This window comes from Neopelma chrysocephalum, unplaced genomic scaffold (genome assembly GCF_003984885.1).
Source record: "Neopelma chrysocephalum unplaced genomic scaffold, ASM398488v2 Primary Assembly neopelma1_131, whole genome shotgun sequence".
NCBI classification, from domain to species: domain Eukaryota; kingdom Metazoa; phylum Chordata; class Aves; order Passeriformes; family Pipridae; genus Neopelma; species Neopelma chrysocephalum.
In genome coordinates, this window is record NW_020897793.1 from 1,732,700 (window position 1) to 1,852,114 (window position 119,415).

General features: G+C 39.1%; 2 protein-coding genes across 7 annotated transcripts in view; both read left to right on the plus strand.

Moving 5' to 3' along the window:
- The window catches only part of PARG (poly(ADP-ribose) glycohydrolase), a 64,422-nt gene extending 25,283 nt beyond the window's left edge, over window positions 1-39,139 (plus strand). For both annotated transcript variants that reach the window (XM_027698621.1, XM_027698620.1), the window contains exons 8-18: window positions 3,019-3,111; window positions 5,133-5,290; window positions 14,065-14,144; window positions 16,566-16,626; window positions 17,266-17,341; window positions 19,701-19,848; window positions 25,300-25,378; window positions 26,134-26,242; window positions 30,757-30,862; window positions 34,852-34,980; window positions 35,622-39,139. In XM_027698621.1, the coding sequence (XP_027554422.1) occupies window positions 3,019-3,111; window positions 5,133-5,290; window positions 14,065-14,144; window positions 16,566-16,626; window positions 17,266-17,341; window positions 19,701-19,848; window positions 25,300-25,378; window positions 26,134-26,242; window positions 30,757-30,862; window positions 34,852-34,980; window positions 35,622-35,791 (1,209 nt within the window). In that variant the 3' untranslated portion in view covers window positions 35,792-39,139. The remainder of the gene's footprint in view (window positions 1-3,018; window positions 3,112-5,132; window positions 5,291-14,064; window positions 14,145-16,565; window positions 16,627-17,265; window positions 17,342-19,700; window positions 19,849-25,299; window positions 25,379-26,133; window positions 26,243-30,756; window positions 30,863-34,851; window positions 34,981-35,621) is intronic.
- A 16,108-nt stretch (window positions 39,140-55,247) lies between these two features.
- Window positions 55,248-108,070, plus strand: OGDHL (oxoglutarate dehydrogenase like). Of its 5 annotated transcripts, none has more exons than XM_027698617.1 (23): window positions 55,248-55,305; window positions 59,914-60,148; window positions 66,246-66,425; window positions 70,017-70,119; window positions 73,557-73,672; window positions 75,404-75,558; window positions 78,197-78,343; window positions 78,911-79,001; window positions 79,513-79,692; window positions 80,072-80,200; window positions 80,586-80,765; window positions 81,026-81,178; window positions 82,425-82,527; window positions 83,149-83,277; window positions 85,052-85,202; window positions 88,431-88,558; window positions 95,566-95,744; window positions 99,368-99,439; window positions 100,743-100,868; window positions 101,482-101,554; window positions 103,674-103,837; window positions 104,407-104,561; window positions 105,346-108,070. In XM_027698617.1, exons 2-23 carry the CDS (start codon window positions 59,942-59,944, stop codon window positions 105,467-105,469), a joined length of 3,045 nt encoding a protein of 1,014 aa, XP_027554418.1. In that variant the 5' UTR covers window positions 55,248-55,305; window positions 59,914-59,941; the 3' UTR covers window positions 105,470-108,070. The 5 variants fall into 5 exon arrangements, with proteins under 5 accessions (XP_027554418.1, XP_027554416.1, XP_027554419.1 ...); XM_027698615.1 differs by lacking the exon at window positions 55,248-55,305 and adding an exon at window positions 55,371-55,457; XM_027698618.1 differs by lacking the exon at window positions 55,248-55,305 and adding an exon at window positions 55,705-55,727.
- Window positions 108,071-119,415: the final 11,345 nt, after the last annotated feature.

Genomic DNA, 119,415 nt, shown 5'->3' on the forward strand with positions numbered 1-119,415 from the left:
GAAAAGACTGTCACAGATGACACCAGGCTCTGTGTTGCACTCAGCATAGCTGAGAATATGCAGTGACAGTGGTTGGTTTACAAAGCTGCACCTGTGATGGTGTGCTGGGTTAGTGGTCACAAGAGGCTGAGGGCTAAGCAGGCAGAGATTTGCAGGTGTTCTTTTCCATAGAAACCTCACAGGAATGTTACCTGTAGAGGAAGAGTGTGGGCAGAAAGGGTAAGCTGTAGTTACATGGATGGTGGCTATTGATGCTTGGTCATTTGATAGAGAACAGTGCTGAGTTAGGTGTTTCTTGGCCAGGTCTGTGAACTCCTAACAGTCATATTTTTGAAGTTGTGGGGTCCTCATGGCACCCAACGCTTTTAAAAAAAATTCACTTCATTTACATGTAAGAATAATGAGAAGTCAGTGAGAACTTGTGGGCATTAACAGCTCTAAATTTTGATGTTTTTCATTAGTGGAAGTCTAGTAAAAGTCATACATAGAAATAATGTCGAGAGGAGGGCATATTCTGTTACAACATCAGGAAGGTAAGAAAAAGGAAAAGTAGAATTTCAGAGTTGAAGAAGTGACCTTTGTAGTTAAGCATTCTGCATCAGAGCTGAGCTGTGCAATTGCTGGCCTGCTCTTGTTTTGGGAAGAAATTGTCTCATACTATTATTATGTTGTTTTCAAAAAAGCATAAAGAAAAGGTTGAAGTCTTGACAGCTGTGACAAAGTCTGGTGCCATAATGTGTCACCAGATAAGTGATACTGTACAGTCTGTGGCAGTCAGCAAAGCATGGCAGCCACTATTTATATGTCAAGTTTAAAAGAGAGGAAGTGTTACCCGAAGGGGAGAGAATATCAGAATTTGACAGCCTGGTAGACATCTAAGGTTAAATGTCATCTTTTGAATAGATATAACTTACATATTCATTCTGTGTATTGAGATCTGAAATTCCAGACTTTAAACGCTCATTTTGTTACTTTATGGCACTTAAAAACATTGTGCCTAAGAACAGAGCAGAGTTTCCTGCTAGAGCAGAGGATGTTAAAGGTTAGGTCATAGTTTTCAATATCTGACTTATACTGTATAAATATGTGGGTGCATGTGCAGCCAGCGACAGGAGAGAGAGATGTATCTTGCTTATTTCCTAATCTTAGAAATAAATTTACTTTCAGTAGTAATTTGTATATTACTTGGATTCCTCCTCTATTATATCAAATGATTTTCATGTTTCCTGGGCTTGCTGTTCTTTTTAAGTTCTTGTTTCATTCTAAAACTTTCAATTAAAATGTTGTTTGCATGTCTCCAGGAGCAACATACATAATACATAGAAAGTAACTGTGTAGGTCTGGGAATTTTCCTCTTCTCAAGAGATTTGCTAGGATCTTTTTTACACTCTGAAGGCTGTATGAGACTTTCCATTGAAATGTGAATTACAGTGCTCTGATCATATGGCTAAAAAGATCACTTTCTGTGATTTCACAATTAGTCTTAAGTGTTGCAGAGATCAAAGTTAATAATACCTTTGTGCTGTTTCATCCATTCTGTCTGCTTCTGGTTTTGTGTGAAATTGGTAGTAAATCAAATTATTTTCCAAGTGTTACTCAGAAAATAATGTTCTGTAGTTTTAAAGCCACTGCTTTAAAATTATTTTCATCTAGAAACTGGTAGAGAGTAGTGGTCTCAAATACACATTCCCTGGATGCAGGGGAAGGGAGGGAGGCAGGAGGCTGAACTGTGACCTTTGTATTCCGCTCTCCAGCTGCAGTGCAAGGTGTGTGTTCTATTCTCTCTGCTTTTTGCCTTAAATGCAGCATGCAAATCTAACAGCCAGTCACATCTGCTGCCTGCATCCCTAGGTCAGGGCAAAAATTTCTACTACAAGGAAGAACGTGCTTTTCTCTTCTTGATCTTCCTTCAGCCCATTCATACGGCAGAATGTGAGAGTTTTGAGGCTTTTGTGCTCCTTCAGGTATTGCAGCTGCACCACTTCATGTTGCTTTTCTTCTTACAACCTCCTGCCCTAGCTTTTCTTAGAAGAGCATTACCCACCATAAAGAACTTTTTGCACCTTTTAAAAACAGGTGTATGATACATGAATAGGGGTGTGAGTGGGTTCTTCTAAACCCTGGGGTTGTGATGTTGAGCTCAGAACTGGCTGCTGCAACTTAGAAGAGGAGCTCTGGACTTTCTCTGAATATTGGCTTGAGACACTTGGCTAAACATGTCAATGGTGGGCTAGACACTATCAGGGAGGGAACTGAGAAAAGGGCATGAAGGGTTTGGTGTGACTTGTCTTGAGTATAAAGGCTTTGAGAAGCCTTGTGAAACATTGGTGCGTCCATCTGTTTTCAGTGTTGTCAATTCTGATCTTCCCTTCTCAGGAAGAGTGTTAGAACAGGTAGAGAGAGGCAGCTTAAAACAGTCACAGTATCAGCTGTCTTACAGGAAGAGACGGAAAAGTTTGCAGCATGTGGGACCAGACATGCTGCACCCACTATGTAATCCAGTGGCTGTAGTTCTTGAGGGAACATGGTGGGGATGGACGGAAGAAAATGCCCAGGATTGCATCCTCTTGCATAGGATTTTCTGTTTCTGCTGCGGAGGCCCAATGGTCTGAGCCAGGAGTGCATTTCAGCTGCCCTTAACAGGGGAATGTCACAGGTACTCGTCTTGAACTATGACCTGAATATGAAATTCAGGTAAAGCGTTCCAGTACTTCTGTGGTTAGGTAGGGATTTTTCAGTTGAGAATTTGGTTCATTGCTTTGGAAAAAGTCAAGGTTTCTTTAAAAGGGCATTTGGTGACATGTTTTCTCAACTGCAGCTTTTGAGAGTTGTTTCTATATTTCCATCAGTGGATTACTGCAAGGTAAGTTCAGTGAGGTACCACCATGAAAATATTACTGATTTGCATAAAGACTTATTTTTTTTCTTGTTTCTTCTGGATGGGTCCTGTTTCCAGAAACTTTCTGTTCAGTCATTTCTGAGGTAAAATGCTTTTTTTTTCTTCTTTGTTTTTAACAGGTTCTTGAAGATGCAGAGGCTCAACATCTGTTCCAATCCATTCTTCCTGATATGGTCAAACTGGCACTCTGTCTCCCTACTATCTGCACCCAGGTAAGTAACAGAGCCAGCAGGTGTTCTGTGGCAGACCATTCTCTGCAAAGTGTAACTGATGGCTAAGGCCAGAATATCAGGACCATGTTATCTTCTTAATAAAAGCTATAATTTTTGTGTTGAATGCAGCTGAGGCCTCGGGAGCAGAACAGACAATACACATCTGAGATTATGTAATAGCATGTAAAAAAAAAAAAGTAAATCTTACTGTCATAGTTTTATCCTGGGCTTCAGTAATACTTTCCTTTGTGTATGCTGGAGTTGCTTCTTGCGTTTCTTAAATGAAATGACCATGCAACATTTCAGATTGTAAAATTACACTTAGAAACTGATTGAACAATTGAATAATCCTAAAACATCTAATTTTTTATTTTAGATTTTTTTTTATCCTAGAAGTGGTATTTTTATAAAGCCTTCATTTGCTTGGGAACACATTGTATTCTGCTTAGAGCATATAATACTTGCACACATACGTACCTTAAATAATTCTTTATGAATGCTGTGGGAATTAGTTCTGGAAGTAATAAAGCTAATAAAAGTGAATAGGACTGGTCAGGTGAGGATGTAGGTAACACATTAGCAGGGTAAACAACTCTAATTTGTAAACTTCTTTGTTTTCATTTTCTAAATTGATTCTGTTGGACAGGAAAGTCTCTCTTTGTTATGCTGTAAGAGTCCTAAAGCAGATGCATAATTTCAAACTATGAATATTTCTTAAGTTTTTTTACTAGTAACTTGATGAAGGAAGTTGTTTGAGAATGCTATGAAATTTCTGAACACAAAGTCAAGCACAAGACTTGCAAGTTCATGTAGTAATGCCTTTTATAAAGATCATGTACTGGTAGGCAATGTAGATTGTGAAGACCTTTGTCAGACTCATTTCTTTGGTTAGACTTAAAGCTAAAGTTGTTCCAGTGTAACACTATCTAAAATATTCTATTTTATAAGGTTTTAGAACTTATTAGAGTGAGCTACTCAGGCTTTTTTATCCTTTTAGCTGTATGACTTCAGACATCATAGTATTTTGTTAATTAAACAGCCAGAAGACAGAATGAGATTCAGTGAACATGAATGTAGTAGTTACAAGAATGAAGGAAAACTTGTTTGTTTTCTGGAGTAAACAGGGCTGTGTATTCAACAGTCTAAATTAGCAGCAGTTTCTGTATTCACAACTGAAAGGATGAAAACGTAGCTGCTCAGCTCTACTGGAGCCTGGCTAATGATGATGGCTGAGAATTTTGGAAGAAGAGGTGAAAACTATTCTCTTTCTCCTGTCAAGTGGGTTTACTGTAATTGTTACTCCTAAGCAGTCAGAATGATATATCCCCCCCACACCACATATTATCACATAATTAAAAAAACCACATAAAATGCCATGAATGCTGTGAGCCAAAATTCCAAATCAGGAGGCTAATGCCTGATAAAAAATATGTATAACAAAGTGAAGCTGAGCTTTTTGTTCATTCGGCTTATAAAAGAAATGGATAATTATGCACTTTCTGCAAATACTGTCAATGCTATTTCTTAAAGTAGGATGGAAAAAAAATTCAAAAAGAGTCACAGAGTTATGACTTCCTTGTTTCTTTGTAAAATTTAAAACAGGGTTATTGTAGCTGAAAGCATGCCTTAAGGGCTCTTAACCATACAGCTATTGAACGTGGATTTTTACTTCAGTTTTTAACATTGCCCATTTGCAACATCCTGTCTATTTTTCCCCCTCTCCATTCCCAATGGTTTTGTTTGATAACTTGTGTTTTCCTGATCTTTCTTTTTATATTGATTAGAAATCTGCAGTTTCTCAGGCGAGCCTTTTCTGAATTGTCTTGAATAAACTGTTCTTGACTTTAATGGTGCTGCTGATTAAAGGCTTTACCAATGGCCTAAATTACTCTTGCTCTAATATAACAAGTGTAATTTTGTGCTCCTGTTTTTTCTTTCAAAAAGGGTAAGCTAATTATTTTTCTCTCTCCTTCCCTCCCTGCCCCCTGCCCCTCCTTCCCCCTCACTTCTTTTGTTGGTAGCCAATACCTCTACTGAAACAGAAGATGAATCACTCCATCACCATGTCACAGGAACAGATCGCCAGCTTTCTGGCCAATGCTTTCTTCTGTACTTTTCCACGTCGCAATGCAAAGATGAAGTCTGAGTATTCTAGTTATCCAGACATTAACTTCAACAGGTATGGCACTCTGGAGTAAATGAAGCCAATAACCCTCCCAGGAAAATATTACTGGTGTCATTTAGGGGAGACACTGGTTTGTTTCATGTTTCTGTCACTAATTTCAGTAGTTTGCTGTATGGATTTTTTTCTGTCCTCTAAGGGACAAGAAAACTGTGCAACTCTGCAAGGAAGGATCCTGTGCACAGGAAGATACGATTAATATTCCCAATTTCCCCCCCCACCACATCAGTGTGCACAGACACACTTGTGCTCTTGCATTAATTAGATTGATAAAATTCCCTACCTCCTCGTAAGCCAATCATCTGCAAATGGTATATTTTAGTTGAGCTTGAAGTGTTCTATGTATTTGAATTAAACGTCAGTGTTTCCCCAGCCATGTTTCTGTTGTCTCTGTGTCATCATCAGGGGTGATCTGCACATTAAGTCAGATCAATAGGACTTTGTTCTTCAGCATCCATACGATCATTTTAAAGCAGTTGTAGAGCTGCATGTTAAAGTTAACCTGTCTTTTTTGCTGCAAGTTAGCATAGAGAGATTTTAAGACCACAACAAGAATTTACCTAAAGATACTCTGATTTCTAAGCAAAGCTTTATTCTTTTTTCCTCAGTGCTAGCTTGCGAACAGATTTGATTAGATATTTTTCTTCACATCTTTGTTATAATTTAAATATCCTTATACCACTTTTAAATGAGGGAAGAGGATGGAGACATTTTCTGCAGCAGAATATTATGGTTCACGTGGAATTGTAGATTAGAGATGAGGGTTTGTTTCTTGGCACTTCCATACAAGTCTGTGTAGATCCACGTTAAGGGTGGAGCTTGGATAGATAATTGATCTAGAGCTTTTCTTATTCCTTTCTGTTAACATATGTGGTGTATGTGCTCTGACAACTGAGATGAGGTACAAAAACAGTGTTCCCTGTGATCCAGAACACTTGGGTGCATGTATCATGAGAGCTGTATTACACTAGAACTTCCTGCAATAAATTGTCAGGCATGCTGATGAACTAATAATGGCTTTGGTGCTTGCTGCCTTCAAGGGCTTTCACAGGTTTATGTAAATTGTGTATTTCAGAAGAGAGACCAGGGGCACTGTCTTGGTGTTTATTCCTAGAGTGCAGTGGGTTATGGAAGAGAAGTGTGGGTAGGCATTAATATACCATTCAGTTCAGCGTGTTTTTCTACCAGTAGTTCACAAGAACAAGTAAATGAAAAATACCATTGATGCATTAAAAAATATTGATGTTCAGAGCAGTGAAAGAGGACAGAAAAGGTCTGGAAGGAGTTCTGTTTGACTGCACACTTCTAGCTGTATTTTATGGTATTTTTAAAGGACTTTAAGCTACCATTTTTTGTTGTAACTTAAACATTCTATAAACCAAGTGGTTAAATTTAAGTTGGATAATTTCTTACCAACTACGGAATAAAACACTGTTAAATAACTAGAGTAAATTCATATTCTCCTCTATGTACATTTTAGAGCAATGTAAAGTCACAGTAGTACAGTGAAATACCTGGGATGTAATGTCACAAACTACTTTTAAATAAAAAAACCTTGGCAAATTATTAGATAAATAGTTTCCTGCCACAGACTTAAAGAATGACCAGTATAAAGTATTAACCATTCAGAATTTTCTGCCCTATTCCAGTCAGTCCTCCATTGTTTTCTGACTCGGCTTCCTGGTGCTCTCACTCACAGTACGTTCCAACAATATTGTTTAGAAGGGGAATACAGCAGACAACCTTCAGGCTTTCCTCTTGCCTTATGGATGAAGTAATGCTCAGCTTCTAGTCACATGGGGTAGAAAGCCATTTTTATTTGTGCAAGAGCAAGAATATTGTTGCCAAACTGGAGAAAGGAAGGGAAGCTGATGTCCTCTGGTTCTTGAGGATTAAAAGTGGCTCTTCCTCAGTGTTTGCCAATTTATGCATTTATTATATAAGTACAGTTTCTTTTTCCAGTCCTTTACTTTACTTAACCATTTGTTGCAGCAAATGCACACCCCTATACCCTCTGTACATTGCATTTGATAATAAACAAATTAGTGAAGTAGAATAAAAGGTATGACAGGCAGTGGGTAAAATAAGAGGGAATGTGTTACTGAGAGGGGGACTGGCAGGATAAAAGCAAAAGGATACTGAAGGGTAGTGGAGAGAGTACTACAAGACTGTATAGTTTTCTGTTACTGTATATAACTTGACTTAGTTAAAATCTAAAATGAGGGGGGAGAAGTATCCAATTTCTTTTTTCCTCCTGCCAACCCTGTATTTTCTCACCCTTCAAAGTAAGTTCTTTAGTAGCAAGGACAGAGTAAAATATCATGTTTTCAACTGTTGTTTCAGGCTTGCAGGGATGACAAGGTTTGGTTCACTGCGTTGTGTATTTTCAGCTTTTAAAAAAAAGTCTTTTGTGAAGCTGGATATAGTCTAAAGGCAGTAGGCAGTGACTGAAATTAAAATGCTTGTGACTTCTTTTTTTCCTGTTTATAACAATGTTTTGATGTAAAGGCTTTGGAGGCTGCTGCTCTGCTCTCTTTGCTTAGCGATGGGCATAACAGATTGTTCACACAGCAACCTTTTGTCCCCATAGTATTATGGTCTGCAGCTTTTTCTAGACTTAGTTCTTTCCTCAGCATAATTCATCTGCTACATGACTGTGAATGAATGACTTTATTCTTTGGGTACCAGAAAATATTCTGCTGTGGTTCCCTAAAAAAGCAACATTACTGAGTGGATGCTAGCATTTGAGGGGTTTTTCTTTAGCAAAGGTGGTGTTCCTTGATTCCACTATCCATGTCCTGTCCACATTAATACAAAAGGCTTCTACCCCTCCCCTCTACTCCTTGAGACTGAAATACTGAAATTCTTGACTTTAAAGTTAGTAACACAACTGTGTAACTTTTCTTGTGTTTTTGGTTTTACCCAGCAGTCTTTTTGGAGACTTCAACATTAGTGCCTTTTTATAAACTATGAAACAGTTATGGTTTTTACATTTAAATGCAGTTATGTTCCCTCTTTCCTCCTAGTCTTCTCCCTGCTCTAGGTTTTTATGTGGTATTAACTACCATATTGTAAGTTCCACCCCTACTCCCCCCAAGGTACGAATCTCTTTGACAAAACAGCAGACACTCAGTGCAAGATATTGAAAATTTACTCACAGAGACATAACTGCAGCTGTTTGGAAGGAGGGCTGTTCTGTGTGTTGGTATTAACATACATCATCTGTGCTTTGCCTCTCCTCTCCTGCCTGTTAGCCTTGCCAAATGAGAGGAGGAAAAAAAGGTGGCCATTCCTCTTTTGCCAATGAAGCACTCAGTTTAATAGTATGTTGTGACACTGACTGTCTATTTTGATTATTCATCTTGCTACAGACTGAAAGTCACCTGTGTATAATTAAATACTCAGTAATTTAATTGAATTCTTCCCTTTTGTACTTGGCAAGGTTGGGCCTATTATGATTCTTAAGTCATTAATAACATAATTCATTTCAAATATAGTTGATTCAAATGGAATTGGTAGTTTAAGAGCTTTAATATTTATGAATTCTCGTAGATAGAATGGCATCCATTCAGTGGCCAAACATTGGATCATACTAAGTAGCATAATATACTGCTTCAAAATATCAAGCTAAATTTAGAGCGTTCAATTTTTCTTTTTAAAAACACTACTTAATGTATTTGATGGCAAGAGATTGGGCAGCTTTATGTAAAAATAACCCATCACAAAAGAAAGAAATAATTGAATTTACAATTTTATATATCTTATTAATGGATTTTTCATGGAAGTTGCATCCTAGTTGAATGTAGAGCCTGAATTGCATTGACTCTCTACATTTATGATGTTAGTTGCAGAGTTTAAAGTAGTTTCTTGTGGTGATAGTTATAATTAACCTTCTTTGGTGAATAGTTTGTGGTTTAATTAGGATTTTCATGAAAAATATATTCTTCTTGAAATATACTAAGGTCAAACCATACTTTCTTGCATTTGTTTTTTATAAGATGCTGAAATGGATACCATCCACTGTTAGACAAGACTGCTCTTGGACATTTTTCTTTCCCACTCTTGACCAAGTTATTAGACCTGTGTTAAGACACTATAGAATTTGGTAATGTAGGAAACTATCTGGTTTGGTTATACGTGAAAGCAAAATACAAGGAAAAATGTCTGCAATCTTGAGTCAGTGTTCTGGAAAGGACATAGGTTTGTCAAGGACCTGCTTTGCTTCTGCTGGGTCTTTGACCTGCTACAGATCTGTTCTTAGCTGTTGTGTCAAGTTAGAATAACTTGTCAATTTTCCTTGTTCAAAAAACTCCTATAGTTAAAGTGGAGATGTTATGTATCTGTAGTAACTCCCATTATAACTGAATGTAGTATGTCTGATGACATAAGCCTAGTGGGTCTTTTGGCACATATATTAGTGGATGACCTGGCCTGAAACCACCAGTATTCCACTAGGACTGAATTTCTCCACGTTTATCAAACAAACCTTTAAAGTAACTTCAAGTGGTTGGAAATTACGGGAAAAACACACTAGTTAAGATATATATCTTTTATGGAATATATAATATATGAAAGGAAATGGGAAACTGTATAGTACATTTATGCAGGAGAATTGAAATCTAATTTACCAGTAATGCAATTGTCTCTCCATAAACAACATCAATTTCACGACACTAATGAATATTCTCTGGGGAATAAATTATTTAGTGACTCTCAGAAATGACTGAGATGCATTGCTCCTCTGAAAGGTGGTTCTAGATTTTCTGAGTTTACAGACACTGATCCTGCAAAACTCATTCTGTTACGCCTGCCTTGGGTATATGTTCTCATTAGCCATGGATGGAATATTTAGAGTATAATTTTATGAAAAAAAATTTAAATCAACATTTATGTTTGGTAAATGTGGAAATCCTCTTTAAATTGACAAATTCAAAAGGACACTGTTTATAACAAGTCTGGCATAATTACTTTGCTGTAGTGATTAAAACAGTACTCAATCTGAAAAGTTTTGTTAGCTTAGTAAATATAACAATTTAGTCCAGAACTTAGTCGTACCACGCTGTTGGACATCTTTGGTTTTAGATCCCCAGGGTAAAACAGAGTGAAACAAAGTGCTTTGATAAACTGTGCTTAGCATTGGAAATCAAAGCTTATAAAGTATTTCATGACAAGTATGATACTGGTTTTGAAAAAGAGGGAGTTTTATGTTTCTCTTCTATTCCTGGAACTCCACTTTTTTTTAATTGTGGCAAGGGGTTGGGAATTGCAGGAGAAAGACGGAAGAGATGTGGTCCCTGGTGCAACTGATGCAATCCTAAATTATGTGGTTATTGGGCCATTCAGAAGTATATTGGTTTTTCCTTCAGGGTGCTGTGTATGAGTATGAAATTTCAGTGGTTCCCATTAAGGTTGCTGACAATTGAGGATGCTCAGCCATTTAATCAAAATAGCCCTCAATCATATGGAGAGCAATACAAGGTGACAGTAACATACATACACATACTATTTCCACTCCTACATGTATCCTATATGTCAGATAACCATAGGCTTGAAATGCAAGGTAGAAAAAGCAAGATACTTAGTTTATTCTCTTTTCCAAGTGTTTTATCATTCTATACCTTAGGCTAAAGCTCTGTTTAGTGATTAGCACGAAGGAAATTGTTCAGTATTTTTGTTTCTGCCTCAACTTTCCATCCTTCCAACTGCTTGATCCCTTTACTGGGTGAAATTTGGCTATCCATAGTACTTCTTTTTAAGTCCTTCTTTCACTTTTATTTGTAGGAGAAAAATGATGTTTTAGTAAAATGTTTTATACTTGCTGGGATGTTATCTTTAGTGAGATCACATTAAAATATAAGAAACAACACAAGTGTATCTTCAACTATGGTAATAAAGAAAAAGGCACTTTTTAGTGCCTGTGGGGGAGTTAAGGAAAAAGCACATAGTTAATTGTAGGGATCACAACACAAAATTGTGTATCCACACTTCTGCAAACAGCTCCTATGAAATGCCATGGATTTATGAATGGGAAGTATTCTTTAGATTATGATCCATACTGCTCTTAATGTTCTTAAATCACGTTCCTGTTGCATCATTGGCAGTACAGCCTTTGAAGTTCCTGCAGATTTTCCACTTGCCTCATCATTGGAAGGAGTTAAGAGCAGGTTCTTTAGAGGTTTTGGCTCCAGCTTTAGAAGGTGGAAATGCTGGTTGAAAATAGAATTGTGAGTTTGCAGTTTAGACTGCAAAAACCAAAATTATTGATTACAATTTTCGAATGCTTTTTTTTCCACTCTTTTTTTTTTAGGAAAACACTAATGCAAAACAAATGCACGTTTTTTGTAATAATTATTGAAATTATATGAACTATTGCCTTGTAACTTTACTATAGGTTTGCTGACGTTGTTTTAAATTTTCCCGATATCAATTCTTATTATTTTTAATATTTTATTTCTCATATATAGGATTTCTCTTCAGAACAATTAAGTCAATTAAGTGTCTGAATATTTGCTAGGAAAGAGTTTTCATTTTGCCACAATGATTTTAACAGTCTACTTTGTGTTTATGACATTGTTCACACATCTACTTATGTTTTAAAATATCTGACTTGATTGCTTGAATACTTAAGTGTATCTCTGTGGAGGTCTTCTGTGTGATTAACATTCCCACCACTGTGGCCTGGAAGCTGGAGAGCCAGAGATGAATTTACAGCTATGTTTGGTGGGCAGCCCTGGAAGCTTTCTTAGCTCCTGTACCTGCTAAATTTAAGTTTGCTGCATGGCAGTGGGAACATCCTGTACAAAGCAAAACAGCTTACACATGCAATTACCAGTAATATTTCAATTACTTCACCTGAAAGTGAGCTTGAAGGGCTTTGCATTTGATTTACAGTGCACTTCATTTGGATGAGTTCTTTAATTGGAATTAATGGGTTTTGGCCCTGGGTGGTTCTGTCAGGAAATTATGTGGTTTGCACTTAGATTTTTGGGTGTTTTTTTTAGTAGGATCTGTGCTGGAGGAAGAATTTTATTTAATATCTACTGATGCCTTGATGTAGCTTTAGTCTTTAAAATATTTGCTTCAAAAATAAAATTTCCCGTAATGTTGCCTAATGGATCATTTCAGAAATAAGGTTCAAGGTTAAAATATCCATAACTTTGTCATGTTATGTCCTGAGTTAAATTAATGGGGTAGGACTGGGCCATTTTCAAATCATATAAAAATCACTTGCATTTGCTGTTGCATTCACAAATATGACTGGTTTTGGCTTGATCTGACTTATTTCAGGCATAGTTTTTCAAGTTCTGCACCACTTCTGCCCAATTTGCTTGTTATACAGAATCATCAATCACCTTTGTGACATGAAGAACTGTCTCCTGAGAGCTTACAACTTAAGCAAGATGTCGATTTGCTGTAAAGAGGCAAAAAAAAAACCTAGTAAAGGCATGATCAGGCAAATAAATAAATTAACCAGTTTAAAGGCTTCATAACAAATAAGACTTCAAGATAAAAGGTCAGAGTTAATTTAGGCATTTAGGTAAGACCTGCAGACACACACATATTAGCTCCTTTTATGAACCCCTATTAGCTGTGCAGGCACAAATTTACATATAGATAGAACTTACATATTGGCCCATTTTGGAATAGACTGTATAAGTCTGGAGTTTGCCTTCTTAAAGTCCTGATTCACTATTCAAAAAATAACAAGTTAATAAAATTAGCTTCTGTGACTTAATATAGATTTGGGATTAAATTGATCTGTTCAGCCTGTATACCTCATAAGAATTTTCAAATACTGAAAAAATCTAGTTCACTTCACTGCTGAAAGCTGAATTCATCTGACAGAATTCTGGTTTTAAAGGCAGGCTGCCATTCCAGTACATGGAAACAAATGAATAATGTTGTGTCATTACTTTACTTAGGCTGTTTATTGAGGGGGGAATCTTACATCCTCAGGGCTTTCAGTGGATCAGACATCTTTTAGTGAACTTCCTATTCAAAGGGTATTATTTCTGAAGTCACTGCTCTTCTCCCTTCCAGGTAAATTCCATTATGTGTTGCCAATCACAATGCCTTGTCACTCTGTTGGAAATGAAATTAAGTAATGCATTTTCAAGTTGCTGGAAGACAGATGATGCAGTAAAAGTATTTCAGCTAACCTTAAAAGAATACATTCACTTAGGGGCTAAAAATAGGATCCTTCTTTTTAATGCTTGGGTTTTTTACAAATGAATGTTATAATGCCATGAAAGCCCAGTTGGAGCCATTTCTTTTGGGGGACGGTTCTTTCCTTTAGAAACGCTGCTGGTGCAGTGCAGCTCTTGAAAGCCACACAGTTGCATTAATTGTTCTGTATAACTCACTGAGCTGAAAGATGGGTGAAGGTATTTGGTTCTTGGAGTACCCAACATACATGTTTTCACCCCTTGGTCACTTAATCCAAGCCTGTTAACCTTTGGATCTGTTGCAAATAAAACTGGTAGCTTTCCTGAATGTTGATATTGAAATGACATTTGTTATATTAGAAGATTGGTACAGGTGAGATAGGCATTCACTTGGCATCTTCATCAGAAACGTAGCAAGTCAACAAACTTGTTACTCCTAAAGGGCTGTCTAGAGAGTTCTTTCTACAGTACAGTACTTAAATGCAAGGCTAATGTAATATGTGCGTAATAATTATAAAAAATCAAATTGCAGTGAGTAAGTAGCATTAATTACTGTGCACTATATCCCTGAAATCTAGTTGATCGCTTTTATTTCTTGTTTTTCAGATTGTTTGAAGGAAGGTCACCAAGAAAGCCTGAGAAGCTTAAGACCCTTTTCTGCTATTTTAGAAGAGTCACAGAAAAAAGTATATCCTTTATTCTTTTTTTGAACTACGAAGCAGATGCATGTCAAATTTAATCCCATTAAATTTAGACATGGCTATGCAGCATTATGATGGAAGTCTCTAACAAAAGCCAGCTTGCAAAGTACACTGATATTCATATGCATATGATTACCATGTACATGATGCATGCAAGCAAATTCTTGCACAGGGCTTGTTCTGTTTTCTTTTTTCTGATAAATATATATACATATATATATATGTGTGTGTGTGTATGTGGAATGTGTAACCAGAGATATATTTTCACCCCCTTGTGGATATATATATATATATAAAAGTGTGTGTATATCATTGTATGTATGTGTAGATATAAATGTATGTATAATGTTTGGAATATATGCAACTACTTGCCTCACAGCATCACAGTGAGAATGTAGGGGGAACTTGGCACCATATACAGTCTTTAAAATCACAGACTTAAAGATTTGGAGTCAGGCTTCCTGTTTCCTGCAGTATGCAATTCTTTGACTAGAATGTTTGTAGTTTGAGGGATTTTCCCCTACTTATGTCGATATTTCAGGTATTTCCCTTCTATCGTCGCAAAGCAAAGCTGTTGTGAAGTTTGCCCAGGTCAAATAAAAAAGTGATAGCAAGACATGAGATCTCCAACTCTGCGAAATTAGTGCATAGTCAGATCTTCTGTTATTACCATGAATTTGAGCATCTGCACACGCTTTCAAAAATAGATTTATTTTTGTGATAACTGTATCATACCTTATATATTGCATTTTTGGGGAGAAAGAGATTTTACTGCAGTAGCATACATCACATCTGCAGCAATATCCTTACTATAGAGTTTTTTAAAGAACCATTTTTTTACATTTTTTTACATGTCAGCATTTCCCTGTTAGGTTCATATTTTCTCAGAATGTTTTCAAAGAAAGACAACTTTAAACTATTAAATATAAGAAGCCCTTGCTTCAGTCCATCTTCAGTTCATCATTTTAATTCACCACAAACTAAATGCAGCTATATCCTGTTTCAGCTGTCAGACTTTCAGCACTGTCAAGAGAACTAAATTTCTGAGGTAAAAAGTAAATTATGATTTATGTGTGGGACTGAGAAGAGATACAGTGTACTAGCTTTTTTTAATACTTGAGTTATAAAGTTTTCATGCAAACCAAATCCTAAATTTAGGCAGCTGTCCCTGACCCACTATGCACATGAAATTTGTTGGGAACATGCTTTATGAACCTACCATATTAGATTCCCTAAGATTATAACTTTAAATAATATTTAATGAGATTCTTGAATGCTCTTTTCTTGAATTAAAAATTTTTTATTTTTTTTGTCTCAGGAATTACTAAGACTGAATAACTTAGCTCTGTAAATTACTGTAATAATTTTGCAATTCTTTTTATTGTAAATAGTAATTGAATTCTGTGTAAAAGAACACAGTGGAGACTGAAGACTTTGCACTCAAAAGTTGAATGCTTAGTTTGTAAAATACTGCAACTGTTACCAAGGGTTCCCTTCTGGAAAAGCACTTGATTACTGAATGCTGTGCACTTTTTTTAAGAGCAAGTAACTCTTTTTTTCCCCTAAACCCCTATAAATTGCAAAGAAAAGCATAGGACAGTTTAAGGCTTTTAGAAGGATGTTAGTTTGTGCTTTACATACTGTTTTGAATGTTTTCTCAAGCCAGTGCAGTAGACTTACTACAGCAAAGAAATGACTCTCAAATGAAGTTTTTTTTAGGATGGCATCACCTAATAAAAGGCTGATATTTCCTTTCTGTTGCAAAACTGAACTTTTTTGAGTAAAATAAGGAAAAAAGATGATACTGCATCCTTCCTGTAAAGAGCAACACCTCCTCTTTTTCTCTTGAGGGCAGGAGTCTTTTCTCAGTTGGAATACAGTAAATTTCACTTGCATCTTGGCAGAGCTGAAAGCTGCTTGGTTTGGAATCCACTAACACTGCATCTTTATTGATATAGTAGGACTTTCTTGGAAATATGAGCTGCTACTTCAGCCATCCATAGTACTCACTCTGTGATTTGCCTGAACAGCAGCTGATTTGGTACTGAACAGCAGCTGCTTTCAAATGTGTACAGTTTCCTTTTTTCTAAGTGGCAGCACATTTTACCTCAACTACTGAGTCTTGATAGTAGTGTTTACTGTTAAAGGGAAAATCACTTAAGAAAAAGAAAAATACTCAAACTACAAAGCTGTAAGAGAAGTAAATACTTTGATCTTCATGTTATTTGTCTATAATTTGAGCATAGGCTGTCAGGGAGAGATTCAAAGCAGCTCTTGAGGAAAGTTAAGCTCTTGGTTTCTGCTAAGAATGACAATTGTAATTTTACAAGCTTACCAGTTAAAATAATCTAAGGACTAAAGCTCCCCTACTTAATACATTTTCCTTTGGGGTTGGTTTGCCTGTAGAACCTACGGGATTGGTGACGTTTACAAGGCAGTGTCTCCAGGAGTTTCCAGACTGGGAGAGGTAAGTCAAACATCCTGTTAATGCAAGAAATGTCTTAAATCCATGATAACTGAATCTCATTCATTTGCAATTGATTCAGGCCTGGAAGAACTACAGAAAATAATATTTGCTGTGGATTGTTGCAGAAAGGAGTACAGAGGGAAGTGGGTGAACTGCCACAAGTAGTTTGTGTCCTGATTTGTCCATAAAGCCAACAAGTCTTAAGTTTTAAAACATAACATGTCTTTGGTGCTGTTGCTTGAGTGGGGAAAAAAGAGAGAGATGACTTGATTTTAGACATGACAGGAAATATAACAAAATGTGGGTGATAATCAGCATGAACACAAGTGTAGCAGTTTTCTTGCTGGTTAGCAAGTTAATGTGGGACAAGAAAAACACAGAACTCCAATTTCAAATTTGGGATTTTATGGTGAAAGAGGTGGAGAAACTGAAAAAATAACTATGTTAAACCTTTACAAATTGTTTCTGAATGGCAAACGTATTTTCTTTAATCCTTCAGGGTTTGTGTTTTTTTTAAACCACCTTATGTTTAAGGTGTGTAAGAAGTTTGGGGTTGACTGAGTTTTCTTTTAAAATGGATGCTTTTGTGTGGAGGTTCTGTAATTGCCTTTTCTGTACAATATTTTTCCTCAATGGTAGATCTCAGAAAAAACTATCTAGACTGCATGTCACCTATGAAGGCACCATCGAAAGCAATGGCCAAGGTATGCTACAGGTAAGTGCATGTAACAGTTAATGTGGCTTTATGTCATGTTTTTGTTGTACTTTTATGGTCTGCCAGCTTAACGAAGTTGTTTGTTTACCCTCAATTGACTTAAATGACAAGATGTTATGCAGTGTAAAAGAAACATCAAAATTAATTCCATGGGCAGTCTTACACTGTCAATGTTCCCCAGCTCTTGGTAGCACATGTACCTGATGCAGAAATGGCTGACAGAAAATCACAAGCCCTGGACAGCTTCAGGTCTTCTGGTTCAAGCCAGGATTGAAGATTGACAAGATAAAAGATTCAGGCTGTGATCTTGATGACTTGTCAAGGGTTTCAGTTTATTTTTAAAAAATTATTCTTGTGCCCCAGACAGTGACCAGGTCAGTGGTTCAGGAGACTTTCTTGCTGCTGCCAGCACCACTGTTTCAGTCTGGGAGGCAGTCAGCAAAAGAAATTCATAAGGAGGATGTCCTCTCCATATCTATAGGAAGGAACACATTTGAGTTTTCAATAGTTTTGTTTCCTTTCTGCTTTTCTTTTAAAAAAATAGACTACCTTCTAGAGTTCTTTTACCAAAAAAAAAACAAAGCAACAAAAAAGCCCAAACAAACAAAAAAACCCAGATGAAACAAAAAAAAACATGCAAAAAATCAAACTGCAAACAAAACCCCCAAACCAAACCAACAAACAAAAAAAATTGGAACTTTCTTAGCAGGAGCAAGTACTGCATAGGAAGAGGGGTAGGAAGAATAGGAGGACTTTTTTTTTTCTCCAATGCTTTTTGGTCAGACTTTAAAATGTCTCATGACTTTATGAAACATGAGCATTCAAATGTGTGTTGAAATTAAGAACTCAGCAACTGCTCAATAATAACCATTTTTATAGTGTTGCACTGTAGAAGTGAGTATTGCCTAGGATGTGATATTTTTCCTCCTGGCTATTTCAAGCCAAATATTTCAGCTCAGATGAAGAGCAGTCACTCCAGGAGGGAGCAGGATGACCCAGGCAGAACAATGCAGGAGTCCCCAGTGACCCCAGCCTCAGCTGGCTGGCACAGGCAGAGCAGGGATAGTGACAAGAACAGTTCCTGCTGACTTGCTGGTGGCCATCAGCCAAAGGTGATGAGTCAGGGCACCAAGGACAATCCGAGACATCCAAGCAGGGACATCCAAGCACCGGCAGGGACAGGGCTGGGCTGGGCCCACATGTGATGTGTCTCAGGGGAGCTCCAGGACAAGGGGGTGTGTTTGTAACACGAGCCCAAGGTGGAGTTACTCAGCACAGTTAAAGTGCCTTTGGGGCCCTGGCACACTGAACATTTGAGTAGCTTTCATGTAACTTTTTTTATCGTAGTCAAGTTCAGTAAATCTCAAACAACTGGAAATGTGTTGGTATTTCCAGGATAGACTAAAGGAGCACCTGCTGCTTTAGTGGCTGGCTCTTGGTGTGCTTTAGGCTTTCCTCTGACTCCTGATCAGTTTGTAATCTACATAGGTGTTCATGTCACTCCAGCAAGTTCTGTTCTCCTCCTGTATATGTGCTCTTATCAGCTATCTAAATAAAAACCAGTAAGAAGCTAATAGCGTTTGAAGGATGAAGTGACTTTTTAAAATAATAAATTTCTATGGACAGTTAATTTGCATAAATAGTAATTACTTTATTGAATAAACAAAATCCTTGTAAAACTGTTGTTTGTATGAAACTGTAATTTGTACTATTGCTATAGTGTACTATTACAAATAGTGCACATTACTATTTGTAATGTGTACTATTGCAGCAAAAAATAGGCCAGAGCTTCTCTGTTTCAAGCAGAAACCTTAACAGTCAAAATTACTTGCCTTGTTCAAGTGCATTTCAAGGAGAATTTGTAAGGGATTCTGTTAGTGCATTTCAAGGAGAATTCATAAGGGGTTTTAGGGTATAGAACTGTTATAGGGACAGTGCTAATCTAAAAATTCTTCAGTATGGACAGCTGGGGCAGAACTTAATGATTTTTCAATATCCCTTGAAAGCAAAAAGACTGCTGTAATTTGCTGTTTTCTTCTTTCACATTTACTGAAATGTGTTTTGTTCTTAAATATGTACTCTTCAAGGAAAACCCACAAAACCTGGTTTCAGAGTATTTGAGATGCAAAACTTGTTTTGCTGTGTAATCTCTCATTTGTCTTAAGTTTTCTGAGAAGTGGAATGGAAAAAAGAGAAAGGCATGATCATGTTAATCAGTCCCTCTGCTTGTATTTTTAAGTGATAGCAGCAGATTTCAACAGAATTATTGAATTTATACAGGACTTTATTTACCTTGGTAAATGAAAGGATTTTACGCTATTTGCTTATCTCATGATCCCCCTGACTGTATTTTTGTTAGGTTGATTTTGCAAACCGTTTTGTTGGAGGTGGTGTGACTGGGGCAGGACTAGTACAAGAAGAAATTCGGTTTTTAATCAATCCAGAACTGATTGTATCGAGGCTCATCACTGAAGTCTTGGATCACAATGAATGTCTTATCATCACAGGTCAGTCTTTGCAGAAAATGTTTCACATCTAATTCTGATTTTATATATAGAAAACATATTTCAGGTTGAAGTTTAGTGTGTTTAAATGCTTTAGGGATAAAAAAAGAGAAGGAAAAAAAAAGTCAATACTCATTTGACAAAGAGCTTCCTACTTTATCCCACCCCTTAAGACCATGTTCCAATAGATGCTTTGTGAAACAGGCAAAAAGAATAAAAAGTGAGAGCAAGCAGACAGAACTTTTTTGTCCTGAGTGTCTCTAGCTAAAGAATGCTGTTGGACAATATAGGAGACAGCCACAATTACCAGCTATTAGCTGGTCCCAACTATCAGTGGGTAGTGCTTCTGTTAAAGGATGGGCAATTTTTGTTCCTGTCTGGAATTTGTAACATTTGGTGTGATCGGTGGGATTGAAAACTCTGAGAAGAGGAACTACCTTCTGGTTACCTAAAAGGGGAGGAAGCAGAAGAGGAAAAAAAAGGGTAGAAAGTCAGGAACTGTCTCTTAAGGATTTTGATCCTGTAAGTTGCACACATGTATTTGTATTGCTTGTGAGTTTGCAATTACAACATCAAAAACGTAACTGCTTTTCCAGTATGTTGTCGAGGGGCTGTGCATGTCCAGTGCTTTGCTGAAAGGGATTTCCTTTTTCTGTCCACCTCTGTCATAGAACTTGGAATGTTTTATTATCCACTGGATCAAAATAGTTTGCATCAAAAGACCAAATGTCACTGTTAAAAACTGGAGCGGCCCAGGTCACGCCTTGTGTGTCTTGGTTCTATACACGAGAACAATGAGCATTTCTCATGACTGAAAAATAAAATGATGCTATAATACTTTATTTACTCTAAAGAATAGCTGTACAGAAAAAATATATGATCAGAGAGATCCTGTGGGTAAATATTGTAATAAATTATGTTTATATTTTTCAGTCTGCTAAAGTAAAAATATCATGTTTAGGTACCTGAACTGTCTCAAAAATCAAGAATTTGTATAGGTTTTAGAATACAGTTCTTGGAAAAGTCCATCTGTAGCACTTCTTTCTCTCACAGGCATACACAGTAGAAAATTAAACTTAAATCTTGCAAGTCTTACTCTGTCCTGAGTTATTGATTGTACTGGGCAGAACATCTTTTGTTTTCAGTGTTATACTTGGTAATCTTCTTAAGACAGTGTTTTATTTTGTTTTTCCACCCAGCCAGAATTAATGCCTTTTCTGTGAAAACTTTTTGATAAATTGGCTTTTGTGATTACCTTTTAAAAAAATGAGTCAGAAAAAAAATTCTTGGCTATCACAAACTTCTGTTATATATTTTGGATATGATACTGTATTAACATATTGAAGCACTGTCCTCTGGATGAGGGGGGTAGAAACAGAGCACAGCTATCAGTCTGAGTAATAACTGATGGGGGAAAACTCTAAATGAATGTTTTGAAAGACCTTCTTCCATTCCTCTGCAAAAAAAAATAGTGATTTGGCATGGACAAATAAAGGTGAGGACGTTTTTCCACTGCAGCAACATTTAGTTTTCTTGAGTACTTTACAGTGTTTTGCGATTAGTATTTGTGATATGGTGTTCTTCACTAATGGAAATATCCATTCCATCATTTTTATTTAATCCCTGGAGCTCTTCCACCTTGGTACTTAGCCAAGTCTCCCCGGTGTCACAATCCTCCTGATAAATTATGTTCTTTGTGATGCATCTTGACTCAGTGGCCTAATGGGTATAACTGTGCAGCTTAAATTTGCAGAGGAGTCCAAGAAATTGGGGGATAAATTAAATTTGTTGTGATTGCACAGTATCTGGTTAGTATCACTGTTGTAATGAATATGGAACTGGTCAAGCAAACAGTCAAGTTCTTCAGCACAGACATCTACCTACAAAAATGTCAACAGCAATGCCAAAGGTTCCCACAGCTGCATTTCTGGCAGAGCTGTGAATGAATGTGAGTGGTTTTCATTCAGATGTTTTTTTTCATTCTATTTTTCCCCTGTTTGAGCTCACGTACTCAGGCAGCATTAAGAGCAATGAAGCTGTGTTCCATGTTTGCTTTGAATCTGCAGATGGCCAGTCTGGACCACATCTTAGCAATGCATTTTTAGAGGCTTCTGACCACATTACCCAGGCAGCAAATGAGATCAGATAATTGGTTCAGCTGAAAATTTACTCAGGGGAAAATTGTTTTTCAGCTGGATGTAGCAGGCTGATCGTGCCAGTGTCAGGAGAGCCAGAAGACTTGTGGTGGTGCAAGATAAAGATTGGAAGAACTGACTGAAAGGGAGAGAAGGACCTTCCCCTCAGTTTTGACACTAAATGTGCCTTTATGTTGGTGACTACAAAACTATACTCTTGCAATTTTCACATCTACTTTTTATGCAGTGCTAGTAGTACTGCCTCTCCAGAGGTAAAATCCCTAGCTCATAAGAAATACTAGAGGAACACAATAGTGGTGTTTTTCCCAATCCCTGGGAACACTATAATGCTACACAAGTCATATGCAAATATAAAGCTAGACTGTGGAGTCTGAGAAAGGTCTATTTATTGTTAGTAATAGTTACAAATCTTTCTAGGTTGATGAGATCCCATAAACATCAACACTTGGCAGTTTCACTTTTTGTCTAATGCTGTAACTTTTACCAGTTTCACAAAGTATAGGTTTTTGAATGGTACTTGTATATAGATTCTTTTGACTTTAGGTAGGCTTTTTTAGATTTTGTTTTTAAAGTTCTGACGGAATTCTGCTATTATGCATTATTTGTGGTTTGCCTTTTTTTACCCCTTTATTTTTTTTAATAGGAAGAAAAAAGATTCGGCAGAAACATTAGCATATCCAGCTTATCCCGTACTGCTTCTGTTCTCCCAGCAACAAAAGTTTATATCCCAGTAGTTCAGAGGCAAAAGTGCTGGCAGTTGAATAATCATTTTTGTCTTACAAATTTCCAGAACTTCACTTATGAAAAGTCATTGATTTTCATTAACTTTGGGTTTCTGGGACATGACTTTAGAGTTTGTGTGATTTCTTTGAGTTTCTCTGCTATTGATTTTTTTATAAATGTGTGTGTTTGCTTGCTTGTTTGTTTTCTGGTGCTTTTGTCATCAGACACTGCAATTCCATAAAAATTAATGAAAACAACGAACATTGAAAAAGCCAGCTTAATACTTTAACTATCATTTAATCTATCCTGGTACAATATCTTGATAACCTAGTGTTTTCTTTCCACATGTTAGACACTAAAGGAAATGCTTCCTTTTTGAAGTTGGAAGTTTTGTTAGATTGTCCTCTAAAGAGAGCTCTCAGAAAAGTCACATACTTCCCTTGTCTGTCTGTTCTTGCTATATGCTCGGACACTTTTTCCAAGCATATCAGTAAAACTGAATTTTATGTATGTCAGGAAGAGTCTTGCTGAAGGTTGATAGTCTGCAATTCAATTAGAAAGCTGATTTCTGAATATTGAAGCTACTTGTGGTTGTCCTTTGTATGAGGGCACGGATGTGTGTGAATATATGGGCATACTCTGTCATCCACAGTTTTGAGATGGTTTTGTATCAGGAAGTGAACTCTTGGTGAGGCATCTTTTACCATCCCACTCATTTTGCATAGCAACTTCTCAAAATAGCCTTGAGTGGGGTTTGTGTGCCCTCAGTATGATTAATCATCTAGACAAATCTAAATAAATAATGAGTGGATAATAGGGCAGATGAGTTAAAGAAGCGCTGATAAGCCTTGGCAGTTAAAATTAATAAGGATAAATGGGGAAAATGTCTTGAAGGATATGCATAATTTTAAACAGTTTTTAACAGCTTGTTTCCTATGCTTGAGACTACTGAAGGCCAACATTCAAATTCCCTTGTCAGTGAGGTTTAAAGTGAATAGTTTTATGGTTTTGATTGTTTAACTTTAATTGTATTTTTATTTAGAGACTGGAAAACTAGATTAAATTTAAACATTTGTATTCTCAGGCTATTGCTGATCTGCACAATAGTTAGAGACTACTCAGATATTTTTTCCTGTCAGCTTGCACTTCATTCTAAAATCTATTTTTTCCTATTTTATTTATAGGCATAGCTGGTGTCACTAATTAAGGGGTTGCTCAACAGTTCTCTTCTTACTCTTACTGTTTATAACTTGTGCCAAATTATACCTGTTAGAACTGATATTCTCCAAACAAGTTATCTTTCAGTCCCTACTTCCAAATTCAGCTGGTGTGAACTCAGAACTGGGGGAAAAGTGATTTTTCTATAGCATTACTTCAGGAGTATTTCTTTGAAGTGTTTGTGCAATTCCTAAGTTTTGAAGCAAGGTCCTGAAGCTTTACAAAATGAGGTGAAAGGCAGCCTTTTAGAAGGGTTATGATCCTTGTTCTCAGTTAAGATGTGCTCCTTCTTGGTCTTGGGATAAACCATTCAAAAGGAGTTGGTATAGCAGAGCACAGTAGCTGAAATTACTGGTGGCCTTAATAAGCTGCTTTCTTACAGCCCTTCATGCTTGACAAGATATGCTGTTGGACCCTTTCAAGAGCAGCCTAGTGTGTTCCAGACCATGTTTTCTTGGGTCCTTGTGGTTTTACAGAAGTGGCTTGTGGTGCTGACCACTGCAGCTGAGAGCAGTGGCCTTTAGTCCATTCAGTGCCATTAATTGCTGTGAAATCTGACAATTCCTGCCAGGAACTATAGTGCAGAAATGATGCTGAACAAATGTAAAACAAAACAGAAGGGAAGAGATGTATTGGGCAACGAGACTACAAAGCTTTAACAGTCCCACGTATGCTTGTGTAAGGTTGCCCTCAAAAGCCTGTAGGGCAACAACTTGGGTAACACTGGCATGTTGGAAATCTGTTTGGTTTCTGACCATCAGGGTTTTCTTCAGCTGTATGGATTTCATTTTGTTAGAGAAATAAAACTTGTTAGAATAATAAAATGCGTAAACATATAGCTCACCAAATACATTTGAATTTCTTTATATTTTTCTTCTCATGTTTCCTAAACTGTCAGCCCAGATATTTGCTAAATTGTGTTGAAGTGGGGCTGCCACATTTTTAATAGCAGAGTGACTGTTACCATTGTGTTTACAGGTAGTAAGTAACCTCAAAAACAAAAAAAGAAAGGCAAGATGCCATCACAGTTCTTGTTAACCAGATGTTAGCTGGTAAAACTTTAAAGATGGCAGGCAGTGTATTGGGAAGCTATTGAACTAGGGAGTGGTGAAGTTGAAAACTGTCTTGTTGCTGTATGCTGGACAGCAGACGTAGATCTGCACTTATCATGTTCTGTGGTGGATGCTACTCCTCACCTGTGGGAAAGGAGCTTTACAAGAAGATCGTGCTCTCTATTTTCCATTGCTTCTGGGAGCTGCATGTTCATTGGGAGAAGCAGTGATTCCTATCAGAGTTTTGCCAAGTGAGAAAAATATGTACATATTTTATAAGTAATATGAAAAATCATTTGTTTCAGGTACTGAGCAGTACAGTGAGTATACAGGCTATGCAGAAACTTATCGGTGGGCAAGAAGCCATGAAGATAAGACCCCAAGGTAAAGTTTAAGTGAAGTTTAAGTGAAATTTAATACCTTGGTGCTCTTAAGTATTTCCTAGCATTTGCCTTGATAGAGTATTTGACTACTTGATGCTGCTCTCTTCAGTAGAGCAATCAAGTTAAGAAAGTTATATTAATAATGAGATGTTAATGCTAACAAGTGGTACCTGACCATATGTCGGTTCTTAGACCAACATCTTTTATAGTTGTATGTATTTAATCCACATTTCTTTAAGATACTGACTGAACTGTGGATTGTAATGTCCCAGGAAGTTTGACAATGATACCTCAGGTGCAACAGTGCAGTTCGTGTGTGGCAAAATAAGATTTAATATAATGAATCTGAGTATAAAGCTCTGAGCTCTTGAATTTATTTCTCCAACAATGTTGTTATAGTGTATATAAAATATTATTCATTTGGTAGAGAAACATACACAATATACTCATTTAAATGTAGGAGGAAGACAGAGAGACACTGACCTTGCAGTGTTCTGACATACTTAATAAACAGTGCTGTGTAATTGGATTTGTTTCACGTTTATGCCCAAATTTATTGTGCAACCTGTCTCACTTCTGATGCTGCTTTCATTCCCAACCCACAGAGAGAGAGCACTCCATTGTCTGTTAGGAGTTCACCTTTTTACCTGCTTCTAAAAGAGAAGCTTTGCAGAGAACTACTCATTTTGAGTTCTGGTTATATGGCCAATATTAAATAACTAATGTCATCTACTTTTCTTCCCCCTCCAATTTTAGGGATGAATGGCAACGCCGCCACACTGAAATTGTTGCTATAGATGCATTTCACTTCAGGCGTTTCCTTGATCAGTTTGGTCCGGAGAAAATTAGAAGAGAGCTCAACAAGGCCAGTAACTTTTTAAATCAGCCTGCAGTCTGATGTTTACAGTACCTTTTCAAATATTTTTGTATTATTGTCTTCAGCTAAGGAAGTTCTTGCTTAGTTGTGTCTCATATAAAAAAAAAGGTGAACTTCAGGGTTTTTCTATCCAATGTTAAACACAAGATGGTCAAAAATAACTCTTGTCCTTTGATACACCTTTCAAAGGTATAAAATACTTTCAAAAATATAAATGAAACTTGCATATATGTTTTGTTGACTCTTCCCTGTCCTGCTTCTAAATGACAGGCTGAGAGTTGGGGTTCTTCAGCATAGAGAAGGCTTCAGAGAGGGGCTTATTTCATCCTTCCAGTACCTAAAGGGGGCTTAAAAAAGGAGAGAGAGGGACCTTTTATACAGAACAAGGTTTTAAACTGAAAGAGGACAGGTTTAGATTAGATATTAGGAAGAAATCCTTAACTGTGAGAGTGGTGAAGCACTAGAACAGGTTGGAAGCTGTGGATGCCCCATCCCTGGGAGTGTTCAAGGCCGGCTAGGATGGGGCCCTGAACAACCTGATGTAGTGAATATTATCCCTTTCCATGGCAGGGTGGTTGGATCTAGATGATCTTCAAGGTTCCTCCCAACTCAAATCATTCTATGATTCAAAATTATGGTATTAAGTTTTTTTCCTGTTCTTTGCTCTGTTGAATCCTACTCAGCTGTGCAGTCAAGGTGGAGAAGGAGGTGCCTCATGTTTTAACATGGTGACGGTTCATAGATGTGGTGCCACTTCCTTTTCTTGGGGTATCAACATATTACCTGCGAGTTTATCTTTTCATATGTTCATGACTTCTTGAGTTCAGATCCAGCTGCTCATAAATCCCTGTTCTTTATTTTCACAATAGCTGTAAGGGTGGTTGCAACTGGACATGTGTATATACAGACAAATATACAGACAAATCAGGCCAGTTTTAATCCTTTAAACAAAACTTCTAGACTGACATTTGAGACCAGCACACTTCCTACTAATAATTATTAATCATTATCAGTGTGTATTCAAATTGTCCGTCCTTGACCTTGCCCTGAGTTATCTGTGTGTATACAGAACTGCACTTCGCAGTGTCTATGGTCCATGATAGTCTCAGACATCAAAGTTGCCAGGCTGAAGAGCTCTTTGACAAGGGAAGCTGTAACTGTGGTGGGCATATTTTTTCCTGTCCTCTGCCCTCGCTATTTTGGGATTTTGTCCTTAAAGAAGATATTTGAGATGGTTCCCAGCCCTTGGTCTCTGCCCTGGACTATGTGCTGCATAATGTTTGGGAACACTGGGTTGCTTTCTGTAGCCATTGCAGGTGCTTTAACATTTGCATGACTGAGATTTTCCTGTTATTTGGTTTTCTTGTTTCACTGCTGCTCTTTAGTTGAAGTTAAAGCAGTCTTTTCCCAGGTTTTGGGGTTGTACTTTTTCAGTGACTATTAATTGCTATCAGCGAGCTGTTTATAGTTAAGAGACCTTAGCTTTCAACCTGTGCCCATGTTTTCAAGACCTCTGCTGTTATCCCACACACAAATTTTATCTCCTAACATGCTGTATCTGGAATCAGTCTCCAGTTCACACAGCAAATTCTTCTAAGCTGGTACGAATGCTACTGGGCAGGAACGAGGGCCTTGCATGGCTGGTGTAAGGCATAGGTGGTGAAAGGCCTGTTACAGCAATAGCAGTGCTATTTTTACTGAGCAGTTGAGTGCAAGAATGGTGATTCAGTTATGCTGTATTAGTGTGCTTATGTTTGGGTTCAGAATGTGCTAATGATGAAGTCTCCTTAGTGTCCTTCTACATTTAGAGATGCAGCATCTGCTTTAGCTTGGGTGCTGAATATAAGGGCTCCGTGCTGCAGGTGTTAAAGCCTCCTGCTTCCTGTAGTATAGCAGAGTGTAGAATAACATAGGATGTATTTTAAACAAATTCAAACATGGGAGTACGCTGCCCTGATTCTCAGCCAGAAAGGGAATACACCCCTTCAAGATGATGTACAGTGCTGAAGGACTAATTTAATTTAGTTGTAAAACCTTAGCATCTTGACTAAAGTAACATTTATCAGCTTGTTTCTTCATGGTTGGTAATGAAATTAGCCCTGAAAAAGACAGTTAAGTACATTTTGTAAATTTCACTGATATCTTACAACAAAATTCAAATTACCTACATCAGCGAATTTATGATCTGCCTACAATTTTTAGTTTTATTGAGTGAGTTTGGATTTTTAAAATAAATTATGGTAGATCACTGCAACTTTTATAAAGTATATTGGTTTGGCTGATGTTGTTTTATGAGGACTAATTGGTATTTAAAGAAAATTTTAAGCCTGAGTTAATTCTCTGCTTATTACAGTAAAAATTTCATCAAGCTTATTGGAGTTTCTTCAGTATTTTAATTATTCAAATATTTTTTCGTGTACTGTGATGGGGTTTTCCATTTCATTTAATATTAACCTTAAGAGTTTTCCGTTGACGGAATAAGCTGCAACTGCATTTCTAGTATGATTTAATAAATCAGGACCCATATACCCCAGTATATGCAGACAGGCTTTGAAATACAAGTGTTAGTAGACAGAGCTCAGGATCCAGAAGTTCTTTTGTTTGTCTGTTATTTTGTTGGACACTATGAAATTATTGAGAACAACCTCAAGTGATTCTTCTTAAAACGTGTATCTTCTTATAACCGTGTATGATTTCTCTAAGATCGTTTGTCTCAAAGAACCAGATGTTCATTCCCAGTTAGTTTTCTCAAAAGTTAGATGTCTGAGGCTGACCCTTGTTTTTGGTTTAACCCATACCCAGAAAACAAGATTAATATGTCTGAAGTCAGCTGTTCAGGGTAAGAAAAAAATAAATCACTGTATCTGATTTCAGCATGAAGGTTTGCAGATCTGTGTGTAAGATATGTCACTGTTCTGTCCTTGCTACCCCTTGAAATGATTGCCTGATAAAGACTCTCGCTAGCAATGATTTCTCCAGTTAAAGTTTCACTTTCCAAATCCTAGGGAACAACTGACTTATAACTGGACTGGCAATCCCACTCATAAATGTCATTAAGACTGTTTTTATAGTCCCCAATTAAAAAAAAGCTGCAGCTTCATATTTGACAAGAAATGCTTCCCTAAGAATTATGGTATGCAGAACGTGTTTCAAACGGTGCTGAATGTGAGAATTATATGTAATAGTTTTATATGAAAACAAACCAATTGTAAGCATCACACAACTTCAAGTATATGTTCCCTCATATTATTTAGAAGTTATTACAACTTAAAACCAGATTCTTTTATGTAGTTCAAAAGTAACAGCTTTTCTGCCTCTGATATGGAAGTAACTCCTTTAAAACTGCACAGAAACCTTTCATATTCCTGCATTCCTAGGTGAAACTTATCTAAAATATTGATGCATTGTCTCTTTAAAAAAAAAGTGATGAGTTTTCTTTATCCTTTGTTTGCTATGAAAAATCATATGGGAGCACTTACTTAGATATTTTTCTTCATTGCTGCTGAAGTCCTCCCAAGTATTTGCTGATGACTTATTGTGTCTGACGAGACAGGTTTTGTTCTCCATGTCCTGGTAACTTGAGAAATACATACCTATTAAGTAAAAGCTGAAAAGAAAATGGCATCCTGTTGCAACATCAATCCATTTCCCTGCTGGGAGGATGGAATTTGAAGAATTATTGTCCCCACAGCCAGTGTACTGGCTTGCTTGGCCCATGAGTTTGGTGCAAACTTGCTTTGGAAATTAGTCACGCTAATGACTCTGACTTGAAAGAGCTGCACGCACCTGATGATGTGTAAGTGCTTCTTATGTAAACTCTGAATCAGGGCACCCTGCTAAATTATAACTGTATTAGAACAGAAGTCTGAATTTGCAGCTTAGATCAGATTGGAGTGAAACTGTGGGTACTTCAGTCTGTATTAGGCAATTGTACCAACTCAGTACATTTTTTTACTGTTGAAAAACTTCCCAAAGAGATTTATCTTTTCTTCTGTACATGGAAGCACCTGCCTTTACTCAAGGTTTATTAGTGAATATCACACTTTCTCCTCCTACCCTCATTTGTTTCATTTGACCTGTACTGGAAGATGTCATTTTGTATTTTATTTTGAGTTCTGAGGAATTTTGGTGTTACTGGACACAGCAGTTCAACTGTTATGTAATCTAAACAGGCCAAAAAGCAACAAACATGCTACCATCTGCTGTTAGTTATTCTCTGCTCTGGATATCCTGATAAGGTTCCTGTAGCTGTGGTGAAATCCCTGGGACTCAGCATTTGTATCTTAATTTTTAACTTGGATCCAAATAAGGCAAAATTCTTCTTGCCTTAAATGTTTTTGTTACTGATCTTAAATTTAAAGGAAGACTAATAGTATATTGAAGTAATTTGAATTTGGCATGGCTAGAAGACAATATACTGATTGTTGTTGCCATCTTACTGTTTGAAAGTATTGCACCAGACTGCCTGTCAAATTCATATTCTACCTCTTGTCTGCATGCAGGCCTACTGTGGCTTCTCTCGACCCAATGTTCCACCTCAACATCTCTCTGCAATAGCCACGGGAAACTGGGGATGTGGTGCCTTTGGAGGGGACTCCCGATTAAAAGGTAAATTGCAGAAATTTCCTTATGTCCAAATGAATCAGATAACTTAGATTTTGATCCTTGACCATATGTTTTTGTTCAAGTACATTTTTTTGTTTTATTCTAATTAATACATTTTAGCCAAGAATTGGAATAGTAGTTAAAATATCCTTAGAACTGGTTCATTAGCTTTGGTCTTTAGGCCATGAGTAATGTGGCCTCAAACAATAAAAAAGCACACTGCTTTTATGTGCTGTTTTCAGTTTAAAGTGTGAGGTAAGTACGTGATGGTAAAATGCCAGGTTTAGAGGGACCTGTAGCACTGAAACCTTCAAAAACATGGATACACAGTTTTAGTTCTCAAAAGAACATGTTCATTGCAGTTGTCAGCCATATAAATCAGTTGGCCTTTCTGGAGCAGCCTTTTTAGATTATGTCTGAAATTCATATCTCTGCAGAGCTGTTTGAAGTACCTGGTAATTTGCAAGGCTTCACAAATTTGCTGGCAGTGCTTAATGTTTAGTTTTGCTCCTTAATATATTGCTGTATGCCAGAGAGGTTTCCAGTCACTCAGACATGCTTCTTTCTTTCCTGACTTGCCTGTTATATCACTCACTTTCTCATGTTCTGTTATATTTAATTAGAGTATTTATAATGCAGCAGATATCACATGCCTACATTCATTTAAGACCTTTTCCATCAAGTCAAGAATTGATGGATCCTGACATGTAAATTGATGTCCTGACTCATATAGTCCTAAGTAGAAATTTACATTTTTCTTGTTTCCAGACATTTGGAGAGTATTTAAAATTTTCTTTTCTGAATGGCTTTAAGTAGCTACATTGAGACAAACAATCATCAGGCTCCCAGCTTCATTAGCTTTCTTTCTTAATGTGTTTTATTCATTGAGCATCTATTTTTTTCTCAATGCTCATTGATTTCCTGACAGTTGGTTTTTGATGTCCATTAGATAAAATGGGCTGCCAAGTGCAGATTGTCAATACCAGGAGCAGTATTCACTGCAGGATGTGAACATATTTCGTTTCTGTTAGGGAGGTTTAATAAACACTTTAATTTGCATAAGGTCTTTGTCTCGGATTTCAACTTTCATATCCCATGTATATTTTTTTTAATGTATGACTTTCTGATAAAACTATGGCTCATCTGATTTAACTCATTATTTTTTCAACACTAGATGTGTCTTTTAGAATACGTGTTGCTCACTGCATCACTGAGTCCAAGTAAATAGCTTTTGTTGTCTACAGTCGATTGATAGTGTATTGGAATGACAAAATAGTTTTCATAGTTTAAAAGCTTACTTTTTGATCTATATTCTCAAATATCCACCCTTGTCCTTTAAGAATTAATATCTGGATCTGTAACAAAGCCTTCAGAACCCCCAAAGTATTTGATGCGATTGGATATAACTGGATAAGTGCCATAATGCACTATGATATTTCGTCATGATCTTTTTGAGTTGCAAATTAAAGGAACACAATTGTGTATAAAATATGGTTTCACTCAAGGTCACAAATGATGCAAAATCTTAAGTCTTCTTAAGGGAGGAAAAAAATAACCTGACTTGATAAAAAAGACCTGGTATGTAAACAAGCCAGATTCCAGCTAAGTTAGGGAAATTTCTACAGAATTTCAGTATAAACTCAAGACTTTCAATACTGAAAAAAATAGGTTTATATAATCAGGAGAAGTTGGAAGATCTTGTCTTGCTTTTGAAACCAGAGGATAATTTAGCAATTAGTAGCTGCTGGAGCTCTGTGCAACTGTCTAAACACTGGAAAAGTGTTGTTTTATTGAAAAAACAAAGGAAGTGATCCGATGAGGCATCTCATAAATACATAAATTTAACTTCTGTCGGTTGTGAGAAAGTGCTCCTTAGCTGCATTGGTGTTCTTACTTATGAAGTTCACTAGGAAGAGTGCTTTAAAAAGGCCCATGTAGGATTAGTGGGAGGAGAGGAAAGCAGGCCTCTGGCCTCATGGAAATGCTGCTGAGGTGCTGCCGTGGTATTTCTGGGGTCCTGGATGTGCCTCATGGGCAGCGAGTGCCGGGTGTTGGCCCCAGCGTGGCATCGCTGTGCCTGCAGTGGGAGTTCAGCTCTATTGCTCTCCCTGTGATGCTTCTGTCTGTATCAGTAGCATGGAAATTTCACATGGTATTGTATATCATTGATGTCCAGAAGACTGAGAAGTCTGATTCCTGACAGAAACTTTGGTCCTAATTTCATAAGATTTACAGCAATTCAAAATAAACAGGAGGATATTTTTAATATCTTCTGTAAAGTGAAACTGCATTGTTTGTTTGGAATGAATAATAGTATTCATTAGGTTCTGTTCCCCTATGCAAGCCAGTTAATTGGACTCTTTAAAAGCTGAACTACTGAAGCTTTACTAAATCCACAGCTGGTTCAGTAGTTTAATTAAAGTATCATTCCCAGATTGAGATTAATTTCACATGTGAATCATGTAATTTATAATTTTAGCAATGGGTTTACAAGAGGGTTTTTTTGATTAAGGAATGCAGTATTTTACTAGGTCTCTGTTTAAAAATGTGAAAGATTCTTTAGCTATGAACAGCTTTCTATTTAGCTTCCACTAGCAGGTGGCAATGCAGTATGTATGCTGTTTTATTTAACATTAATCTTTACAAAGACAATATTAATCACGTTTTAATTAACTCTACTTACTGGGTAGAAAAGGAAAGAATTAATATCAGAACTGTACCAGTAGGCTCTGAAGTAAAACAAGCTGCAATAGATTAAATAGTTGCTGGGGTCCTTTATTTGGACTGTTAAGTTCCCTGGAATGAAGCTGTGACTGATCACTTGCCTCTGTGACACTCCAGCCTCGCAGGACTGGTTGGTGAAAGACCTGTGCTCTTTTAAGTTTGGTGCTACTTGGGTCCTTGTTCTTCTTCTCTTTCTCCTTCTTGGCTCTGTGGTCTGGGGCCCTCCCTTGCCTCAGCTCAGGCTCTTGGCAAACCCTTCACTCAGCCAATTCAACTGCTGTTCTAGCAGAAAACAACTCCTACAACTTTTCTGCCAGTTTGGTAAATGGAATTGGCACAATGAGATGTCCGAGTACCTGAGAGCTGCAAGAAAGTCAGGAGGTGGGTGAGAAGTGGACCAGAGCCACATTCTCCAGTTGCAGTGGGTCATTAGCTTGGCTCAGCTGGACTGTTGATCAATACTCCACATCATTTCTCAAGATGAATCTTCAAAAATCTGTTTCCAAAATAGGAAGGATTTTCTTTCTTCTCCATATAGAAGAACAGAGTCTTGTCTAGATTGTAATGTTAGACATTGACAGAACTTGGGATGCAGCTTGGTCCAGTGAGTGTGACAGAAAGCTGGAGGTTAAATAACATGAATTGCATTCCTGGCATCAGCACTCACTTCCTACAGGTCAGCCTGAGCCATCGTATTCCATGCTGCTTGTCTCTGTTACAGGTGTGGTGGACACCTTAAATTGCACAGTAAGAGGCTGCAGAACCACAGATCTCCTCTGGGAAGCTAAAAGTTGGGTCAGCTCCTGCTTTGCATAGCTTACCTAGGGTTGGCTCCATTCCTTCTGACAGGTGGCAGAGCATGGAAATGGTTTGTACCCCCACTGTCTGTGGCTTGATGCAAGCAGCTCAAACCAGGATGTGAGATGGGGCTCTGTTGCCTTGTGCTGCCACAGGCATTTATTGGATAATTAGTGGCTGTGTCCTGCTTGGGGGCAGGCACAGACCAGAAGAAACTCCTCTGAGTTTCAAGCACATTGTTTATCTGCAAAGTAAGGGTGGTTGTCACTAGCAACTCTAGCAGAATACTTCAGCATCTGAGCTGCAGTGCCCCCTATTCTTAATTTTAACTACCCGTTGTTCAGATTGCTTTGCAGTGTTCATCTGGAGATGGGTGCTGTGATTCTTTGCTGTGAACTTAGGCTGTGTTTTTCCCTTCAGCAAATGGTTTGATCCTGTATTTATGTCTATAATCTCTTTTGTTGTTTCAGCCTTAATACAGATATTGGCAGCTGCTGAGGCTGGACGTGATATTGTTTATTTTACCTTTGGAGATGTGGAGCTGATGCGGGATATTTACAGCATGCATACTTTTCTCTGTGAGAAGGGCCAAACTATTGGTAAGCATAAAAAAATATTTCCTTGCAGCAAAGAGACTTAACCATCTCTATAAATAGAAATTTTCCAATGGGAATTATGCTCATCAAATCCTGAACACAAGTACATAGGTCTTGGTTTATTTGTACCTGTTTCCAGAATGGGGAACTCTTCTGATTCAGGGTCAACAGTGTAATCTGTTAGAAGACTTCTGGAATTCTTTCTAATTCACTTGGGAGTTGTAGTATCTGTAGAATCTGGAAAACACAGGTGTATGTCGTAGGTAGAAGGTTTGCAAAAGCTTTTAATATAACTCAGTAATGCTTTAAAAAGGGAAAAATCTGCTTACAAATTCCTGATACAGATTTGTCTTACAGTGTAATTGGCAATGCATTTGTAAGTAATGTGTATGCAAGCCCAGTGTTGGGGTAGCTGGTGCAGGAAGTTGAGGGAGCCCATCCTATGTTCTGAACAACCTGAAACAGTCACATTCCCATTACATGGCTGTCTGCCTCCTCTACCACTGCTCATTCAGAGAGACATTCCTAACCACTATGTCTGTGTGCATGTGCATTGCTAGCCTTCATTTGCAATCATGCATTGCTCATATGGCATGTTCTTACTTGTTTTTTAATTATTTCTTTTTTGTTTTGTTTTTTTTAAGGGGACATTTATAGGCTGTTGCTGAGATACTACAATGAAGAATGCAGAAACTGTTCCACTTCAGGACCAGATGTCAAGCTGTACTCTTTCATATACAACACTATTGAGTCCTATGCAGATTCTACTGATGATGATGATGAAGAAGAAAAAGGGTTGTGCTTTGAAGATTAAAATAAATGTATCTGATCAGAATAATGTTTGTCTCCTCCCACTGGTATATTGTGTGAAATGCTGGACATAATGAATGAGCTGGCTTAACTCAATCTATATTGACTGCATTGGTAGTTATGTATAACATTCGAACAAAAAAACTACAAACACCTTTGAGAGACTAGATTTATTTGTTTGGTTTCATACATGAAAACCTTGTTCATGTGTGTACAGAAAAATTTCTTTGGTAAGTCCGGATTGTGTTATACCTTGTTAAGTAGAATATTTTGGTACATGTGTATTTCACTCAAGAGATTGCTGAAAGACTTTAGAATATTTCCCTGTACTCCTTTGCCTTTATTTTTCAGAACTCTTACGTAGATTCCTTACACAGACTCAGAGCTGGAGTGCAGGCAGCCATGGAACTCTGGGATGATGTCAGAGAGAAGCACTGTAATGATTGTTCTTGCTGAAAATTGTCATAATCCTTAAGACTGCCACGGTGCCATCAGTGTTCTTACCAAAGTTTTCGTTCGTTTAACTTAAAATGTCCTGGGTTTAATCTATTTTTTTAATAAATGGTTAAAAATTGAAAGATTCTGGAGGAGCTATAATGCATTTCACAACTGCATGGTCTCTTTCAAATCAGGCATAAAGGTGAGCATGAAGAAGTAGAGAAAAAACGAAGTATGGGAGAGTGGGGAAAATGAGAAATGTGACCAAAGCAGAGGGAAACATTTTCATGTGAAACTGTTCAATACCATTTTGGTGGTGCTATCTGTTACCAGATCAAACAAGGTCTTAGTCTATGTGAAGTTTCTCAAGGTTCAGTGCTGCTGGTGATATTTGAATTAAGGTCTGTTAGTTGTGTTTATATTGTCATATCAGTTCTCCTTTATCACAGTGTGCATACATGTGAGTATAAGATCCCCATGGGATAACTTGAGTGAGGAAACAAATCACATATCAGTGGGAGGAAAGTCTGCAGGCTACAGATAAGGACACGAGGTCTTGTTAGGAGTTTGCACCTGTGTCATTTTAGACATGGGAATGGTAACAATGCAGAGTCGGCAACAGATGTGTGGAAACTGCTGTTGCTACCTGTGAATACCAAATTAGTGTTGCTGTAGTACATTGATAGTTTACACAAAACTGCAGATACATCTGTGATGAAACTTCTTCAGGTCTATGTACAGGGCCAATCCAGTGAGACGTCTTTTACTAGTTTAAGCTCGGATTAAGCCCAAATTCCTAAGTTTAGCCTCTTCTTTGTTAGATTTTCAGGTCTGTCATGGTTGCTATTACAAGTTAGCAATACAAGTAAAACTGCAGCAGGAAATGTAGTGACCTAAGCCTCTAATATTGATGAATCCTTTTGGCTTATGTCAGATAAAACTTCTCCAAGCCTCAAAGACACCGTGGTAATTAAATGCTGGAAGCTGTTGGCAGTCTGGCTCACCATAAAGCATTCACTGAGCTGCTCTGGGGGAAGCAACAGGGAAGAGTTTGGGTTGTTTATAAACACCTTCAGAATGCTATGCCTTGGCATTAAGCCTAAGTGGGGGAAGGTGATGGACACAGCAGTTTAAGGGTTTTTTCGTGTTCTTCCCACTACCTGTAGTTTTCTCCACCCGTCCATTATAAGGAAAAGATTTGTGCTAGAATTCAGGCTTCTTTCTGTGTTTGCAGTCTATGTCCTCAGATTTAGCAGAAATCTTTTCCTCCTGATGTTTCAGTGTTGGCTCAGATTCTGGTAATAGGAATAAAAGTGTTTTATTAGCTGACTGGATCTTATTTGGGCATTTAGGTTAAACTAGGACAGTGCTTCTAGATGCATTGCTGATGATAAATGTACCCTATTAATTATGGAAAGTGATGGAAAACTGGTGCTATCTGCCAAACCTTCTTCACCTTACTACTCAGGATTTCCTATAAGAAGAGATTAACAGAATTTGTTCCTAAACAACTGGAAAAAATAGAGCTAAAAGCTTTAGATGGCTAGATATGATCTCCCCTTTATTGTAGCTAAATGCATTTTTGTTAGTGCAATATGAATTTTCTTTGTAAGAAGTGGTTGGTCAGGTGTGAAAAGTGTACCAAAATATGGTGGAATGAAATTCTACTTCAACTCTAGAAACAGAAAAATTTAACTTTGGAAGGATTCTATGATGATCATATTAGAGGAATTCAGTTAAAAGAGTTCTTGCAGTGTCAAGTGCTTCCCTGATAATCCTAGTCTTTTTATGCAGTCTGTAGTTTCAGTGATACTGAGAATTTTCTAATATGGGGAAGAATGCCTTTTGTTTGAGATCATTCATTAGGGTATGTTTACCATACTTGTTTTTTTTCCCTTATGAATTATGCTTGTATGGACAGGAGGAGAGGAAAATAACTCATTTAATGTGGTGTCTGAATAAGAGTGACATATCCTGCATTCTGTGGTGTGTTCCTGATCTTGTAAAGGGCAATGTTGCAAGAATGCTTTGAATATGACTTGAATCACAGGCAGGCTGAAGAATTTATTTTTCTTGGGGTTTTTTGGAGTTGGGGTTTTTTAAGTAGGGGGGGTTTTTTATGGGTTTTTTGTGGTTTTTTTTTGTTTGGTTGGTTGGTTTTTGGGTTTTTTTTGGAGGGTTTTTTTGGTTGTTTTGTTTGGTTTTTCTTTAAGCAAAATAGCCCAAAATTAGCAAGTTAACAATGATGTTACATTCTCATGATGTTCTAATTCAGGAAAAGCTGAACTGCCCAGAATGCTGCATGTCAGCCCAATATGTGCTCTGCATCTTTCTTTTTCCCTCCACCCACCACTCTCTGTTTACAAACTACCCAAAACGTTTTCTTTTAGTGAGGCCTTTGGTGCTCTGCTGGAAGTAGAGTGGAATGGAGATGCTGATGATCTCCTTGTGCAGCCTGGAAAGCTTCAGTTTCACTCTTCCAGAAACCTGTTTATGGAGTATTCCGGGTTTGGGTTTTTTTATTACTTTAGGGATGTTTGCTATATGATTTCCAATAAAAATAAACTTCCTACCAAAACTTTTGTTTTATACTTTTTAGTGGCTAAATGGAATGTTTATGGTGGAACTACAACAGGCAGTCATGTCGATTGCAATGTTGCCTCGTAGCCAAGTTTGGTGTTGGAGCACTTCTGTTGTTTTACGGCTCTTGCACCTAAATGGCTCAGTTTAGAGGTTTTCTTATCTGATGAAGAGTACCCAATACTGTATATATTAATTTATAAACTGTTCAAGTGTTCCTGACAGTCTTCTAAACTTACAGTTTATGCACCATTATATTATATTGATTTTTCTGGATATGTATGCTAATGTTTACATAATTTTGTAGGAATACGATTAAAAAATTCTGACCGAAGCAAGGTTTTGTGATTTTTCCTTTCCAGGACAGAGAAATTCCAGCACATTTGAACACACATGGCACAGCACTACAGTTAGTTTTAGCAGTAAGGTGACACATTAAACATAGCTGAGAAGTTTATTCTTACTGTACAGTAGAGTGGTTGCTTCCATCTGTGCAGCACTTTAAAAAGGAATTAGCTACTGTAAATTGGGAGGGTGTGGTTTCATCCATGTGTATGGCCATCTGCAGACATTTTTATGTTAGTTCCCAGGCTTTAGGTAAGCAAGTAAGTGTTGGGAATACTCTTTGAACTTCATGAAGGAAATGTCACTAAACAAAAGCAAATAAACCCCTATAAAGTATAAATTATAAACATGTTGCATAAGTGTTCATAGCGTTTGTAAGAGTGGGGCTGAAATCCTCCTAAATGAGATTTCAAACTGCTTTTCAAAAACCTTGTTTTAAGCCAGTGAGGAATTCATTTTTTTAGCATTGCAGAAAATTAGGATAAAAATATTGTATGATTGCTCCAGGTTTTATATGCAGCTGTGGTTATTAAGTTTGCAGTGTTAATACTGAAGGATTTAGTCCATCGTCCATGGATCCCATTCTCCATGAGCAGTGTCTGGCCGAGAGCAGGATGAGCTGGGGATGGCAGGGCTCTGACTGCGTGATAGCCGGGTAGGGAGAAGGGTTGATGCCCTTTGTGTTGTACCTTGTAAACCCCAGGTGGGGGGAGGCAGAAGGTGCTCACACTCTGCTGCTGCAGTGCAAAAGCAGCTGCCAGTCTCTCCTGTCCCAAGCTGTCACTGATCTCCCTGTAATCAGCAAACACCTTCAGGAATACACTGTATTAGTCCTTAAAAGCAACTGGAGCCTGGGAAGATATCCCTGGAAAAAAAGCACAATTTGCTTCACCATGTGCTTTTCCCATTTTTTCCCATTATTTTCCCACCTATGTCAGTTTGGATGAAGGAGTCCCAGACAACTGAATTTCACACTTTTGACGTTTACATCCTAAACATTCTGCATCCTCTCAGCCTGAGCAGCGTTATATGGCAGAAGGATGGACAGATGGATGTCAGACCTTGGGATTCCTAAAGCTGTTACAAACTCTGTCAGGGTCACTGAGGTAATTGTGAGTTAGTCAGTGTAGGGTGATGCAATGTTTGCTCTGGGAGGATGACTGGGGTTCTTTTTGTTTTTTAATATCTGCATAAAGTCATCTTTCACTTTTTTTGTAGTACGTTCGTGACACGAGTGAGAACATAAAATCATAGAAACTGCAAGATGCTACAGCTGTCTGAAGTTGTTAGTTTTTTTTAGCTCAGAATTGAGTATTTATGATCTTGTTTTGTGCTAACAGTGTTTCATGCTCATTTATCATTGCTTAAGTGAGTGTGACCTGGAAGCTGCATAGGAGGTATCTGTCACTGATAACTCCATTACAGCAATGCCATCAATTCCTGCTTAGCTGAGCTGTCAGCCGGGGCTTCACTGCGCGCTTCTGGTAAGTGGCACTTGGTCTGCAGTTAAAGGAAGCGCTGGTGTGTTCCAAGTCCTCTTGGCAATGCTGTGTGACACTGGATGGTGGTGGGGGGGGGTGTGCTCTGCTGTGCCTGCACACGCATTGCAGGGGCTTAAAGAAGCTGCCATGAGCGACTGGGAGTGTGGATCATTAATATTGTTGTTAATCAGCTGTAAATCTGCAAAGCAGGGCACAGGGGAAACTGGGCACAAGAGAGGGAGAGAGAGAGAGAGAGATTGCACTGTCTTTACAACCTGGCTGTGCTTGCTCAAGAGTTCAAACACATCAATCCTCTAAATCAGGTGGATTGCACTAAAAATCCTTTGCACAACTGATCTACCAAACAAGAAAAGGACAGGGGTTCATGCTGGTTTTTTCCTGTGTTTTTTCTTTATTTATTAATGGTATTTTGAACAGGTGATAACTAAAAATGTGAAATTTTTTGCCCTTTTTTTCGTTGTTGAGTATCTAAGAGGACCGCTTTGATGTTCAAATTTGCAGAGTAATGGAATACAGTGAGGGGATTTCTTTTTTGGGTGTAAAATGGCAAGAGCTTGCCTGATTGGGTAAAGATTACTGAAAAGCCTCAGCCCCTCCTTCTACCCAAGTGGTAAATATTGGTTTGTGTAAATCTTCTCTTGGAGAATTCATGTAACATGCAGGTAAGAATCTACTTACTCTGTACGGAACTTCCCACAGCTGCTTTGTCTTCCCTGCTTTGTTATTTTCACTTGGAAGGCCCAGTTCAGTAACATCTTTTTGTTTGTTTGTTTTTTAAAGAGATGCTTTCTGCAAATTATTGGAATTCTTATACCTACTGTAGCTTCTTCCTATTAGTTATCGAAGTGAGATTCTGCACAGATAAAAACTGCATTTGCTAAATAAGAAGGGGGCAAAAGACCAATGAGGCAGATTTGTTTTTGAAGTCCATGTTTAGAGTTAACAGAACAAGAAACAAGAATGTAGTGCCACGTGTGACACTACCAGTTTGGATGGAAGACATATGTTACATGTGTTAGCATCTAATCACTGTCCCTATGCAAATAATGAAATTTCCTTCACAGGCTATTTTTGTAGGGAGGTACTAATGTCAAATTGCAAACTGCTTGTTTTAATACATCCCTGTGTCATCACTTTTTTAAAATGTCTGAACTTAGCTAAAGGTTACAGGCATTAAGGGTGTTTTTGCCTGGAAATACAATGTTTGTGAGCTTTTGTGTAAACTGCAGTTTACACTGGGAACAACATCTGGAGTGTGCGAGGAATTAAACTGAATCCTACCTGGGTGCGCTCTGCAATGACTGTTGAGCATCTGACATCTTTTCAGGGTGGAGGAGTGTGCTAGGAGACTTCTTGCTCAAAGACAGTGCTTTCACCCTTCTACACTCACTTGGTAGAGACAGATACAAAATTATTTTGCTTGTTGGAAACAATTATATTTATTCTCAGAAATTGCTGATAGTACCTATTAAAACAGAACAAACCAGGAAAGCAAAGACAGAATCAGGGGTAAACTTCAATGTTCTCACATCTATTACAGGAGTCTGCTATAGTCATGCTCTCTAAACGTGGTGTTTGGATTCTCTCAGAAATTGTCATTAAGACCAACTATAAGGGGGGCATGGATGTATGTTCCCAATTAGCCTTTAGTTTTCAAGTTTGCAGGTCTTTGCAAAGAGGGCAGAAAACTCTTCAGGGAAGCAACTGGTTTTTGTTTCTGTGTTCCATTTGCTGGGTTGCCATCTCCCATGTGTTGGTGTCCAAGGAGAAACCTGTATGAGTTCCCTTGGGTGCCTGTTTGATTAATGTTTTTCATTTGTGAAAGACTGTCTTGACTGGACACTGACATAGTCTTGCTTTGCTTACAGGGGAGGGAAAGAAAGGTGAGGTTTCTCTGTAAATAGCAATGTGAGCCCTGAGCGTGTCTGGGTAAGTCACGTTCGTTTTGGAACTCCATGGGGAAATTACAAACTTAAGCACCTTCCATGGCCAAAATCTTGCAACTTTAGAATTAGGAACAAGAAAAACATGGAAAATTTTCGGCAGGCTGCCTGGTTAGGTCAAGTTGTTTTGTTTTGTGTACCTGGAACACCAGAAAGTAGTTTTTCAGTTAAATATTTCCACAGGGTTGTGCATCTTCCCATGTTAATGGTGTCCTCTTTTGTGATCTTGAATAACCAGGCAAGTGAGTAACTGTATCCCTGTGTAGAGATGGCAGGGTGTCCCCTCTGGCACTGTTGGCCTTGCAGGACTGACCAGGGTGAAAAGCACAGTTTAACCTGCTCCATTCACAAAAGGAACACATTTGTTGAATTATTCTATTGTGCTATTTCAACATCAGGTGTTACCTACAAAGGGACAGTTATGAAAGTTCATGATCCTGAACTATGATATCAGTGTGGATTATAACTAAGCAGAAAGATGTTTTGTTTACTTCCATTTGAAAGGGGATGAAGTTAAATCAATTAATTGTGTCCACTTACGATTTAGATGTGGTTTATGTCAACTGCTTTAGAGATACTTCAGAAGAATCCTCTTCCATGGCCTTGTGACAATAAGGACTTGGCTACTCTGCACATGTACACACCTTTCAGCTGCAAGTTGATGGGAAGTGCTGAATTTGCTCATTTTTTCATTTATCAAAGCATCTTGGCACACCAGATGCAATAAAGATATTGTATATATCAAAATGTTTCATCACGGCATGAAGTTAATTTTGCCAAGATTTGAAGACTTACCTTTTCAGAATTAAAGGTTTAGAAAATTGCTGTGAATAGCTAAATCCTGTTAATGAATAATGACAAAATTTTCCTTAATGTACTAGGAATTGATTGGATCTAAACCAAAATGTCGTGAAAATAAATTAAGGTAATTGTAAGTGTTTCATACCCTTTTATATAAAGGATATGGTCCTAAAAAAATTGTATTTTCAAATCCAGAGCTAACTCTATCTTCAAAATGCCTGCATTGTTAGGTAATCTTATTGCAGTTTTAAGTCATTATTTCGCCTGTTGCCTGAGGAATTTTACAGCAGAGCAGTATTAATAAGATGCCAGGAGTACAAATTTCACAACTTAATCTCTGTCATAAATAGAACTCATATAAACAAAGTGACATTTTCATTCATAATTACATGACCTGCGGCAAATGTGGGTCAGGAATGAAAGGATGTTTGATTTTACATTCTGTGGAAAATCAAAACTTTTGCATTTTGACAAGAAAAGTTAAAAAAAAAATAAAATCGGTGTCTTCTGGACAAGGATTGAACATACTGCAACTTTGAGAAAAGAAGGCTTCTAATTCATCCACATTGTAAATCTCAGCTAAGTGGCATTTAGACTTTACTGTTGGTGATGACAATTTCCTGAGCATTCAGATGAAAAAAAGAGACCTACTGATTGATTGAGTGCACCCCCCTCATTCTGCCAATTCCACAAACACAAAAACTAGGCAGCCAAACCCAGCAGATTGAATTTAAAATGCAACAGATTCGAAGCTTTTTTTTTTTCTTGTCTGAAGCTGGACCATTTGATTGTGAGCAATCACGACGACTAGATGTTCCTAATGACAACTAAATACCTCCTAAAGTCATATGACTTCAGCGTCTCTGGCTCTGAATCTTTTGACTGACTTTTTTTGTTTGGTTTTGTTTTAAAGTTTTTGAAGTCTTAAAATTGTTTCCCGGTTGTTTGCATGTGAGCTGGAAACAGTCAGATGAACCTGCACCTTCTGCATGTCAGTTTTGGAAGGGTTTTATTACCCTGACTGACAGCAAGAACCTCTTTTGGCTGCTAGGAAAGCTTTTGGCCCCAGTAGTTTGAAGGATTTCAAGGCTAATAAGATTTCTGTTTGCTTTAAACAAGCAAACTCCTCTTTTTGCCTCAAATCTTGATTACATGTGACCTTCAGAGAGCCTCCAAATGTTAATAAATTACTTGGAGATTGGTTTTTGCTACAGTCCAGTGTAAAATTGTACCCATGAAAAATGTTTAATCTGTGACCAAAATAAGGCTTTTATATACTTAAATGAGCAGGGGAAGGATTTGCTGTTCTCAAAATTTCTGTGGCAATGACCTGACAGAGCTATGACTTAAGTTAAATCCTACTTCAGATTCTGATCTCTAGTGATACTTGGCCAATGTTTTATCGGATGGCACGCACAGGAATGTATGGATCAAAATGACTGTCTTCAAGCAACGGATAGTGCCAGGCATTCTCTGCTGCCCTAATATTTCTCTAGGGCTGAGACATAACACAAGCAGCAGCTAGTGGCCCAAGTAATCATCATCATCATCATGGCTAGGCTTCACAATCGAAAATTTGGGAAGGGGTCTACTCACGTTTGTTGCAAGCACGTTGGTGGCTAAAAAGGTCAATACGAGAAAGGCAAGTCCGGTTGCAAAAGGCACAGCAGAAAGACTCCTTAGATGGTATATTCTGCAAAGCACGATTCTTTCTGCATTGTCTTTTCTCCTCAAGGGTGATCCTGCGTGCTTTCTCAAAAGCATCAGCAGCGTTATAGATGGTGTGTCTCCAGGCCTCCCGATTGGAGGCCAGAGTAGACCAGTTATGGTGATCAATATGGCCGAGGCTGAGATGTTGTTTCAGGGAGTCCTTGTATCTTTTCTTCGGGGCTCCTCTCTTGCGGCAGCCGGTGGCAAGTTCACCATAAAACAGGATCTTAGGGAGATGGTGGTCCTTCATCCTGGAGACGTGCCCTGCCCAACACAGCTGTGTTCTCAGTAACATGGCCTCAATACTTGTGACTGCTGCTTGTTCAAGAACAGATGTATTGGTCACATAATCTGACCAGTGGATGTTTAGGATTGTACGGAGGCAGCGTTGATGGAAGCGTTCTAGGAGACGCAGGTGGTGGCGGTAGATGACCCATGATTCAGATCCGTATAAAAGAGTAGACAGCACTATGGCTCTGTAAACACTGATCTTGGTACTTTTCTTCAGGTGTTTATTACACCATAGTCTTTTATGGAATTTTCCAAAAGCACTATATGCCTTCGCTAACCTATTGTCTATCTCCCTGTCAATCTTACCATCCGAGGAGATGAGGCTGCCTAGGTAATTAAACTGCTGGACTGATTTGAGTTCTAATTGGCCAATGGTGATGTGGGGATGATGGAGGACTTCCTGAGGTGCAGGTTGATGAAGAACTGTCTTCTTTAAACTGACTTCCAGCCCAAAGAGCTCAGCAGCATCTGCAAAGCAGGATGTTAAACGCTGCAGAGCTGCTTCTGTGTGGGCAACAAGGGCGGCGTCATCAGCGTAAAGCAGCTTCCGGACAAGATGGTTTAGGGTCTTGGTGTGGGCCTTCAGTCGCCTTAGGTTGAATAGGCTTCCATCAGTACGATATCAAATGTAGATACCGTCCTGATCATCGAGGTCTGCCGTGGCCCTTTGGAGCATCAAGCTGAAAAAGACTGTGAATAGGGTAGGAGCGAGAACGCAGCCTTATTTTACGCCATTCTTTATTAGAAAGGGCTCAGAAAGTGTGTTGCCATATCTGACTTGGCCGTGCTGATCCTCATGAAGTGAGATGATCATTTTAAGGAACTTGGGGGGACAACCTAAACGTTCCAAAATCTGCCATAGACCTTTTCTGCTCACAGTATCGAAAGCCTTGGTGAGGTCGACAAAGGTTACATAGAGACCTTTGTTCTGTTCCCTACACTTCTCTTGCAGTTGTCTGAGAACAAATACCATGTGTGTGGTGCTCCTGTTGGCTCTGAAACCATATTGACTTTCAGGTAGAATTTCTTCTGCTATAGCAGGTATTAGTCTGTTCAAAAGTATTCTTGCCAGAATTTTGCCAGCAATGGAGAGCAGAGTAATACCATGGTAATTTGAGCAATCTGATTTAATTCCTTTCTTCTTATACAAAGTGATGATGACTGCATCACGAAGGTCTGATGGTGGTTCGCCTAGTTCCCAACAGCGCACCACAAACTCGTGAAATTTGGTATGGAGTGCAAGGCCCCCATGTTTCCAGACTTCGGGTGGAATTCCATCAACCCCAGCTGGGGTCGACTTCTGCTAGAATTCTGTGCGGAGCAACAGCTCACTGTCACTAATACTATCTTTCAGCAGAAAAATAGTCTGAAGACAACCTGGATGCACCCCAGATCTAAGCACTGGCACCTCATTGATTATGTCTTGGTGCGACAGAGAGATGTCCGCGATGTCCTCCATACCCGTGTGATGCCCAGCGCAGAATGTCAAACAGACCATCGGCTTGTGCGCTGTAAACTCAACTTCAATCTCACATTCAAACCTAAAAGGGGCAGTATCCCAAGGAGAAGACTCCAAGTTAACAATCTCCAATCAGCCACAGTAAGAGAGAGATTCCAGGCAAACCTTCAAACTAGGCTCGAAAACCATTCCACAGATTCTGCAGACTCCTCCCCTGAATCAATTTGACACCATATTAAAAACAGCATCCTGCAATCCTCCAAAGAATCCTTAGGGTTCTCCCTCAAGAAGAACAAGGACTGGTTTGATGAAAACAATCAAGAAATCCAGGACTTGTTGAGGAAGAAGAGAACCGCCCACCAGTGGCCCAAGTATCATAATGTATTTGGTAGTTTGGTATCTTAAAGCCTTTCAAAAAACGAGCTTTTGGAACTTCCCCAGGTGGGGGAAATTCTCTGAAGTGGGCTGAGGGAAAGAATGAGCCAAGAGGAGGCGAGGGACTCATGAGTGTCCCCTGCTCAGCCAGTGTCCAGCAGGCACAGGCAGGTCAAACACACAATGCCACAACTCCCGGGCCGGTGGGTGAAACCCTTGTGTGTTTTGTCCCACGCTTGAGAGGGTGTTAATTCCTTGCAAAAGCCTCTTTGTTTACTGAAGTGCTTGCTTTATCTCTCTCTGTTCTGGTCTGATGGCCTCACTGCTCTGATGGCTCCTCAGAAATGTCTAGCCGATGATCTCAGCCCCGGCCCGAAAGGCTCACCCTTGTCTGCAGGACGAGTCGTAATTCAGCCTCCCGGCTCGCTCCGGCTAAGCCGCTATGGCAGGCGAGCGCTGCGGGGACAGCTGTGACAGCTGTGCTTAGTGGCTTTACAGTATTGACTGAACTGCCACATTCAAACTCATCTACTTAAGGCTTGGGCTAATCACAGTGCCCAAAATGATATGCAATCCTTGGTCTTTGCAGCTAGAGCCTTCCCTTGCTGCAAGGTCCAAGGTGGTAATGAGTGAGGATCATGATTTACTATAGCTGGATTGAGTAAGAAATAACAGGTAGGATTTATTTCTCACTTGCCAAACACCTTCACAGACTTTTCAATAGATTTCTATAATTGGCTTCAGTGACAGCCTCCCACGGGCGCTGTGCACATCCAGGGGAATGGGTCTGTGCAGGAAAGGTCTGTTCCTTAAGGCAACATCTGTAATTGCTTTAGGCTGCCACAGCAATAACACTAAAACTCCAAACCTACCATCATTACCACCAGAACTCACCTTATTGTGGGCTGTGCTTTTCACTTAATGATGATCTTCTTCATGTAGTGTTCTGTGCATTGAAGGGGATATTATGATTAATCAGACTAGGATTTCATGCAGCTCAAAATGCCTTCAAATGGAGCTGTAGGGAGACTCTTTTCACAAGCGCCATCCCAACATCCCCTGGTAACTGGCCTGCAGAGACTGGAGAGCTGGACACTGTTATGGAACTGTGTCCTGAGCTCCACAACTTAAGCATTAGTGCAATTCAGTGAGCTTGGCATTGATGGGTGAGGACTTTGAAAAATAGGAGGATCTGTGTAATGGGACAGCATGGACTGCACAGCAAGTTAGTCTGAAAGGAATTCAGAGCCAAGTTAGAACAATTTATTCTGAGATAATAAAACAAGCACAAAATGACACACTGCAGGCAAGTTTGGGGTAAGTTGTTGCATTTTTCCTTTAACACCAACATTATTTTTCTGAAAGTTTCTTTGGTGATATGGTGGCTGCTAATGGATCAACAATCCATGTGAAGCATGGACAGTAATCTCACCTTGGTAACTGAGATGCTCAGGTGTCTACTCAGCTCAGATGTTTCTTTCTTACTGGGGAACAATTGTACAGTTAACTGGCAACACAAAGTAAGGGAAGCAGAGAGCTGTTTCAGCTGTGCAGCAGAATCTCTCTCTAATACTGACCAGCTGAGTCCAGCACTGTGAATGTAATGTTTCCAAATGGCCACTGTCAGGAAAATAAGTAATGATTGTGACTGCGCGTAATGGATTTGATATTCACAGCCCACCCCGACCCTTGGATATTTTACATTAGTACTTTCACTGAAGGTTGCTCTGGCTCAGGCACCAGAGGAGAAAGAGTTGGGGGTTGCAAGAGGTAAATGTTAGAAAGAAATTATAAACTTTTAACTGTACAACAAGTTTGAAGATGAGTGAAAGGATCTCAATGAAAAACAGATATGTTTTTACTTCTGAAAAACAGAAGTAAACAGAAAAGCCTGTTTAGTTATTGCAGAATAACTCAGTAGGGACAGTGCATCTAGGGGAACTCTAGCTTTGAGGCACAACGTGGTGTTGATTAGTGCAAATAAAGCTCTTCAAGAGTCACCTTTCAGCAATTACAATCAGACACTGCCACTGTGGCTTCAAAAGCTTCATTAGCAAACCCTGCTCCCAGTGAGAGCTGCAAATTTTGGATACCCCAGAAGTTTTAGCTGATGGAGAACTGTCTTGCCTTATTTATTTTCTTCCCAATGAAAGAGGTGGGAAGATAATTACACATTCCTTCATCCTGATAAATAGCATTAAAAATCAAAATATATCCTCCTGAAGAAAACACAGCCAGTGGTATAGTTCTAAAGAGATGAGGATAATTTTCTAGTTGAGTATGATAAGACAAGGTACCTTCATGTTTTATTTTCATCTAAAGGGACAACTTAAAAAAATGCAGTGAGTTTTAGCCAAAAGAAAGGTATCAAAAACGATTTGCCTTTTTCTATTTTTGTTAGGACTCTCTTATGAAACGTGCAAATACTGAAAACAATTTTTTAGCAGTTTTCTCCTAATCCACTGGTGACATAGAAAATTCTTTCTTGGTTAGGGAAAGGGCAGTTGGCTGTGCTTTGTTTGTCGTCATCCCGCCAAATGCTGGCAGGCTTTTTTGCAGTGCCAGTGGTGATCTATTTCCACAGTAAGTGGGAAGACTTCTTGCTGTTTTGCCTGCCAATGTACTAACTTCCCATTAAAATACTGGGACAAATTAAGTTTAGTGCTCTTGCTAATTTCCACATGAATTCATTATTTGGCAACTATAATAAATGTTGTATGCCAGAGTTCCTCCCTAACCTACGTCTCTTACTGACTCGCTGCTTTGTATCTGCTGCAGTTATTTGTTTACTCTGAGAATTTAATGATAATACAGTGAAATATCAAAGAAATAATTACAGCAATAGTTGCTTTTGTTCTTGTAGTTGTAATGGGCTAATTTATTAGGAAAGACTCATGAAACCAACAACTAGAAGCTGTGTTTTCTTGATTTTCAATGGTCTCTACTGTCTGGCTTGTCTCTCTCTAACAGATCTGTGGCCAGACAAATGGGCTCCTGCAGTTTGATTCTACCTAGGAATATGTTTGGAGAATAAAGTCACTTGAAGATAACCTGTTGGCCAGAATCGATCAAGGAACAGTCTTCAGTGATATTGGTCTTCCAATAAAACACTCTGTACTTGTAAGCTGCTTTCTCCAGAGCAATACAGCCTGTAATTTTAGAACAGAGAATAATTAAAAGCAAGATAGCTGCTATCCATATAAAACTATCAATATGAGTTTGTCTGTTGACCAAATACTGATTGCATTCTTACCCTTAGGCTTGATGTGACTTCTGTTGTGAAATTGGTACAAATTACAGATGATTCAGTCAGGTTTGAAGGAACCTTGGAGGTCATCCAGGGCAACTCCTGCTCAAAGCAGGATCAACACTGAAGTTAGACCAGGCTGATCAGGTCTTTGTTCAGCTGTGTCTGTAAGCCTCCAAGGATGAAAGATCCACCATGTTTCTGGGTCCCTGTTGCAATGTTTGTTTATCCTCTGAGCGAAAAATGTTTTCCTTGTGTCTAGATTGAACCATTTCTATTTCACCATCTCATCCTCCTGTCGTGCAGCACTGTGAAGAGCCTGGCTTAGTTGGCTCTGTCTTCCTATTGAACCCCCTCCCCTACCCAGGTTATCCCTACAGCTTAAAGGGCAGTAATTGCTTCCCTCCAGCTCCTGGCTCTGCTTCAGTTGGCACAGCCCAGCATGCTCTTGGCTTCCCTTGCTGCCTCACATTTAACCTGCCCAATGCAAGAAGCAGTGTGATACTGGGACTGATTTTTTTGTCCCTCAGACACCCAGCAGCACGTCTCCTTTGCCATGGGAATTTTGTTCAGGGAAGTCAAGGATATTACTCAAGCTTATGGCACACAAAGCCAAGGTTTCAGCAAGCAAAGGGAACACAAACAACCCATGTGAAATTCCTCACATAAACTTTTCTGCCTATGTAATTAATATGCTTCTCCTAAGTAGGACTGGGAAGGGAGAAAAGCCTGATAAATGATATGTTGACAAAAAAAAGGAAGATAAAAGAGACTGGAGGAAAGCATTGAAGTGAGCAGAAATTTACTGCTGATTCATTAGGGTCATGGTTTCACCTGTTGACTCTGTAGCAGTTAAACATGTAGAACAAGGCTCTGTCGCTACAACAGAGAAGTCTCCGGGAAGGGAACTGCATTCAATGCAGATATATCTGCTAGAATAAAAACAAGAGCTGTGGAGCAAACCCAGAGAAGTTTGAATAAGAAATATTCCAGAGGAACTGCCTGGCAGCACTTGGCAATTGTCAGCTGCTGCTAAAAGTAATTTGTTTCCTCTGGAAGATATGGTAGGAACTGCAGGCTGAAAAGTATGTCTACAATTAATATCTTTTCACACTAACAGATGTAAGTGGAGTGCTGACAGCACAGGGTGCTTAACAGCAGGCAGGATGCTGGATACTGCACAGGGAGGGTATGGCATGCAATGAGAGCAGAGAGTGCTGGGCTGGAAGCGGAAAGGTCTCTGTTACATCCTGGGGGGAGTTTAAGCAAGAATTTGTGGTTAACCCTCCTGTGTGAGTGCATTCGGTAGTAGGGCAGTTCTGGGGGGAAGGGTCAAGGCAGCTGCGATCAACCCGAGTGATGTACCTGCCGAGGAAAGGCTGCTGTGCTTGGCAGGGGGGGATAATCTGGGACCCTGCCAGATTAATTTCAGAATATTCCAACTGAAAGCATTGCAGAAAAGGGCAAGAAATGTTGTACAAGGAACTGGTGCAAATCCCATCTGGAAGAGTGAGTGTTGTTACTCTGCTACTATTTACAGGGATTAAAAAAGGGATTTTAGCACTTGTTTGAAATGTTTACCTAGGATAAGCAGTAAACCCCCCAAAGCCTCCCCTCTGAAAACTGAATCATTTGTTGGAACTGTTTGGTCTAGGGTGCTCTGAGGGTTTTAAGTGTCAATTTTAAATATTAGACAAGCCTAATGAGCAGCATTTATTGTTAGGCTCAGAGTGAGAGTGTGTTTTACAATTTCCAAATTGCCTTGTTCTAAGAAAAGATGATACTTTAGGTTTGAACCTCTATTGGTTTGTAGACTGCTTGTGTAATAAACACATAGAGAAATAAAGGGAAATAGAGTTCCTGGCTTGGCTTGAGAGAACTTCTGGTAAACATTGTCTCTAGTGGAATTACATTACCAACAACAATGAAGAGTTGCCAAAAATACATAAATGTATCTATCTCAGGGGGGGAAGCTATTAATGAGATTGTCCTTCTATGAGTAATCCTGTACCCAGACCACCTCCTATGAGATTATCCTTTGAAGAAACAAGCCCACTGAGAAGTCCTGCTGTGTTGGAGGGAGTGTTGTGTGGAGCAATTAACCGCAGGAACAGCAGTGCTGATTGCAAGTGGCTGCTGATACAGTGAGCAAGATCCACATACCAAAACCAAGGAAGACAGGAGCAAGGCATGAGAGGGGCGTGGAGTACCACACCATGGAACAAAGAGTGAGTCACGTTGTGCCCTCAGTGGGCAACATGGTGAGTTTCCAAAACCAGCTTGGTTCTAGTTGTGTTAACTCATGCCTGAGTTGAGAGATAAAGGAGGTAGAATTAAGTAAGCAAACATGTTAGATTAACACTGATCTGCTACAGAAAATAAGGATGAATGTAAAAAAGAAATCACGGGTAGGCAGTGTGTCTTTCAGCACAGCAGACAATTTCACATCTGACAGCATAGGGGTGCTGTTGTGACTATCCTGTGCTGTACATTTTATCCAGGCAAGAATTCTCTAGCACATAACACTTCCTCAGTGTGGAACTGGCATGAGAACGACACAAGGCAGGCTGGCACACTTGGCTCTGTCTGCTACGAACTGCATTTTTTCTAAGTTTTCATTGCACTGATGGACTTCCATTCCAGCCAATTTCAAAGTGTGATAGTTTAGCAGGAAGCAAAGCCAATGTATGGATCTCCCTCTGGCTGGTAGGTGGGAGAGGTAAATATACCAGTGGACAGGTAAATGGGCAGGTAAATGTAAATTGTAAATGGAAATTGTAAGAATTAAAATGGGAATCACAAGAAAATAGCTTATTGTCCATCATAAGCTCACTGGAGAGCAAATGGAGGAGTGGCAAGAAGGTACTCTGCTCAGGGGGTGCAGACTGGTGACAAAGTGACACTGAAAGCTGGCAGCAGCAAGGCAATGCTTCAGTACAGCAAGAGCTGCTGGGGCAGACTGGTGGGACAACCCAGCCACAATAAATATTTGAGAATTTTGGAGCTGCTTCAAAGCACAATAAACCAGAATTTTGATGCTTCAAGCATACAAATTCCCATTGTGTGAACAATTTAAAAAAAAATAAATAAAAAAAAGAACATAAATGTGAAATTGGGCAAAGGCTTCCAGGAACAACATAAGCACTTGAAATACACTGTAATATCTTAGTGTCTACCCAAGCATATTTATCCTGTTTGCTGCAATGGTATTCACAGTCAGATTTGACATGTGGGTTTCCCTCTGAAATGAAGGGGAGGTCTGCTTGTCCTCACTGCAATTTTTAATTGAATTTACGCTCAGCATAACACGATTGCTCTAGAGATGGCTTCTGTGTGCTCATAATAAGGTTAAAATTCAAGTAGTAATTGCTGTACCTAATAATGTTTCACCACTTGCCAGAAGGCCCAGCCAGCATCTGGCCAGCTGCAGGTACCAGTTCAGCACACGTTCCTGTGCAGTGGTAATGGGCAGCACTGAGGTGGGACAGGCCATCCTGCAGGGCCTCCTCTTCCTGCCAAACCTCTCACAATCTGTTCCCTGCACTAAATACTGTATCACAAAAAAGTTAACATCGTTCACACCTTTGCTCTGCAGTATTTATCGGTTCTTTGAAGATGCACAGCTGCTAGGAAAACTGCTGAGATGATAATAAGGTTTTTGATGTATTTATGTGAGGATTAAGATTTTTTTTTCATCTTGAAGAAATTAATTTTCCTCTAATTAACAATTGTAACAACCAATAAGCCTCGTGAAAATTTGTGTGACCATTAGGTGACAAAGCCCCAGATGAAGCCTGTTGTGTTCCTTCTTAAGGTTTTTATTTTTCATTTCTGTCCCACCTGACCCTGATAAACTCATTTTTCCACTGTACCCTTAGCACAAAACAAATTATAGTTCTTTCTCTCTTCCCCTCTTTTAAGGTGTGCCAAGTTTTCCCATTAATCGTATCTTCTTATTTGCCCAGAAAGTTGCCAAACACTGGGATTTGTCACGGTGTCAATATTTACCTAAAATACCAATTTTAACATCTGTATAGACAACTGACCTTGGTTGTATGCAATATGTAAGTTGATAGAGAGAAGGTAAATTACAAATATGTCGTCTCTGAATTATGAGAGAAAATGGATAGACATTTGTAATTTGAAGGCATCGAGGAGAAAAGAAAACTTGAAAGGTATAAATAAGAACTCTGCCAGCAAAGGATCACTCAAGATGGTATTGCCTTGTGTTTTATAATTGGCCACATAACTTGGGACAATAACTCACTCCTAAAACCCCTTCACATGTAGTTCCTGTCATTTTGGTCAAGGTCTACTACTTTCAGTCTAGTTTATGAACAAATTTTGGAGAGAAACGCATGTGCCCTTGGGGACACTTTACATTTCCTGGGTGAAACTTCCAGGCATTCCTGCACAGGAGTGCTGTGAACAACTTGTTCTTTGGATAACCCTTCAAACCGATTCACCTGAGCAGTGCTCTCGTTACATTTTAAACAAAATTAGTTATATTTTTAACAAAAGCTGTCGATGGGGGGGTCCCTAAAGGACTGTCTGGGAACACGGACCCGCAATGGCGCCCTGGGCTCTGAGGGGGCAAGGGGGCGTGGCCGATGCTGGGTGTGTCGGGGGGATGGGGCTATGACTGGGTGTGGGGGCGTAGCCAGGAGCGGGTGTGTCCGGGGGCGGGGCAATGCCTGGGTGTGTCGGGGGCGTGGCCATGGCTGGGTGTGTCCGGGGGGCGGGGCCGTGTCCCGCGCGCGGCTGTGCCGGTGCGGCGCGCGGCCCCGCCCCGCCGTGACCTCAGCGCGCGCGCCCCACGTGACGCAGGTGCGGCCCCCGCCCCGCCGCTGCCGGTGTTCCCTCCCTGCCCTCCCTTCCCTTCCCTGCCCTGCCCTTCCCTTCCCTGCCCTGCCCTTCCCTGCCCTGCCCTGCCCTTCCCTCCCCTCCGCGGATGCGCCGGAGCCTCCCCGCCCCCGCAGGTCTGTCCGCGCCGGTGAGGGGCGGGGGGCGGCGGGGCCAAGCCGGGCCCGGCCGCGCAGGTCCCCGGGGCCGCTCGCCGTGCGGCTGAGGGGCGGTCGCGCCGCGGGCCGGGCGCCGGGGCGCGGGGCGAGCGGGGACGGCCCCTCCTGGCCCGGGCCCCGGTGGTGCCTCGGCCCCGCCGCACCGGGAGCGCTCCGAGAGCCCCGCGGGCTCCGGGCCCCGGTGGCGGCCGCGGTGGCCGGGACACCGGGGAAGGACGTGTCCTTGCGGTACGGGGAGGGGCAGGAGAGCAAACCCGACCCCTCACAGATACTGCCCCCTGCTCTTTTACAACGCATTGGTAGCCTGGAGTACCACGGTGATGTTGTCCCTTTGGTACCGCGGTCGTGTCATGCCCTTGGTACCCTGGTGATGTTATCCCTGTGGCACTGCTGTGATGTTGTCCTTTGGGTACCCACTGAAGGCATTTTTTTCCGAGGGGACAGTAATAAATCCGTTGGTTTCATGGCACTGAGATACCTCCGTTGCCCGAGGTTTACAGTGTGTGCCTTGTGGTGAACACGCTGCTTGAAAATTTCCTCCAGGTCAAAGTTCTGGATGGAGAATTGTGATTCTCTGTACAGGATGGTACATCTGTGCTGGGGGGAGAAGAAACATTTAGCACGTGGAGGTTTATATCCCTGAAGTAGCCTTGTTTAATAAGGATGTTCCATGCATCGCTAGTTTAAATTATCTATGACAGACTTTCGGAGAAACTTTATTATTTTCATCCATTTTTTTCATTGTTAGCCTCGTTTTATTAGAATTTTTCAATCTTAAAAAGTGATTTAGGAGTGAGTTGTATGCAGAATATAGAGAAAATGACCATGGCAGTGGATGAAAGAGTGCTTTTGTGAAATATGGGCCAGGCTTATTAATGACCACTTCTGCAGAGCATAAAGATCATTTGTTAACATTGGCAGCAGGGCTTCATGTGTGTTAAGAAACGCGGTAAGGGCACTGGCAATACTAGGAGGATAATGATTCATATGTGCAACATATTTATATTTAAAGTGATTTTGTAAAAAGCTGGATAAAGGCTTTGTTGTCACAAGTGCCTTGCTGTTTTCTGCATGCTTCTGTTGTCCTCTAGAAACCTGGGTAGAAATAATTCACAAGACTGCCTATGACATTAGGTCACTTCTAGAGCTGGAAGTGCCAAGGTGAAAGCTAACTCGCCGCTTGGGATGGAACAGCTGCAGAAATTTTCAGCTGCTCAGGGCTTTCATTTAATTCCACCATTTTGAAGGTGCTTTGGTGCATTAAATATCAGGTTGTTCTTTTGGTTCACTGCTTCTTTCTTATGTTTGACCTCCGGTAGGGATTTAATTAATACCATCCTTTAGGTTGCCCTTGGCTCAGCTTGATTCTGTGCCAATCACTGTTTTCATTTCAGGGTTGGTTTAGGAAACATAGTGGAGTGGAACAGGTCTAACTACTTCCGACTTCTGCCTGCTGTCCTGTGTGCAGGTTTTTGACTGACAGCCTCAAGGCTGAGTGGGCTGGAATGGTCTATGATCACACTGGTGGTCTCTGGTTTGTTTAGCTGCTGACAGCTGACATCTGTGCTGAAAAGCAGTGTGTGCAAAAGGAAGAACTAAGAAGAAGTCGGGTTTTTTGAGTCATATTAATCTGTAGTGAAATCTGACTGGAATTAAGCGATTTGTGACTCTGTCCATTTTTGTTTCATACACGCATAAAAATGGATGCATTACTTTTTCATGAGATAGGAATAATGTCTGTGGTAACAGTTCTCCTCACCTGTGATCTTTATATCTTCACAGGAGTGACCATAGCTCTTACAGATTGCATATTCAGTAGCTAGAGTTTGAAGTATGGTTCTGACTCCATTTTGAAATTTAAATGGAGCTGGAAGTGACTGGTACCACTTACAAACTCTGTGTTTCTGTTATATATTATGTCATTTGCATCCATTTTCAAATCTCCCTGACAAATTGTTGTTGTTCTTCTATGTGTTCTTTACTAAATGCTAGAAAAAAGGGCTGCACATTCTTCAGACAGACATATTATGGAGAAAAAATGTGAAATTACCCCTACTTAAGAAGCTTGCCACTGTAGTATGATAAACTGAGAAAAATGTTTCTCTCATTGTCTTATCTCCCAGATCTTTGCAGAGCCATTTTGAATGAGGGTAGGTAACCCTGTAGGGATGAGTGTCCACCCCTGAGGTATCTGTGCAAGAGTTTGGTGATAGAGGATGAGATTTGCATGCAGTAAGATAGGTGGAATAATAATTTCTCTCATAAAGTTGTAAGTGCCGTGGTGACCTCTCTGTTCTCACTGTTATAACATGTTGAAATCTTACCAAGTTTTGCAAAATGACATCATGCATACACAGGGTTACATCTTGAAGAGAGTTATGTATGCAGGCGGTGTATTAGCTCTGTCAGTGCTCTTGCAGTCACTCTGAGCTTTTGCAGGACTTAATCTATTTTCAAAATGGTGCTGGTAGTGTTTCTGTTCCTACAGTTGCCTCGGAGCCCAGATCAGAGACGAGGTGTTGACACAGGAGGAAATCGGTGTCGTAGTCAGCTTTCAATCTGTGAAACGGAAAATGACAAGTGAATATTGGTAGATAGGAAATAATGCTGATGTATGGGGATTTAGCATATCAGTATCCTAACTGTTGCCATTTTGCTGCAAATGCCAAATGGAGAGAGAAGAGTGTGTGGTTTTGAGGGGTTCATAGGATTACAGGAGGATGCTGCCTTGGGAGGATACTTTCCATGTGTCGGGCACCATGGAGAACATGGACAAGTGCTTGTTTGGAACATTCAGAAAGTGGATGATGGCAGCTGGTGTTAGGAACTACATGTCAGATCTGCTACTGGGTGAGAGTGAAAAGGCTGCAGAAGTCTTGAAAGTGGAAACAAGGGAATTTGGTGTGTCAAAGGAGGAGAGTTCCCTGCTGGGATGATACAGTTCAAGGTAGCAACTAGGAAAGGTCACCAGCACTTAAAATAGATGCAGAGTTAAAAATGTAGTGCCACAGAAGAACAAGGAGTAATACTGTTTTATTTAGTAAGAGCCCTTTTTCTTTTTTTCTAAAGATCAATATTAACTTTTAAATCGGAGGATGAAAAATGCAGCTCTTCCCATCCCTTAGAAATTTAGGAGTTTTGTAAGCATATATTTTGTTTTTTTAAGCAAGGGGGTGAGAGGAAAAACAGTGAGAAAATAATTTAATGGGATTTATATACAGAAAATGTTTACACAAAATTTTTAAGGTATCTATTACTTTTTGAATTAGAGATAAAGAAAACTTAATATGTAATGGGGAACATTAAAATGTATTCTATGACTCAAAATGACAGTGTTGTTTTTAAAACACTTTGAAGTTTACTTGACAGCTCAGTACCTTTGTTTTTTCTTAGCAACTGTTCAACTAGTCACACCAAACAAAAAACATTGTATTTTACCTTGTGACCAAATAAATGATTTCTGTCGGTGGACAACAAAACAAATGAGAGACACCTTGGAGTTAAATCTGAATTTTACTTCTTCTGAAGTAACCCTCTCTATTCTTGTACATTCCAAATACTTCTACAGTGAAAATGAAACTAATAGTTTCTTTTCACATTATTACTATTCCTTTGCAGTTGTAACAACTTCAGCATTAAGACTGTTCTATTTTGGGACTAGTGTAAGCTGCATTTGTTTGTGTTATTTTGAAGGTGAGCTCTGATTCCCTTTGCTAGCACTGGAGATGTTCAGCATTCCCAAGATTCAACCTTTATTGTTTTTCCCTTTGTGTTCAAAATTGTAGGGAATCTTCTCTCCTTGTTACAAAGCTGGTAAGAGTTCACTGGAAGAACAAGATAAATGTTGCTAGATAGGAGAACAAATTAACCTGAGCCTTTTCTTAGTGTAACACTGATTGAAGGCTAATGTCAGTATGAACACCTAACTAATGTTTCTAATTATTTTGTCAGCTCCATTACTCATGGCATAAATTTGAGGTAGCAGCTTTTTGTAACCATGGCGTCCGTGTTTGACACTGTTGGTTGAACCTACCCCAGCTTGACTTGGTAAAAGGTTGCAGCTTTCTAAACAGAGAAACAGCAGTCGGGGTTGCCCAGAGCTCCAGAAAAGTCAGTGATTAGCAGACTCATTTGTTCCCAGGGAACCAGGGCTCAGGGCATGCGGTACAAGGGGTGATTGCTTCAGGGGGATGTTATGAGTTACAGAAGCTGTGAGAGAGCTCCTGATGTGGGGGTGGCCATCAGCAGCGATTCCACTGCTCTAGGTCTAACCCTGAGGCGAGCTTCATGCCTAGGCCTGAGCTTTGTTGAAGAGCACTGTAGCCATAAACATCAGTTTTCACTGTGGGGCTGAAATGTGTTTGCAATTCATTGTCTCTTTTTCTGATTAAGTTTGGTTTTGTCTTATTAATAGACTTGGATCGTCTGTCTAATAAACAAACATGAGTCATCTGAAGTTGTTTGCAGCTGTGCTGAAGTGTCATGGCACTAAACTTCTGGAAAAGCAGAATATAGCCAGAAGGGCATTTTTACATGGCCAACGGTATCTTTCGTCAGGAACCTCAGAACCTTTCCTGAGTGGGGGCAATTCAAGTTATGTGGAGGAAATGTACTATGCATGGCTTGAAAACCCTGAAAGTGTACATAAGGTAAGTCTAAAACTCACCTTCAAATAATAATATTGGTTCAAGAGTGGTATGGGGTTTTTTTTAACCTTTTAACTTGTTTTTTTATAAAAAGCTCAGGAAAAGGGCTTGTATGAAATGAAATGAAGTGAAATTAATTTCCTGCATATTGATTGTTGTAAGATGTGATATTGCAACTATAAAAGTACAGAGGAGCCACAGGCATGGTGAGCTGAGGGGAAAGAATGAGAAGTCCAGACCAGAAATAGTAAGCTGCTCTGAAACTTTGTTCCTCTGTGGAAATGCTGTTCAAGCAGTCTGTTAAGTAACTAGTTACACATGCAAGAAGACCCAAGAATAAAATACATTTCATTTTTTTGGTTTATTGTAATAAGCTTGTATCATAGAATATGTTATATTTAAATAATGTGTGTTGACATTGGTACTTCCAAACTGTCTGAAGAAGATGAATGTTTAGTTCCCTTTAGGTAGCTCTGGAAGTTGTAACCTTAAAACTGAATCTGAAATTGTCAGAAAATTCTTCTGAACTATCTTGAAAAGTATTTTGTTTCATCTCTCTGCCTCTCTATCCAGGCAACACACATTTGTTTCATTTTTTTTTTGGAACTTTAAATCTATTGCCCAAATCCTTTCTTGTGGGCAAAATACATAGACTTATTTTCTAACAAGCTTCCTGCTGACAAGGAAGGCTCTGTTATGGTGATACATGTATAGTAACTTAAGAAGCTGATGAGAAGTCTGATAAATTCTAAGACAGAAAAGTCATTTTCTAGGGAAGTAATGTGAATTGTGCCCAAAATGTTTACCAAATAGGTTGTCTGTTCCCTTATTCTCGAGGCAGGTATATCAAAATGTCACTTAAAGTTGTTGTTCTAAGTTTGATAATGTATCTACAGCTTGAGGAAGTGATGCACTTTGAGGGGGGGAGGGAAAACAAAAAAGGAGACCAAAAAAGGCAGTTTGGGGTGGTTTTTTTGATGTTGTGTATGAATTTAGTCCTGTTGAAAGCTGACATATGCAGTGACAATCCTGAAGACTGACTGTTATTCACACAGCAGGTAGATTCTAGATCTGTTATGTTATCCCTTAAACTGGGACTGGAGAGAACTTCTCCAGGAGTGTCTCCTTCTCTCATCCCATCTGACTTGAGACCTTGTCCTGTAGCTGCCAGCTGAAGTTCCAGCCAGTGTGGAATGGACTAGCACGTTGTGGGGCTGCACTGAACTAATTCCTGAGAAGCCCTCATGATGTATGGGGCGTGTAGATCCATATCAACCCTTTTGTACTGAGGACACTGAGGGGATGAACTCAGGCATAAGGAGTGCAGGTGGTGACATCACGGTGGCATTGTTTTTATTTTATTTACATTATGTTGGTTAGTGGTGAACTTCTTCCTTTCGGAAGAATGAAATTCCTCGTTCAGACCCTTTGCAATGGAGTTCATTTTGCTGCTGGGAAGCCCGGCAAACCTCTCACGGGGTGAGCAGTTCCCCTCTGTGAGCACACCCCAAGTGCAGAGCCCTGCATCAGCCGGGAGCGGGGCGGCAGCGCTGAGCGCGGGGCCCGCCGCCGCCCGGAGCTGGCCAGGGTGCTGAACTAAGGCCTCGGAGAATTTAGACCTGCTCGTTGCTTTGCTGGTGCTCGGGAACAGGCGGAAATGCTGAAAGTCCTACCGAAAGGAGATCCAGTTTGTCTGGCACAGTCTAACGATGGATCCTGATGAGGTGATGTGCTTTGTAGGTTGAACAGTGACCGATAAACTAGCAGAAGTGAATTGACAGAGGAATGTAAATGTCCTGCTGGAGTCAGGTGTGGCCTAGGGAGTGGATCCCAGGCAATTCAAGATGCATTTTTGTCGTGGTTTAACCCCAGCTGGCAACTAAGCTCCACGCAGCTGCTCAGTCACCCCACCAGCAGGACTGGGAGAGAATCAGAAGGGTATAAGTGGGAAAACACTTGGGTTGAGATAAAGACAGTTTAATAGGGAAAACAAAAGCCATCCACGTGAGCAAAGCAAAGCAAGGAATTCATTCAACACTTTCTGTGGGCAGGCAGGTGCTCAGCCATCCCCAGGACAGCAGGTTTCCATCATGTGTGTAATGGTGACTTAGGAAGACAAATGCCATCACTCTGAACATCCCCCCTTCCTTGTTCTTTCCCCCAGCTTTATATGCTGAGCATAATGTCTTATGGTATGGGATATCCCTTGGGTCAACTGGGGTCAGCTGTCCTGACTGTGTCCCCTCCCAACTCCTTGTGCACCTCCAGCTGGTGGGGTGGAGTGAGAAGCAGAAAAGGCCTTGATGCTGTGTAAGTGCTGCTCAGCAGTAACGAAAACATCTCTATTTTACCAACCCCATTTTCAAATCCAAAACAGGCCCAAACCAGTTATTGTGCAGAAAATTAACTACCCCAGCCCAAACTAGCACAATTATGAAAATATGTGGATTCTTTTCTAGGTTAACTATGTGTAATATACTTGCAACAGTAATGAACCAAAGTAAATTCACTGTGTTCCTGGTTTATGAGGCTTAAAAGAAGAAGGTTGATGGAAATAATGGATTACAACTATTCTTGCCTAAATTATTAGGTTCTTCACAGCCTAGAAAAAAAGTGAGAGGGAGAAGAATGTTTCCAATTAATTTTACTTTGTTTCATCAACTTAATTAATTTTGGGTTTCTTGAAATCCATCTAATTTCATCAACTGAAAACTGTAAGTACTCACCCGAGATTTTTACTGATGGAAATTGTTCAGTTTGGGCTTTTATAAAACAGGTTAAAAATGCTAAGGGTTTAAATCACCTCATTTTCTTAAAAATACAGAAAAATTCATGCCATAATTTTATGACTATAGACAAGTTGTGAATTTGTCCTTCTGCTATGGAATGGAGTGGAAGTGTTGGAAAATAACGTCAAACCAAACCATGTGGTGTTGGTTTTGGTATTGTTGATAATTTGACTCTCTGCAGGTCACTCAGATTTCAATGTTTTATTCAGTATGTCCAGCACAGAGAACCTGTTTGTGCTAGGTGTTTAGATATAACATTCTGTTTAATTTTCCTCTTTATATCCTATTTCTCCTCATATTTCCTCTTCTCGGATAGCCCCTTTTCAGATGGGATGTGCCTCCTAGCTGATTAGATGGAAAAGCTTGATTTTTTTTTTTTTTGAGGGGGGTGTTTTTTGTTTGTTTTTTTGTTTTTTCCCCCTAGGCTTTAAAAATCATACTCTATTCACTTTTACTTAGAAACTCCAGTTAATCAAGGCTCCCCTAATGATTTCCCTCTCAGAAGATTTGACTGGACATTTCTTCCCTCGTGTACTTATTTAAAACTGTTTGAAATATGGCTGTCACATTCCAATGAGCATATTCAGTGTTTCTAAGAATCTCTCTGTTCTATGTATATCATGGTTGTATTTCATGGAATATGCATGCATATACATAGGAGCTTTTATTCTTTGTGCAAATCTCTTCCTGATGATTACCTGCTTTTCCTTGTGTTTTGAATTTCCCATCCTTAGAGTAGCCAAAACAACGATCAGAATAAAATGACGTGGTCTCTGAAAAAAGCGTCATTATTTCTCCTTGAAGCTTGGTGTCAGGGCCATAGATCATAAGAGAGAAGCTTGACAAGGCTCAGTTATTACTATCACAAGATTAATTACAAAACTGCATGGCTGGATATGGAGTACATAATGCCTGCTATGTTATCCTGCATGCAGCCACTCTACTGTGAGTGTGTAATCACTTCCTTGGCTTATGTACTAGGAAAAAGTGCGGGGGCTTTGTTTTGTTTTGACTTCATTTTATTTATTTTCTTTTTTAAGTGATGTAGTGATGCTCAGTGTGTGTCTTTTAAGGCTTTGCTGTCCTCACTGCAGTCGATAAATGTTGTGATGTCACTAGAAAAAAACAAACCATCAGGATAACGAATATGTTACTTGTTATTCTAAGTGCAACACTGTTTATTATATGAGAGTAGAATGTTGCCACTGAATCACTTGAATGGTGTTATATTACTTGAAAAAATAATGGTTAACTACAATATAGATTTGCTGACAGAAGGAAAAAAAAAGAATGTATCATCTATCACTATAGTAAGTTTGGTTTTTTGCAGATGTATTTTTCTGTTATAAGTCTTCTCTGCCATTTTCTTGAAGAACTTTACGAATTTAGTTGAGAAGCTGCAGGTTTGCTGTGAGACCAAGCTGGTCTTCTGTCTGTTCAGTCACATGGCAAATGCTGTTGCCAAAGTCTGACATTGATACACAGGACTTGAAGACTATAATCTGGTATCAATCTTGAAAGACACTATAGAAACTTGTAAAGGCTTTGATGGATGTGTATCTAGCAAAAACTAATTTTCTGTAGCCAAATGATGTATTTTCCCTCCCCTCTGATTAAATGTCAAGCCTACCCAACAAATCAATAAGTTCAAAAATGTGATAGGAAAAAATAGTATAGGTTCTTTCTGTCCCAGCTGGCTGCATCTTCAGATGTAAACATGTTCTTTATATTTGTGAGTTTGCATGAAGGAAGGGTCCTGTGCTGATTCTCCTTAAACAAGTCACTTGTTGGGCAAGTCTATTTGAATTTTGTTAGCAACTCTCTAGGCAGAGCACTTGTCTAAAAAAATATTCATTTGTTTGTGGGACTGTGCTGTGATAACTTTTACATCTAAATGAAAAGGTTTTGACTCGAAAAAGGAGTCAAATGCTAATGATGAGGTTCTAATCTACAGGTTCAATGAGTCCCCTCCACTTCCATAACTTGAACTTGGAAGGTTGGATGATGTTTAGCTCTTTTGTTCTTCCCCTCTCGTGGTTTTCTGAACACCTTAAATCTTGAAGAAATTTCAATGTGAAGACCTTTTGTTAATGAAAATGTGATTTTATAAATATTTGTCTGTTGTGCCATGTTTGTACTACATTCTTTTGATTCTTTTGTGTGTTCTGCAATGAATATATTAAGTAATCTTTTTAAAATAAACTCCCTGGGCTACTTTTTGTCTTTTCTGGCACTTGGTTCCTTGAAATGTGTTAGTTTGAAGCTCACAGCCAGGGTAAATAAAGTGCACTGCACAAAATTGAATTCATATCAGTTCTTCTATTCCAGTCACAAAGATGTTAAAGTTTTGAAATAGCTTTCTTTTTTTTCTGGAGTTAGCCAGCTGAGGGAAGTGTTTTATGACCTTTCATTAACTTGTATGGCAACCGTAAGCTGGGCACAAGTATTGCTTAGTTGCCTGCTAGTGCAAACTTCCTTCTTGGTTGAGTATAAGCATCTCAGATGTTTTATCCCATATGTCTGTTAGCATTCATGTATCTAATACCATTCTAATCTGAGACAGTGACCACCTCATTAGAATGGAAGCAATTCAGGAAAACAAGATTTGGGCATATGTGAGTGAAGTAGCTTGTGTAAAAGCGCAGATGGAAATGAAAGGATCTTTTCCTTGTTGTGATTCAGCTTCTGAAATAAGTACCCTTATAAAGTTATGACTTGGACCTGGAACCAGGTCCATAATTTCTTTCATAGCAAGGTGACCTAAGCTGATGAGGAAGGGATCTTAGAACAAAAGCCTCACTCAAAAAGGCTTTAATTGCTTTTAAACAGTTTCTTCAAGAAAATCCCTTAAGGACTGATTTTGATATAGTGTATTCAGTTATGAATTATAGAATTCATAAATTCTATAAATATCATTAAAGGAATGGATTAATTTCATTTATTAGAGTTCTTTGTTTTGTAGGCTCTTTACCAGCCACATAATGTCATACCCATTCCTGGTTGCCTGAATAAATAGCACAGTTAAAAAGAGCTGCGTGAATGGATAGTGGATGAAGGTGTTTTGCACTCATGTGCTGGAGAGTTTTCCAGTGAGCAAGCTCAGTGTAAGAAATGGGAGGAAAAGGGCTCTGTGTAAATAAAACATGCAGTTTCTACTGAGATTTGGCCATGTCAGTGCTCTCTTTTTGCTGGTAATTTGTGGTACTTAACACTGTAATGGAGTGCATTTGCACCTTGAAGGACCTGCTTTTGGTTGAGACTTCTGTTTGAGGTAACAAATTTTCCTTCCTTCTCTTTGTACACATGTCCAGTCCTGGGATTTGTTTTTCCGAAATGCTAATGCTGGCCAAGCACATGATCCCCATCTGCCAGCACAGCTGGAAAGAAAAGCCTCGTTTCTTCAGAGCCATGGCCTGGCCCAGACACCGGGTAAAGCTGAAAAGCTTGTTGAAGATCACCTTGCTGTGCAGTCTTTGATCAGAGCATACCAAGTAAGTGTTCTCTGGGGGGAGGTGTGGGAGGGCCTCTACTTTGCAAGCAATATTTTTATTGCTTTTTATGTTCTTGTTTGTCTTCTGGACCTAACTACTGTCTTTCTTCTGATCCAAAATATCTTGAACTAGACAGCATTTTATTTCCTGCATAGTGTCTAAACACAGAAGTGCTGAATTCAGACTGGGGTGATCCTCTGGTTTAGCAAACTCATTATCCATATTACCTGCAGACCTGTTGTTGGTCATCTGATTTAGCCTGGAAGCACTTTATGGAGATAGTTGTTAGTGAAAGGGGACATGAATCTCTTGGGGTTTGTCCCTTTACAAGGAGCAGGAGCCAAACAAGTCAAAGCTTAGCCTTTGCTGTTCTTTTGGCTCCCTGTACTGTATTAAGATTTTTTGTGTGTGTGTGATTCAGTAAGTTGCCTGACCAAACTGGAAACCCACATTATGTGAAATAACTGTGCTTCACGTGAAGGGAGTTTTCCTGTGTATACTGGTACTAGTGAATCTCCGGATGTGTGTAGTGAAGTAAGAACACTCCCCTCTCTTCAACAGCAAACTTTTCCATGATCCAAGTCTTCACCTCTGAGAAAGTTTGTATTACAGCTCTAAATGTTACTTTTTGTAAGAAAGGATGAAACGTACTTTCCTTCTTTTACATTTAGGGTGAATTTTGAGATTCCTGATTTGAGCAGGATTATAGATAAAAAGAGAGAGGAGAAGTGATGAATTAACTAGGAGCTGAATTTTGGAAGGCTGACAGAGTTTGGGTCAGCTTTGATGGATTTCTTTTAGAGAGCTGTTCATCAAAGCTGACTTTGTTTCACACTCAAATTTTTAACCCTTTTATTAAAATAAGAAATTAGGTCTAATATCGTTATTTTTCTCTAAATGAAGGAGGATTTTGGAAATAATACAGTGGTTTTGGTTACATGTTTTCTAAATGTAAAACAAATTTAAATATTTTTATTTAGACTTGTATGTAGTATTTTAATTTCAATAAAAGGCTTAAAAACAATGTAAAACAAATCAAAAAACCCCAACCCTGAAAAACAGATCTGTGTTGAGCAAAATATTCCTGTTTGATTTTTATTTTTTAAATAAGTATGTAACTTCCCAAGAAGTTTTCTACAGTTTGACTTGAGCAGATCTGTTCTGCCCTGCCTTAAGAATTTTAACTCCTGTCTGATGTCATCAGAGAACAGAAGAGAAACTTGTTGAAAGCCTTTTTTTGTACACATCGCATTGTCACCTTTGAGTTGGAAAGGTGTTGTAAAAGAGTATAAATGCTTGTGAATATAAAGAACATATGAAATTTGCTTAGAAATAGGTGTGTAGAAAACAACCACTTCTGCTTGCAGTAAAAAATTGGTGAAGAATTAGAGAAAACTGGAGAATGTGAGGCCGCTTTGCCATGATGTACTTGAAAATAGTTCAGGGATTGCCATTTTGTTCCCTGTATTTGAAAGAGTGTGCTGTCCAAGTCAAGAGATGGAACAGAAATGTCTGTGTAAATGGCAGGCACCTATGTGTCTGCAGCAAACAATCAAAGAGGATTGCCTAAGGCAACTGTCTGTTTTTTAAAAGGTATTTAATACCCTCTCAATTCAGTGTTGAAGGGGCATAATAATTTGTGACCTTCCTTTGCCTGATAATGAAGTGAAATGGTGAAGGATACAGGATTTTCATTTTTCAAACCTGTCAGTGTTTTATGGTTTTTGTGGCAAACTGCTTTGTGGTCTGCTGAGCTGGACTTCTGAAAAGGCAGTTAATCTATTGCTTCTTCTAATGTAGAGCACTGGACACACTGAAACAAGGATTTCCAGTGAAATGTGTGTGCTTAACGAAAGCACGTCTGGAAAAATTGATTTCTGGAGTCTTCTTTTATTTTGGGGTGGGGTTTTTTGTTTTGGTTTGGCTTCTACTGTTTGTTTGTTTTCTTTATTTTCTTTACATCTTAGTCTAGAAGTCTTGATTTTAAGGTCTGGTTAAATGCAAGTCTATACTTGCATTTAGTCGAAGTTATGACAATTGATGAAAATTTTTTATGCATATATTTCCACAAGGTTGATCTCCAATTTTTGCAGATGTTACTATTTCCTTCAGCCAGTGAAAGTAGTAGAAGTTATTAAGAATAGCTTGATATTGAGGAAAATATTGTCATCTAGTTAAATGCTCCTGAAGTGTAATATGGGACATCATTTTACTGATTTGCTCTTCTGGGTTTTGGCATTTTTGCTGGTCTTCTTCCTCTTCCTATTAATACTACAGAGCAGATGTAACTTAGGGAGGTGAATTCTTTCCCGTTGATGATGCTTGAGACAGAATTGTTTGCTTAGTTCCAGTCAGATAGACTTAGTGCTGCTGTAAACAGTCAGATGGCACAGATGATGCCGTGGGCATCATTTGGCCTGTCAGAGTTTTATTACTGGTGATTCATGAGATGCAAAGAATTGCAGAAGTCGGGCTGAGTTTACAGGGCTGGTGGTTCTAAAGAAGATGCTGCATTTCTGGTTTTTTTTATGACTGGAAACCATTTTGTTATGAACTCTCCTGTGAATATAGAATACTTGGATCACTCATACTCTATTACTGTGTGATGCATTTCACTGTTAATAATACAGTTTATAATTTCTTTTTTTTTTTAAGGGACAATTAGGATACTAATAGTGTGAATGAAATTCTACCCAAATGATCTTAATTCGTCATTAAAAAGAAATCTTTTAAGGAGAAAATATTCATATATTCATCTATACAAAGCTTTTAATGAGTTAATTTGGCATATGAGAGTCACACATAAGAGACATATTAAAAACTGTTTTATATTTGTGGCTCTATTGGATCAAAATTTCTTGTGTGGCAATGTTATATGATAATGTAAGGCACTAGTTTATAGCCACTTGTGGCATGCATTGACACCAGTTATACTGATGACTGAAAGCTGGCTAAATTCCCTACTCGATTTGTGTTCTTTTGTGTCTTGAATGTCAATTTTTATTACAGATCAAATTTCCAAAATTTCACAATTGAAAATGGATGCTATCTGATGCTATTTGATGCAGAGCAGAGCTCAGGAAGAGCAATCCTTTCACTACCATTATAAACTACTTCAGCACCAATCAGTGTTTTAGGTCAGCAGTGCTGTATTTTAGTATTCTGTAGGTTCAGAAAGGAAGATTCAGGCAGAAATACGAAATGACTGAACTGGCAAATGATAAGATCTGTAGACTAGTAATAGTTTCTTAATTTTACTCAAAGATTGAGAGTAATCTTTAGTAGCTTTCTTCACTTAAACTTCAGTGTAATCCCAGTTGAATTGTGTGTCAGACAAAATAAATGTTATTTTCTAATGTGTATTCATTAATTTTTAATACAGGTAGTATATGTAGCTAGTGATATAATGCTTATTTTTTGTTCTTTTGGGAAAACTTGGGAAATATGTGACCCTCTCATCACACTAGTGGTGTTTGCTTATTTGACTTAATGGCTGAGATATATACTGTGGAGAGATATCAGTGAATTTTTCCCTTTGTCTGACTTTTGTTAGTGTGATTTCATTTTTCTCTTACTTTCCTCCGTTTTCAGATCCGTGGTCATCATGTGGCTCAGCTAGATCCCCTTGGAATTCTGGATGCAGACTTGGATTCGTTTATTCCATCTGACCTAATTACTACAATCGATAAGCTCGGTGTGTATGTCTGGCTGCCTTCTTACTTACACTGGTCATTTTGCTCTTGTGTCTCATTGGGCTGAGGTGATTAAATAAGACATTTCACAGAACTATAGAAAGGATTGGGTTGGAAGGGGCCTTAAAGATCATCTAGTTCCAACCCCACTCCATGGACAGGGATGCCACATTTCAAGGAACCTTCTACCTTTTCTGCTTGCTGGAATCATGAAATAGTGCCTCTGAGTATCTGTAAGGGGCTTAAAATTTCAGGACTATGGAATTTCTACTCTGAGATCATAGGTGAGGTTCCTGTGAATTCATCTTCTGGTGAATGATGATTATAAGCACTCTATAAAACCCCTGAATCTTGTATTTTTGAACCACACCAGAAATTAATACTAATCAATACATTAGGCCAAGACTCTGGTAATCTAAATTACTCTTATACCATTATGTTTGATATGTGTTTGAACTGGGGACATCTGAAGGCTAGTCAATAGGGAAAACAAGCAATAAATAAAACACTGGACAGAGGGACTTAGGGAAAATTTCATACCCTATTTGGATTCTAGTGTCTGATACTTATTCCTTCTGTATGTCTTGAAGAAGTCTGTTTGAAGTTATCAGAAGAAAAGATGGAAAGCGTAGAATTTTTTGCTTGTGGGTATAATCCAATGGTGATCACTTGAGTTTACTGCTGGAAGAGTGTAGTGCACAAGGTCTGCCTTTGTAAAAGTAGTTCTGGTCGCTCGGAGGGCAGGTCTCAGAAATTGCACTGATCAATTGCTTTGCCTCTCTCTGCTTGAATAAAAAAGCACCTGATTGATTTTTCTCTACTCTTCAATCTACCTGGTTTGTTTAAAATGTGGTTTTCTACTTGATGAAAACACTGAATCAATTTTTCTTTGATGTGTTGGGAAGCTTTTTGGACCAGACATAAAACCTAGTGCAAGCAGTAGATAAAGCACATTCTTCTTAATTTTACTTTAAGCTCATCTACTGCCTCGTTGCTGCTGTGTTTTCTATTTCTGGTGGTAGGGAAAGAAGCAGTTCTAATCATATAAAGGCAGTAGAGTGCCTAAGACTGTAAATTGAGAGGTGCTTACACAAATTGGACATTCTCTCTGAATTTTTTCAGTTTTAATTAAAGGAAAGTACCTACTGGAAAATACATTAGACATTTAGTGAGTGAATATACTTGGGAGCATGGGTCAGAGGCAGCACATCAGTGCACATTTCTTTGGACTGTACAGATAGTTTAGCACAGTGTTGTGACTGGTCAGAAGGCATCATACTGAAGCCCTTGTGCCCATAGGAAAAATATGTGAGACCTCTGAATGAGATGTCTCTGAGAGTGTAACTGAAATGATTTCAGTTTGTGAGGGCAAACAAAATTTCTGCCCTAGTCTTGGCACAGCAAAAAAGAGGAGGGTCTCAAATGTTGCCTATCCTTGAATGTTCCAGGCAGGAAACTTATGAAACGTCTCTGCCAGTACAGAAAGTATTTTAGTGTTTGATTTTTTTCTGTGCATTTACTTTGTCCTACCTTCTGTTTTCTTTTTGAGAAACCTTGTGGTAGGAAGTTTCTTCTGAGAGTTGCTTCTGAAAATGCAGGTAGTCACAGACGTACCTACTGCATTATTCGAGTTATAGAATTGCTTTCAGGATTTCAGTAAGGTTGTATCTCTTTAAACAAGAGGTGATGCTTCAGTAAATATGTGGTGCTGCAATACAAAGCACAGATGTTCTGTGTTTGCCCAGATCACTCATGTATGTGTTCTGGTTTATGCATGATAGAACATCAAGAGCCTGTGAAGTCTGAGGGAAAGTCAGCAAAGAAAAAAACCAACAAAACAGTTAGCACTGCTTTGTTTCAAATGACACTAAAGCCCCTGTCATTCCCTGTGTCCCTCTAACCTTCTACTGGGAAAACACCTCTTATGATACCAAAAAGGACAAATAGTGGTACCTGCCCTTTTTTTTTGGTTGTTCCAGGTTTGAAATTCTAATATATTATTAAAATTGTTACTAAAACCAAAATGAATATATTAAAATATGTTATTTTTAAAGCAGAGAATGTGTTATTTACTGACAGTGCTGTATAGTAAAAGTGGTGCCAATGCAGTCCTGTGGCCTGACTTCAACTCTAAATGCTAAGTTCTGTTATTATTTCATCTTTAAATTGCTGCTTCATTTTCATCTTCAGAAAAGTCATTTAGTAGGGAATAGGGGGCACTATTCTTTATTGATTTAAGAGTCATGTGCAGGCTGTCTTATCAGTGTTAAAGTGCATGTCTGCAGCTTATCTGGAACCAAGATAAAGAATTCAAAGTTAAAAAGAAGCTGTTTTTAATTTTTACAATATTTTCACACATGCACACGCACATAACCATTGAGATTAGCTCAGTTGGTTGGAGCACAGTGCTAAGGTCACAAGTTCAATCCCTGTACAGGCCATTCAGTTAAGAGTTGGACTTGATGGTTCTTGTGGGTCCCTTCCAACTCAGAAATTCTGTGAAAAACATAGTTTTAATGTACATATGACTGTATGTAATATCTGTTATGTGTCATACATTTGCTTCTTACAATTGTAAGAAGCTATTTTTCCTTTCTTCATTTAACAGGTTTAGGTTAAACTTATATCATACAAAGCTTTTAACTTGTCTTTAACCAGTCTTCCAGTCTTGTCTGCTATGTATTTTAGTTTTTGAAACTGCATAATAATTAAGTGAAGTATTTTCCTAAATAATATTCTCAGCCAGAAGAAGGTTAGGTATGTCTAAATCAAGATGGGCCAATATGCTTAAACATATGCTTTCCTTGATTTAATTGGTGGGGGTGTGGAAATCTTTGTGTGCAGGTCATTACATGACTATTTCAAACTATCCTAAAAAGAGAGAGAGAAACACCTTGGAAGTTCTACCAGAGTGGTTGTACTGCATTACATTCAGCATGTTGTGTATTTTCTCTTAGTGTATCTATTAATGTAGTATGCTTCCAACCAGCTGGTTCTCTCTGTCAGGAGGGATTCTTTTTGTGTTTGTTGCTCATGACAGAGCAAGGAATAAATCCCAATCATTACAGTTAGTTGTTTTACTAAACAGTGAACTGCAAGATATAGTATGGAGAATCAATGGCATATGTGCTAATATACTAAAATATAAAAAAGGTTTGGGTGATTTTAATTTCAGTTGTTTTATCTGAGCATTTAAGAAAGAATGGTTTGTCCTCTAATTAAATGATGACTATTTAATTAAAATATTAGTTTTAAAATTCAGACTAAAGTGTGTTTTACTAATGGATACCTGAAAAATATTCACATTCTCAATTTTTATTCTGGTACCTTCTTTCTTAACATTGTTTTATTAAACATAATTGCCATGGTTTGAAAAACAATGCTGGTTTCCTTTTTGTCTCCTGCCATGCTCTGCAAATCAATAATGTACCTGTTGTAGGGTTTTATGGTTTGCATGAATCAGATTTGGACAAAGTCTTTCAGCTGCCAACAACCACCTTCATAGGAGGAAATGAGAACAGTCTTTCTTTACGAGAGATCATCAAACGTCTGGAGGTCAGTGGGACATTTTTGAATTTGTGATTGTTTTCATCCAGACCGAAGTGAACTTTTTCCAGTTGTCAGTAACAAAAAACCTTATAATTTGTCAGTTATTAACAGAGCATGTAAAGAATTCAGGTGACATGAAAGAATAACCTTTGTACTGTAGCAGCAGCTTTGCGTTCATTGCCTGGATATCTGAAATGTATAGATTAAGGATGAGTGTAAAAGAGGTGAATGTGGTAGAATACTAATTCGAGCTCTCGCTCTGTCAAGAACTGATATTGTTTTAAAGGAATAGAGCCTTTAGAAATTGTCTTTTAAGTGTTGAACCACAGATAAAACAGCCCTGTATACAGTGCTCAGGATGTTCAGAGGTTGTCCTCAGATCCTCAGCTTTAGTGAGACTTTTACTTGAGATCAAATCTGAAGGCTGGGTACCAAATTCATGAAAGCCCGGCTGTAGCTTGTAGATGGTGATTTCCTTGTTTTCCATCCCCAATCATTTTTGTAGAGTTTCATTGTCTGACAGGTGATAAGGTTTATGCCATAAGAAGTCATCATAGCTGAAATAATTTAGAGCAAAACTAATTTGAAGGAATCAATATCATTAGAGGAGAACTCCAAACAGCAAAACAGCAAGTAGGAATGGTAATGAATTTGCAGACTGCTGAGTGACTTAGTGCTGGATATCCTCAGTTGTTTGGCTTTTATGTTGGCTTAGCTGAAGCTTGTAATTGTTAACATATTATCTCTGTTGTGCATTTGAGCTCTATATTTGGGGTTTTTCTTGTTTTTGTACTTCTAGCTTATCTGTGTAGCAATTTTCAAGAGATAATCCTTAAAATTGCAATGTGAAAATAAATGGACAAAATCAATAGCAAAATCTAAAAGCCTCAAGGAACTGATTTGTGTTAAGGAGAGAGAACTCTCTGGTTTCCTCTTCTCTCTAGAGCTTTGGTTATTTTTTTTAATTGAAGTTAACATTCAATTCCTTTTTAGAGGCAGTAAAGAGCACATACTGCTCTTTGTATGAGTGATTTTGAACCTCTCTGTTCACAGTGGTTTTGTCTCAAACTCACACTAGGCCTTACTTCTGTTGATTTTTATTTTGGAAACATTTTTTCTGATGAAATAGTCTTTTTAAGGTAAGAAAAAGAAAATTTAAAAAATGAACAAGGAGATAAAATTTCTGTTGTGTCTTTGCATTTCTCCCTGCCCTTTCTCTGCTCTCAGCTGCTTGGATTCTTTTTCAGATTTCCAGGTTTCTGAAACTCGACAGTTATCAGATAATTTGCGTGAGACTTCATACCTGTCTTCTCACTGTCTTTATTTCTTGATTTCAGGTGACATTTAAATAAGACAGGGTAAATTTTGGTAAATTACTGGAAATCTTTGCTGGTGCATCTAATGAAAAGACTGTACTATACCTGTAAGAACAGTACTGAGTTAGGTGAAATGTGCCAGTTAAGGTGGGTTTATTGGCCTGCTTTGAATACATCACCAAATGAGAATCTTCCAGTTTCAAAATTTTGTTACTTTGTAGAGAAAGGTTTGAGGCACAAAACGAGATTCAGTAAAATAATTTACTCACTTATAGAATTACTGCCGGGAAGATGCTGTGGAAGAGGAAGATGACAGTATGGCTTTCAGAAGAGTAACAGAGAATATAACTTAAAAAATGTATTTGTTTTTTCGTGGCCCATTAGCTCCTAAAGCTTCTCTGTTGGTGTTTTCATTTCCTAGAATACCTACTGCCAGCACATTGGCTTGGAGTTCATGTTCATCAATGATGTGGAGCAGTGCCAGTGGATCCGGCAGAAGTTTGAGACGCCGGGAATTATGAAGTTTACTAATGAGGAAAAGAGGACTTTGTTGGCCAGGCTGGTGCGCTCAATGAGGTACTGGGGTGGTGCTGGGAAACTGCTCTGTGGCTGCTGGGTGGGAGTTGGTGCCATCTGTAAACTGCTGAGGTGAATAGAGTCAGTGAAATCTGCAGCCCAGGTGGGCGCAGTTAACCTGGCTGTGATATCAAAGGAAAGTGTGTGCTGTGAGGTGTGTCTGGGTTTATGTTGTGACTTTCAGTATTCCATTATCTTAAAAGGCAGGTTGTGTTCTGTAACACTTGTCCAACCTTTAGTGGCATATTGGGCAATGTTTTCATTGGCTTGAGGAAATAAAATGGGAAAAAGTTGTTTCAACAGACAAGTAATATAGATCTGTGTTAAAGATTTGAATCCTGTTTCAGAAAATAGGTGTCAGAACAATGTTGGAATGTTATTTCAAGTCCTGTGTCTGCCCTTTTTCTTTTGGGATGTGCCAAGATGTGCAGCACTGTTGCATGACCTGGCAGCAGCAGTTTTAGTCCGTGCAATGTAAGAGAGCACATATGGAAACAGCTTATTGATTGCTTCCATTGTGGCTATCTGTGTGGAAATACTGTGATCCCAGAGACTGAATTATCCTCTTATCCTTAGAACAAGACTTTTCAGACACAAGATTCATTCCAGTTTTTACAATCTGAAACAGTTTGCATGTCCTTTGATAAATGCAAGCATCAGAGATTTATAAAGGCACATTTTTTTGTTAAGATTCCATGTTCAAAGACATAAAAGTGAAGTGCTCATTGGAGGTGTCAGAAGATATTTTTTCCAGGTGTTTTGTTAGCCAATATTATAACAAGATTGTATGTTTGGTTAAAAATTTCATTTAAACAGAAATAAAAATGTAACTTAATGGCCAAGTGAATATTACACTTGAGTAAGTTTGTTGTTTAACAGGTGCTCAGTATGAACCCACCTCCATTTATCTTAAGATAAGAATTTGTGCTTTTATTCCTGTGAAAAGATCTGGAGTTTCTAGTAGGATGAAGGAGCCAAATGTTCATCTCTTGCCAATTTAATTCTCTCCTGAAAATGGAAGAAAAATAGTTTTACAAAAATTTCTATCCTGCTTTCTCCAGTGCACTTTTTATTCTATGGTTCGAAAATGATCTAGGAAAAAAATCTAGTTTTGTAGAAAGCTGGTTGTGCTCTTGAGATTTGTGGCTTTGTGAAGCAGGTTTTCATTGTTTTGCTCCAGAATACTGTTTTCAAAAATGTTCATTCCAAGTACTGCAGAGTTCAGGTACTTGAAACTGAATTTTAAGGTTGGATTTCTCATCCTTTGTGGTTTTTACTGATAGGTTATTGTACAAGGCTCATTTTTAACTCCTCTTTCTGTAAAATACTCCTTGTACATTTTTGAACTATTTTGTATGTGCATGAGTAAACGTTAGACCCTGATGTGGAGTCTGATCTGGGCAGGGTCAAACATTTCCATATTATCCCTTTCATGAGATGTGTTCCTCACTGTGTACAGACTGTGTGGAGTGACAGTGGATGGGCTGCCAGCCTTTGTGCACTTGTAGTGGCATGTGGGGGACTTGCAAGATGTGACTGTGAAATACTGTAGTTCTGCACACTTAGTGGCAATTTTCCTCGAATAATGAACTTGCTGCTTATCAATACTGGCTTAACTTGGAGCTGCAAAGAGGAGGAAAACAGTGTTTACACTGCTTTGATTCACCCTGTAGGACTTGCTGTTCCCATGGGACCCCATTTCCAGTTTACTGGGCTTTCCTGAGGGATTCTGGCAGAATACCTTAGCTGAGGGTCTGGCTTGTTGCTTGGATGGCTGAATTGTAAGGGTATTAATGGGTGAGCTAAGGAGAGTCTTTTGGCAACAACTCATTTCACTGCCTCCAGGATTTCAGTCTAAAGAGGTAAATGTCAGCATTCTAAGTGAGGAATAAGTTGAGTGTTAATGGATTATGGCAGTGTTATGAGTCCAGGCATTGCACAGATGATGTAACCAATACAGTTACTTTGATGAAGATGTATTTTCTTTGCCTTTTGTATCTCCAAGCTTTACAACATATAATCCTTTCAACATTTGTTAAAAGGTACTTTTTAACCACTCACGTTGCCTCTGGCCCAAATGCATTAAAGAGTGAAAGAACACAGAGCTGTCAGGGATTGACATCATTCCGCTGCTGCAGCTGAGGCAGAGATACCAGTGTCCTGGCTCTTGGCAAGCTCCCAACTGTTAGATCACACAGTCTGAGGAGCCCTGCCATTGAATGGGACCTGTGGAATCGGCATGCTTTCTACTCTGGTTTTTTACAAGTATTTAATACAGGTTCTCTGCTATGTTTTCTTCAATCCATAGGAGAGACTTCTTTGCTGTCACTGTGCCTTCCTAGTGGTCAGTATTTGTGTACATGAGAACAGAGTTTAACTTGGGAAGTGAATTTGGTCTGAGATGGAGACTCTTCATTGTTTCAAAGTCCTAGTAAATACTTCTCAGACGGAGGAGAAAGAAGACTTAATTTTTCCTGTGTTTTCCTCCCTATGTGTGACTTAATTCCAGAGGCCTAAAAACTTGTATTCACAGATGTTTTAACACAGTGTAATTTTATTTGCTAAAAGATGTTTGTCACTATTTGCTACATTATCTTAAACACTCTCTTTTTTTTGTGTGTGTTTCTTTTTGGCAAAGATTTGAAGACTTCCTTGCTCGCAAGTGGTCTTCCGAAAAGAGATTTGGTTTGGAAGGATGTGAAGTAATGATTCCTGCTCTTAAGACCATCATTGACAAATCCAGTGAAATGGGAATTGAATATGTTATAATGGGGATGCCTCATAGGTAATGTCAATGGAAACACCCTAACAAATGGGCTTCCTGTGTTTAAGTTTTGGGTTCTAGAATGTTATTAACAAAGTTGATATTAAAAAAGCTGAGGTAGCAAGAATCAATCTCAGCATGTAATGGGAACACAGAACTGTAACAAGTGCCTGTCAGTGAGAGGCTACAGGTAAATGTTACAGAAACTCTCCTCAGTGCGGTTTGAAGCTGCAAACAAAAGTGGCAGCAGCCATGGTGTTGCCTAGCATCTGGAAGTGGGAAAGCTTAGTGAATAGTATTGAACTCACTTTTGCAGTCTGCCTTAACTAATTATTAATGTGATTATATAAAGACTGCTAGATAACTACAAAATTCACTTGGATAGCAAGGTATTATAGAACATCTGAGGGAACCCATCGGAGGGACTTTGCAATAGGAAGAAGAGTTGAATCAATGGTTTCAGGTTCAAAAGCTTGAAGTGAACTTTTGCAAATTTCTGATAGGATGGTTTGTAGATTTTGTAAGTTTTATGCTGTTGACTCTGTTACTGCCATTTTTGAGACATAACTGTGTCTGGAATTTTCTTAGAGGTCGGCTGAATGTATTGGCTAATGTAATCCGAAAAGAGCTGGAGCAGATCTTCTGTCAGTTTGATCCCAAACTTGAAGCAGCTGATGAGGTAAGATGCTTTTTCAAGAGATCTGTATAGAGAGGTCAACATTCAAAGTAGGTTTTAGTTGGTTTGGTCATGGTTATTATGAAAGTAGCATTATCAGCTGCTGAAATGCATTGCCTTCTTTTCTAGTTTGAGGAACATGATTTGGTGAAATTTCTTAATGAATGTAAAGATTATGTTGTACCTCTAACATGCAGAAGATATCTCAGGAATGACTGTAGATGAGTAAGAGTTTGACTGAGTTCATAATCTCTAAGCATCTTTCTTTGTTTTATATAAATGGAATGAGTATCAATATTCTCTAAGTATTTACCCAACATTGCATGGCAATAGTAAGGTAATAGAATAGAAGCAGTGTTCCAATTTGAAATTATGTTGTCAAACCCATAGTGCATAGTGATGTGCAATTAACTAGATGCATTGTTCAGGCTGAGGCACAAATTTTAGGAGTAGTGAATCAGATGCAGGAGGTATGAATGAAATTCCTGAATTGTGATTGCATCTTGCATGTTAGGGATCTGGAGATGTAAAATATCATCTGGGAATGTACCATGAGAGGATCAACCGAGCAACAAACAAGAAAATCACTCTATCCCTGATGGCTAACCCTTCTCACTTGGAAGCAGTTGATCCTGTTGTGCAGGGGAAAACAAAAGCTGAGCAGTTTTATCGAGGGGATACAGCAGGGAAAAAGGTAAAAATTGTTTACTATAGTAAATTTAATGGTAGTTTTTCATAGTATTTTTAATAAAAATAGTTTACCAGTAGTTTCATAGCGCAGAATCTTCCTTTTTTCCTTCTCCACAAAAGGGATATATCACCTGTTGAACTAGATAAGGTTTCTGACACGGTACCTCAAGGGTAACTTGAAAAAGTAGGCTTAAAGCTTTCTTTTGTTTGCAAACTGAACAAAGGCAGCAGAATACAGAGAAATTTATGGTGTATTATAAAAATACTGTTCTATTTTATAAGCACTACAGAAATATGGAGAAAGAAATCCTGCTGAGAAGCTTAAATTGCAGTTTTGGTTTCTAATATAGGTGTGGATTTAAGTGTCTAATTCTCCCTCTCAGGTTATGTCCATACTATTACATGGAGATGCTGCCTTTGCAGGACAAGGAGTGGTTTATGAGACATTTCATCTTAGTGACCTCCCATCCTACACCACAAATGGCACCATTCACGTTGTGGTCAACAACCAGGTAACAAGTAGAGTATTTTCCAATCAACTTTTCTGCTGAATAGTTGCTGTCCTATTTCTTTTTATTCTTGATTATTATTAGCTGAGTGCATTGTCCCCTCTGCTTATTAAAATGGTTGGGGTGTTTCTGAAAATGATCGTAGTATCTAGCGACTCTGAGTGGATAGTATTTTATCACCTACATTTATTTAATTCAATTTGTAATACTTAATTGGGTTAGGTTTGCTTTGGTTTGTTTTTAAGGGAGCAAAAAGAAGCTAGCTAGCCAAACTGAAAAGCTGGTGCTACTGCTGTGTAAATTACTATTAAATGCAAACCTCAAGCATTCAAACCCAAGTAGAAGGAGGTGTCTAAATTATTTTAATAGAAGTTTTTGTCGTTTTTAGATTGGCTTCACCACAGACCCCCGTATGGCCCGTTCATCTCCATATCCTACTGATGTTGCTCGTGTGGTCAACGCTCCCATTTTTCATGTGAATGCTGATGACCCTGAAGCAGTGATGTATGTGTGCAATGTGGCTGCAGAATGGCGAAACACATTCAATAAAGATGTGGTGGTTGACTTGGTAAGTCTTGGTTTTCTTAACTTTTCATTCTGTGCATTATGTATTACTCTCTTATTTTTCTGTGGCTTAGAAAAGAAACATTTGATTTTTAAAGGCCTTTAGCATCCTCATTTTAAAAAGGCAAACAACTAACAGGCCCACAAGAAGCCATAAGTGTTTTTTATACCATAAACCTCTTAAAAATATCTGTAAAACTATGAAATGGAAAGATTTCATTTTACATTTTGCCTTACCAACAGTAACAATCTTTCCCTTTGTAGGTTTGTTATCGTAGGAGAGGGCACAATGAAATGGATGAACCCATGTTCACCCAGCCTCTAATGTACAAACAGATCCATAAGCAGGTGCCAGTGCTGAAGAAATATGCTGACAAATTGATTGCAGATGGGACTGTGACACTGCAGGAGTTTGAGGTACACATCAACAGAGTTGAAGGGAACCTAAGGAGCTGTTCAGTAGAAAGACACAACTGTCACTGCATGTTGTCTGCTTGAAAACCTTCCTTTCATTACTGTAAGAAGTCTTCACCCTTTGTCAATTTGTGTTTCAATTTGGTTTGGATTTTCATGTAAAATAGATAGTATTGTTGTAACAAAAGGACTGAAAGTACTGTGAAGTAATTAATACATATTGCATAGGAAAAATTTGCTTCAGTTTTGAGATTTGTAAAAGGTGCTCAGATAAGAATATTGAAAAATAGAGGCATTTCTCAGCTGTTCTTCATTTCTAGACTCTTGATTCAGCAGCAAGACACCCACAGGTATAATTGTAGCTTCATATTGATAACCTTGGCAGGCTTGTGTTCAGCAATGATGCAATAGAATCAATTTAGCCTTTTTATTTTCTTCCAAGAATTCAACTAAATTGAGGGATCATTTGAAGTATTCCAGAAGGATGGAGTGTAGAGTCTGGTGCCTGCATTAGACTGGTTAGGTCTTTACCTTAACCTTTTTGAAAATAAGTGTGTAGAGTACAGCTGCAACAAAGGACCTTCTGAGAAGGTGTGGCTAACTATGTAGTGACATGATATTGCAGATCAAGAAAAAAGGTTTTGTGGGTGGATTCTGTTATCTGCAGGAGTGATCACAGCTCATGGAGAAGTAACTTTCCTGAATCATTGTAAGAGTGTGCCAGTAGTAGCATGGGCTTTGGTGACTGGATCCAGGATCCTGGATGTTTTGCTTTACAGACTGAGCTCAGCATTGTTGTTAATGCCTTTAAAGATGAGCTGGCTCAATAACTTGAGCATGGTTTTGGATTGAAACATAGATATTTCAGAGGCATTCTGCCTCTACAGAATATGGCATTGTATCTGCTGCCTTGACAGGTGAGGCCTGCAGATTCTTAACTTTCTCCCAGAAAGACTGGTTTTCTAAGAAGTTCTTTTCCAGTATTTAGTGGCTTCTGTAGGCAGGAGTAAGAGAGCTGAATGGTTCTGATCTTAGAAGTATGACTGTAAATTATATTTGGTACTTCAGTTCTGTCTCATTCTAGAGTAATGCTTGCAGCTTCAGCTCCTGGTACAGTCCTCTGTAACACCTGTCCTGTGAACTAAATAATTTATTTAGAGAATGTGTTATCCTACTGAATGATAGGTGTCACCTCTAAGATACAAGGGTGTTATGTTTATCCATTTTAAAAAAGATTTTTGTTCTACAGGAAGAAATTGCAAAGTATGATAGAATATGTGAAGAAGCATATACTAGATCCAAGGATAATAAGATCCTACATATCAAGCACTGGCTTGATTCACCTTGGCCTGGTAAGAAGTGTCCTTTCACTTATCCTAGTGTTATCTGAGTGCACTTTTAGTTTGAGTCCATAATCCAGGATTTAAATAGATTTTATCAGATAATGTTGCTTTAAAATGGAATTACGTGACCTTTGATTAGCCCCTGCTAAGGGTAAATATAGCATTCTTCCAGATCAACTTGAAATAAATATTTTGCTTAAAAGAACATGTGAAGTAAGGTGTGACTTTGAAAAAGATGTCTTCCCAGTTCAGCAGAGAAGTGGCTTTCCTGTACTGTTAATTGTCTCTGCTGTCAAGAAGAAGGAGTGCGTCTCATGCTCTTTTTGCTTTATTATTTTTATATGAGGGATTGAGGTGTCATATGCCTTTTATTGGCTACCTCTGCCCACATAGTTGGACTTCACAGGGAGCGAAAGCAGAAACAAAGCAGATCATTGTGTGCCTGTAAGATGAAGTTATGTTGTCATGCAGACAACCAAAATTATTGTGTTTCCCAGTGAAAGGTGAAGAACTAGGTTTAGTCTGCTGCTTAGAATGTCACTTAAGAGTTGTGAATTTTTAAATAAATTGTAGATAATATAGATATCTCTTAAACAGTCCTTGAACATTCGCCAAAACTTTTACTTCCAGGATTCTTTAATGTGGATGGAGAACCCAAGAGCATGTCTTGTCCTCCCACTGGCATTTCAGAAGACCTGCTGACTCACATTGGCAATGTAGCTAGTTCAGTGCCAGTCAAAGACTTCAAAATACACTCAGGTCAGCTGGGCTCTCTGTATCTCTTGCTCTTTTTCTGTATTTCTGCACAGAAATTGTTGCTGGGCCTTTTCCCCAAGAGGAAAATGCCTGTGACTTTTTTATTTTGACTCTTCTAAGAACTCTATGGATAAGGAAAATGTGACAGTGAAGGTCCTGCTGCTTGTTCTCAGCATAATGTTCTTTTGGTATCACATCACTTCTGTTCCATACCTCATTAAAATAGATTTTCCTCTGAGGGCAGTAAAAGTTTTTTGTAACGTTAAGTAAATACCTTCTTTCATTCTTCAAGTCCTGGTGGAAAATGCAGCATATTTGTGGGACTAACTGGGAAGTAAGATACCCATCTCAGGAGGCATTATTAAAGTGGGGTTTTCTCATGCTAAAACCTGAGGTAATTTGAGACTTAAGACACTTCTTGTAGTTAGATGATTTTCTGCTCAGAAATTCAGTTGAGACATTCTTAGACCTGGCAACATTGCTGATCTACTATGAGCTGAATTTTAGTACAGCTGAATGGACACTGTGTCGGCAAATTCTGACAGTTTTTCTTTCAACTTACCATTTGGCATTGATGATAGCATATATATAGCATTTTTTAAAAAAAATCTTAATTTTTGTTCTGAAGAGATTCAGTTCTGACTTTGGCATCTATTACAGTAAGAAGCTGTGCCTGTTTCACTGTGGAATCCCAACACTGTCTGAGATACTTTTACTTCTGAGTAAAAGATAATTAAAAAAAAAAGTAAATAGATACTTTTACTTCTGAGTACTGAGATAATTTTACTTCCTGGTCGGGTTGAAATCTAGCAACTGCTGGGAGTAATAATATGTTCCTTCCATGGGGAAACACGGAGGTACTTTTAGGGATTTTTTTTCTTTTGTTGGCTTGTAGGATATGCACTTAGAATCAGGAGGAAGAGCTTTTTCCTGTACAGAATCTCTAGCTAATCTTTCTACTCCTTGATGGATGACTCTAGAGAAAAGTGTGTCTGCCGTAGGTGTTCTATGTGTTTGTGTTCCTTTGGGACAATTAAGCACAAGTAATGATGACAGGGCATTCCCAGTTATCAATTGCAGGCTTGTTGAGCAGATACAGTTTAATGGATAAACTTTAAAGCTCTTCTATGCATTTGTGCACTTTGTTGTGACACTGATGAATTAAAAATTATAGTTACCCAATAAAATTTAGTATTAGACATTCTAATTAAAAAGGTAAGTTGGTCTTATAAAATCTTCACTAAAAAACCAACTATTGTTTACCAACTGAAAATCTGTCAGAAGCTGCTACACTTTTCTATTTATATGATATTCATAGTATTGATCAATCCAGCCTGTTTCACTTCATAACATCTCCAAAAGTCCAATAAGACAAATGCCAAGATAAAATGAGAAAAGGAATGAAGAAAAAAATCACAAACCAAATTGCTAATATTTTCAGTCTCTTACAAAAAGTACTTGGTGTTAGAGATGTGGAAATAAATCTTAAAGAACTATTTCACCATGGGTCTTTTAATTGTCCTCAGTAGTTTCTGACACAGCCAATCTTACTTTGTTCTTCAAAAACAAAGTATGAACTTTATGCAACCCGTTGTCAGGGAAAAACGTTTTTTTAATTTGCTAGCAGTTTAGTTCCAGAAAAACAATTTGTAGACCTTATTTAGGATCTCTGTTTAACTAACTGTTAGCCAGGGAGGAAGGAGAATGGTGAATGTAATATGAATATAAAATTTCTCTGAAGTAGGTCCATTCATTTCTGATCTTTATTCCACTGTAGGACTCTCTCGGATTTTGAAAGCCCGCTTGGAAATGACCAAGAACAGGGTTGTTGACTGGGCCTTAGCAGAATACATGGCTTTTGGCTCTGTTCTGAAGGAAGGGATCCATGTCCGACTAAGTGGGCAGGATGTGGAGAGAGGTACTTTCAGGTGAGCACTGAGGTAGCTGTTGAATGTGGTCCCATACTGACAGAAACAACTTGGCATTTTTTAAACAGTATGGTCTTCTGCAGGGAGAGGGAAGTTGGGGCTATTCATCATCAGTCTGAATGTTATAGGTTCTAGCAGTCAAGAATAATCAAATCTCCTATGTCTCTGGAAACAGCATTTTAAAGAAGAGTATTTAAGGCAGAACAATATTTTTAAATACTTTCTTCCTTCTCTTGCTGAAAAGCAGAAATTATATTTTTTCCTCTGCTTTTTAACAAAAAATTCAGCTGCATTCCATCTAATTGCTAACAAATAAGATAAGGGGACTTGCTGCAGGAGATTGAGTCTTTTAAATACCATTCCAGTGGTGGCATTCCAGTGGTGGCTGCTTGGAACTTGCATATCCTGTGAACAAACATGTTGCCAGTTGGCAAGGCTTTTTAAAGTCAAATAAGATCCTTTGTACTGAGACTTTTAATGACTACAGAGCATGAATGAAAGCAGAATCTGATCACTTGGTAATACATATACAGTTTGCTGCATTACCTGATTCTCTGTGGAGTAAAATGTTAATGATGTATTTAATTGAAGCCTTTGATGTGATGCCAGTTCCTGGGGTGAATGAACTAGCAGCTGTACTGTGCTTCATTGTGCATGCTTGCAGAGAAGAGAAATAAATCTGGGTGCCTGTCTCCTCTGGTACAGTACTCTCTTTCTGTGCCGAGCTTCATTTGGTATCCAGTCTTTTGGGCTTTCTTCCTTTTGCTTCCATTCTCATGGCAGTTTCACAAAATCACTTGGACAAGATTTGAAAACAAAACTGAAAATCGGGAGATTTCCCCCCTCTCCAGCTTCTCATTCTCCTTGATTTCAGTACCATGGTCTTGTAAAGTCCCATCTCCTGGGACAGGAACATCCATGTTCATTGATTAGCAACTTGCCTACCTATTTCAGGTGTGAGCTTAGTCATGTCTAGCACACCTATAGACTTGTCTTGCAAATACTGATTCTCTGTGTTCCCAGTTCTCGCGCTGGAGGAAGAGGATTTTTCAGAACTATTTTCTAGATTTTCTTGATGCTTAAGATAGAAAAGTTATGTTCACAGCAATATAGGGAAAAAATAAAAAAAAAGCATTCAGATAGAAAGCTATTTAGACTGGTGAAGGCTAGCTAAGGATTCCTGTGCTATCTGGATTTTATTATTCAGTCTTTTAGAAAACGAGTAAAAAGGCATTCCAGTGAATTCTTGTGAAGTTCAGGACTGAAGCTGATACTGCAGATGTTTGATTTATAGAACCTGGTTCTACTTTACTGCTGGGTTTTGAGTTTGCCTGATAGGTAGTGGGATCTACAAAATACTGGTCAATGGTGAGATTTTGAATTTTTGTTATGAATGTGATAGGCAGCTGGACAATAGAGAGTGAGATGAAAAAAAAGCCTTGGACCTGAGGAAGTCAGGTAGTATTCAACTACTCTGTTAAACAGAAGAGAACACTATAGAAATATGTAAGACTTAGCTCAATCTACTGTATTCAAGCTCATTTCACCAGAGGAATAGGTAGAAAAGTTAACTTGTGGTACAGACACATCTAAGACATACATCTAAGACATAAAGCTGCTCTTTTTTAGCTGTAATTGAGTTTCTTTGTCATTTATAATAGTGAGCAACTTCCCTGACAACTGAAGACATTTGCAAATGCTCGTGCATTTTTATTGGAAAAAACCACATTGCGAACGTGTAGAAAGTGAGTGTCATTTTATGTTCTCTTTGTAATAACTCCCTTCTTCACTCCCAAAAGTCCTTGAAGTACGTAATGTCTCAAATCTCCGAGACTCATTGAAGAGGGAGTATAGGCTAGAATTTGGGAAGAACTGAAGATACTGTGTTGCCATAGTGAAAACAACATGATGGGGTGCTTTCACTGTTTTGGAACTTGGGAAGTGCTGTCTAGAAAATAGTCCTTTCTGTCAATATTCTGTGTGAGGGCTTGGTTTCTTCCTGTTTCAGTCCTCAACACTATCAATAGAAAGAAGCTAGGTAAAGCTGCAGATAGAAGCACTTGGCCCCTTCTCATCTTGGAGGCACACTCTTGGAGAAGGGAAGGAAAGGGGGAGAAAGAGACTCGCGTCTGTACTGGCTTGATGTCAATAAGCCTGACAATTTCACACATATGACTTGTATGTCTGAATGTTTCTGGCTGTCCATCTATGCTCATCCTAATCACCTCTTGCTAGGTAAACGCAAGACTTTGTGCTCAAGGAGCTTATTATCTATCTAGACCTTCTATCTTTGGCTGAATGGCAAAACCAAAATGTCAGTGGCAAAAATGGTTTCTGCCAAACAGCTGCCTGGTGTCTGAATTTTCCCCTGTCTATCTACTTCCCTCCCTGTGCTGTTTTTCAAGGTTCTGGCCTTACGTTGTTGGCCTCTAAATAAATTTCAGAGCTCTTTTGCTACTGTTCACTATAGCAAAGGGAAGTACAAAAAGATCCAGACTTTAGTTCAGTGTTGGCAGCTATACAATGCACAGTATTGTTACCAGTACAATAGCTGTCCTTATGTTAGCAGTTGTAAAGCTGGACATATTGCTGTGATTCACTCAGTTAGTCTGCTCAGAGAGTTAATGGATTACAGTAATTACTTCAGTCATCTCTGTTTTGGTAGTATTCCTTGGTGCCCCATTCTAATGCTGATTAATGGTCTTCCAGAGAACTGTAAATGGTGCATGTGAGTGGAAATACCAGGAAAGAGGATACAACTTCTTTGAGTCTTGGTGCTGAGATTAGATTAGATTATTTTTTTTGCATAAAAGACAAACAACAGTTGTTTTAAGGAAAAGATGATTAGAATCTGTTAGGGAGGAAGAATGAAATTTTTTAAATAACAATTTTGCTCCTCTGCATTTTTTTACTTTAATCATTGTATTTTATAGCAACAACCTCCCCATCCTTTTTCCTTTCCCCCCAAGTTCTACTAGTGATGAGATATTTTCAGTTTCTCTGAGTTCTGGAGAACAAGCCTGGATAGTCAGTGAAAGTTCTTACAGTGCAACATTTGTATTTAGGTGTGATTGTATTTCACATGGTTTTGACCAAACCAGGGTGTTGTGTTAAGCAAAGACAACTGTGTGGCTTGCACGTACCTTTGATGCTTTAGCTTTGAAAACAGCTCTGTTGAAGCCCAAAGTTATGCTTGATTAATAAAATTCTTGGAACAACTCTTTGCAGCCATCGCCATCACGTGCTTCACGACCAAGAAGTTGACAAGAGAACGTGTGTTCCCATGAATCACCTGTGGGAGCAGCAGGCACCCTACACCGTGTGCAACAGCTCCCTGTCCGAATATGGGGTCTTAGGTATGTCTCTAACAGATGTGCTTGTGTTTTAATAGCTCTGCTGCAGAAGAAGCAGAGCTTTCAGCAAGGAAAAGAATATGGGGAAAAAAGCTATAAAATGGTTATATATGAGATAGGTATCAAAGCTCTTCCTCTCAGGTTCTGGCATCTCTTAAACAAGCATCCCCACATTTTACAATTTTGGGATTCACTTGAAAGCATTCATCTGTTGTGGTTGATCTTGGCAATGCTGGAACGTGCACCTGATGCTTTCTCAAAAGGGGAGGAACTGACAAGAAAACCGGGGACAGTTTGTAATACAGATATAAAAATCCATCCTGGCCTTAGCTGAACTGCTATTCTGAATGTGCTATTTCAAGAAAGCAAATTCTTGTTAGTGATAGCATTAATCATAGTGAATTATTTTACCTTCAACCACACAGAATGGATAACCTCACTCTGACATGATGAGGGTGGCAAGAGGAATGTGGAGCACAAAACAAATACATCTAATAATTTATCAAAGTGTTACTGATTCTATGGATAAATAATGAAATATTGTGTGAAGGAAAAAGATGGAACATTTTAGTAGATAAAGATGGTAACAGATAGCTGCTTGTTTCAAAGTTCTGGAAATATTTAATTACTTAGTAATTTTTACAATGCTACATATTACCTATTGCTAATAATTTAAAAATTAAAGTGGTATAAAACTGTATAGTTGGAGCATGGGCTGAAGAACTGAGATTTTTTTTTTAGGTATTTTTGTTGGTTCTGTGGTAGAATTCTTGTGAACAGAATCACGTTTTTGTATCCCTAACATGTAAATGTAAACTCTCAATAGGAAAGTGCAAGCGAGGATGTGTATAAATGTGAGAAAAATAATTGGCGTAGATAACAAGCAAGAATTTAATTTCAGAGAATGATTGTTTCCAATTTCCTATTGTTTCTCACAGTGTATTCTGGGGTTTCTTAATTTGAGCCTGTTTACCGTGTTGCTGTGAATTTTATGGGTGAGTCAGAGTTTTCTGGGTTTGGGTTTTTTTACATCCAAACGGAAGTGACAAATGTCTGGATATTTCTGTTGAAATCTGATTTTGTTCCAAAAATTATGCCTCAGTAGGAAGCCTGATGTTGATATGTTGATATTGAAGGGCAATTCTTATTCCCACAATTCTGTTCTTCACAAAACTAACCAAGTGGGCTCTCTTTCTTTCTCTTTCTTGATCTCATCCTGCTCACTATTGCCCCTTCCACCTTGCCCAGCAAGAAATAGGTTAAAGTTGATTTAGTAACTTTCATTGAATACAAGCAGTAGGGTAAAATAGGGATTTGTTCACCCTTTGAAAACAAGAGTACCATTTCTGTGCAGTTCTGCTTCAGCAGATGGGATGACAGGTTCTTCAAAACTAATAATATTGATATTTTTAACTGTCAAGAACTTTAAATCCCTTATGTCTGAGATGCAGTAAAGGAGATGAAATTCATAGAAATAGTTGATAAGTGATGTGGCTTTTTTTGTGTGTTTGTTGGGATGTTTTTTTAAAACTAAAAATACCACATTTCTATGTTGAAGTGGTTTTATAATGAAGTTTCCTCTCCCTTGCTAGATTTTACATACTGACCTTTTCCAGCAGGTTTATTCTTGTGTATTGTCTGCATAGAGAGACAGTGTTGGGATGAGCAGCAGTGTGTGAACCTGTCTCTTCTAGTTAAGCCTCTCAGTCAAAGAGGAGCTGTTAAAATTGATACCTGTTTGGCTGTAGCATCACTGGGTCTCCTCTTTAGTACATGGAAGAATAAGTGCATGCTTGCAGTTCATGGAGTTGATTCTTCAGGAGAACCAAACTCCCCAACACTTTATTTTCTCTAATGCTGTTTCTACTATATAATTCTGTTCAAAGGAACAGTTTAGGATTAGTGTATTGAAGTATTTGGTGGGGGGCGGGAGAGTTGTGAGAGAATAGAAAAGTGAAAGTGTGTTAGGAAGTTATGACTGTGTTAACATGCAGTACCTCAGAAGCATTTTGGGAATTCCTTTACTTTCTGTGAGGGAGAGCTAAATAAACATGGATTAAACAGCCCAATATGATAAAATTACAGATTATTTCCTTGGCAGGTACATAAGACAAGAGCTGGTATCTGTTCAAAGCTGTGAGCTTTGCACCAAGTTATTCTTGAGCTGTGTAGGAACACCTGGGGTGTCACTGCTCAGTATAAATGATACTCTGACAAGACTGATTTCACTTAGAAATAAAACAAAGGCAGTCTTATTAACTTGTAGTTCAGACAGCTGTTTATGGTTTGTGTACAGGAAGCTGTGGAGTGTGTGTATCTGGGTCATTACATCAGAGTATTTAACAACCTTTGATAATTTTGTTTGAAATCCCATGTCTACTATTTTTAGATATATCCAGATTATTATAATTTAGCTGTGCATCCACTCAGTTGGCTATAAATTTTCCCTTTTACTGAAACTGAATGTCTGGAAGTATAAGTGATGGCCGTGTGAAGTCATTTAAGCAAACAAAGTGTGTCTGAGTATATTTGCTGATTAAGATAGAGGAGAAAACCAAAAGTAACTTAGAGACACTCCATGCTACCTCTTCAGCAGTTTTTAAATACTTGAAAGGATTTCTTGTCTTTCTTTACAGCCCTCAGAATGACTTGTGTACTGTTGATTCTCTATCCAGGAGATGTGATTCTTTCAGTCAGATTCAGCCTCTGAGAGATCTTGGGCTGTAGCATCCTGTACTGGGAACTTCCAGGGAACATCAGGCAAGATAGACTTGGGACTAGTGCGTAGTTCAGGAAATTCTTGAAACGTGATACTTTTTCAAGGTAAAAAGTCAAGTTTAAAGCAAAAGGTTAAAGGAAGAGGACAGGTATTGGTGTAAAGTTTTTTTTGCAATTCTCACCTAGGATGAAATATGTAGCATTACTACTCAGTCAGAACAGTGAATTTTTAAGGTTAGGGGTAGCAAATACAATTACCTGTCAGAAACTGTGTTAGGAAGTAGGACAGACTGCAGTATTTAATGGTGTCTACATGGAGTTCTAAGATGGTATCAGTCTTTCTGTTTAATAGAGTCAGCCACCAGATGGGTATTACCTTCACTTTCTCCTGGGCTGTGTTTGGATTTGTGAAAGGATGCATGTAGTCTGTAGTCCCTGTGCTTAGAATTTCTGCTAACATAGCACAAATCTGTCTGTGTAACTCTCCTCATTCTGATGTTAAATCCCTGCTCTGATAACCCCTTTTAACCATTAGCTAACATTCATGCCCTAAGTCACTTTGGAATCATATTGAATTAAGCTATAGCTATAGCCTTACTTACATTAATTGAAAAACTACAGTTCTTATGACAATCATGAAAAGTGCTGTGGGGAAAAACACAGCACAGTGTGCTGTGTAAGCTGCCACTTTGCTTGACAACACTTCTTTCTGTGCCAGAGTGATGAAAGAACAGCAAGGGAGCACAGCAGGAACTGGACTAATAGAAACAAGCATTTCTGCTAGGTCTGTCATCTAGGGACCTTAATGAACTCCAGCAATTAAAACATTAGTTTTGCAGCCTTAGTCAAGTGCTCTGTATCTTTCTTCCCTCTCCCTCCTCAGTTTATAAGTTTACCAAAGTGCTGTGCTGGGTCCTGGTTCCCCACGTCCTGGTGTGCTCTGAGCCCTGAGCAGCTGCCTGGTGTTTGGAGTTGGCTGGTTGCTCTCCAACACCCTTTAGGTGTGCATATTCCTAATCTGTCATTCTTTGAAAGCCACGTCTTGCTGCCTGGTTGCCTTGGCACTGGATTTCCTCCCAGCTTAAACCTGTTTCCTGTTTTTCTAGCTGTGTAAGAGTTAATCCCTTAAACTCACAAGATTTGCACAGCATTCTGAAAAAATGTTCAGTTCTTGTTTCTGCAGACACAGACAATAAGGTTTGCAAGGTCTCTGCTGCAGTTTTTTTAAAATTCTTTATTCTGGTCTGTGGTTGAGCCCTCATGAGAGGCCTGGGTAGGAACCTGCTCCCCTGCAGTTCATGTCCCATCCCTAGAGTGGTGGAGACTTCATAGCTCAGGTCACCTTCCCTGACCTTGACTTTGGTGCCCCAAAGATTCTCTTTCAGGAGAAGCACTTCACTACTCCTGGGTTGTTCACCTTGTATCTGTCTAGATGTCTTTCCACTAGCAATTTTTCTTAGTTTAGCAGTTCAGATCTTGCTCTTTAAGTGATTTTCTCCACATGCGGGTAGGAGCAGTAATTCTTGACAGACTCCCTAGTCTCTCAAGAATTAAAACTATTCTGCTACAATCGCTATAGTTTTAATGTTAGGAACTCTGTCATTTCCCTGGTGGAAAACTGACTTCTGGTATATAAAGGATGTGTTTACCACAGACACATGTGCCATGAAATTGGCAACATTAATTTCAAAATATTAATCAGAATGTATAGATTTCATTTGGATATATTTTCCCAGATATTTTTATGGCTGTCAGAAAGCTTGCAAATGGTATCTGTGTTAAGATCACACTTTTGGATGCAGCTTCACCTAGAACATTTTCACCTTGTGGAGACTAGCACAAAGTTTGCAACAAGATAAGACATGAGAAATTATATTACTTTTTTGCATATGAATTTTAGCGGTGGTCTTTGGTATATGGAGTAAAATCATGTGTGTGCTGTGACCAAATTTTAAGTGTGCACTGACCTGCATACACTTTGAAAAGCACTGTGTGATTACTGATACTTCTGAGTGGTCAAGACCTCAGTTTGTTCTTCTCTAAAAGCTAGATTACCCCACCCTTACAGAGAGCAGCATATGCACAAATAAGTCTTGAACATATTGCATATTTTCTCAACCATGTCACCCAATCAGTAGAAATGGTCTCTTAAAGCTTGTGTAAAATTAGAATGGGATTCAAGCCTATCTAGGGAAATCTATTTTTCAGATACCTTTGGGAACAACATGCATGGAAGGAATTGTGTAAATTTTTCCACTGTTTTCATTGTTTTAAGGACAATAGAATTACACAAATGAGGAGGCCAGATATAAAAAATATGTTCTGAAGGAAAAGCCATTCAGGCAGCCAGGCCAAAGGCACGTCAGCAAAAGCCATCTTTGGTGGTAGTGACCTGTCATGGTGACTCACAGAGAAAAGGGCTGTCTGACTTAACAGTGTCCTTTTGGCCTCTAACTTACTAGTTGCCTTTTGGTGGGATCATTAACATCTGCTGAAGACATGGATGGACTGTTCAGAGATCAGCAGTCCAAAAGCCAAGTGACTCAAAGATTTCTTGCCATGGAGATTGTAAGCAAAAAGCTGGCTTGGAATTACAAAGGAGTAGGCTATGAAGACATACTGTAAAAACAACCTGTAAAACTGTTCTCTCTGTGAATAAACAATGTCACTGGAAGCTCTTGTTGCTTTTTTGCTCATGCAGTCAATTTGTCTTGCAGTTAATTTGTCCTGCAGTTGTCCCTCTAGTAATGTTCTGGGAAAGTCTGTATACTGACATTGGCTGAAGAGCGTCTTCCTGGAGCAGAAGAGTGAAATCTTGTAGTAGTCTCAGTTTAGCTGTACTCATCAAGTTAACCTAAAGCAATTTCAGTTTCATGCATAGATGACCTATGTCAAAACTTCATGATAAGTGTTGGAAGGGTGTTCTTGATGTTAGTGTTACAGAGGGACTTATTTGATACATGACTAGTCTTGGTTTTGTTGAGGATTTTCCTTGTGGAACTGGACAACTTACTTTAAACTCTCTGTAACCACGTGTTTATTAGTTCTCAATTTCCTTCACACCCTCTTCCCTCAGTTTGGCAGTAAAACTTTGAGAGATGAAACTATTTGTATATGTTTGTGGCATCCAGCACGCAAAGACCTCAATCTTAGCTTAGCTCTCAGTGTCTCTCTCTGATAATGAAAACAAAAGTGAAAGTTGAACAACACTGAAACAGGACAAAGAAGGTTTGAACAGGTTTGATTTGATCCTGTGATCTTTCTCCCTGGCTGAATCAATTACTTTGCACTAACATTAAAGTATGCTGTATGTGCACATATGCTGTATGTGCCACATGTTGTTCCATCTCCTAATATATATTAATATATTAATTTTTTTAATGCCTGGAATGACAGGCCATCTAAAAGGTATTTTAGGTATTTTTCTAATATTGCTTATATAATTTTTTTTTTGGTATTACAGTTCCCTTTAAAGTAATTCTCTTATCCACTGAACTCACAAAGGGAGGCTCTCCTAGAGGGACTGCAGTCTCCAGTCACCAGGGTATAAATCACAAATGATGAGTATCTGAGATGTCAGCCATCACTTGATGGTGACCCTGTTGCAGTACCCTCCTATGTGTGGAGAATGTCAAGATGCTAAGCTTGTCTCTTCCAGCTAGCCTGAGTTTTTTTGAAGTTCATGATTGGCAGAGCTGTATAGTGGGTTTGATCAAGTCAGAAATTATGGTTCCAATGACTTTGGGATTTTTCATGGCTTTGCAACAGTTTACTGTAGTTTATGAAATACTGGTGGTCACAAAGTGGTATTGGGTTTTACTCATATACTGTATTTAGGAGGCATATTAGGAACCTGACTTATGATTGTATTTTGGCTCATAGCCACCTTTGGATCTAGGAAATATTATCCACAGCATAAGGTTTACAAATTGCTATTTTCGTCCTGTATTCCTCAAAATGTCTGCAAGTGAAAAGATAGTAGTGAGCTCTCAGGAAAACATTACACAAAAGTTGGAGCTGAGGGAGGATTTTAGTTGTTCATTTAAAACCTTGTATGATATTGAAATGTTTGAGGAATCATTTGAAGGATTAGAGTTGGGATTGGAAAAATGTTATTTCCTGATTTTTTCTGATGGAAATGGTAGTATTGAAAACAGCATGATTTATAACAGGGCTACAAAAATTCAGTTCATGCTCTTATTTTGGGTTTGTTTTTTATTTTTAATGAGAAACGAACCAAATTCTCAGCAAATCTCTTTATTTTCTAATTCTCCTACTTGTTTGGTTCTCAGGTTTTGAACTTGGCTTCGCTATGGCGAGTCCCAACGCCCTGGTGTGCTGGGAGGCCCAGTTTGGTGACTTCCACAACACGGCGCAGTGTATAATAGACCAGTTCATCAGCTCTGGCCAGGCCAAGTGGGTCCGGCACAACGGGATCGTCCTGCTCCTGCCACACGGAATGGAAGGAATGGTGAGGGCTGCTGGCTGGGAAATGCAGGAGGGAAATGGTGGCTACAGTGCCTTCCTCTGCAGCTGTAAAAGCCAAAGGTGTCCTGGGGATCCAATGATGAGAGAAACCCAGGGGAGGAAGGCACTGTTTAGCATGTTGGACTGCCTCAGTGTTACAGAAAAAAATGTCATTAGATTGATAGGCAAGAACAAAAAAACCCTGAGAAACATTTCTGAGCTCTTAGCTTTGTATCCTCCTTATTGGCATGTACCACTTTTCCCCCAATTTTTTCTTTTTTCTCTCTCTTTCTGGGTATCTTTCCCTAAGACACTGCCTTCTTTCCCTAGAAAGCTGGATTCTTAGTGTACAATGTGAGTGTCTAGGAGTGCTTGCTTGGTTTTATTTTGCATAAAGTATGTCTGTGTAAACTCTGCACTAAATCCTCTTGCAATGAAATGATATGAAGCAACTTTAAAACTTCTTCAAAAATAATTGACCTTGATTAACTTTGATGTCATAAGAAATCTCCCTCTTTATGGAAAGGAAAATGTTTCCACTAGCTGTTGACTCTCTTTTCTTGGGTGCCTAGTAGGAGGAACTAGATGGTGTCTTAGAGGGAAAGGGCAGGGGCATGCTCTGTATATAATGTTATATGAAGTTCATATCAGCAGTAGAATTGTTTTTCAAATCTTTTAAATTATTTTTAAAGGTTACATGGACATCTTGTCAGGCAAGGTTAATTTTTTCCTTTTCAGATACATTACCCTTTATGAATTGATGCTTGTATGTTTCTAGTTTCCTACTAAGAGAAGTATAGTATGTGCCACAGTGGCAATCTCCATCTGTATGAATGCTCTAGACCCTTCCACCACAAACTGCGTCGTTTCCATTCTCACAAACAATTCAGTTTATTTCCGTTCAATTATAATCCCCTCCTGATATAGTGGGGTGCATTCATGTCTATGAATGGCTTTCCATATCCATTGTGCGTAAAGAATAAAGGGTCTGATGCTGTTCACAAGAGTTTTGATAAATTAATTTTTTTAACTGAATCCTGAGGGACAACCTGAATGAGCCCTCAGCAGGAGGTGTGGTCCTCTGCAGGGAAGCATTCAGCTGAAGGGTCTGTTCTCTGCTACTTACAATACATTTAATCTTTCTTTTTGGCAGTGAAGATTTGCACAGGTCTTCTGAAACCTGCTTATTTTGCTACTAATGTCAGATGGTTTTGGAATATTTAAGGATCCCACCAGGCTGTTGAAATCTGTTACCTTCCCAGAGGATCTTTCCATTACAGGAGTGTTAGTCTCTCTATAGCTACAGTGTTGGGGACAAAATGATTTGGGGAAGGATTCGTAATGGGATATGGATCCCTTCACCTCTAGGTCATGCATTCACAGGCAAGTTGGCTGTGATTGAAAGACTCTGCAGCCTAATGGCTCCTTGGGGGCTCATCTGAAAGTATCTAATGGATTCAGTGTATGTCTCACTGGATAGGTGGTCACAGTAGAAATAAGCCCTACCCCATCCCATGCAGCAGTTGCTGGCAGTCTGATTGGTGGTGTCAGCAGGGAAATCGAAGATGGATGTGGACGTTGAGGCTCTGGATTGAGGTTGTTGCTGGGGCAGTCTGTGTGTGTATGTTAGGGAAGCGTCGTTGTCTCTCCTGTAATTATTTGCTGGTAACATCTCTGTTTCCAGTGTACTGAATGCAGTGTGCTTGTGGAGCACTGTGTTTGTCCATGTGTAGGCTGTACTTAGTGCAGGATTTGATTTACAGCAAACAGATGTATAGAGCAGAGGTATTGCAATATATTGGACTGTTATGGTGCACTACAGTGCTTTGCTCCTTGCTCCCAAGTCCTTACCCATCTGTGACCAGATTATTTGGCACCTCAAAAGTGGAGGCACACTTCAAAAGAGTAGTGATACAAGGCACAGTTCTTGGCTGTTTGTGTTACTCATGTGTTGCCAGCAGAATGTTTTTTCCTTTGAATTCCCTTAGTCCATGGAATAGAGTGAATCACAGAGTCATAGAATGGTTTGAATTGAAAGGGATCATAAAGACCATCTAGTTTCAACCCCCTCATCATGGCAATGGAATGTTCCACTAGACCAGGTTGCTCGAGCCCCATCAAGGCCCAGCCTGGCCTTGACCACTTCCAGGGATGGGGCATCCACAGCCTCTCTGGGTAACCTGTGCCAGTGCCTCACCACCCTCCCAGCAAAGAATTTCTTCCTCATATCAAATCTGAACCTGCTCTCTTTCAGCTTAAAGCCATTCCACCTCATCCTGTTACACATCCTTGTAAATAGTCCCTCTCCGACTTTCTTGCAGGCCCCCTTTAGGTACTGGAAGGTGCTGTAAGGTCTCCATGGGGCTACGTCTTCCCCAGGCTGAACCATCCCAACTCTCTCAGCCTGTCTTCTTAGGAGAGGTGTTCCAGCTCTCTAATCATCTTTGTGGCCCTCCTGTGGACTCTGGAATCCTGCCCTTGGAATTAGGGAGAATGATGTGTTGAATCAAGGTGTCAGTGACTGATTTTGGAGATCATATGTTAAGGTTTCAGCAGAGGAAGTTATGATGAGAGACAGTCATATAAAGAAAAGATCTCTTTATAAACATACAGAACTGAGGAGCCATAGGGAGGGTTGAGAGGTGTAATAGTTTGCCTTTGGGTTAAAATACTTCACAGCTGTCTCCAAAATGAAAGTCCTTCCTAACAGTAATTGTCACTTGAACAAACAAAGGCTGTCAATATTAGCAATATATAAAAACACTGCCTTTTTTTTTTCTTCCCATACTCCTCACAACTTTGTCTCATCCTTTATAAACAAGGACATATAGAAAGGAAGATAACAGATTCTGTGACACTCCTTATTCCTGATATTGTCTGTGGCCAGCATGCATGTTTTGCTAATGTAAAATGGATATAACAATGTCAGTGCACTTCAAGAAATTACCTTGGGTACTGCTGGTGAGACAGCAGATGTGCATGTTCAGTAATGACAGAACATAAAATACCTCTTGAGGAAGCAGTTATTAATCATAGGTTAGTTTGGCAGATAATGTGTACATGTATTTTGATCCATTTCAGCTGAAGCATTCATCCAGGTAATTGGTCCTGTACTGAATAGTGAACAATGATACGAGGGAGATCCTGTGTCTGCTCATGTTGCTAATATAGCAAAGGTAGTCAGCAGTTAACTTTGTGTTTGCTCCTGTTCATCATGCAAGAAGTGTGAGTCACTGCAGTACACTGAACCACCCGGAGTTTCTGTTCCTGACATTCCTCCTGCTCCTTTCTGACCTGCATTAGTAAGGTTGTTCTTGTGCCCACATGGACCTACTGTCTTTTCACTGGTCTTCATTGTGCAGCTATATTGAGGCTAGAAATTACTTGAACCTAGTAAAAGCATTGGAAATACATGTGAAACCTAATCTTCCATGAAAAGAATTAATAGAAGACAAGGAATTCCCATCCTATGGTGTCTCCTCGCTTCTCACTGCTGCTGGGGGCAGGTGTGCAAGATGGAGCAGAGCTGCCAGGGTGACAGGAGGTATTTATGCAGTGACTGATCTATACTGATGTCTAACTGCTCATTTGGCTCTTTAATGTTGTTTTAAATGATACCTTTACCAGGGTCCAGAGCATTCATCAGCCAGGCCTGAGAGGTTTCTGCAGATGAGCAATGATGATTCTGATGCCTATCCAGTAAGTAGCTTTGTCAAAGGCCATGTCCTTTTTTTTACTCTTCACGTCTCAGATATTTCTTGTAAGAAGCATCCTTTTAGCTAGGTGTAGGAGGTTAAGATTTAGCTTGGTGTAACATTAACTTGATCCCAGTAGAAGTAATGGAAGTGTGCAGTATTGCTGCTTCATTGCAAAGCTGAGGTCACATACAATTAATCTCTGGCAGCATGATCTTTTTATGGCTGTTCCTCAGGGCCAGTGATTCTGCTTGGTTATATTGCTGTGTGTTCTGCTAATAGGTGTCTCTAGCCAATTTCTAAAGAAGGCCAAGTGAGACTACTCCTTGCTTTTTGCAGAGGAGCTAAATTGTACTGCCGGGAGCATGAAAATAAGCAACTTCTAATTGTGATTTGGCTAAGACTTTCATAGGTTGGTCATTCATTTCTACAGAGAAAGTACATAGCTCTCCAGGATGCTGGGCATCCACTTCCCTACTGCAGGTTTCCTAATAAACACTGCCATGCATTTATTGAAAAGCCAAAAAAAAAAAAAGGACAAAATAAAATGGATATTTCAGTTTTGGTCTTGACTTTGTTACCCTTTGGGCAATAATAGTTCCAAAACCATGTTCCTCCTCAACTAAAAGGGATTTTTGTCACCTTAATCTCAGTAGATAAAGACCTGTTTGATTGACTATACTTAAGCACTACAGCAGGTGCTTACTTAAGCAAGCTATAAGTTTTATCACAGAAGGTAGGAGCTCAAGCCCCAGACCAGGAAATTGGGTTAAATTCTGTACCAATCTGTAGAGAGATTATTGTGTCTATACATATGCTTACCTAATATATACATATGTAACTATGAATAAAAAAACCCCAGTATTAATAAGATATATAAACATAAAGCATATTAATGTAATAAAATAAGAGGATGGAACACCTACCAAAAAATGGCAGAGTGAGAGTTAACTGTACACTCACAAATTCAATTATAGTTTAACATTCTTTCAAAGAGGTTCTATTTCATGTCTTTCATCCGCTGAAGTCCTAGTCCTCCTCAATCTTCGTTCCTGGACTTCTCGGTTTATTTAAATTAATGGAAGCTTTTTGTGTTTATCTGCATACATTTTTAGGAAGAAGTAGAAACAGAAGCAAATGATTTGCAGGGATGCTTCCCTAGCTAATAAAACATTCTCAGCAGAGAGCTGCTAATTAACTTTTTTTTGAGGAAGGGAGTTGCTGAGAGGCAGAAATAGAAGGATGGGTTTCAAGCCTTTTTTCCAATCTTTTGCACATTTTTCTAATGCCTTGAATATCTCTCTCAGGAGTTCAGTGAGCAGTTTGAAGTTTCCCAGCTGTATGAATGCAACTGGATTGTGGTGAATTGTTCAACTCCAGCCAACTACTTTCATGTCCTCCGAAGACAGATCTTGCTGCCATTCAGAAAGCCGGTAAAGTTACTGTAATGGACTTGATTTTTTTTTAGGGATATTAACCCTCACATAAAGAGGAGTCTTGTTTGCATATGACGTGCTGCTCAAAAGGATAAGAATCATTGGAGAAAAATCTTAACTGAACACAGATTGAAGTTACTGTTTTGATGGGAAGAAACTCAGCTCTGACTTACTATGATTCTAAAACTTGATTTGCAGCTTTGCTTCCATCTGGCTAGGAAGATCTTCAGATGAGCTTGTCAAGATACCACTAATGTAGCTAACAGGTTGCATAAATATCATGTGCTTGTCTAATTGCTGGAACTTCAAAAACCTAAGATACAACTGTTGAATGTTTTACTGACTCATTCACGTGGTTTGATTTGTTGTCAGAAAGAAGCATAAGCAATGAGTTTTGACAACCTTTAAAAGAAGTAGACTACCCAAATCTTTTGAGTAATTTTGAGACTTCCATGGCTTTCAAAACAAGAAAAATACTGTTTGCTATTCACATTAATTTATTCCATAGCATATACAGTTTGTGGGTTTTGTATGAACAGTGTTACAAGTGTTGCACGTGATAATGTAGATAAAGCAGCTCCTGAGTGCTGGCAAAATTTCTGTCTTACAGCTGATTGTTTTGACGCCCAAGTCACTGCTGAGGCATCCAGAAGCTAAATCCAGTTTTGATGAAATGGTGACTGGTAGGTGACCTTAAAGTATTATGGACAAATAATTAGCTATACCAAGTTGCATGTCAGACTGGGGAGACGAGAATCTGCTCTGGAGAGTTTGCCTTTTCTTTTGCCATAATTTCTGTGAAGCTGTCATGGTGAGATCTAGCATGGACTTTTACTGAAAAATCTGCTTTCAAGTGTAGAATCTCAATTTTAACAGGTTTATCTTGTAAACAGCCATTAATCTTAAAGCAGTGAAAAACTGCATTCCCATCTCTGCAGGGATGTTCCCCTTAATAGGCTGTTATCTCTCTCTGCTCTTTTTCTCTTAATGTAAAAATTAAATTTTGTCCTTACTGCCCACACCCCAGACCCCAAGATGTGAATGGCATAGGTTCTAATTACACTGTGCCCATTTGTAAGAGTGAGATGCCCAGTTCTTCTTACAGTACTCAGTTTTGGGGCTGCTGTGTCCTGCCAGTGATCCAAAGTGAGATCAAGAGTTCAGAGCTGCAGACTACCACTCCAGCTGTTGTTGGCAGGCCATCAGCACCAAGAGATACGTAGTGACTGCAGAGGGAATACCAAAAACTGCAGTGATTTTATTTTCCTGCCTTGCACTGGTTTTAGGCCATGTTGGAGTGGCATGAGGAAATGCAGTGACCTGTAATGAGTAGGTGCATAAAGTGATTGTTCAGAGCGAGAAAGTGTGCATAAAGTGTGCTGGTCTGTCTCCAGTTCCACTGAGTGTCTTAACTGCTGTCAGAAGAGAACAACTGCTCAGTTTTTTAAGAGCAAGTTACAGTGTGTAAACATGCTTAAATATTGCATTATCTCTTTTTTGTGCGCGAGTAAAGTTTGATTCTCAAGCAAAGGCATTTACTGTTTTCATTGCTGTTTAAAAGCTTTGTAAAACAGGTCAAATTAGAAATTCTGTAGTGTTTGTGATTTGTCAATATGTCTTGGGAGTCCCCTCTACTTCAGGCTAACCCTCAGTAGTAGCCAAATTCCTAATTAACATTGAATTCTGACATACTTGCTTGTTCCAGTTGAAGAGGACAGCAAGGTAGCAAAGTATTGCTGACTCTCAGCTCTCTCTTTTTGCTCTGCTTTTAATGGAAAATTGAGGAGGAGAGCAAGAATGACTCCAGCTGACCCAGTGAAGCACAGATTCAGTCTTTTTTAATGATGAATTCTGCTGTTCAGTGGAACAGGATAATTCTGACATAAATCAGTTCCTCTTTCATATGTTTGTGCTGTTGCTTTTCTTCCCCCAAGATAAATGGTTCAAACAGGAGCTTATTCTCCTGGTGAGTGGGTGTGCTGATTCAGACTAGGAGGTCGTGCCGCTGTCTGCTGCCCTGCAGTTGGTTAATGTGGAAATAGTTCTAATAATTCATATAAGAGAGCAAAGAAAAGGATCTTTTAGACCATCAAGTCCCTCTTCCAGTTTCATGTATCCCAAGCAAATTGTACTCCTGGGAGTTGATATCGCAGTGGAAAAGATCTCTAGCAGGGAGGATATGCATCTGAAGTTGTACTTAAACATTATCACTTATAGATATGGCTCAGTTCTTTGCTAATTCTTGCTTTGGATAATGTAATTTTAGCTCTCAAACAGAGGTTTAAATCACCTAAATATATGGCAGTAATGTGCGTACTTGTGTAAATATTTCTGCAGTTGCCAGATTTAGTTGCATTATGGATATGTGGTTTGGTTTTATATAAGAATATTCTAACATTTTGTAAAGCTGTATTAATGTTACGTGGTTGAAATCATCTTGCAAAGAAGAAGCTGTATTTTGGGTAATTCTCTGAAAAAAAAAAGAGCTGGAAGCAAAGGTGAGCTATCCAATCAATTTAAAAGTGTAATGCACAACACAAAGCTAAAAGATAATCCACTGTTAACATGTTTCTGTCTTTAAGTGTGAAAGACTGGATTATTGACAGTCTTCTAACTTCTTGAAACTGAACTGCTGAAAGTCACTTTAGCAGAGTTACTGGTCTGAAAAGGAGGAATAGAGAGGCAGGAGAACCCTGTGATCACTGTAACCTCTGCTTGCTCAGTAGAGGACTGTTACTTGGGCTGCTTTATTGAAATGTCAGTTCCACTGAGAGCACTTTTTCTAATTTGTGCTCCAAACAGGTACCACTTTCCAGCGCGTGATTCCTGAGAACGGTCCGGCAGCTCAGGCACCACATGAGGTCAAGCGAGTGATTTTCTGCACGGGAAAAGTGTACTATGATCTCGTGAAAGAGAGAAAGAATCAAGACCTGGAGAAACAAGTAGCTATAACCAGACTTGAACAGGTGAGCTCCCTCATCCTCAGAAGACAGAGTCCTGGGGGAGACTTCCAGCAAGGGGTTCCTGTGCTTTTCAATAGGCATCACTTGCTAGAATGAATGGTAATAGCATTTTTTGTAGCATTTGGCATCTTACAAGACATATTTTAATCCTTTGTGGCCTTTGGAAGAAGGAACACATCAGTAGTATACTGGACAATGAGATCCAGAACGCTTAATGACTTTTCCAGAACAACGTAACAAAGTGAAGGTTACAATATGATGGCACCTTAAATTTGTATATCCGGTCTGTTAAGTTTAAATGTTGTGAATAGGAACCTTTGAAGTGTATTGTCATTCACTAATTAAGGACTTCTCATAGCTGCTTCACCAAAAAAGCTGTAGAGGTGCAGGTGATCTGGACTATGACCTACTTCTGTTCATACTAGTACAGCCATAAAATATGTGTTTATTCATTTCTGAACATTAAATCAATTAGAGAAACATGAGTCACTTTCCATGAAAAAGTAATGACTCCCCATGGGCTTAAAACCACGTAAGAGAAAGCTTTGCCAATTGTTACCTTCTCTTTCCAGATCTCACCATTCCCCTTTGACTTGCTGAAAGAAGAACTTGAGAAGTATCCAAGTGCTGATCTAGTTTGGTGTCAGGAGGAGCACAAAAACAGTGGATATTATGATTATGTCAAACCTCGTTTCCGCACTATTGTGAACCACACTCGACCTATCTGGTATGAGACTTCAAAACAATTGCTCTGTCTCCTGAGCTGATTTGTTTGCTTTTAAATGTCTTTGGGATTGTTTTCAAGTTTTGTGTGTTTGGGTTTTTTCCTTTTAAATTTGTTTTTTGATTTGAGGATGGTATTAATGGGTAAATTAGGTTGTTCACAAATCAAAACCTCTGAGTCTGGGTTCTTGGTGAAGGAGGGAAAAAGCCTATACCACTACTTCTCAAGTACAACATGCATATCTTGCTCCTTCTTGCAGTTCTAAAAGAAAACCAGTAGCAACTAGCTCTGTAGTTATTGCCCCTTAGCACAGCATTTAGCTCTCTTGGATTCTTCTCTCCTTTTGTCTAAGATTCTGTCTTTTAAGAATTTCCAAATGTTAGGTTTCTGGAGGAAACAGCTGTTGTAAGAGCTCATTCCAGGTACCTTTGCATTATTTTAGATGACTGACTCTCAGATCTGCCTGTGCAGCTCTCAGAGGAATGAGAATCTTCATTGCCAAAAGCAAATTATCTAATTATGAGGCAGTGTAGCTGGCTGCCCTGGGATGGATGGGGGAGAAGACACAGCTTAACAATGATGGGAGGGGGAAAAGAGGGGGAAGCTGACCAAAAGGTATAATTTGGTACAACTTAGATTGATTTTTATTTAAGAAAGATTGATTACTGAATGTCCAAATCTGCCAAGCTGACTTGAATGCATTAAACAGCATATTCTCATGCTTGTTATTGTCAAAATAGTCTCTTTTCTCACCTCATTTGTCTGCCCAACTCTTTTTGTCACACAGGTATGTTGGCCGAGAGCCTGCTGCTGCAGCTGCCACAGGCAACAAGAACATGCATCTGGTGTCACTCAGGAGATTCTTGGATACAGCTTTCAACCTGGAGGCCTTTGAGGGAAAGACATTCTAACTTCAGGGCACTGACCCATCTCTGGCTAGTAGTCTCTCAAAACACTGCATCCAAAAGAAAACAAAAGCAGGGAAAATACTGGAAGTTATGTAACTTTGCTTTACCAAATAAAAGGATCCAGCAGCTGACTTCATTAATATGTACCTTGCTTCCCAGTTTGTAAGGAAACAACAGTTCCAACTTGCCTTCCATCATTTTTTGTCACTTGTCTGTTTATGTTGGGAGCTCTCTGACACAAGAAGTGTCTCCTATCCCAGGATCCAAGGTCTAGCTCGGTAAGGCTTGTATCCCAGTCCATGGGCACTGTCTAATTACTGTAAGTAAGTAGAGCAGGCATGGACAGCACGATAGTTATGCACACAAGAGGCTTTGTTACAAGGAAAGTATATGACAGCTATTTCTGTCTATATATTGGAGAAGAGTAATGGAACTGAAAACAGCGAGTTGGTGGATGACTTTGGTAGAGAAATGTACCGGCTGCGGCTGTTGCAAGGAGATGGTAAAGTAACCTGAGGATGTGAGGAGGAGGCTGAAAACAGGGAGTGAGGTTACAAATTGTTAAACTGGGTGATAACAGAAGGGGTGTAGACCACTTAGGTTTAAAGTCAAGGAGGGTGATGAAGGCAGACATAAAAAGAGACCCAGAAAAGGTTTGTTGGGGGTAACTGAGGAGGGAAGAAGGGTGCAAAAGACCACAGCAGACAGAGAAATGGGTCATCAGCAGGAGAATTCAGCATCAAATGACTTCGAAAGAGGTGACAGCACCAATTCCTTCCATTCCCCAGGCTGCCTGCTTTGATGCTGTGTGGTATTAAGGAACTGTGGGATACTGTAAACATCCTTATTTTGGATGAACACATACTACTTTCCCTCACCATGCTACTAGAATCTGCTTCTCTTTGACCTGATACCACCCCTTAAAAGATTGTGTTTGGATGAAAAAAATCTGTGTTTATGCAACAAGCAATGGATTCTCTGTTTTGTCCAGTGCTATTTCCTGCCTCACATCTCCTTGCTGATACTAATTCAACTCTGAAGTGGCTATTCCTGATTGAGTCACCCTTTTTTATGTAAAGAGGAAGGTGGGCAAGCAACTGTTGCTGATTTACCAAAGGGACATGCTGTGGTTTTGTACAAGTAAGAATTGATTTCTTTGGTCCCTTGTGTTTATTTGTCAATTAGGATATTAATTGCCATGTACTTTCAGTATGGACATAAAAGTGAACCACCTCAGAAGCTGGCTCTGTGTCAGGCAGCTGAGGTACAGCAGGTGCTGAAGGGGAGAGTGCAGCAGGGGCTGTTTCTCCCAGAACATGTTGCTTGCATGGCAGCGTGGTCTGAGAGCCACTGCTTGTGCTTCCCCCACAGTGCTGGAAGGCAGGTGAGCCCTGTTTACTCTCCCCTCCTGACATAAGAACTAGTATTGTCAGAATTCCTGTTCCCTCTGCCCCAGGCGAACTTGGCTCTGGGTGGACCTCGTGACTGCAGATTTCTGCAGCACCAACCTGTGTAGTGGCAGGAGACTTCTTCCCTTCTTTCTGCTGGCTGGCAGAGGGAACAGCGGGATGAGCAGGTCAGTGGTTGTAGGAGGGTGCAGAGGAATGGCCGTGCCTGTGCGGGAGCTGTAACCAGCTACACAAGGGCCCTGCGGTGCCTGCAGGGTTATCCTAGGTCTGCTGAGCAGACACTTGGATACAGCATAGCAAGAGACTGGAAAACACATAGATGAGACTTCCCCTCCGTCTCCACTTCCCTGCCCTGAAGCTCCTCAGAGACACTTTTGTGCTTGGCAGTAGGTTTAGCCCTGCTGCTGCTGCTGTATTGGCTGTGACACAGTGGAGCACGACAGTTTTTGTTTGATTCAAGGAGTTGGGTGATGCTGGAAAGCTTCTTGTCTCATCAGAACAGCTGTATTAAAAACTTTCAACTATGATCAGGTACTACTTACCCAAGCAGGTTACCAAAAAGGGATGTGTGCCTTATGCTGTCCCTTTGTTTGGCCTGGATACAACATGATGGTGAAAAAACAGTCCTGTCAGAGCATAAAATCAACGTGGCAAGGTACTTACCATGGGATTCAGAACTCCACTTAGTCTCATGTTGGTGAAACTCAGTAACACCCTTTTAAATCAGGCTGGTTGCCTTGGGCTTTTTCTCTCACTGAAGCATTAAAGCTAATTCAGTCTTTTGAAACCTAATGAACTCTGAAAGTACTGCAGTTGACAGCCACAAATATTGTCTCCTGTCCCTTTGTATAGCTCAAAACATTAAGCTCATAGGCAGTAACCATCGCCCAAAGTATTTTAATGCTTTTATGAATGCTTGTTTCTGTAGCAATAATTGAGAGCAGCTAAATATTTCTGGCACTGTTTATTGTATTCTCAGTTTGCATAAGGCAGGTCAGTGCTGCATGGAGTATGATAAATGCACTTATGCCACAGCATATGCAGAGGTAGAAAACAAAATTAACATAGAAATATAAATGGTAAGTGACAGATTTTCACCTTCATTGTGTACCATAGATTGTGGCATAATAGTTGCATAAAAATTCCATCAAAGAATGTAAAAAACCCAATAAAATAAAAATACGTAAGAAGAAAATTCTCTGTTATGGCTGGTATTTTTGACAGTTTCTCTTTTGAGTGCTGGCATTAACATCCCATTTGTAAGAGTGCTAGGGCAGGTCATTTCTCTGTTTTCTGTTTGTTTCGTAAATAATGGCTTATTTAAATATAGAAGCATTGAGGTAGGCAGCATTTGGACTAGAAAAAGATAATTATTCAAAACCATTGGGTTAAAACTGGTAATAGAATTGAGGTTATATTAGAATATTTTGTTCTATTATTTTCCAATTTTTTAAAGTAATAAGTGGATGCATTCTTATTTCAAGGAGAGTTTTAAAATACTGGAACTAGACTGGAATTAACTTCTCTAATTTCTAAACATTGGAATTAATTCCATATGTTGACTCTTCAGCTTTCAGATGGTAAACGATTAAAAGTTTACTAGAGCATTAAAAATTGCTAAATGCATAGTTTATACTTGCAGAATTCTGTGGCACTTCAATGAGGCCTCTTGATTAAGAAACTCTTACAGCGAGTTCTCAAATAGGTGCACATTAAGTAGGTGCACTATCAACAATGGATGCAAGTTTCTGCAGTGGCAGATTTACACCAGGTTAAGAAATCTCTGTGATCTCACAGAAAACAAATACTTTGTTAGAACTAGTGGACAAGTTAAATACCTTTTACAGCAATCGATTAATCTTCGTGGACTGTTTGAAAAGGACTGAAGAATTATATAAGCCTCTCCTGCAAAAAAAGTCAGCACTGAAATTCAAACGGCAGCTTTGTAACTTGGGAGAAACAGCAAATGTGAGAGTCCATTGACTTCATCGCATTTGTAGGGGACACACCAGGCCATCCATGCCCACAGCAGCAAGAGACTCGCGAAGACAAACAGCTCCTGTCACAGAATTGTTTTTCATTCCTAGCAGCGACCTGATGAGCTGTGCTAACAGCAGGAGGGTGCTTGGTGAAAACCTTTGCTCTGCCCACAGTACAGTCGGAGTCATTGTCCCAGAGCAGAGGAGTAACCTGTTCTCTGGAAAGGGAACCATTCTGCTCCTTCTAGGAGGTGAAAATTAACATATGAGACTAGACAAAAAACAGGAACGTGTGTGCATTGTTTGAACTGAGTAGATGAAAGTGTGTGTTGTTTTTTTGTTATTTGCTTTAAGAACCCCTGCTAGACTCTCTGGCTGCTGTTTCAAGAGCTGTGGGTAGCTCTTACCTTGGTGCACAACCAGCACATGTGCTGCCTCTGATACAGAGCTGGGAATAGCCACTGCTGCTAATAATAAGAAAATAAAAGCTTGGGAGCCTCTGCTCTATGCTCACACATACATCTAAGTATTTTTAATTGATGTTGGCACAGAGGACTTTGAACACTGTTTATAACACGAAATAGAGGCACACTGAAAAATTATGTAAAGCCAGAAAATCTTACCTAAAAGCAGACAGAATATCTTTGTAAAGTTAACAAGTCTGGTAAAAGATAGAATAAAAAAGTCTGCTATTGTCTTTTGTCTTGGTTCAGTGAATTCAGAATGTTTTGATTGCACAGGCAGTTGCCCAGGTTGGTGCTGGGACACAGTTAGGGGCTGTCGGGGCCCCTGCCAGGCTGACGAGCTTTCCAGTGCACCTGAGTGCCTAATTATGGCTGATGGGACTGGCCTGTGTGCTGTGGGGGCAGCCAAGCAAATGCTGCTGGTTAAAGCCCAGGTTTTGGCCCCAGCTGGCCCATCTCTATCTCATTTGTTGTCCTCCCCTAAATGCTTCAAAATACTTCACCTTGTTTTCCTGGAACTGGGGACTGTGGCTGTGCCCCTGTATGGCACAGGGCAGGGGTCCCTGTGTGGGTCTTGTGGGGTGTTGCTGGCCATTTCTGCAGTAGGAAGGACTGGAGTTAAGGAATGGCCAGTGAGGCTGACAGTGGCTGCCGGGAAAGGCTCAGGAGATGGAAAGGGCTTCAGGCTCCCAGCTGCAGGTAAGAGACGAGGCTGGCGGGAACTGGGTAGGGGTGTCTCATTCTGCCCCTGGGATGAAGGGAATGCTATTTTTGGAATTATTATCAGAGCTTCTGAGGACTTTAAGGCCCAGAAAAAAACATAGAGTGTGGCTGTGGATTTCTGATGCAGGCCAATGGCTAAAGCTGCTCAGGATGTAAAATGCTGCCACTTGCAGTGTGGGTGCAGTGAGGTTTGTTTGGAAAAATTAAGGAGACATTTGAGTGAAAGGTGGTAGAGAATGCATGGGATTTTTTTGCTCTGTTTTCAAAAAACCCCAACAAAACAAGCACATAAAAAAATTAATCCTCCTTCCCTGAGGAGAGGTGTAGAATAACCCAACTTTTTCCAGGCTTGCAGCCACAATCCCCAGGCTGGATCTGCTGGGATGGGCAGACACTGGACCACTACTCCTCCCTCTCTCCATGTCCTGTGGACAAGATTGCAGGTCTTGGAGCTTTGGTCAGTACCTGTCACACAACCTTTCTGTGCTGATGAAAACACGCCATTATAAATCAAAAATCAATAACCCCCCAAAATCTTTGCGTATTAGTGTAATTTTGCATATGTCTTTCTGCCCTCGTTCTTGAATAATGAAGGTAATTGAGTAGAATAACTACAATGTGAAACTTTAAATTGCAGAAGGCATTCAAAATTTCTATCAGCTCTGATAAAAAAGTTTTGTTGTTTTTTTTTTGTCCTTTTGGCTGTTTAGTAGTTCTGCACAGTCCAATTGTTTAGCAACAGAAGTCTTGATTTCATGGACTCTGCTGATTAAAAAGATCACTGAAAATTTTTCTTCATGTTTATGCAGAACAAAGACAGAGATTAAGTGGATACATTTTCTTAATTATCAGTGTGAGATATCAGGAAACAGCATGAAGTCTAAAATAGAAATTCAACATACTTGCAAGGAGGAAACAGATGAATATTGCTTCTTTTCTAATGCATGCTTTTTAACATTGAAACCACTTCTGGTTTCAGATACCTCTCAACTGTTACTTCAGCTTGTGCTTTTCTTAATGCCATTATTTAAAATGTAACCTATTATCCAAAAGGAATAAAAGAATACGAGGAATAATTATTCAGGAAAAATAATATTTTAGACATTTATTAGCTTTGACTGAAAATGTTTCACAGATTTCCTCAAAGTTTTCAATTATTAATAAGCGCACCAGGCAGTTCCTTTGTGATATGTAAGTGATGGAGTCATTAATGGCAAATGGAGATCTAATTTGTTTAGAGGGGAAAACAGTTTTGGTCATCACTAAAGATGCTGCAAGAAACACAGAAATATCATTTCTGTTGCAGAAATCTTCACTTCCTCTTCAATAGCCCATAAATTCACTGATCCTCTCATAAAAGAGCACAAACAGACTTTTTTCTGCCCATGTTCTACCCAGCCAGCCTTAAATTCTCCTCCCCTTCAGGAGAGGGTGCACTCAGACTATCATAAGAGAAGGAGGTCTGTGTGAGAGCTTGGCTTGGCTCTAGGTCATTTTCCTTGGGTGAGTATTAGACATTATCTCTATAATGGGCTTATTTTAGTACTGGTTTAAGTAACTGCATTTGATTTGGCCCTGCAGTGCCATAGCAGCTGTCTGCACACAGACTTGGTTGAAGGGCAGTGGTGTTGAGCGCTCTCACAGATTTCTCTGTGCACCTGTGATGCTACCTGGGCTGAAGGAAAAGGTGCAGATCAGTGTTAGAAGGTGCCTGAAAACACACCCCTGGCACCCTGTGTCTGGGGCTTGGCTGTGCTGTAAAGGACACCTGCATTCTTCTCTCTGGTGTCCCAAAATGACCTTGCCCAGTTTGTGAGGGTAATTCTGCAGTGATGCCTTGGATAGTCTTGCTGGGGTTTCCAATAAAACTCCAGTATCTGTAGTAAGTCAGTTCCACAGCAGAGGCCATCAAGTAAATGTGAGCAGTCACTGTGTGCTGGCCAGGACTTTGCAAGGGTGAACTTAATTAGTAAAAAGCAAAGGACATATGAAGGAAGAGTATATTTAATTCACATTAGAGGAAAGATTATATTTCCCCAAATGAGTGTATCCACTGCTGGGTGTAAAATAAAGAGGGTAAAATAATATTGTCTAATATAGAACATGACAAAATGACCGTACATAACCCATGACTAGAAATAAATGTTTAACAAACTGCTCCCAATAGGCTTGTTAAAGATGAAATATTTATTACTATATGTTAATTACAGTGTTTAAGCAGTACTTAAGTAATTTAAGAGGATTGGCTTCATCTTGCTTTCAAAAATTTTATGTGATTAAATCCTTCATTAATTGTTCTTTGTGCTATAGCAGTTTGCACGAACATATCCTTAATTAATCAGTGTTTGTAATGTTGATTATATTGTATAGAATGAATAGTGGAAAGTTTTCTTCATGAGTTTCCTTGCCCAAGCAAAATCAAATTCCATCTCAATTCATATTTTTGCATGTGGACTGAAACACAATAACTTGTCATCTCTAGAAAAATCTTATTAATATAGTGAAGTTATATGTTACTCCTGGAATATTAGTATCTGACACTACCATGTTTGAAGAAGTCCATGTATACTTTTTTTAGGCTGCAACATATGAGAGAGATACATACTTATCATGTAAGTTTTCCTCCTTCCCCTGAACAGCACAAGATATCAAAAGAACTGTAAATATTTTGCACTTTTACATCTTAAATACTGTTTTGTGCCAGCATACTTTGCACAAAATTACATTGAGGAAAATTTTTGGCTTCAAGCTGGCGTTGACAAAACTGTCATCTTAGAGCTGATGAAGAGCTGAAGCTTTGTGTTGCTGAGGGACTCTTCATTGCTACGACCTACTGCCTATTCAGATGGAGAGATAAACAGAAATAAAGCAACTTAATCTCCAGTGATTCTAAACGGTTCCTAGTTACACTCTTAGATAATTAACTTCTCCTGTGATGTGCTCATTTAATAGATACTTGGTCATATGTGACCATGTTTATTTAATGTGCTCTGCAATATTTATACCACAATACACCCTTCTCATTATAAACCAGACAGTCTTTAATTTGTATACACACACATATTCTGAAGATTTTGCTTAGACAAAACTGTACAGGCTTCAGGAAAATATATCTGAGTGTCCATGTCAGTTTATGACTGCACATAAATAGCTTCTGGAGGGACTGTCAGGAAAAAAAATCTAATATTTTTCCTTCTTTTCAGCATCACTGTTCTGATATTTATGGGCATTAAAAAATTAGGGACATGCTACGTGAAGTGTGATAATTTTTTTTCACCCTTTTTTTTTTTTAGGGCTTTATCACAGCCTTCAAACCCCTCATTAGACTCATCAGTAAAATCACTTTTTTCATAGTGAGCACAATATTGCACAGCTCATGAGCTCAGTAGATTTATGCAGAACTCTAACTTTGTGGTACCTGTGTCTGTAACAAAGCCCAATGAGAAACTGAGATCTCTGTAGCATATTCTGTTCCCCAGAATTAATTCCAAATCCTATGACAAAGGCCACTAATCTGCAATATTTCTGACTATACTTCATATGACCTCAGTGGATGCCTTCCTGGGTACATTTACATATACAAATATATGTGAGCAAATAATTATGTGTCTGAAAAGTGCCTGTGTGTGGGTGTCTTTTCTTAAAACTGTCTTATGATCAAAACTGAAAGTTGTAGCAAATAAACATTTCAAATTGACTTCAAATTAGTGATGTATCTTGTCTCTCTCTGGAATGAGCCAATATTGAGGAATACCATTGTAATTTCCTTTCCATGCACCACTTCCACGTCCATGGAAGAGCTCCTAGGCCTCTGGAGGTCTTTTCTTTTTTAATCAAGTTGGTGACCATTATGGTACACACCTCTCCCAGCAATAGCTGTGCCACTTCTGTGTTAGGCTTCTGAAAATTAGCTACTTGAAAATTAAGTGCCTGCTGTCTTTAATGTGATAACAGATGGGATAAGCACCTACATGTTTACCCCATGCAAGGGGAAGTGTCTTGTAGTGTATGGCTTGTGGCAACCACTGGGAGTGATGGCCAAGAGCAAAGTCTTCCTGTTTGCTGAGAATGAAAAGAGCACCTCAGTAGTGTGTTGCTCGTATTCAAATGTGCTCCTTGTAGGAGGAAGAAGCTTCATATTTTTTAATATTGCTTGAAACCAAACACCAAAAAAGTATCTAAATTAGGAGCAATAGATCCTACAGTCTGTACTTTGTGGAGATTTGCATTGCTCTGTGGAGGTGCCTCTCTCCACCAGTTACAGAGGTAGCCCAGGGCAAGCCAGATCCTAAACTAAGTGTTCACCAAATTGTCTGCAATTAACTGTGACAAACCCAGTCCTTGGAGGTGTGTTCTGTGAGGGGGAGTGGATTGGTGCCACACAAACGTGCTGCTGTGCAGCTCAGAGTTAGTGCAGTTGTGTTCATCGCTTTTTTTTTTTAAATTTATCATCTGTTTTTAATTTGTTTCTTGATACCTAAGGGTGGGGTTTTTTTATTTTCCCTCCACTTTTGAAGAAATTACTGGAAAAACTGTCAGATTTTTTTGAGCCATTTGCAAAACATAAAGAAACGCACTTGATAGAGCTTAATCATGTTATAAGAGATTGTCACTCTAAAAGGCAAACTATTTTAGTTATATTGGGTTATTGTGCCATTAGTACCATTTGACTGCCAACTGTGCAGCAGCAGGGCTCCAATCAACAGGAGCCTTTGAGCGTTTTCCATTGCAAATAGTGCCAAGGATAGGAGGGAGAGAGGCTCTTAGTGGTACAGTTTTTTCAGTGATTAATAATACTTGAGATCCATTTCAGTGATCAGAAATGTGCCTTAATGAGACAATTAGTCAAACCATAAAAGCTGCACAGCAATTTAGTTGGTGTTAGTACTGGAATAATTTGCTGTGGCTGTTTTCTTCCTCCTGATTTGACTTTATCACAATAGTCTGGATGAAAGTCGCTGTGGAGAAGACTTGCAGGCTAAGTTCAGTTTTCAAATGGCCATGATTATATATGGGCAGACAATCCTCTTAAAAATGAGGGAGACTTTGAGGAAAAAATTGGTTATTTCACTACAAAAAAAATTACATGCCTTTGTCCAAGTGGCTACTATAGTGCCTTCCAGTATCCAGCTGCCTGCTAGTGCCATGGCAACTAGGCAAAGGTAGTGCTTGGGGGACAGGCACCAAACTGAAAGGACTACTGCAAATTTGTGTTTATTTTTTCCTTCTGTAACAAAAACACAGTAACAGGGCCTCCTTTACGTGGAGCTAAGAGGTCTCTTTTAGGTGCAGCTAATTTTTTATCTCACTGAAAGATATCTCACTGTCAAAATTTGGTCATAGAATTACTCTAAAGCAAAGTCATAGCAATTGTCCTCAACCCATGCTTGTCTTGAAAGCTTGCTGTTTCAAACCTGCAGCTTTGTGTTCCTCAAAGCTTGTTTGTATTTACTCCGGCTAAATATGTTGATCTATCAAGGCTTAATATCTCCCTACAAAACTGCTGTTATTCTAACTTGGAGGTATGTCAGAAATATTCTCACAGTACTGTTACAGAGGGCACCGAACTCAGCAAAACTAAAACTTTCTTTTTTCTTTAAAAAGAAAAGCAAAAACCCAAACCAATCACACTGGTGAGTTCATCTGCCTGGAGCACTTCCATCGATGCTCACAGCATTCCATACTCAAGGGGGCTGGGGATTTTAGTCTTCTATTTTTGTGAGTAAATTCTGCCCAGAACTAACCATTATTTAAACTTAGTCTAATTAATTTGCATTTACCTAAGAGGCAAATAAACAATGTACTGCCAGAGCAGAAAGCCATCAGTTGGTGTACCACTGACGAATGCAGTAGGTGGGTTGGTCAAAAGCCCTCCCTGTGCCAAGGGCTGCACTGGAGCTGGAGGCTGGAGCTGGGTTATGGTCAGGACAACCTGCTCAGTAGTTACAGGGAGGCTCAGGGGGACAGTGAGTTGTGAACAAACTCCCTGCTGTCCTGCTGCAGAAAGTGCTGCTGTTGTCTGTGCCAAGCTTAATTGTATTGCTCTTCTCAATCTGGTTCAGTCTGAATGTTCCAGGTTTCTAATCTGGTTAATATCAGAGTTGCAGAAAGCAAAAATGTTTCAGTCTTCGAAAGGGACAATACAATTTCTGCTTCACTCAACTTTGAGTATTTTTTTTCTTACTGAAGAATATTGGTTTAATGCCTCTGTCATCTTTAGGGATGTGGACTGTATCTGGACATAGTGATAGTGTTATTTTGACAGCACTTTTGTGTCAGATCAGTGTTACTGTAAGTGTGGTTTGCTATGTCCCTGCAGATTACAGCTGGTAGGAGATACCGAGTGACAGGATTTTGTTGTCTTTGGTTTCATGCTGGTTTCATCTCTCCTGCAGCCCCACTACAAATGGCAGCTTTTCTGCCTGGTGCTCCTGGGCCCCAGGAAATCCTGTGTTTCTTGGCTCACACCACTCTGTTAGGATGCAAAGACTAACCACTTCCTTCTTTCATATCTAATTACTGGCCAAACTGAATATTGCTCAGGGTACCAGCATTCTGACATATGATTACTTGCAAACTGCTGAATTTACCTGACTGTAAAGTGTTTTTAAAACGATGTTGAGGTTGAGAGTATATGTTGACAAATAAGGAGCAATAAAGAAGATTCATACCCTAATTATTGCAGGGGAAAGAGAAGAAAAGACAGCATTACTTTTGAGGTACACAGAAGATTAGTTGTGGTAATACAGCTTTAATCCTGTCCTTACGGCTATGCCAACTTCTTTCTCTCTACTTTTGGGCTGTCCAGTCATTCACAAATTTTCTCTGGGATATTTGTGGCCAAGAGCAGAACTGGCACATCTGTATAAATAAGTATCATAAGCTGTGAACAACTTTGAAATTATCTTTGTCATAGGAAACTTTATAAAAGTTGAAAGAATGAAAGATATCCAGGAGTTTCAGTCTCCTTTTAATTAAAATCAAATTATTAAATCTACATACAAGTTAGTTCTACACGAATTTGTAACATTCAGGGTAGTAACATATGACTGGTTCTGAAAAGGAGGTATATTCTTATTCGGTTGACATGTGGGTGTAACAAGATTATCTAGTGCTTCATTAAGAGACCTAGAACTGTAAAGAGCCAATTGTCTCCTGACATTGGTAATATCTTTGTGATGCAATTAAATTGCCTGACAGAAATCCAAGGTAGAAGGGAACATGTCCCTGTAAATTCTTAAGCATTTAATACTATTTTTCTGGCTTCTTCACAAAGTGAATCCAACTTGCCATCACCTCCTAAAGGTGAAAACCACAACTCACACAATGCATGCAAGTGAATTTTTTTGCCTTTTACATTTCTACTTCTTATCCTAGTGTTTATATTCTCTTGTGTTTTCCCTCACAGTACTTGAGCCCAGCTAGGCTCTACCTGGGTCAGCTGTGTAATCTGAGATGGATTCAGCTTTGATCTGTATTTGAAACAGCAAAAAGTGGATGCAGCAGGCAGCAGCAAGACCTGCTAGCCAGTACTTCATGTCTAGGATTGGAACAACAACAAAAAGGTTTTTTGTTGGAAAAAATTTCCAACTGGAACCTCTCAGTTCCTGGCCTGTCTGCCTTCCTTTTCAAGAAGGTGAAACCAACAGGGCTGTGGTGCTGGAAAAGCTATCGTCCTTGGTCAGTTTGCTGCTTTTGCTTCACAACTCCTGTCCCCAGCCCTAGAGAAGCTGTTGAAAAGTCGGGAGCAGAAAAGCAGTGGCTTTCAGCCGTTTTCTAGAAGCCTTTTGCCCAGGAGATGAAAGATGTAAGCCCTAAACTTGTCTTGCCTGCCACAAAAAAAAGGTTAAAAAATTACTCTCTGCTAGGCAGTGAAATGGTATTATCTATGTTTTGCTAGGGAGAAGGGGAAGACAAAAAAAACCCAACCATCAACCAACCAAAAACCCACACAAAGAAACTTAGGGCTCAAAAAAAAAAAAATCGCTATTTTGAAGGCAGAAGGAAGCCCTGATACCTCTGTGGACCAAAACCTAGCAGTTTTTCTTGTGGCTGTGTGCTGGTGCATGCAGGATGGCCCTGAATGGTGCTCTCCCAAGCATGGCCCCAACTCCCAAGCCATCCCCTGTTACTGACTGTGCCCTTCAAGCTGCCTTGAATATAAAGCAGTGCAGAGCTTAAAAGTGTTAATGTTGATGGAACCTGGACTGTTTATGCCTTAGGAAGCACTCATTTCAAAATGCAAGTGCTTTTGGAGAGACCGTAATAAATGAAACTCAGGAGTTATCAAAATCCAGGTTATTGGTGTTGCAACAAAACACAGTCTCCCCATTGACCACCACCTCTACAGTGTTCCAGTCTGGTATCTTCCAGAATAAGCTGATGTCCATCTGCCTGCAGGACAGTTGGAAAAACACAAAGAAGTAGTGGCCAGTACTGTATTTGCTGGGTTTCCTGTGAACTCTTGAGTGTGTCTAAGTTTTAGCACTTATGAGGGCAAGGAGCAAAAACTGTAGTTAAATCCTGTACAAAACTCCCCACAAAGCCTGTCAGCTTTAATCTCTGGCTTCACTATTATTACATTAATTGATCTCCTTTGAATGAAGCCTCCACCCTCTGTCATTTCTAGTTCTAGTGGTAAAAGGCAAGAAATTAATTTTGTACTTGTATTTGCTATTAACTGGCACAGCAGCTGTAAGAAACACAATGTATTTATTTGTAAGTACCATGGAATGAGACTAAATACAAAAGAAATCTCCAATAAGCATTAAGATGGTATTATAGAACAGCTGGAACATTAAGTGAACAACCTTGATAACCTAATTGTTCATTGACGCATACTTCATTTTGCTTCTACTGAAAGAGTAATTCCTCAGGACCTTAAAGACTTGAGATTTTTGTGAAGCTGAGAATCAAACCAGAACAGACAAAATCATCTCTTGACCCACATATTTTTTTTGGATGAATTAGGTGCTATTTAAATTTATTATGGTACATTGTATAATGTTGTAAATTAATCAGAACTGGGGCAATAAGAGAACCAGCTGATAATGCAGTTCCAGCAACACAGAAAGACCACATACTGGGCCCCCATAGATTTAAATTTGTTTTAATTCATTCCTTTCTATTGACTTGTTTTACAAGGCAGAAGCAGATTCTTGTATAGTCAAACACTCGGGGTCTCACCTTTCCAGGTTTCTATCAGCTCTGTGTTAAGGCTGTGCTGACCAACACACACCAGTTATTTTGGCAGGTGGAGGCACTGCTTTCTGTATCCCTGTTCCACCGTAGCTGTAGGACTTGGAGGGGTCAGCATTCCTCAAACATTTAACCTAACTGCCTTCACCTTTGACAGCTGTTTGCAGTACTTTAAT

Coding starts and splice junctions, on each gene's coding strand:
- OGDHL (XM_027698617.1), top strand. CDS start 59,942: ATGAGTCATCTGAAGTTGTTTGCAGCTGTGCTGAAGTGTCATGGCACT. Junction 80,766..81,025: donor AAGATGTGGTGGTTGACTTG/GTAAGTCTTGGT, acceptor TTCCCTTTGTAG/GTTTGTTATCGTAGGAGAGG. Junction 100,869..101,481: donor TGCTGCCATTCAGAAAGCCG/GTAAAGTTACTG, acceptor TCTGTCTTACAG/CTGATTGTTTTGACGCCCAA.